Source organism: Patagioenas fasciata, chromosome 6 (genome assembly GCF_037038585.1).
Source record: "Patagioenas fasciata isolate bPatFas1 chromosome 6, bPatFas1.hap1, whole genome shotgun sequence".
Classification (NCBI taxonomy): Eukaryota; Metazoa; Chordata; class Aves; order Columbiformes; family Columbidae; genus Patagioenas; species Patagioenas fasciata.
In genome coordinates, this window is record NC_092525.1 from 23,981,282 (window position 1) to 24,104,883 (window position 123,602).

At 45.0% G+C, this 123,602-nt stretch overlaps 1 protein-coding gene and 1 long non-coding RNA gene across 5 annotated transcripts; both read left to right on the forward strand.

The window, feature by feature from the left end:
• The first annotated feature begins 1,813 nt into the window (after nucleotides 1–1,813).
• TEDC1 (tubulin epsilon and delta complex 1) lies at nucleotides 1,814–68,718 on the forward strand. 2 transcript variants are annotated; one of them, XM_065842808.2, is made up of 8 exons: nucleotides 1,814–1,999; nucleotides 2,885–2,963; nucleotides 8,135–8,337; nucleotides 20,510–20,680; nucleotides 26,364–26,462; nucleotides 46,680–46,766; nucleotides 49,805–50,017; nucleotides 68,359–68,718. In XM_065842808.2, the coding sequence occupies exons 1-8, from the start codon at nucleotides 1,814–1,816 to the stop codon at nucleotides 68,716–68,718; spliced, it is 1,398 nt and encodes a 465-aa protein (XP_065698880.2). The 2 variants fall into 2 exon arrangements, with proteins under 2 accessions (XP_065698880.2, XP_071666374.1); XM_071810273.1 differs by having other exon boundaries at nucleotides 1,835–1,999; nucleotides 2,885–2,936.
• A 2,919-nt stretch (nucleotides 68,719–71,637) lies between these two features.
• LOC139828289 (uncharacterized) lies at nucleotides 71,638–83,569 on the forward strand. 3 transcript variants are annotated; one of them, XR_011739739.1, is made up of 4 exons: nucleotides 71,638–71,865; nucleotides 78,697–78,800; nucleotides 80,082–82,590; nucleotides 83,297–83,569. It is a non-coding gene; the product is annotated as an uncharacterized lncRNA (long non-coding RNA). The 3 variants fall into 3 exon arrangements; XR_011739738.1 differs by having other exon boundaries at nucleotides 80,082–83,569; XR_011739740.1 differs by lacking the exon at nucleotides 71,638–71,865 and adding an exon at nucleotides 75,052–75,142 and having other exon boundaries at nucleotides 80,082–83,569.
• Nucleotides 83,570–123,602: the final 40,033 nt, after the last annotated feature.

A 123,602-nucleotide genomic window follows, 5' to 3' on the forward strand; every position in this document is an offset into this window, starting at 1 on the left:
AGCTGCCCTGGGGAGAAAAGGCCTAGACAGAGGAATGTGTGTGGGGACAGGGGTGTCTCTGAGCAGGGTTTATGGAGTGGTCAGGAAAACACAGGAAATTGGCTCCAGCTGAAGGTCCTCCTGCCCGGAGACTGCAGCACGGACCGGAAAATAGACAAGCGATGTGTCATGGAGGGACCAGACAGCGCCTGATAGCAGCAAGGTATGGAACGTTGAGAAGGATGCCAAAGACAGCAGAGGATTATCCAGGTCCGATAAGGCTTTGGGCAATGAAAAAGGACTTTATGGGCCGTTGGGAACCAAAGGCAAGGAACCGTATGGAGGTGCCAAACCTGTTAGGAAGGAGAGCAAAGAAGTGGATAGAGATTGCTGAGTTGGAGCTGGACAAGGCATGAGGAAAATGATTTCCAGGCCATTAGGAAAGAAGGAGGATGTGAGACAACAGCTGCTAGAGGAGATATTTTAAAAATCCTTAAGCCTGGATAACTCACACCCAAGGGTCCTTTCAGGGCTGGCTGGAGCAGCAGCCAGGATCCATGGGACTGGGAGAGCATTGTGCGAGATCCATAGAACACTAACGCAACATTCGGCGTTGGGAAGGGCTGCGCTTCTTGGCTCGAGGGTGGGAGGCAGGAGAGGCAGCAACTAGAGGGGAAGGGGGCAAATACAGTTCACGCTAGCAAGCGGACTTTGCTGAAGGTCTCATCGGACCAACACTATTTCTCTCCTCATTGCGAGCAGCCATTTGGCTGTACAAGGCCGTTCCATAGCTGGAAGGAATTTCACATGTTGTTTCATGGTGTTCAGATGCTGGAAATAAAAGAGAAAAGCAGCATGCTAGATCCATAGGTAACACATTAAATGGGTTATGATCTGGTTAGTTGGCCAATAAGCCATCAGTGGAGGTTTTGAGCATGGGCAGAGGCATCCCTGGTTCAGCAGGGTCGCTGCTGTGATGACGGAGAGGCCCAGTCTCCCTGGTATCTACTGGTTGTGGACCCCCTGTGCTGCCCGCGGTGGGAATGTGTCTCAAGGCCAGGTTTCAGCCATGCAAACCCCAGCCAAGAGGTAGACTTTTTCTCTCAGTGACTCAAGCTGTCTCCCAAACGGCAGAACTGTTTCTCCCCGCTTGCCTCCCCAAGGATTAATCCCTGGGATTGCTTCAATTAAAGAGCTTATAAGCCTGGAGACCTGAGCTGCCTCCATCACACACTGCTGAACAGAGAAGAAGGCAGGAAGCAGGATTGGAGCTGATCCCCTGCTGCCAAAACCCTGCACTCTCCCATTGCCAGAGAAATGATTTCTTGTCCTGACAGCATCAGAGCTGTATTTGTAGAAAAGCCAAAATGGGTTTTATAATGACTCTTTCAGGCAGGGAGGGTGGGGGAAGCTTGTAGGGCTTGCTGGGGGTTTTTGGCTGGGTGGGAGATGTGGCCGTGGCTCAGGGTGAACCTGCCTTGCCTCGCGTGGGCAGCAAGAGATGACCTGCATGCTCATTGTCCCCTGGGCTGTGGGTCACTGCCCAGGGCAGGCAAGCAGTGGGCTCCCTGCCTTAAGGCATGAGCGCGGGCAGGATAAATCACGGGAAGATCAGTCGGTTGTGAGAAGCCAGAGAGAAAGCCCCGGGGACACCCCCCGGGCGGTGTCACGGCTCGGGGCGGTGTCACAGCTCCGGGTGGTGTCACAGCTCCGGGTGGTGTCACACGCGTGTCGCCCCCACGCGGCGCAGGAGCCGCCGCTGCAGTGCTTCCTCCCAGTGGCCAGGGGGCGCTGCAGCGGCCGAGCTCAGCGGAAGGGCGGGGCCGCTCCGCGCATGCGCCCGCTGCGCGCCGGCAGAGGCGGGAAGCGGCGGAGCGCGATGCGGCGGCAGCCCCAGGAGCAGCAGCAGTCGGGCCGGGCGCTGCCGGGTGCCGTAGGAGCGCTGTGCCGGGCCTTGCCGCCCCATGCCCGGCCGGCCCCGGACACCCTCCGCCGCGCCAGGTTCGACCGGCCGCAGGCGGTGAGCGCGAGCCGCACCGGGACACCCTTTGCTGGCGGCCCCCGCTGTTCCTCCGCACCCCCGGGGGCACAGGGATGGGACAGCTGATCGGGAGATGCCTCTGTGGGCGGCAGAAATCCCCGTGTGTGGGGACACCGTGACAGGGACAGCGGCGTGGGGCCGGGTGGGGGTTCTACGTGGGCCCCGCGCTCTGGACGCAGCACACTCGCTGCTCTTGGAAGGGATTTGCCTTATCGTGGTTTTAACTGAAAGCTCCGTGCGTCATTGAACACATTTGTAGTGTCACCTGAGGTTTGCCGCCCTGTACACCAGCCTGGGGCTTTACAGGGTGGTTCTTGTGAGGCTTCCAGCTCACGCACAGGGTGCTCCACTTGCTCACTGATTTTGAGCATGCTATGAATGCTGGCTAAAATCCCAACTGTAAGAATCAATGTTTCAGTTTGTCAGTGTGGCCAAGAAGCTATATCCAGTTCTAACTCACTGTGTGCTGCCTCTTGCCTGTTGAGTTTTTGATACTTCCAAGTGCTTGGTTTTTGATACTTCAGGTGCTTGTTGGATCATGGGCAAGTTGTACCATATGTGGTTATATCAGAGCAGATATTTTGGAAGCCATGCTCCTGTGTGTGTGTTCCCCAAAGAAGAAATGCTGGGTTTTGCTGTACAGACAGCATTATTAGCCCTCTCTAAGTGCACCTTGCTGGAGGTGGTGTTCATGTGGCAGCTGATATGTGAACCTACCTGATTTGACAGTGTTGGCAGGATGCAGGTTTACTCTTGCATGTAACAGCTGATGCTCAGGTATGGGTCTAATTGGCTAATTAGCACTAATTACATGGCAGATATTTTTCTTGCAGATCTTCCACTATCCCTTTCTTTCTTTTGCAGAGCCTGGATTTCTGGAGATTGCTTTATGGTCTTCTGAAGCAAATCCATGGAGGCAAGTGGGCAGAGTCTGATGCCATAGGTAACCTAGTCAGTCTGTCTGACTGTGCAAGTTCTGTCTGTCCCAGGGAAGTACTGGGACTGGTTTTGTAGCACTTTTTATTTGGCTTCTTACTCCCTGTCAGGAATGCTCCATTTTGAGTACCTGTGCCACTGACTTACTGTTACATCACAGATATGCAGGCAGGTTTACTCCTCTTTGGCTTGGTTTGTCCAGGAAACTGGGATGTTTTTGTCTGCTGGGGCTTTTGCTTCCCTTTGACATTTTACTGCAGGTAAATCTCTACAATGATCTTGTGCATTGTCAGCATCTGCAAAGATAGTTACAGAAATAGATTTGTTTTTCCCTTGATTCTTTCCCCATTCCACTTATGATGCATGATTCTGTGGTTAATTTTCTATCAAGTCCTATGTCAGGGCTGTGAATTATAGCATATGAACCATAAAGGCATTGTTTTGGATTGGAGTTCTAGACAAAATAAAAAGTAAGATGTGTGTGAATATTTTAGAGGGACCATGAATATCTCTATGGACAGAGCCACTGTTCCAGGGAGAAGCTGGATTCATGTTGACTTCTCACAGTGGCAGAGCACTAGTCACTTCTTAAATATATGCTATTCCACGAATAGTAGTACCCCCCAGACTTTTCTCTTGAAAAATGTCTGTCTAGAGCCCGTTCAGTGTCAGAGGAAGTGGATAGAGGTCTCCTCAGACCAAAACCACTTAAGATCCACTTTTGCCCTTGAAGGCAAAAAAACCTAAACAACACCTTTATCCTCTGAAGGGCTGGGAATCTAATGGCTCTGTAAATGGAGTTAAAAAAGGCTAAGCATTGTGGACAGTATCTCTCAAGGAACATGGAACACAACTAGCATAGTTTTCCTGGGAGCTCAGCAGGCAATCAGCATGGGTCTGTGTTACTCACAGGACTGTTTTTCATTTGACTGTTTTTGCTTATCCACAATCTGTTGTGTATGGTAATTTGATTTATTGGCTGTCTCCTACAGCTTTGTGGAGGTGGTCCTGCACGAGTGCACCCTCATTGAATCCTGGCTGCTCCCTTATTAATTACTTGTAGCGCTTGAGGTTTCCCTGTGCATGTGGCAGGTTGGTGGCTCTAGAGAGAGCACGCTCAGCCCCTGCTGGTAGATTGTGAGGTAGGAATGTGTGGTTCTGCCCAGAACTGCTGAGCTGATTTTCAAGAAACTTGTTTGTTCTCAGTGATTAAAGCTGAAACTCTGGTCAGATAGCTGTACAGTTTTTCAAATTACACTAATTACCTTTGCTTGGCCAAGTCAATGAGTTGTCTGCTGTGAGCACAATCAATATTTTACTGCCTCTCTACTCTGTCCCTGCTCTGGAGCACTTATGGTCTTTCAGTTATTTACTTCATGGAAATTAAGTGGAAACCTTGGGCATAGGGACTAAATAACTTTCTCAGGTTTGTGCAGGATCCTGTAGCACCACAAGGAATTGAAATAGATTCCTTCAATCCATGTCTAGTGCTTTAGTTCATGGACCAGGCTTTCCTTTCTTTGCTGTTTTTGTACAACCTCTTAATTATTGTAGCTAAAACAAGGAGAGCAGCAGTTGCCAGATCTCAGAGGAAGGCTGTGAAGACTCCTTCAGTGTGAGGGTTACTGTGTGTACAGGAACAGCTTTCTGGAAAAGAGATGTCATACTCGAATGGCCATGCAACCTTTCTTTTTTTTTTAGGCTAAAAGCTTTTCCAAAGGAAATGTTGAGCTTTGGCCTGTAGTCTGCCTGTGTTGTTTCTTCTCACTACTCTGTAGAGTGAGACCTTCCTTTCAAGGACTGCGTGCCAGATGTTGGACCATTTGCAGTTGTGAGGTGCTTAGGAGAAAGCAGTGCGTTGCAAGGACAGAATACTTGTACAGATTTTGCCCATGGAAAAGGACAGATATTTCCAGAAAACTTTTCCTTAATCTGGGAAATCCTTTTGTCAAGTGACTTTCAAAGTTTCACCCCAGTGTGTATTTCTGTTTCAAGTAACTAGTTTTCATTAGTCAATTTTTTATCTGCTTTTGTTATATAATTGAATTTTAGAGGAGATTAAACTTTAATTTGACTAGAACAGCTACTAGTCATTCCTTTGTTATGGCTGTGATGTGATTTTGTTTAGAAAAACTTTAAGCATCATGTTTTTAAATGGTTGATATCTGTTATTGCCTAGCTAGCAGAAAACAAAATATTTGAAAAATCACATACAAAAAAAAATCCACAGAGTTTAAAGTTTGAAAATGTAGGAACTATTGCATTATTGCAAAAAGAAACCAGAAACCTCACTGAAGCCTACCTGTCAGTGGTTATAAAATTCTGCAAATGGCTCTTTTGGTTTCTCATTTCAGAAGAATTTTTTCTTCACACAGTAAAAACCACTTACTGTAAACTTTGGTGCAAAGCTGATAATACACTCCAGCCCTTTAGATGTGTCAGAACAACGTGTCTCTCATCAGTGGAGTACGAGGCAAAGCAAACTGTGCAATGGTACTTCGTGCATAACCTTACGGATGAAGACAAGATCAGTGGTTTTGTCCTGCTCTTCCCTCACAGAGACTGAGAGCTGATGGACTTGATTCAACACCCTAACAGCCCCACCACATAGCAGTGCAATATGTATTTAGAGAGCTGGGGGAAATGTTTCTTTTCTGGAGCCTCAATTCATTTTTTTATTGCATGGGAAAGAGGGCTGGAGCTGCAATATATTTTTGTTTGTTTGACAAATGAAGCAGAAAATGTTCTTCTGCAGCAGTAGTTTCCCATAATACCACTACCTATGCAGGTGTTTCTTGCCTGAGTGCATGAAATAATGTATCTGTGTCTGTTCTTGTATTTGATTTAGTTCCTTTCCATCCTAGCCTACCAGGCTAATACATAACCCTTATTTGAACATCATGCTGTAATTCACTGAAAATATTCTGCAGGATTCATAAAGCAGAAGAGCACAGCTTGAATGAAGTTTTAAGAGAGCTGAACCCCGAGGTTCACCCAGTGCTCGATCTAACCTGCTGAACGTACTTTTAAAAATAATGTGCATGCAGAAAAGGGGATTAGTTGGAAGGACTGTGTGGGTTTTTCTCTATAAATTGCCTAATCCTAATGAAATGTCATAAGAAGATGCTGTCAAAGAGAAGGTGTTTGAGTGACTGGTGTTACCTGCTATCAGAGTGATGGTTTTTCTATCTTGGCTGCACATTTTGGAGGAATCCAGCTTGGTTTTGGGGACTCATATAACCTCCACTGCCATTTGTCTGAGCACCGTTTCCTTGTTAGCATCTCTATAGAGAGATAAGGAAAACTAAGTGACGTCTCTAAGGTCATGGAAAGGCTCTTTGAGCCCCATTTCAAGATCTGTATTTTGACTGTTCAGCCACAATTCCTACCTGATAAACCAGTCATACCCTCTCGTCTGAGGGCAATGTGATGTAGAGGGAGAGAGGAAATAAGGTAAAGGACCAGAGCAACACAGAAATTCAGGTGGTGAATTGCCTTGGTGGATCTGGTCCCAAATGACACAACAGAACAGGGAACTGATGATATTGCCTTGGTGGATCTGGTCCCAAGTGACACAACAAAACAGGGAACTGATGATAAAGGAGAAAAGCACCGGCTTGCTCTCTGTTCCTTCTCTTTGATATGTGATTTTTTTGGGGGAGCTCGCTGAACTGCAGATGGCAGCATGTGATGCTTGTTTGCTTTGAAAAAGGATCTTCATTCCTTTTGGAGTGTTCCTACCTTTACCTGCTAGGGCAGTTCCTTTCTTGACAAATGCACAAAGAAAATGAAAGGGCAACACGAAAACCTAGCTCATGTGAGAATGTTCAAGAGTGATTAAAATAAAATCTCTAATATCTGAATGTTCCCTCTGTGCATGAGTGATTGGAGTGCATCTCTGCAGCAAGATTTTCAGCAAACCGTAGGCATTTCTGCCACCCTAGCATCGTGAAGGCAAGCTGCTTTTTTTTACATTCACAGGTTCTGCAAAAGGCCCAAGGTGATTTAGGTGTTTGTGTTTCCTTTTTGTGTCTATAATGCAGAAACAAACTAGACTTAAAAACAATTGTTGAACTGTCATATGTGTCTGCAGAAGCGCTGCTACGCAAAACGCTAGTCCTGCAAAAAATTAGTAGCTCTGCACCATTGTGTCATCTGCTTAATCACACTCTTGATATTGCTTTTTGTTCTTCACTCATGGTTAATGTCTTTGTCAGGAATCCATTTGTAGCTTTCACGTGGCAAATCATGTATTCCCTACTGCTGAGGATGTGTAGTCATGTGTATAACAGTTTGTTATACGTGTATTTGGACTGAGAAGCACTCTGAAAGTAGGTGTGTCCCTCAGGATCTGCACTCATGTTTCCTGAAATCCTAAAGCTGGTTGCACAGTGCAAACAATATACCATCCTCTGGTTTGTCAAGGTGCAAAGGGTTTGATGGCTCGTTATGCCCGGCAGCTCCTTCCAGTCTCAGCAGAGCTGTAGCAATGTGCTGCTACTATGGGGTTGGTAGCATAGGCCAGTTTTGACTTAGCACAGAGCTGAGGATTACCAGTCAGAACTCTTTTCCTCGGTATTTTACAGTTCTGTAGTATCTGTCTTGTAGCTGTTAGGTAACATTTGCTGGGGTGAAGCAATAAGGATCAGAGCATTCCTGAGAATTAAATAGTCCATGCAGTCTGTGTGCAGTGTGGGCTGAATTATCTCTGCCTGCTCACTGACGCCCAGAGATTTGCAGCAGGCTGTGAAACTCCTATCTCTACATTCCAGTTTCATTCAGGAGTAAAGTGACTCTGAGTGTTTACTAATTCATAGCATGCTTAGTGGCTCATAAAAAATGAATTGATGAGTTGGAGTCCTGTTGTAGTGGGGATGGCTATTTACCTTTTCTGCCTTTGTTAATCTCCAAGAGGCCATTACTGGCCTCTCAATTTTGGATTTATTAATTTCCCTTGGCAATAGTTCCTATAGATCAGAATGGGGCAGCATAAGGAAGGCTTTTACCCCTTCCTCCTGTCGTTTATAGGTTATTGATGAAGACCCTAGTCTTCACTGTCTTTCACTAATCTTAGGCTTGATGAAAAATCTTGCTCTCAGAGGGGGCAGTAGTTTCTGGAACTGCATGGGTAAATGTATTGAGTAGTGTAGTTATTCCTAATTATTTTCTTCTTTTCAGATAACCAGATTAGGTTTGTGAAGTCAACGCTGTGGTACCATGGCTATGGTAGGCCAGAACTCTATCAGCTCCCCTCCGATGGCTCAGCGGGTAGTCGGGAGCTGCTGCTGGCGTTTTCCTGGCTGCTGCACAGACTCAGCCTCTTGGAGCAGCTTTTAGCTCGGAACAGAGTAAAGACTGGGGATGAAACCTCTGTGTGCACGGTGAGCAAACCCCCCGCCCCTCCAATCTAGTCATGAGTGGTAATACTGCTTTTCAAATCAATTCCTTGCATTTAAGATCACATGCACATGTTACTGGATAGAAAATTGCTCTGGAGTGTAGAGTGACAATCTCAGGAGAGATGATGGTGTGTTTTCTGTGTTTATATCCTGTCTGTTGCAAATAAACCATCAGATAACATAGGCTGAATTTAAACTGATCAGTGTAATGGGTTAGTGTGGCCAAGGCCTCTCTAGATGGTTCTAAGTTTGTTCCGAGTCATGTTCATCTGGTCAGACATTAATTACTGATCAGTTTGCTTCAAAGTGACAGGCTCACAGAATCGTCTCATGTTTTGGCAGAGGACATAGTAGGTCACAAACATGCCTGCTGATATCTCATGATGTCTAGGGCCATGTGGTCTTTGTGGCCATGCATATGTGCTCCTCTAGACTCTAGAATCCAGGGGAGAGCAGAGCAGGAAAGCGAGCGTCTGGAAAGGTATGGTAGTGCCTTTGAAAGGAAAACCCTTGTACAAATGGAGAACAGTTCACAGAGAAGAGTCACCTTTGTAACATTATTAACAGTATTTAGAGGTAACAGACCACTCATGCTACACTGCGGTTGTTTGCTGCATAGGAGAGGGAGCACAAGAGGCTGTGCGTGGCACCCTGGGTGTGAGTGGTGGTGCCCTCCTGTGATGTGAAGGGTGCCTGGAGACTTCAGGAAAAACACACTTCTGGACAACTTTGTACTTTAAACTTCTCCTACCTTTTTGTTGCTTTTCTTGTGTGGCAGCAGATTTTTTGTGTGTGTGTCCTTAATTCTATTAAAAAAGAGTGATGAGTGAATTGTAGCAGTTACATGAATTCAGGAAACATGGCAGCACCTATGCAATTTTCTATGAAAGTCTTGAATTTTGCATTTTCCAAAAAGACATTAAAGAACTATGGTAATACAATGTTATCTCTGATGTCCACACAGAGGCACACTGAGAAATTTGTTGCTGTGCCTTTCACTGCAATTCTAACCTGCTCTACCTGTGTTTTTCAAAAAGTGTGGAATACATATTTAATGTTTTTATCCAGTAACTGTCTGAAACAATGTTTGGAAAGGTTTACAAGTCTGGAAATTTTTTTTTCAATTGGCTAGACAAAAATTTTATAGACTGGGAGTTGAAGTTAGCATGTGTAGGGAAAGCTCGTTGTATTAATGACAACATTTCTTGTATGGTGTTCATCAACACGGTCTAACAGAAGATGTCCCTGCTTATTGCAGGGGCGTTGGACTATAGATGAGCTTTGAAGGTCTCTTCCAACCCAAACTACCTTATGATTCTATGATAGTAAAAATAGATGTTCATGTGTGGGAAAAATGTAATTACAGCATAACTAGTGTGGTTTGTGATTCTGCATCACAAGAAAGTTAAAACAGAGTTTTGGGAGAGAGGTCTTATCTTTATCAACTAGGCATTACAAAACAAATCAATTCAACTAGTAAGACCTAACCCAGGTTAAGATCTAGAAATGTGCAGTTAAGGGCATAAGGAGGTAGTGGTGGGTGAGAAGGAGAAGATAGGTGGGACACACAGCTCATTTTGGTTAGTAAGTCAGTTCCTTGTAAACCGCTCATGAAAGCCTGTTGTTTGTTGCATGAAAACATGATAGTTTTGTTATTGTTACTTGATAGTTATTTTATGGGATACTTTCATATGGCAAAGTCTGCTCATGAATCAGACAGTGTTCAACAATACAGCCCCTAAAATCAAAGCAAGCAAGAAAGAAGGTGAGGTTGTCAGTTTGATACCTGACACCTTGTGAGTTAAGATACAGCTTGAACAATTGAAGTACTAGAATTTTGACTCCAGAAATATTAAATACCAGGTATTTGTGATGCTTAAGCTGAGTGTTGGAAGATGTGTAACAAATTGTAAAGTCTTTGCTAAACATGCCAGAGATCTAGTCTCTGCAGTTGTAGCTGTCTTCTATTTAAGTAAATTGAAAGAAAAAGGAAGAAGAAAAAAGCTTCACTAGAGAAAGATCTATGCGAAAAAAAGAAGAAAAGGAAATACTCTTTAAAACAACTGAAATTCTCAGCTGAGAAAGAGCTTGAAAGATCTTCCATCACACGGAGTCTTTAAAAAAAATTATAGAAAAAATGGAAAATATTTTCCTGAAATGAAAATGTTGCAAAACAAAAATCCGTGAAACAGTATTTGGTTCTGGGTGTTGCTGAGATCTCTGCCAAAATCAGGAGAGCCTGAAAGCCAGTGCTTTCTGGCAAAGCACATCTGTTGGTCTGCTAGTGAGAATAAATGTGAAGAAAATTCTTACGATTTGTCTTCATCTAAAAAAAACGGACTCTCAAGAACTGTAGGCATAGCTGTAGTTCAAACTGATATGCGCGTGGTTTGCTTTTAAAATTTTATCTGAAATTCACAAAAGTGGACAGGGTTTGGATGAAGAAGAGAGAATGCAGCTAATCCCTAAATTAAGGGTGCAATCATGTTCTGATTATTCTTTCAGCCTAAGTCTGAAACAAAGCCTACAGCCTTCTACATTGCTGATAATATGCCAAATACCAAACATATCAAGGGCCAATTAAATTAATTCCTTCCGTTTCATTTCAGATTACCACTCTCTGGCCTTTGTTTCCTTGCAGTTCCTTAGCAACACAGTTTTCTTCACCTGCAAATTGAACACTTCCATCAGCTGTAAAGGATTTCAGGCTGGTTATTTATAGAGGGACAAGGGTATTCATGACACATGATGGACATGGAGCTGAGCTGCTGCAGGGAATTCATAATCTGATGATCCTGAGCCAGGGAAGGCTTCTGCAAGCTTAGTTTTACATGCACCTACACCTTCAGAGTCAAAAGTTAAGCGGTTCCTAAAATTATAAACTAAGGAGTGGTGAAAGCATGATGAACAAGTTAAGGTGGTAGGAGGTAGTGTCTAATGTCGCTCATGTAATTAAAAAAAATAATCTTGAGGTAGTTGTTGGTAAGGACACGTATGGCCTATAGTAGCCTAGGATGGTTATATGGGTTGACTGCTTTTGTGTGTTAGCTAAGAAAATCCTTGAAGGCACTTTGGCTTGTGTGGACTCCAGCTCATTTTTTATTTTTTGGGGAAGGGCAGTGCTGCAGTGTCTCCTGAGCCAGGCTGCTGCGTGTCTGCTGCAGGGTGTCCCAGCAAACAGGACTGCAGGAGCTGCTGCCCTCTCCAGCCTTCCACCCATGGCTCTCTTCTAGTGTGTGAAGTTTATAAACTGAGGGGGAAGGCAGTTAAGAGAAGAGACTGGAACATGTGTTGCTGTGCAGGAGGAACCGGAGAGGCATGAGGGGATCGATGGTGCATGACAAACTTTAGTACCTGGCTGCTGTAGTGTAAGTCCCTTCTCTGAATTTACTGTGCTCATCTGTCAGCAGGTTGGTGACTCCAGAGGCAGTAAATGAAAGTTCAAACCTTGTATTGGTCAACTCTTTAAAAAAAGTAAGCACTAATTCTATTAGATCTATAAACACTTAAGTACAGTCTGAGTTGAAGGTTCACATCGATTTATGGAAGTGTCTACTTGGGAATTCTTGCCTGTTGTTACTGCCTTAAAGCACTGGCTGATTAATTGATGGACATTGTCTTCAAAGACTTTTTACATCCCTTGTGGATTTCTGTCTCAAATATTCACTGCTGTGAATTGTTGCTTTGGTGATCGTGTACAGGCAGATTATTCTCAAGTGCTGTTCATTGATTCCTATTTACACATGAAAATTTTGGAGTACAAAACACATCTGAGCACCGGCAGGTGAAACACTGTCTTTCACTGAACCTGTAAGGCAGACCTGGGGAGTTCTCATCTTCTCTCCGAGAAGCAAAAAACTGTTTGATATAAACCCACCTTTTTAGCACATTCAGTATTTGATAAATTTTTTTCTTTTTGCCTTGCTTTTTAAATTTTAGTGATATCATCACAGCTTTCTCCAAATCTACGATAGTTTGTGCAGGTAATAGCAGTACTCTGTGAGCACGTATTCCTTCTGTTTCCAGGGAGGAATACTGCCCATACTGGTATTATTTCTACAGCTGAAATTAATCTATGTGTTCCCCATAATGTAATTATGTGTGGAGACTGTCAAGTTTTTTAGGTGGGGGCAGTGATGTGATATCCTTCATTATCACCAGGATGTGTTCTGCAAACACTAGTTCTTGGTTCCACTAGTTCCCTTGACTGCTTCTCACCCTCTGAGGGAAACTGGATTCCCTTCCCCTTTTGTGAATTTATAGTAATCAACAAATAGAGCTATTATGGCTATTACAATTGGAATTCATGCATGTCTCTCTAGCATGTCGAAGTGAACTCAGAAACAGTTACTTCTGGTGGGGAAAAATGAAATTAAACATGCCTTCTGACTCTTAGGTTTGCAACTTGATTATCTTTTGTTTGTCACAGTCTAGTTTGGCTCACTGGCTATTTCCAATATAGTGTAAGGCTTGTGCTTGGTCTAATCTTGTTGTTGAAATGCCTTTCTCTTATAGAAATCTTGACCACCACTGCTGCTCCATAAACCATGTTATTAGAGGAAAGTGTTAACGTAGCAGCAAAGCTTAATGTTCTCTTCAGCAGAAAACAAGGAAACCTTTGGCACTACTGTCAGTAAATATAATTTTTTTTCCTCCCTTCTTTACCAATTCCAGTGGGGCCACAGAAGGGAATTTTATTAACCTATCGATACTGACTCAGAAGCATAATTACTTTCCAGATCTTTATGGGCTGTATTAATCTGTCAGCTTTCATTTTTTGATTTCCCTCCCTTATTCCCTTACACTGCTGCTTACACTCCTATTCTCTTTGTCCTCCTGTCTTCCTAGTAAGTCCCACCATTTATCTTTTTACCCTTTTTTGGCTGCCGTTGTTGCTGTATCCAGTAGCTGCTAAGGAACGTTTTTTAAAAGAGCTGTCCCTGAAACGTAGGGCACAGGATGCCTAAAGTTTCTCCTGCAGAATTTGCCTCACCCCATTTTTGCTGGGGCAGCCTGCTGGGTTTGGGGTGTCCTGCACCCCCGTCCACGCTGCCTCTGCCAGGGCAGCTCCAGGGCCAGGCCCTGGCAGCTCGCTGGGCCCCAGCATGGCTCACAAGCCTATTGCAGCCCTCTGGTTGCACTGCTACCCACCCTGTAAAGGCTTGTACCAGAAAATAAGGGAGAAAAATGCTTGCGTGTTGGTTTTCTGCCTTTTGCACTTTTTAAAACCATTTCCTGAACAGATAAGTATTGAACCCGAAGTGTTAATTTTTATCTCCTAAGTTACTGATATTGCTTGGAGGCTGAAACATGTTTTGTGGTCAGAGGTGATTAAATTAGGAATATGTTTTTGCCATACAAGAACTGGAGCACATTTCAGTTTGGACTCTTGAAATGCACTTTTTTTCTTTTGTATTAAATGTTTTTAATTGTCTGACACAGTTTTAAGAAGGTGGTGGTTTTTTTTAGACAGCATATCAAGGTAAAACGCTCTGAAAGAGGTGTCTGAAATGATCAGAAAGGCTTATAATTTATTGAATCTGCTCTTTCTCTGGGTAATGTCTGAATTTCGAGCAAGCATAACATTTATTGAACCTGAGGTTGCAGCTGATGTGTTAGGGGTGGGGTGTTGTCAACAGGCACTGGAATCGCCTGAGCATTCACGTGAGGAGAGGAAGATGAGGACGGTCATGCTTATAGTAAGGCTTGACATGGTCATGCTGGTATTTTGTGCTTTGCTGGAATCTGTGGGGAGCTCATTCCTTGTCTGTTGGGGAAACCAGCTGATTTAAGATGTTTTAGTGCCTCTCCTGCCCTCCAGTGGCAGGGACCAGCCACTGCCTTTGGTACCTTCTGATTGTCTTTGCTCTGTGGCCTTTTGATTTAAATAAGCGCATCCTCTGCTTTTGGTGTCCCAATTTAAGTGATCAGGGTTTAACTCTCATTGAAGGGTCTCTTGAAATAAAGCCCTTTTTCCTCAGAAGGATAAAAGGAGCCTGCAAAGGAGGGCATGTTTGGATTCAATGATCTTAAAGGTCTTTTCCAACCAAAAACAATTCTGTGATTCTATGTGGCAGGGCTCTGGCTCTCCTCTCCTGGAAGGAAAGCAGTTATTGTTTCTTCTCTTGTGGCCTCTTGCTCTAGATGTGCTGCTGATGTAGCATGCTGCATTGCTCTCTCTTCAGTGCCTCAGTAGTTCCCCCCATCCAGCAGTTTGCCACAGTGGAGCAAAAGGAACGTGGGTAAGCAGAGCTGGAGGCTGCAGGCAGAGCAAATGCCATCAAGGCATTATTTATATTGCATTTCTTGAGCCCTGCAAAATGCAGTGCTCTGTGAGTTAAGATCTACCCTGCCATACATTTGTTGTAGTATATTTGGTTTTCACGTTTTGTCTGAATACATGATGCAGCAAGCTGTGGGATTTGAATGTTATTCTAAAAGTGGTACCCTCAGCCTCGCAGCTCCAAAGAGCAGGCAATGCTGCTGCTGCGCTTTGTTCCAGGCAGAGTGCTTTTGCTCTGTTGCAGAGCTCTTAAGTAACCTCCTGAAGGAGCGAGGAGGGATGGGATGAGGGACTGACTTGCTCTCTAGTGCCTCAGGCCTGTAGCTGTTGCCAGACAGGCTTGTTTGAACAAGACGGGAATGGGTAGGAGCTGTGTTTGCATTTTTTGTCTTCCCTCAGCACCTTCTCTTTTTCACTCTTTGCCAATCAGATACTAGCAGAGCTCTGGGGAGTGCTGTTGTGAGTAGTAATTTTTACAAAAAGCATTCAAATTGAAAATCTAAAAGGCCTTGCAGAAACATAGGTTTTTACTTTTTTTGATTGCTGAATATGCTACGAGCATAACTTCTACATTGTGAGCACTTACATTTGTGGAAAGCACATTCTCTGCAAATATCTGGACATTTAATTGGTATGTGCATTATGTGGGAGTGGGTTCTTGCACCATCTATCTTTCCATGCATACGTCTAATCTGGATCGTACCTCATCTAGGAGGAAATCCAATTAGTGTTGTTGATTGTGCTGTTAATGAGAATAGCACTGTCCCTTTTGCATTCATCTGTTCGAAGTGTTCCTTTTCACATTTTCCCCTCCTGCATGGCTCTATTAATTAGGAAAGCATGTCTGGTACTATTATTTCTGGCTATGGTGTTTAACTTTTAAAAAAATGATGCTCCATTTAAAGATCTGTAATTACACAGGTTAACATATGTTATGTCACATCAAAACTGTTGTCTGAATTATGAGCTGTTTGGAACGGGTGCTCAGCAAAAGCTGCAGAAGTGCTTTATTGGCTTGATTCATGTGATTGCTTTACCTTTCGCAAGTCCTGCAGTGAGCGATCTAGGGATGCTTCTTCCCACCTTTGTAAAAACAGGCTGCATGCTTAGTGTTTTTAAGATTTGAGTAGTATCTGAGAAAAAATCGTTTATCTGGACCCAGATTAACGCAGGTGAAAGTGAGGAGTGGTCCAGAAGGGTGCACTGGAAGTTTCAATTTTGCTCTGCTGAAGGATTGATGTCGCAGAGTTGACTTAATGCATGTATCCATGGGTTAAATGTGTTATCTATGTCCCCATGAGGCTGCTTCTCCATGAGGCTGCTTCTCCATGGGCAGATCCACAGGCTGTTTGCTGCCTGTCCAGATACAGAAACAGAAACAGAGAGCTAGCTGATCCTTGCAGAGGTTTGGTAGGCATCTGGGAAAAGCCCCAGCTTGCTGGGGATGAGCCGGTAGTGGCCGGGGCCTGTCCTTTACCAAAAGGTGGCAGCTTGTAGTCACAAAAGAGCATCTCTCAGGGAACTAGCCCTGCCATTGCCTTTCTTTCACAGCAGTGCAGGCAGCAAGGGTCTCTTCTTCATTTCCACTGTGTGTACAGGGCACAGTAGATTTATTACGTTAAGGATTTATAAGCGTTAAGATAGCTATATGAATTGGGAAAGTACAGAAAGTGTACAAATGTGGTGAAATAGCCCAACAAAGGGTTTTCTTTGCAGTACTACTTCTGGTATATTGTAAGATCTCCACTGAAACTGCAAGGAATTTGGTTTTAAAACAATTTTTGGAGTTTGTTTAGTTCAAAGTATATGAACAGAGCAAATCAACCCCATACCAGGTCACTGAAATCCTCAAATGGAGCAAGTAGTGGAAAAACACTCCTTTCTCACAAGTCTACAAACACATTGATGCTTGTGTTGTTCTTTGACAAACTATTTATATAATGAAGTTCTTGTTTAATTTATCTCCATCCACTGTTGGCAGAACTGCTCTCCAATTTCCAATAACATGGGATTGCTTTGTATTTAAAACAAAAATAAAAGCTTTATTTCTGCTATAAAAGTTGAAACTTATTAATCTTTAATTTCTCTCTAAGCACATTGCATGCAAGTTGCTCAGATGTGTGGAATGGGAATGAAAATCGATATATCACCATGTCTTTTTTTCACACCCTCTGTTTTTCCCACCCCTTATTCTTTTCCTCTAGGTAGTTTTATATTTGATGGCTTTTTTGAATTCATTGTTTTGTGAATCTGAGTTGTTAGTTCAGAGCACTGTGTTGGCCTTTTTGCACTTGCTGCACTGTCTAACTGCAAGTCTGTTCACACATTTTGAGAGTGGTCTAGCATCTTTTTTCATAACAATTGGACTTGAAATAGCCTGGGGTTGAATGTTTAGGGCAAAACTCTGTGGTGTTTGTTAGAGACTGAATTCTAGGCAGCTTTGCAAAAATTTTAAATATATGCTCTTAGGACATAAACGGTGTTTAACTCTGACTAAGCAGAGATGTATTTATGAGCTTGGGGTAGGTTTTGTAGTTTGAGCTACCTTAGTTGGGATGGTGATGCATGATGTTATGTATTTATTATAGGGCTTAGCTGGTTATTTGCCTGTAGTTTTTACCACAGGAGAGCTGGGTTTAAGGGTAGACAGAGTGATAGTTCAGGAATTATCTTGAAGAGAGGTTATGTAAATATACAGATGTCACCTTCATCAGGCTTCGGCTTGCTTTTCTGAGTCTTGCCAATTAATGGATATCGAGATGTCCCAACAGCAGTCCCTCGAGCTTTTAGGACAAAAGAGCTTGTTTGGAGTGAGTGACAGTGGGAGTGGAATAGAGGGGCTTCATTCTGTTATAGCTTCCACCTGAGGTACGCTAAGCACAGGTGCTCTGGCGAGTCCACATCGTCCAGTTTGACAAGACCAGCTCTGGTATCGCCTGTGTAATGGGAAAAGGATCTGTCACTGCAGTGGGGGTACTGATACGTGTTGATGTGGCTTTTGATCTGCAAGCCCGTGCCACCATCCTGTAGCTGGAGTCCTCCTCTGAAATGAAATCAAAGAGAAACATTAATTTCAGCAAACAGTTTACAAGCAAAAAGCTTTTCTGGTAAGTGGCTCTGAAATGCTCTCTTCCAGAGCTGGTGGGAGCATTCCAAGTGTGGGAAGGGCATTGGGAGCACCAAGTAGTTGCCTTGGCTGCTCTCTTTATGACTTTCACTAAATAATATGCACTTGTGTATCTCAGAAGTGAATGTAGGTGTGTAGCTGTATTGCTCCATATATTAGATAAATTCACAGTGGTATTTGAAGCAAAGGCTCTTGCTTGGGCTGGTATTTTAGTGATTTTTTTTTTTTCTCCCACTGGGAGAGCAGTAAATAGTCTTAGACTGTAAAGATGGGACTAGAAATTGAGGTCATGGTATAATATGCAAGACCTCTTTTTTTTTACCTTGTTTACTTTATGCCAGGCTAAGTATTTCATAGCAAAAGTAAATTTTTTGTGCAGTCTGTGAAATAAATAATGGAGAGATCCTGTTAAAAATGCACTGGCTGGCTTCCTTATTTTAATATTAATAAGCCAGGTTGCTACAATAAGGTTAGCTCTGCGTGGTGTTTGTCACTGTACTGCTAAAGCAGTTGAGTCTAATGCCATTCCTTCCTGAAATGAATCCCCAGGAGAGCGGTATTTGTGCCGTTCTGAAACCTCTAACCAGGGTAGTTGCACTGTAAATGATAGAAAATGCAGATCTCAGTCTGAGAATCCCAAATCTGTCTTTGGCCTTGTGACTCTCTGGCTGCTTATGTGAAGTGTTTTAATGTTGTTTACACATGTGTTTTCTCTGCTGTATTCACTAATATCCAGTTGCTTGGCTTATCCTGTTTAGGGACAACTTGGTAATCATATCTGTATGGTTTCATAGTCCAGAAACCTCTCCTGGTAGGGCAAGACCATCTGAACCATGCAGGTTAGGACTGCAGTGCCCTAGGATGCAGTGCCTTTTGATTTGGGGTCAAGGAGCTGAAGGCATCTGAGGAAAAAGAGAAAAGAGTGATAGTATAATTGGCACAAAGGAGAGACCGTCCTTTTTTTTTTTTTTTTTTTTTAAAAGATGAATTTGTGCCTTTAAAAGGAAAAGCCCTTTACCAACCCTGTGCCCCTGTGATTTATAGCATGCATTGATCTGAACCACAGAGCAAAGGGAAAAAACCTGTAATCTTGATACATTTTGTTATGTGACCAGAACAGCATTTTTGTGCTTATAAATAATATGAGCACTCATTGTATTAGAGGCCCTGTCAACTGAGGTGATACGTAGGTTAAAACAAGCATTAGGGGGTTGTTTGGTCACGGTTACAGATATACTTCTGCTGAAATCTGAGCTTAAGGGAAGACTAAACTCCCTTCGTTTTACAGTTTGCATTTTTAGTTCAGGATCCAAATTGGAATTACATTCAAGCTTTGCCTGCCAATTGAATCTTCATAAGGTTTTATTGGACATGGAAGTCTGTGAAGCAGGGATGCACATATGTTTAAATACCATCATGGCCTATGGGTCCAAATATCTGCTTAAGTGTTTTCTTGAAAACAGTCATGTTTAAAGTGGAAATTTAAAAAGCCTACTTCAAAGATTTGTCTTGAAAGTCCAACAACTGGAAGATACTTTATTAGCTGGTGAACCCCCATTCTAAATAACCAGGCCTTCACAGTTTTGTGTTATTTCTACTTCTTATGATATGCTGTAGTAAAAAATTTGGAATTATGGATTGTGTTTATTTTATGTGCTTTCTATAGACTGGATGAAGTTAGCAGCTCAGCATTACGTTAAGTGGTGTTACTGGCATCAGAAGTAAAACAACCCATGTCTTCCTCCCCTTTTAATATGCAATCTGCAGGAGTCTAAGCTGACAACAGAGAGAGAAATCTGGTTGTAAATGTGAATGATCTCTTTGTGCAAGAGGCTGGGGGAATCAGAATTCCCTCCATGTTCCTTGGGGCAGAAATAGGACAGAAATGTTGTGCTTGCTTTATGCCACTGGCCAAGCAGAAATTTCATCCAGAAGGTGAAGGTCATTGTTGTGTGGTTTTTGGTGTGTGGGGTTTTTTTTTGTTTTGTTTTGGGTTTTTTTTGTTTGTTTGTTGTTTTTTTTTGTTTGTTTGTTTTTTGTTTTTCCTGCAGCAGAAGGGAAGTGGGACAAGATGAACAAAAGGAAAGTCTTTGCTTCTCCCTTCTTCCTTCCAAATTAACCCTGAGAAAGACAAAACAAGGCAAGACAGGAGGTGCAACTTTAGCTGGGAGTGCCTCTGTGGACTCCTGGCCAGTGTCAGCTGGATGACTCTTTCTTTTCCTTTGTCCTGCAAGAAGGGAGATGCTGGGTGGAGAAAAGAAAATAGCTGGATAAGCAGAGGCCCACAGCTTTTTCCGTATACAAGGTATTAATTTACAAAATAGAGTCACCACATAGAGCCTGCAGCACTTTGGGGATGACACTGGAGTAGCTAAATTTGTTTTTCATGTTCTTTGACGTATTAGAATATAGTAAAAATGTGATTTTTCCCATCTGGGTAACATGCTTGCTGTCTCGGGAACACTGTGTCTTCCTGGGTACGGAAAATGAAAGATGGGAGAGGAGACAGCTCACCATGTCATAGCTGAGAAGCTGATGTTTATTCCAGACTTTGGTACTTGTTTAGGTTGTTCGCAGTTCTGTATCCTAAAAGATTACAGTTTCTCTCTACAGCTGGAACTCACTTCCTTTTTTGGGGATTGTTTTCATCTTTGGTTTATTTGTCTTGTGTCTTCTTCACTACTGAATGATTTGCAGGGGTTGAAGCTAACATAAAACATTTTGGTCTTCTCTTCTGCTTTTAGTGTGAAGATGATCTGCCGAACAGCAAGAAAGGTCCGACTGAAATAGCACCTGAGTACGGGCCAGAAGACAGAGTAGATGTTCGCTACCTTCAGTGGTTAAATGGCAGGCTGAAGTTCCAGTGGCGGAGTCTGCATGCTCAGCACCAAGAGCAATGCAAACTTTTGCACAAGGTAAATGATTCTTCTGACTCACTATGGCACTGTTTATTATTTAAAAGCCTTGTCAGCCAGTGCTAAATGTACAAATTATTCTTGTTTGCTACTTCTGCATTTTCTGTGGATTAGAGCGGGTTACTTTAAATATAAATGTCCACACCTTTCCCCAGTGGGGCAGAACCGTGAGTGTTTGTAAGGTTTTAATTGTTGTATAAAAGTCTCTCTTGCAGACTGGCACATTAGTCACTTCTGCAAACATAGGCTGTCTCCATTTTTCTCAGAAAATGCCTGTTAAGGGCAAGATAGAGCATTCTGATCTCACAGACAGGAAGTAGTGATTCAGAACTGTAAGTTCTTCAGAAATGTGGATTCAAAATATTGAGCATGGATGTTGAAAGTAATTGCAGCAAAATAAAATGCAGTTTCCCTTTCTGAAGAACCAGGGAACATCTGAGCAGAACACAAAATCTACCTGCTTTTAAATTGGGAATCAATGGTGGTTTCTACATTGCTGAGATTCCAGTTCTGTTCCCATTTATGAATGATATTTATATGACTGTCCGAAAACAACAGACATCTGGGAGCATTATGTCTACTTAGGATGGAAACAGCCTGCAGTCCTGAAGGTGACAGTGATGGTTACTGCAGAGACAAATTTAAAAAGAATGGTTCTAAAGACAGTCCTAAAAGTTATTCAGTAATGTTTTCCTTAGACCCCGTTTCTCCATTCATATCTCTTCAGGTAACTTATATGGAGCCAGTTGGTATTGTACCTAGAATCTTCACAGAAAACCTTTTTGAGACTAAGAACAGTTTTGAGACGTTTCTTCTCAAAGAACAACATTTATCAGAAAATTGTCAGAATCGGAACAAGGGGGTTTTGAATGAAGATGCCTTCTTGGTTTTAATCCTGTGACTGACAGAGCAATGCTGAAAACTATAATGAGGTTACGTTTTGTTCTTTAGATGAATTGATTACTAGGAAAGGTGTCTGATTGACAGCCCTAGGGAAAGATCAGGTGCTGTGTGTGTAGCATCCAAAATAATCTTTTGCTTCTTGTTGCCCACTGATCAGAAAATGAACATAGCAATTCACCTTAAGTGCAGGTGCAGTTGTTGGCTTTTGCACTGAAATTACAGACAGGGATGCTACTGGGAGAGGTGGCTTAGTGATGTAAAACTCAAATGAAATGACTGGCATCTTCTCCACCTTGATAAGCTACCTCTATTTAAGATATGCTGATTTTTATAGTAGGTGCGGCAAATACCTCTATAACTCATCATCAGTGCTCTGATTTATGTAGTACATGGCAGTAACAAATCATTAGGCAGCTTCAATACCTCAGTGTACAGTTAATGAGACCAAGGAAGAATTAAGAGCAGGTTGAACCTGGAGCCCTGCGTATAAACAGATACTCTCAGTGGCCCAGATCAGGCACTGAAATGATGAAGAGATGTGCTGCTTGGACAATGTGCTAAACTTGTTGACAGAGAGATGATGACTTCCTGTGGGGATTGTACCTTGAAATAAACTTGGACTTTTTTTCCCCTGTGGCTCTCTGAGGAAAAATGTTTGCTAAAGTTAGGACTGTTACAATCATACAAATATAAGAGGCAAGTTAGTTATGTTGCAGTTCCCTGGACCATGATTTCCAGAGTCTGGAAGAATAATCAGGAGGGAGAGTGTTTCTCTGCTCATCCAGTTTCCCAAAGCTGCCATTACTGCCTTCTCCAGCAGTCATCACTGGACTAAATTGCCAGCAATAAGCGGTGCTGGTGATGATTCTTACAATCAGACTATGTTCTGCAGCGTATGTAGAGGGCTGCCATCACAGATGTATGCATAGGAGGATAGAATGGAGCCCAGCTCCTCTGTGTGTGATCGCACACTGATATTACACATACTCAAATACATACATGCAACTGTGGGAGTTCTGTTCAAAGCTGTAATAACGTGCAGTGCTCTGATTTATATTTTAGTCCAAATTAAAAGCAGGAAAATTGAAAGGTAAAATTGACTTTGGAAGGGACTTCATTACAGTGCCACATTAATGTTAACACTTATAGTAACACAAAATATAACATACTTATACAATATAAGAGCTGCATAAACAATAATTGATATTTCCTGACTCTTCATAGAGAAATTGTCTGTGCTACTGCATTAATTTTAAAACTCTTAAACTAGTCTGTGTGTTAGAAGACTGAGTTGATCCAATATGACCTCTATACGAGCTGCTCCTTTTCTCATATAAACCACAAACACAGTATGCAAAAGGCTAATGAATGTTATGTTTTTTAATTATGCTGACAGATTTACAGAGGACTTTCTCTACAAAATGCTAATTACGGCTTTTACTCGCTATGTTTAATAACTTAACAGGTTACGTATCTCAACCGTGGAACAGTCTTATTTACTGATGATCATGAGCTATAATTTTTGCCAAGTAGAGGCGGCACTTCCACAGATTTCATTCTGTGACTCACACAGGCTCTGAAATACTCTATCCTCTATTTGGGCCTTTCTGAGAAAAAAACATCACACTTGGAAAATATGTTCTTATTCAGGAGATGACTGCTTTTCTACTCTGTATTTTTTTAGCATGGTTATTGCTACTGGAAGTAAGAATTGTACCCAGGGGATCCAGCGAGAGGCTCCCAAGATAGTCAAGGACTAGCTAAGGTGGGCATGACCTCCAGTAAGAGGTTGAGGGAGTTGGGCTTGTTTGCTCTGCTGGAGAGGGTCACCTGGTGGCTGCCTTCAGCTATTTAATGGGTAGTTACAAGGATGGTAGTTACAAAGATGGATCCATGGTCTTCTCCACAGTGCCAGAAGACAAAGGGAAAGGGGCCACCGATTATAGCTTGGCAGGTTCAGGTGTATTAGTAAAGGTGTCTCTGGGATGATGGGCAGCATTGGAGCAGGTCACCAGAGATGCTGAATGGTCTCCGTCCTCAGAGGTTTCCAAGGCTCACATAGACAAAACCACAAACTGACGTTGGCGATAGTCCTTGTTAGAGCAGGAGGTAGGAATAAAGACCTCCCAAGCTCTTTTCTGTTTCTACGATTTTTGTGAACAAATTCTGAATTGCTTGAGTGATCAGGGCCATGTACTTTCAGGTTAGAACTAATGACTCCTGTGTTAATAAAATACTACTGTATTGCCTGAGGAAAGGGTAAGGGAGCAGTGGGAAGGAAATATGAGTGGGAAACACGCAAAAATAAATGGCTGTTCTTTCTCTAAAGTACACAAATGATAAAGGAAACTGATTGTTGGGGCTCCTATCTACTCTGTCCTGCCCACAGCCATTTCAGATCGGTGGTGTGAAGTTCTGCAGTAACCAGTGCAGGATACTGGAGAGGGAAACCTCCCTGGAGCTGTTTGTGTGTTGGGAATTGCTTGTTACGTGGTCTGAGTGGCTGTTCCTCTTTGCTGGTTCTTCTGAAGAGCTGCTTTGCAGTGCCTGCAGCTCCCAGAAGGCATGTTGAAGCTTACAGTCACACACGTGTCCTGCTGTAGGAGGAAAGCTTCCTCGGGGAAATCTTAACCTCTCTGTTGCAGAGGAATTTTGCAGCCTGAGGCTACAATATGTTGAATAACATTATAATGGCTTCTCAACATAGACAGGTTGACCTGCTTTGAAAGTGTGATACACTAATACCATTATAATTCCCTTGGAATTCCTGGTGGTACATATTTACCTGATATACCTTCAAATGTATGGAAGTGTGAAGGATAAATGACTGTTTTAAGGCACGCCTCTTGGTTTCTTCTGTTCTGTTTCTTCCTCTTTCTGTCAAGTGCCAGAGGAATATCTGTCTGTCTGGGTTTTGATCCCTCTTGAATTCATAGGGGAGAGCAGCTGTTTTCAGTTAGGCTTTGAATTACCATTTGCCTTAAAAACTGTGAATGAGAAGCCTTGCATAGTTTCAGAAAAAGTTAGGAGCCTGTATATTTTGAAACTGGCATTGCTTTTTGGCTATGTTATGTGCACTTTGCCATAATCAGCATGTGAAAAGAAATAGAGGGACAAGGGAGTTTCTGCAAAGCTGATGGATTTCGTGTGGGTATTTTCAGCTGTCCTCCATCTACTAAAAGGCTGGGACAGAAATTACACCTGAAATAGAGAAGAGTTAGATTGGATTCAGAAATGAATTTTGTTAAGAAGGTGAACATCTGATTGTGGCCTATGTGTATAGGTTAGTAGGAATAAAATTACATTAACAGGTATTCTTGATGATAGAAGAAGAGTGCAACATAATTGGCATTATCGGATCATGGTAAAATTACTATAATGGTTGTAATATGCTTGGAATCTGTAAGAACAAGAGTTACATTCTGTCAGTAAGAATACGAAGCAGCACTGTGAAATCTCCTATAAATGGAGTGGTTTCTTACGCTTCCTCTAAGATAAACAGTAGAAAATAATATGTATTACAGTGGATTGGTCGTATCTATATATCTGTTGTAGTAAAAAAGAAAAGGACAAGGAAAAAAAAGTCTTGATCTCTGAATAACAGAGGGCAGAGACCGGTGCTTGGTGATTACCTCATTTTCAGTAATTTATGAGTGAGCTAAACTGCAATTGTTGGATACATCTGCTTCTCGGCATGAAGAATCTACCACGTTACTCTGTAAATTACTACATTGGTTAATTATATCTCTGTCTTGAGAGTTTTGGTTTGAAAACCTTTGTTTTTTCCTAAAGCTAATTTGCCATTAGATCTCAACAGCTCATTCTTTAATGCCGCAGAAGTTCTTCCTGTTGTGCGAGTGTGTGTGAGCTATGAATAAGCCTCCTTCTCATCTTCTCTGTTTCAGTTGCAAATACTGAATTATTCCAATGTCGTCTGGTTTCAGAGGGACACCTTATTCCTCTGTTGTGAACACCTTTAGAGTATTTATCTTGGGTTTTAGCCAGTGATGCTGCTGCAGCAACACTCTTCAGAAGAGGGGCTGAAATCCATCCCTGGTGCTGGAGGCCCAAAGGTTTGGCAGTCAGAGTTATGCAAGAATGCAGCAGGGAGAGGAGTGGCAAGTAGAAAGGAAGAACATTGTGCGGGGAGGTGCTCTTTTATTTTTAAACCCTCATAGCTCTGTACATGTGACAGATGGTTGTTGCCAGAAGTGAGTTTTGGGAAAAGAACGCTAAAATATTCTGAAGTTTCACGGAAGGGTTGATAATTACCCAGTGCCTGTCAACTTTAAAATAGCTGTCAATACCCAAGTGTATGATAAAGTTCATATTAGAATAAAGGAAGAAACGCAGGAAACATTCTCTGTCTTCTGACAGAAATATTAATGAAATATGAGCGATTGTCTGACAAATGTGCACTGCTATCTTGTTTGGCAGCTGCAGTTATTACAGTAACAAAGGGATCAGCTCTGAATAGGAGGAATTGCTTTTTATAGTTCCCTTGACTAACTTGTGAGGCTTCTTCATTAAGTAATTGATGATACCATCGCCAGTGCAGCTGGGACAAAGTCCCAGTAAGTGAAAGCCAACAATATATAGCACTAAGAAAGAAACTTACTGTAACTATGTAGTGTTTTCCTGAAACTAAGGAAGAAACTAAAAACCACTTGTAACCACTGGTTCTCATCACCGTTCTAATCCATGCAGCAATTAGATGGTAGCTAATGATGTTGTTAATGATCTTGTACTGACAAATACCTTTTAATTTAATCTATTTCAGATCCATTTATTCACTAGTGGCTCTCATATGGACCAAACTCTTGGACACTTTTCTGTCACAGAAACAGATCTCATTAGACAACCTGAGAACTACAAACAGGTAATACTTCTCCTGTAATTCTTGAATGCTTAGTAGGCTTTACACGCACATTGTTCAGCAGAAGACTACACTCCTAACATTTTTTTAAATTTTGTTTCCAACAGAAATAAGGGCTTATATATCGAATTGTCAGTTTCTTCACTTGTATTCACCAAATGATTTCTTCCAGTTTGATAGAACATAGACAAAAAGATGTTAGACCAAGTTTTATACAAACTGGTAGACAAGTGGAGAGAGACTTGAATTAAAGTGCCACTGAAGAAAGGGCTTGTAGAATAAAATATTCTTGATCAGTTGGCCAACTGTTGTTGTATGCTACCAGTAACCACACCCGGGGCAGGCAGGCAGAGCTTCTGTCTCTGGCCTTGCCTGAGCAGCTTGTCAGTGAGAACATGGAGAGACCTGATTTATCTCTCCAGGAAAGCCAAAGCAAACCTGATGCTGACATTCATTAGTTCCAGAGATGATACAAGTTGGTTCCCTTTTTGGATGGTAGTAATGGGCTTTATTTTGAGAAATATTTTAGAAGTGCAGAGCGATTGAGGTGGGAAGGGACCTCTGGAGGTCACCTAGTCCACTCCCCTGCTCAAGCACAGTCACCTAGAACTGGCTGCTCATAACCATATCCAGATGGCCTTTGAATATCTCCAAGACTCCACAGCTTCTCTGGGTCACCTGCTCCATGCTCAGTCGTCATCACAGTAAAACAGTGTTTCCTTATGTGTCATCATGAAATCATAGAATCATTTTGGTCGGAAGAGACCCTCAAAATTGAGTCCAACCATAACCTAACTCTGGCACTAAACCATGTCCCTAAGAACCTCATCAACATGTCTTTTAAACACCTCCAAGGATGGTGACTTCCACTTCCCTAGGCAGCCCATTCCAGTGCTTGACAACCCTTTCTGTGAAGAAATTTTTTCCAATATCCAATCTGAGCCTGCCCTGGTGCAGCTTGAGGCCATTTCCTCTTGTCCTATCACTTGCTACTTGGAAGAAGTGGTCAGACAGAACCTCCTAGGACAGCATCATTTTTCCTAAGGTGTGTATTTCTGTTGCTCTCAAATACTCAGTTATCATAGATGTTTCAGTTTATTATTTGAAGTAGTACAATTCACTTGTTTTAATACAATATAATACATTTGTTTTACAAATCGGTTTGTAAAAGTTCATTCTGAGTGAGACTGAAACAAGATTGAAACTTTAAGCTCAGCCCTAACAAAATCAATATTTGGCAAATTTCTGCAGACTGTCCATGTCTGTTTACTCAAAGAAAATATTCTTTCTACTGCTGCCTTAAGAACGGAAGTGGGCATTGTAAATACCGCACACAAATTCAGGTAAGTAGATTTGAGGATTAGAGATAGTCTTATGTTCAAAGACCCTAAAGTAAAGTGCACGTTAGTTAGTCTTTCGTTAGCGAGCATTCCTTGGATGAACGGTTCGCATCCAGCCTGTTGATAAGGTTCAGCTGTTTTGAACATTTTCCTAGAAAATTACCATTTTTCTAGAGCAAAGGACTGAGTCAGCTTGAGATTTCTTTTTCATTTTGGCTTCACAGTCCCCCTCCTATGGTTTGCTTGGCAGCTCAGAGCACACAGCAGCACAGTCCTCTGAAGCCTACGCTTTGTAGTCTTCCAGAGCTTAGCAAATGTCCAGAAAGGTCTGATGGTCTGGTACTAGAAACTTCCAAGCTGTGTAGAAGGACTTTACAACTACCATTTTCCAAAGCCTTACCCTGGATAGGTCACTGATCTGTTACAGTAAAGCATAACAATACTCTAATAAAGCCTATTTGGCTTTGATTGTGCTGTTAATGAATCGTTCCAGGAGCTTTCTTTCTTGCATGGAGATCCCTTTTTCTGGATGTCTGCTTCAGGTGTGCTGTTCAGTGGAGGCTCAGGATAAAATGGAAGGAATCTTTTTGTTTTAAATACTGTGGTTAGGTCAAATGCTGTAGTTAAGGTTTAGTGGGCAGCTGTGTTCCTTACTTAAAATCTGTGGGGTCTTCATTGCACCTTTCCCCAGCTTAAACAGCAAATACAAATAACAAGGGACACCCCTTCAAAACAAGGGTGATCACTGGGAGGGACAGAGGCAGGGGGCAGAAGATCTTTTCTTCAAATAAACTGTGGGTGGCCAGAGGTTCCGTCTCCAGTTTCTGGGTTCTAACAGGTGCAGTTGCAAATAAGCTGCAGTGCATGCGTGTTGGAAATTATTTTGTCACTTGCTGCTTGGACTGGTCCAAAATTGGAATTGTTTGTCAGCCTGATCAGCTGTGAAATTCTTAACCTCTGGAAGCTCTCAAACCAATTCAAGAAAAGGAGTTCCTCTGAGCTGCTCTCTTATGCCTAAAATAAACAGGGAATATTGCAGGAAATCATCACAACACTTCAGTATATGTATTTTTGAGAAACTTAAAATTCTGATTGCCATAATTTGAGCAATCTTCAGCTTTTGTCTCCCCTTACCCTTGTTTTCCAAAAGCAGCTTCCAGAAGTCATATGCTCAGTATGTATGAAGAGCCCAATGTAACAAGGTGGTATGGGCTTGAAAAGACAAGGCTGTTTCAGTGTCACTTTTCCAGATGGATATAATATTCAATATGCAAAGTGAGGCTTCTTTGCAAAATACAATAAAAGCCTCTAATTTTCAAATATCTTGATAAAATTTAAGTAAATTATGCATATTTGAATAGCTTGGTTTTCAAATATTGGTGCAGATGGCAGCACTCTGCCAAATGTTTTTTCCAAAAACTGTGAAATAATTTTTTCTCTTTAAATAATGTGACATTTCTGTTAACATTACCTCAAATAACAACCTGCTGCATGGATCAATAAAAAGAGCAAGCATGTCAATATTATGTCTTACTGTAATGCACCCCTGTTGGTGAATGCTGCTATGAATTTCTCCTCAGGTTAGGCATCCTCCAAAGGATGGAAATGCAGGCTGGATCGCAGTGTCAAAAAATTAGGTATCACAGAAATTATATTGGGCTGGTTTTATTGAAGCTGAGAGTTCATTTTCATCAAAAATATCCCATGAGATAAGTTGCTCTGACCTCTAATAAAATAAGAGATGCTTAGTCTGACAGGAAGAGTGTGATAGGATACAGAGAGCTGTGAAGTTAAACTTCAGTTTAGGAAATGGAAAAGTTGCACGTTAATTTGTTTAAAATGCTCTTCTCTTGGATTTCTGACTATAAAACTCTTTTACTGCTTTTATGTACAGGGATTTTACTGGACATTATTATTTTTTTATCATCATAAATGTCTTTGTCAGATTCATAGCATTGGAAGTTTTCCAAGTGTAATAGTTTTAATTATGTTTTCCTCTGGTGAGCCATGATTTAAATTCCAGCTTTTCCTGCAGTTTGGCTTGGCTGTGGTTATGTGTGTGTGGCTGTGAGATGCAGTCATGGCTCTGTTTGGTTCCTGTGCTGCCCAGGGGTGTCAGTGATGGGAGGGAATGTTATTTCAGCTGGTGTTCCACTTGCACCTGAAGAACATGCGCTGATATCAGCTCTTGACCTCTACGTGTATGTCCTTCCTTTCCCAAGGTTGTGTCATGTCTTTTTGAGCACTCCCTGGCTTGCAGAGTGTTGCAAAAGCATGCAGAAGAAGTGGCTGAGGATAAGCAACACCTGCCCCGAACTTTCCAGGGCACTATGGTCTGTCTCTGAGGATGCAGTCATATTTCTCTTGCGACTGTGAGGACGGTGGCTGTGACAATTGGGTAGTTTTTCATTGTTGTGAGCATAATATAATCCTATTCTTGTCTGTGAAGCCCATTTACCTTAATTCTTCATTGCAGTGTCAACAGTTCTGAGGTTTTACCTTGAGCCTGAAAAAAACTATGTTGCATTTCAGAGTCATTAAATTAACTTTCTCATCAAATTGTTACCATATAGAGATCAATGAACTTTGAAGCAAAGCAGCCTAATCCTTTAGCTTCTTGTGTGTCTTCATATACTGCTTTATATATGGAGTTTAATCTTGCTGCTTTTGTGATTAGCAGAGATTAAAAGTTGTAGTTGGAACTTGGGTCATTGGTACAATTCTGGCAGTGTTGGAGTGATCATTGAAATTGTGATGAGTAAAGATGACACCTTTAAATGCTAGTAGATCGATTTCCTGACTGTGACAGCAAATAAATAATGTAGCTGTCTGCCAGATTGACATGCAGAGAAATTTGTAAAACTTCGGTGTGAATAGCTAATAATTTTATTTCAGGATTTTGTGAAAAATATTTATTTGGTTTAAGGAACTGAGGTCCTTGGTAGCAAGTAAACAGGAGCAAGCAAATGGTCTGACCTTGCATAAAAAATGTATGGGCAGTTCCATGCCCATAAAAATTTAGGGGAGGTTTAGCTCTCTGAGCAGCAGGGATTGGGTGGGATGGTACAGGCATAGCATGGATCTGCTCTCTGGACTGTTCATGTCTTGGGGAAATAAGCCAATGTATAGTGTGTGTATTGCTTCCTTCAGTCAGGTGGGACTTCATAATTTGTTATTGGGACATTTAAAGGGGAAATTATCAAGTTGTAAGATAAGTTGATTTTTGGACCCTAAATCTTGTGGCAGTTTCCATTTAAAACATCTGTCCCAGATGGCTCTTACAGATGGGTGGCACAACAGGTTTATTCTCTGTGAGTAATAGCCCAAGGTTTGAATTAATGCAAAGCACTAGAGAGCCCCTGTTATTTTCAGACCAAGTACACTCAGATTGGGAGCATTTGGAACTGATAGGCGTTGGATTTTAAAAACATTAAACGTGCATTTACTAGTTAGCTAGCATGAAATTTGAGTCTTCAGTTTGTATCGTGTGCATGCACATGTGGGCTTATGCACTTCTTGCATAAAGTCCTGATCTGCTGAAGTATTTTACCTGCACAGGCATGTTAAATGGTAAGATTGACCTGTATATCCAGTGCATAAAGACCACGTGAGAGTCTTTGGTCTGTTTTGGTCCATACCACCTCCTGGAACATACGTGGAGGCAGAGCAACAAAACCAAAGTCTGTTACCTAACATGTTATTCAGCTGGTTACTGAATAATTGCCATGGTATTGCATTTTCTCCAGAAATGGATCTGAAGTTGCTGACCATCTTGGATGAAAATAAAATAACTATGGCAGGATAATTCCAGCTGCTGTGTGCTGGCCTATATTTGGTGTCCTTGTGCTGGTTGTTTGGGACTTCATATAATGCTCTAGGTGGTGACAGACACTTCAGGCAGGCGCTAAATGAAAATAGTTAAAACTCTGCTGCTACGCTTCACACTGTGTCACCTTACTGATTTGATGCAGACCTGTGTCAGTATGTAGTATTTCTGTAATCAACCCTGTTATGGTCTTGTATGGCAGGGTGAAGGGTATGTAGCCTTATTTGAATTTCAAAGAGTCTGCTAGGGGACCATCTGATATTTTATGATGCCCTTCCATCTGTTGTACAAGAAGCAGTTGAACCAGCACATTCCTCAGAGTGTAGGTACCAATGGAAAAAATAGTCCATGATGCTGCTGTGGAGAAGATTAATTCAGGAAGCAAAGGCTTGTACTACATGCAAATTCCACAAAAAAAGGTTCGTTCTTTTCTGAAAAAATAACCTCGAGCTTCAAGGGCAAGCTGCCTTCATTGGTATAAATTGTTGTAGATTCATTATTTTCTGTGATGCTCTGGCAAATAATTCTGTTTGATCTGGCCCTCAGCTTTTTTTATGCTCGTTGCTTCATTCCCTTGGTAAAAGCCACGGTGCTGTCATTTCTATCATGGAACAGGATCATTATTTCATGTGGTAACTACCATTCTAATTAAGGACTGCTTTGCCTATTTGTCATCGTGTTTCAGTTTATTTAAAGGAAAAAATGCTTGAAATTTCTCAAGTGGACCCTGCATGAAAACCAATACAACATAAAGTTAAAGACTAATTGCATCGGGGCTTGTGAGCATTTGTGAAAATGTGGGATTTTTTGTTTTGGTGGTGGTTTTGGTTTTCCTATGCATGTTTTGTCTGAAATCCTTCCTTGGCCAACCTTGACCCCACAGAACTCTTCATGGAGATTAACTTTACTAGATGTTACACCAGGTTTGTGTGAGCTTATTGTAGGAAGATTGTAGCGTGGACCAGTTTTCCAGGTGGGGAGGGACTGTGTTGCTGTCAATGAGATTGGAAAGGTGGAGATCAGTCTTCCCGAAAGGAATATGAAGGTCTGTCACACAGTTCTTGGAGCAGTAGGACAGAAGAGACAGTCCAAGCTCCAAAGGAACTAAACTCAATGAGATTTTAGACTTACTCTACACAGTGCCAGAATAAACTTAGGTTTGAATCAGTAGTAACTGCTGATGGTTTTCTAAATCTAGTTACAGGGTGACCAGAGTCTTTAGATTCTGGCATTGTTGAATTTTCAGAACAACAGGTAAGCTGATAGATTCTGTGTCAAGAACAATTGTTTTATTTTCCTTTTACAGAACTTCTGTAAAGGTACAGGTTTTTCTAACTCAATGCATCAAAAATTTTACCTGTTTTGAAGCAAGTTTGTCTTCCATTGATGATTGCTGCTAAGTGCATCTTAAGAAAGATTTTAATGATGATGTCAGAAGTTCTAGAACTGCTGACCTTTAATAAATTTCAGAGTTTGCCAATGAATTAATTGTATGTTATACTCATGGACACACATGTTCTGAAAAGGTCAATTATGACAGGTTTTTTGAATTCGCATAATTATGCTCACAACAGCACTTTGAATAAAAATACCAAATGCTTTGCCCTTTTAAAGTATTCAGATTTTTCTCTCTTCCTGTCTTTAACGTGCTTTTACTGAACCATTCCAAGGTTGAAGAGCACAGGGAATGGAGCTGTAGGCCGGGAGCAGAGCAGAGGGGCAGAATGGACAGCGAGGAGCCTCTGTGCTCTGGCTTTTTCTTCAGTGAAGTCAGGAGCTGGAGCTTTATCCTGGAGAGCTGCAGTGCTCCTCTGCCTTTGTGTTCTTAAGTCCCCTGTGGCAAATTACTTAAACTAGACTTTCCATGCTGGCCTGCTGATGAGTTCTGCATCCAATTTGATGCTCAGGATTCTGATCTGTGGAACTGCTGAGTGTTCCTGGCTGCTACTGCACTTGGCGGGACGTTTGCTTGGAGCCCCTCAAGGGTTTCAGTGGTGCAGGTGGCATCATCTGGGAATGTCAGACGTAACCCCGATGGTGCAGCAGGTCCTCGCAGCACGCTGCTCTGCTGAAGGGTTAGCCTGGATCCAAGAGCTGCTAGAATGGTGTGTGTTAATGCAACCTGCATCACCTACCTGGTTTCTTCCACTGGAGCTGACCTAAAGCATCTCTACAAGTTGTTGAGTTGTACTGAGTAGATAGATCCATGAAGTAATTTTTAAATTCTCTGAAAATCGTGTCTCAGAAGTCTCAGTTAAGGCATCAAAAATGAAAAATGGAAGCGTTTTACTTTCATCTCTTTGCTTTCATTTCCCATTTGTAAAATGACAATAATACTATCATCTCATCTCATATGGGTCATTAGGAAAGATAACTTGTTTATGTGGAAGATAAAAATTCTGTCTTCGGAATGGGATTTGAATGATGTATGGCAAATAAGTCCATGGCTTCCCTCTGAAGAACAGGCAGAATAATATGCAATTTAAAAATGAAAGGAATAGCTTGGGGAGTGAGCATCAGCCATTCTGGGCCCTTGGTGAGACAGATTATGAAGAGAAATATTTTTGTCACATAATTTTAGAGCTTATGCACATGGGATGGTCAAATCTGGTGTTGTTTAGGCAGCTCGAATTCTGACCCTTTAAAACTTGGAATGTTTCAGTTTCCAACCTTAGTAGTTATCTTGCTGGATTGTGCACTAAAAGTGTAAAACATACTTACTGCCATGTGCTCTGAACAACACTGCCAGTCAAAGCCAGTGCTTTTTTTCCCCTGTTAAATTACTTAATGTTTCGTGTTTTTGTTCCAGCCACAGTTACTTTAGACATTTTACATGCATGGTAGTCAGATTGGTGAGAACTAACATGGGAGCTGACATATTAATGTTGCAAAGGAGAGCAGATCTGATAACGTACTGAATTATATATGGGGCTCCAGCACCTAAATGCAGGAGGCCTGGAGGCTCACGCAAGAAAGCTCGAGGGAGCTGAATGATCCAGAGCACTTGATTTTTTTGATGGTGGTTGTTCAAATAAGAAAGAGTGGAAGCTGTACAGATGGATTTGGTCTGAAGGTCGCCTGTGGGCTCAAAGGAAATGCAGCCTCTGTGCTGTACAGATGTGTGATGAGCAAGGTCAGGAGCACAGCAGCGCCTGCTCTGAGCTGGGTTTGGGACCCTGGCCGAGAGCCCTGCTGTAGACTGCACCTTTCCTCTGATACATGTAAGCTGAACGACAGAGCAAGAGCTGGCTTTAAACCCACATGGGTTTTGTTGGTTGAAAGCTTTTTTTTTTTCTCTCTAGGTATCTCTAGTTTGGTGTTTTGGTGGTGCAGTGTCAGGAGCAGAGTGTGTTCTGCGGGGCCGTGCACAGTGAAATCTGCTACCCTGGGATGGCCAGAGTTTGAGCCTGCAGGGAGGATGAGCTGTACCAGGAAAGCCGCATTTTCCTTGTGTGTGAGGGTGTTCGCACAATACCTTAAAGCATTTCGATCCTTTTAGTAGGACTGCCTAGACCACCTTTAAAATCCTGAATGCTTACTACTTATTGTTGTTTTTCTAGGAGAAGGCTCAGTTGGTTTGAAGCTGGATGCTTTGAAGGTTACTGAAATTTGAAAAAGCTGTTGTATTTTGTTTCCTCTGTCTGTGTACATGGGAACCCCTCCTTAAAATTACTGCAGCAGCAGTGAATACTCTCTTACAAATGGGGTGATTTGGTTGTTGTTATGTGTTCTGTGTACAGTAGGAGAGTGGCTACTGTGAAAACAATTTAAAAATGAAATCAAAAAACCTCGCAGTGGTTCAGATATCTTTTTTCCTTCTCATGTTTCATCGCAAGGAAAGAATAAGCACTAAGAAAGCAAAGGAACTGTCAGTGACAGCATGTGCTGCCCACCCTGTGCTGCGTGGCAGAAACAAAGAATTTTATTTCTGCCTCTTTTTAATGATTCACTCTACAGAAGGAGGGGGTGGCTGGCATGTCATTTTCCTTCCAAAATACTGTAGGCAATTGATTTTCAGTTCATTTGCTGACATTTATCACATAAAACATGGTTTGCTGTAGTAGTTATTAAAACCTGTTGACAACAGTGGGTCAGGTACTCATTTGCAAAAACGAGGCAGAGCAGATGCAACCCTTGCCAGCCGTGTAAAATTAGAAAGAGTTAAAGAGGTCAAATGACTTCAAAGCTGCTTTTAGACAGTGTCTACTTGTAGCTGGGTTCCTGATCCTTCTTAAGAAAGTGAAAGGCTCTTGCCAGCTGAGCACGGTAGAGGCAAGAGCAATCAATTTGTGCCAGATAATGTACGTTGATATTTCTAAGGCAGATTCAAGTCAATTTTAGAAGGGATGACTCTGGAAAAAAAGTTACATATAAACAGCTTGCCTCTGGATGCTTTGTATGGTCTCCTGTTGTGGCGGACAGCAGACCAGTTAGCTTGGGTGAGGAATTCCTCTCCTAACTTCCCTGGCTATCCCTGTTGTGCTGCTTCTGGAGGTTTTACCCCGCTCCAGAAGCAGTGGGGCTTGATTCCAGATCCTGTCTGGAAGATGGACAAGGATTATCCAGAGCCAGGAAGCCGCTGGAGGTCAGGGTGGATGTTTGGGGTTGGTGACAGGAGAAGGGATCAAGGGGTACACATGGGAGAGTTAATTTAGGGAGGCTGGAAAGGCTAGAAATGTATAGAGTGACTGTCCCTCATGCTGTAGGAAGAAAGAAAACCTCTGCAGGAGCTAACCTGCTTTAAATCTCAAAGAATGAATATGATCAAAACAATCTTCTCTGTTTCTCCTTCCCTGCAACTGTTTGCAGTATCAGATGATTTCCTGCTCATCTGCTGCCTGCTGTTACCAGTTGATTCAGTTCTGTCTGCTCTGGGACAGGCACTTTCCACCCCACCGCCCCCTCAGATCCTGCTGGTAATTCCCATTCAAAGCAGTGTGGAGTATCCCTTCCCAGAAGGAGACAGGGACATAGACTTAAAGAGCTTTGAGAAAGGCAGAGGGACAGAGCATGTGCCGGTGCTTGTGTATCACTCAAGGAAAATCCCTACATCCTTGTAGCTGAGTTGGTTAGAGATAGGGTGGGTGAGTGAGAATGTGAGTGGAAAATGGTTTGGGACACTGAACTCAAGTTGGTGGCATCCCTCTGGGCTCAGCTTTTAGGCCAGTACTGTTTAATGTCTTATTCCTCTTATTCCTGGCGTGAATGCTGGGATGGAGCACAGCACCAGCCAGGGTGGGGGCAGTACCAACCTGGGCATCACAGCGAAGGCACTGGAGGGCAGTGCTGCCATGCAGGGGGACTGAGCCAGGCTGGAGAAACGATCTGAGAGGAGCCTCTGGAAGCTCAGTGAGGGCTGGTGCAAAGACTTGTATCTGGGATGGAGTAACCCCTTGCAATGGAACAGGCTGGGAGCTGACTGCTTAATAAGCAGCTTTGCAAAGAAAAAACCCACAAACCAAACCCAATGCCTGGGGTCCAGGTGGAGCCAATCGTGCACCCAGGCAGCAAAGCTGACTGCATCCTGGGCTGTGTTAGCAGGAACACACCTGGCGGAGCGAAGGGGGATCCTGTCCTTCTGCCCCGCACTTGTGAGGCTGAGTGGTAGGTGTCTGGTTTGGGTTCCCTAGCACAAGGACAGTGGCACACAGGAGCAAGTCCAGTAAGGCCACTGAGGTGGCTGGGGCTAGAGCGTGGGCCAGGCTCTTCTTAGAGGTACACTGGGACAACAGACAACAGATGTGAGATGGAGCATGAGAAATTCTAGACAGATATAATGGGGAAAAAATTGCCATGAGGGTCGTCAAACTCTGGAACCAGATCCTGGAGGAGTGATATCTTAGTCATGGTGTTCAGGACTTGCTGGACAGAGCCCTGAGCACCTTTCTTTCAGCAGGAGATTGGACTAGAGACCTCTGGAGGCCCCTTCCCACCTATGTGGTTCTGCTGGGTGGCTCATGGTGTTGGCACGAGACCAGCTTCTTCAGCTGACAAGCACTAGCTTGTGGTGAATCATTTAGTTGTTGAACCCTGTACTGTACCTGATTTCACTTTACCAGTGCTCCTTCTTGGGAAGGATGCTTTATTTTTTTATTACTCCAGACAGTTTTAGTGCTAAAATATTTCTTTAGATATTTTTTAAGCAAGGTGGCCTCTGGCTGCAATTAGTGTCCCATTGGAAGAACTGACAGCATTATAGAGCAACACTAAAGCAAATCATTCTACCTCATGGCATTATTACCTTGATCTGAAAATTTCCCCAGGCTGCAATTTGTCACTAATATTGCTTTCAGCTAAACTTATCCATACAAAAAAAAAAGGAGTTAATAGAGCTTCAGTTCTGAAGTTGCCATCACCATTTTTTGGGGATGAGTTATTACTTAGTACATTTTATTGACCAAGCACATGGAGTTCTTGGTCCTTGAAAAACGATGCAGTGGTTCATCACAAACTCCATAAATTGTTGGACTTTGTAGCAGCAATATCTTCATCTCCCACACCACAAGCAAGGAAGGTATCTCTGAAACACAGTAGATAGGTACTACACTGAAGTAGGAACTGCACTATGTGGCTTGTCTGATACGAACACCTAGTTGTGATTGCCAGTGACAGCAAAACTGCTAGGATGATACTGAGTTTCACTGCTGCTTTTGCTTGTTTTATGCCACGCTTAACATAATTTGAATGCTGTGACAGTGACAATGACAGTGACATACTATAATATAATTCCACCTGAGATGATGCAGCTGGAATTAATAAGCCGGAGAGAGAAAGCTGAGGTGCTTTGTCATCCGTTGGCACTGGATCATTTTTTTTAGTGGAAGTGCTGTAACAAACCCAGTGATAGGAGCAGGTGGCTCCAGCTTGGGTGGTGCTTTGGGCTGGTGCAGGGAGGCCAGGTAGATTCTGTCTCTTGCTACGGAAAACTTTGTACCAGCGTCATATCTGGTGTCTGTAAGCTGAATGGTGACATTTTCATTTATCAGCTGGGTCAGCTGAGGCTGATATGCAGTGCCATGTGTGGTGCGAGATGTGTCTTGTCTCCATGTTCATATCAAAATACTCTGGTCATGCTGCCTCTTCACCTTCAGAGTGAGAATTGTTACTTGCTGCCGTTCTTTGGTGATGGAGCCTGGAAGGGTCTCACTGGTCCAGCCTAGCAGATCTTAATTGGCATGTTGGGCCCTGAAGGAACAAATTGTATCTCAGGAAACAATCTGAAGGTGCGGAGCTTTAAAAGTCATAACCTGTCTTTGGAATTGTGCCTTGAAGCTAACAGTAGCCACTAGAGAGTGCAAAGCCTCTTTGCTTCTGGACTCATTGCTGTTGTTTTCATCCAAAAGAGAAACCAGTTATCAGCTTCTAACAGAAAAGGGGCTTCAGGCTCGTGCCAAAATCTGACTGTTGATGAAGGCTGATCCTGAAGTGCCCCAGAGCTATGATGTTCTTGTGATCCCTCACTGGGACCTCTTTAATCCCGCATTTACTGCTGCATCAAAAAGACACTTAAGCCATCCAGAAAGTCAAGCAAAACAGGATCACTGCATTCTCCAGCCTCATGCTAGTTAAGGAAACAAACTCTGGTTAAATTCATATGTTGTAATGGCTTTGATCACAACTGAACTGTTTCTGGAAAGCTGAACTGAAATCTGCTTTTAAAGGTGAGAATGCAGCTCAGATTGGGAGTAGACTGGTAAAGGTTTTTTTTAATAGTCTTGCAAAATTAAACTCTGTGCGCAATTGGCCCATAATGTTAACTTGGCTCCACTGGCAGGTATTTTTGTTTTGTTTTGTTTTTTAATAGTGAAGGAAATAGATGTATAAAATCAGCTGTTACTCATGCTTTGCGTGTGGTCTCAGATTTGTGGCTGTTTTTAAATATGTTTGTCGCTTAATTTAAAGGAGTGTGTTAAGAGACTAGCAGGAGAAATTAATTCATGTACAGGAGACTGTAGCAGCCTTTAAATTAGTAGTTTCTCTAGTCAATAATGTGTATTTTTAAATGTGTGAAAATACCTGCGTGCAGTGATAGGCTATGATGGCTTGTCAAAGAAGAGCTAGGCTGGGAGAAACTGTATTCATATCGAGTTGGCACGCTTTGACTAATCTGCATATTGAATAACTTCTTAAATTCATTGTTTAACATTAACATCTGTGATAATTCTGTGTGCTGCTGGATCTCCAATGGTGGAAGATGTTCTTTGTGTTTCTTTTTATGTCTTTGGGTGAGAGCTACATTTTGTTTAACACTTAACATTTTTTTTAGTGCTTAGGGACTGTGTTTCTGTTGCGGTGGATGCTGTAAAAGCCAGCCATAGTAATGGTGAACATATGATGGTGTCCTGGGGGTGCAGGGGAAGCACCGCAGCTCTAACCCTGACGAACTGTCCCTTGAAGCAGAACTGGATGTCACTGCTCATCCAGCCTGGTCCTTGCAGCCTGGTAGGTGAAGCAGGTGACAGGGAGGTGGCGGGCACCTGTGGGATGGTCTGCACGAGAAACGTGGTGAACTTGAACCTCCCAGCCCCTCTTCTCGCACAGAGCAGATGGGGAGGAAATAGGAGGCGTGGGAGCCTTTTATGGCCTCTGGGGCTGCCAGCCCGTGATGTGCTCGGCTGAGAAGAGAAAAGCCCTCACAGGAGGACAAGACATTGCTTGTGCACAGCTGTGCTACATAGCCCTGTATTTTGAAGAGAAAATATTAAAACTCAAAGGAAGGAAAAAAGCCAACCTCTTGACTTCGTAGGTGTTTGCAATATAGGCTGGTTTTTTTATTTTAAAAAGCATTTCTTTGGCTTTGTACAAGGATACTGTTTTTGTCTGTTCACTGCCAAAAGCAGGATAAGGATGTCAGGGAAGGACACAGTAGGTGGATATAATAAGCTGGTGGCAAGAATGGATGTGATAATTAAAGAGGGAGGGTAAAGCCTAAAGAGTTAGTTCCCCTGCTGAAGTTAGCACTCATCACACACACACACGCACACAAAGGAAATGCTCCTTCTATGACTAACACTTTTTCATGGAGTAGTAACATCCAGTGTGGAAACACAGAAACCAGGATGTTGGAACTGTTCAGAGGTGTGGCATCAATTCTGAATTCAGATGAGTTTAAAAAGCAAATTAGAAATTGCTTGTTCCTGTTGATTTATATATGCATTTTTGTAGTCTGCTGAAAATATACAAAAATAGGCAAGTGTGTAGGGAGTAAGAAAAAGACCTGACTATGGGTAGTGCTTTGTTCTGTGTACAGCAACAGTCTGAATAAAACAGATGAATAATGGTTTTTTTTTGACATCAGCTACATGGGGGTTCTGGTTGGCAGTACAGTATGAACAGCTGTCAGGCAGTACTGTGTACAATTTAGTGCTTTCCTTTGAAATCATTTGGATGAGATTTCTCTAAAGTAAACTGTGATTTTTTGGTACCTACTGGAAGTGCTTTAACTGAGCATATATTCAGGTGAAGGTACTTAGTACTGCCTGAAAATTTGGCTCTTGAGGTGTGTCACATTAGGCACCCTAAATTAGTGGTACCCTTGGGCAAGAAAATGTACTGTTTCTATTCTCATTCATCTTCATCTTGGCTCTTCAAGTATAAAATTTGCACTTCAGTCTTCTTTTTCCTGATCTCTTTTTCCTGTTTTAATATGTGCCATTTCCACAGAGAAGAATGCCAAATGGTCCATTCATTGACCTGTTCCTCTGCAAGTGAATGTCATCGCTATTACATACCAGTTCATTGCTCATCAATGTGAAAGCCGTAGTACAATTTTTATGTGCCAAATGCCTCATTTTGTTTGCTTTAAATTCCATTTTCTTTCAGTTTCATTTTAAACAGCTGTTTTCTAAATCCCTCCACAAATAGCAATTATGTTTTATAATGATGATCTTTGTCACTTAAGTTTTTAACTAGTGGTTTGACTCCCTGCTCTCAGCAATGTGAAATTGAGGCAGCTCAACTGAAGTTCCAGTTGCAGTGGTATAAAACTGGTGTTGGCAAGTGGAAAAATCATATTTCTTGTTCTAGGTGTAGGAGTTAACGCATGTTTCCAAGCATCTGGAGTTGCAGTCGTCCACCCAAAGCTTCTCCACCCTGTGACAGTCGGGCTGCAGTGTTTCTCCTGCTCTCTCGCAATCCTCAGCGGTATTTCACAGGCAGAGAAGTGGCTCAAGTAGATATTTATTTGCCTTGTGGCTGGAGCCTGCTTGTTGCTCTGTTGGTTTTTGCTCTTCAGCTGCTTGTACTTCACACTACTCCAGCATGACTGTCTAGTTTTCAGGCCTATTTATTTTTGCTTTAGCCTTCAAGGGGTATATGGGAATGGCTTTAACCAGCTTTGCTTCTGAAGGAATCACAGTGTGGAACTGAATCTTGGAGCACTAAGTGTGTCCACCTACAGTGTTGATTTTTTTGTTCCAGCCTGAGATGTTTATGAAATCAAGATTTTCTCTGTGGCCAGTTTGTTTTCGTGAAGGAGTCTCAAAACTTAGCCCTGCTAAAGTGCAATCTGGGCAGTATGTGCCATTTTAAACCACATTTCATCCACCTAACAGCCTGCCTGCTGAGGGACTGTCCTTTGTCTACGTTTGCTAGAAGAGTTTTGTATTGGTAGCAGAGCTGAAGCTGTATTGTCATTTGTTTATTTTGGCTGATGCTTGCTTAGGTCTGTAAAGGTTTAATCCTAGTTGTGGTTTACTTCCGGTAATGTAAATTGCGTATCTTTTTCATAAGTGTTTACCCCTTTCTTTGCATTTTTTGGAAGGAACTTCTCCACTTAACCTTTTCTCCTGCAGTTGTTAGATATTCAGAACTGGTATACAGATGACCAAAATTCAAGTTGAATAAAGCAATTTCCTGTTAAACAAATAAAAGTACTAAATAGTTTCTTGATACTTTCTCCATATAAGCTTTCATGCTAAGCCAACCCTGTCTCGAGCCTTGAGTCATACTTCAGACATGTTGGTGTTTGGAGTGAGGTTTGCAGTGATCTGGAGTCCAGTGCATTTTTCTGTCTACAACCATACGTGAATAGGTGATAAATCAGCAGCATTTTGACTCTGAGCCAAGAAACATAATTTATTGCTGAAAGACTGAGGTTTTTTTGGTCTCTCTAACAATAGGATGATTTTCCGAATATTTAGATAGACCAATTTTTGATGAAACATACTTGTGCCAGTGATATGGTAGTTGAATTATGATCTGTGGGCATCAGAGATTAAATGCTTGTTGCGGGGAGCCCTCTGGAACTGAGCCTGTGAAAAGAGTGCATTATGCTGCAAATTATTAAATATTGATTTCTGTAAGTCTACAGGCATCAATGATTTTAGCAATATGCTAGTAAATAACATGAAAAAGATTAATATCTCAACAGAAAAGGTAATTGCAAGTATGTGTAAGTAATGATTTTGGTGCAAGTTAAGATTTGTGGATACCAGAGAAGACTCAACTTTGGCCTCTTGTTGTGTATCCAAAACCACCTAGAAGATGCGGTCACTTAGGACTTCTGTAGCTGATGTTCCCAAAGTTTCCTGAGGTCTGTGAGCTGTGCTGGATGCTGGATGTTTGGCTTCGGAGATCACAGCCACGCATCAGAGGGCACGAGGCTTGTTCTTTATGGGGTTTGCGTTCTTGTGCATCGTTCCAAGGTTTCCTGGCAGCCTGCTCCAGAGCAGCTCAGTTAAGCACAGTTTAGCATCTATAGCAAAGCTGTTGCTTGCGAGTCGTTTGTAAAGAAACCATCACTGGTGCAATGGTTTAGAGAAGCTGTTATTGCAAAGTGTTTGCTCTCAGCATTCATTATGGAATTACTTCTCCACAGAGATTAGCAATTTGAATTTGTCATTACTTTTTCTCTCAGTGTAAGTATTTTAGAGCAATAACTTCCTCCAGAAGAATGAAATAAATGGATTTCATAGTCTTAATTTTGTGTCGAGGCAAAACCAGTTTTCATACATTATCCCTAAGCATCCCTTACATGTCCATATGAGGCACATTTTTTACTTGCTGCTTTGCTTTGTTCATGGGACACGATTAATGCTATTCTGCAGATACTAGTCTTAAAATTTCATTAGGAGGCATGACAACATCTGGGTCCCTAGGTCACTGAAAATGAGCAGGCAGCTGTAGTTGTAGCTTGTGAATTTGTCTTACGTTTTGAGAGGTTTATGTAGCAGCAGAAGTGGAGCTGCTCATCACATGTAAAAGCATCTCTTTGTGAACTGTTGGTGGTACTAAATGAACAAGAAAAGGTAGTGTATTTGGGGAGAACGCAGAGATACAGTTTGGGCTTTGGTTTCCTCAGTTGCAAATAGAGCTGAAATACCAACTGTGGTGTGACTGCAGTGAGTGACCTAAGAAAAAGTACGCTGTTGATCTCAAAGTCACAGCATGTGTTGTTAGTTAAATCAGAGAATCACAGAATAGTTTAGGTTGCAAGGGACCATCAAAGGTCATCTGTTCTGACCCCCTGCCATGAGCAGGGACATCTTCACCCAGCTCAGGTTGCTCAGAACCCCGTCCAGCCTGGCCTGGGATGTCTCCAGGGATGGGGCATCCACCACCTCTCTGGGAAGCTGGAGTAAAGGATGAGGTTGGGTGAAAGAAGCTGACTGGTGTAGATAGCTGTTCATTTGCCATGTGCAGGTATGTTTGAAAGCCTGTCAGCCCTGGGTCATGTAGACACTGTGCTCGTCACCAAATTCATGGCATGCAGACATAAAATCTGTTGTCCCCATCCCTGCCTTGAATATTTGTTTTTATGTTTTTTGCTAAGGTATCTCAAGGATATTTGTAGTAAATTAGTTTTTATTGTGTTCTGCTTTATTCTCTGTGCTGCAATAACATCAGAGTCTTGCAAGGCCCGTACAAAGGATGGCAGAGGATACAGCCACCCAGGAGCAAAAAGCATCAGCACACCCCCAGGGCAGAAACTGCAATGTTGGGTATTGCAGGCTGCCCAACGCCGTCATGATGCGTTCCAGCCAGGCTGAAAACTGTCCTCCTAGGATGAGCGGTGTCGTCATCCCATTACTGATTTATGGCTGAAACGATCGTGCATGCAGTTGCTGGCCTGATATTTCCAAAGGTGGTAATACCCTAGTGGAAGTTGAGGATGCCCTAAGTAGGTGAATCAGATGAACACTTTCAAATGAACTGTTCAAGTTTTGCATCACTAATGGAGCAGTTTAAAAAAAAAAAAAAAAAAAAAAAAGACAACACAAAAAAAACCAAAATCCAAGGCTTGAGCTTAAGAGACTACCCAGAAAGTTTTGATGTTAAGGTCGGTTAACTCCAATAGATCATTTACAGGTTTGGTGAAGTTTCAGAACCATTTCCTTTCAGTTGTGGTGTGAAATTAAGTGACACATGGCTTTTTTTGACATTCTGGAGCTTTTCTAGTGAGACTAAAAGTAAGAATTATGACTGTGTTTTTACTAGGATTCTTTTTGAAGACCTAAAATGAAGAGCTCCGCATTCCAACCTTCAGCCCTCTTTAGCTGTCACAAGGCATATTCATACTGTAATCACATGCAGCTCATGACCACATTATAAAGCTGCTTTAAAATACAGTAACTTAGCTCTTGCCTGAATGTTTAATCAACTTTTTGCTTGGGCTTTGTTGTCAGCCTCAGATCCCATAATGTAGCCCATTTGTGCCTATAAAAAAAGGAGAAAAGAGTAAAGGAGACAAACTCATTCTTCCACCTTTCATATGCTGGCTGAGCTTGGAACTAGCGGAGTCATTGAGCATAATGCCAAGTGTGAGCTGTGCGAATAAATGTGTAATAATTGTATTTTGGATCCAGCAGTGGTTTAGAGCAAACTGCTTATAATTTCGAGCAGTTACTCTCGCAGAATGCCTTCCTTTCTTTGATTTCTTTATCTTCAAGTTATATCTGCAGAATAAAATTGCAACGTCAACTCATGCTTTGCAGTTACTTAAATTATATGTTACGTAGTAAGTCAAATAAAGCTAGCAGAAGATGGTTGTCTGTATTGGGTGGGTTTAACTGGTACTGATCTGGTCCTTATCCTTTTCCTTGAGACCATATACTGCTTCTGTGTCATCTTAAAAAGTTGCCTTTGGTGTCAGATTTGTGTTAAAATCGTTCATTTCAAATATATGGCCAGTACTGAAATGGATAAAGCTGATAAGCCCCGATTTATACCTAATTTGTTAATCTATAATTCTTTCCAAGAACTTTTGTTTTACCGTCTCTCCATGTATGTGTGTGTACAAATGTGTGTTACGTATATATTTATGAAAAATTTATAATTCATATAGATAGAACATAACCTCTCTCCTTCAAGTGTGCTCAGGTAAAGGGAGGATTCCTCATGCAGCAGATCAGACAATTTATAAAATACATAACATTTTTGAAGGGATTTCTTCCATGCTATTTCAGAGCATCAGAGATCATCTCAGTGTGAGTGATCTGAATAAGTAATGAAAGGTTTGGAGGGAGGAAGCAGAGAGGAATAGAGATACTGGAGTTCTGAGCTTTTTCCAGGTGTGGGAGCAGCATGGGAAGGAGATGCATTGGATTAGTGGAGGTACCTGTATATCACAGTTGGGGTCATTGCTATTGAATGTGAGGAGACCCGGTCAAAAATAGCCCTGTAAGTTTTAGCTAAGAGAAGACTGCACGTGGCTTGGAAGAGAAGGTGTTTAGACCTTACAGCCTTGATAAATGTGAGTGGATGGACAGATTAAAAAAAAAAATACTCTTGGAGAAACATGGCTTATTTTGGTAGTCAAGAAGTGTAGCAGATTTGAAGATGGTCATGCATCTAGGCCTTAATATATCAGGATAGTTGGTCTTGATCCCTCAAAACATAATGGAAACTCACATTTATTTATGTAAAAGCTGGGAGTATTTGTACATTTGGGGTGAGGAATAAATCACATCCTGTTTCTGCAGCTGATTTTACAATATTCTTTCTCAGTGCTGTCCCATGTACCACCACCACTCTCTTTGTAATTGAGAACACACATCTCATTTAGTGCACAAGTGACCAATGTTACCTGATTTTCTTTCTTCTCCTTCATTCTAGCTGTTACAGCTTCTGGAGTCTGAGACCATGCAACTAGAAGCCTTTTTGGAGTGGAAGCAACTGGAACCAGTTTATTGGCAGTGGATGGTAACAAATCAAACTAATTTCAAAGTGTGCAGTTTTCTTGACTCTAACAAATAGCTGACCACTTCCAAAGGTTCCTTCCCACAGAAATAAATGCTGCAAACCAACTGTTCAACAGCATTTGAGAAGAAGGGAAAACGCCTTTGGTTAAATAAGGGCTGTTTCCTTAGTTCTCCTTCATCCCTCTGTTTTCTTGAGTAAGACTGGCCCAGCTAAGCTGAGGAATTGCAGGGCAGAGTGGCAGAATTTCATACAGTTAACACAAATTAAAATGTCTGATCTTCACTTCTTAAATGTTTTATAAGCATAGCAATCATACATTTTGTTAAAATTAAATGGTTTTTCAGAAGAGGGCCTCTAAGCTTTATTACAGACTTGAGAACAACTACACTTGCAGGCAGCCAATATTGAAAACAACTTCATTTTTCTCAGCCAAATAATATGTTGAAACTGCCAATTTCCCCTTGAACTGTGTTGAATGATCATGAGAAAATCAATAAGCCTTTCTCTATGCATCTTACGACTTCTCAAGTGAGCATAAATGGTGCCATCCATCTCACTTCTCTCTACAACTTTTGCCCACTCACAGTTGCTGAAAATAATTCTTTAGAGCACCACATCAGCTGTATGAGTTTACAAAATTTTGAGAATCAGTGAGCTGACTGTTAATTGCCCATATACCTTGTTCTACACTAAAAGCAAGGCACAGGAGTGTAGAATTACCTCACCTGTCTTGAAGAGTACTTCCAATGCAGAGCCATTCCGATTGCCATTACTACATAATGGGGTTTGCTTTGCATGCCTACCTTTTTCTGGTTATTTGAAAAGTATCAACACTAGCGTAAGCCTGGCTTCAAACAGGCAAAATACACTGAAATGCTGTAATGCTTCCAGTTATATCCACCCAAACATATGTCTCTGACAGGTTCAACAATGTGGGGAACATTGTGAGTGTTTGTGTGTGTGTTTCCTGAAGTTCTAAATAAATACTTGCAAAAAACCCTGACCAGCACATTGGTTTAAATTGTTCAACAGGCTGGATGTCAATTTTACCTTTTTCTTTTGTTTTGCTGATGATGGTGGTTGTTCCTAGATCTCTAGGATATATGGAAATGAGATATGTTTGGGGGATACAGAACTTTTCTCTTTCCACTTAACCTGTGTTTTGTATTGATCTGATGGACAGGGTGATTCTTGCATAGCTTCTGCCATGTCTTCATGACAGAGCATGGCAAAACTACAGCATCTGGAGTGACTGCAGTCGTGTTACTTTAAAATTCTGTCATTTAGTGAATTTCAAACAGAACACCCAAACCAAAACAGTCAAAACCCCCAAACTGAAACAAACGAAAACAAAAACCCAAACCAGAAGTGCAAACCAAAATAAACAAAACTCAAAACAAATAAAGGCCCAAACAAAAACCTAAATCCAAAGAACCCAAGTCAAACCACCACCCCACCCCGCCCGCACCCCCAAACCAGCAAACAAAAAACCCCACCAAAACAAACCCAAACCAGCTTTGTCTCATTTCCATGCACTTAGTTAGGCTGTTGGTGCCCAGATGATGTCTGAGGTGTCATGAGCTGGGCCTTTGGTCAAGGTGAGTTGCTGGTCCCAGCGCTGCTTTGTCCCAGTGAGCAATGCTGATGCTTCATGGGAAAGGAGGTTTTGTAGGGTACCTGTGCCATTCTTAGCTATCTTAGGAAGTTTTTTCTCTTGATGTGAATTAAGGTAGAGTTTTAACCTACCTGCAGAGAAGGTGGGGGGAGAGAATATTCTCATCCTCTTTATAGCAATATTTCATACAAGCAAACGCTACCAGCATTTCGCTGCATTCCCAGTCCCTGTTTCTAGGCTAAACAAAATTGGTTCTCTTAATGTCTCCTTGTAGACCATTCCTTCAAACTTCTAATGGTTGTTGCTGCTCTCATATGGGATTTTCCTTCTCATTTGTCTTTGTTTAACTTCAGGTGCCTCACCCATATATCAGTGTTACACTATCACAGAGACTTGTGTTTGTACTTTCTGAAATGATAGTTGACTTTAATAGTATGACATTGGTGACTTCTGGTTCTCTGACATGTCTTCCTGCAGTGTTGCTGCTGTGCCAGCAATTATGCATTTGGTTTTTCCTTGCCCATGTGTAGGCTGTGCTGTTCAACTGCTGTCACTTCTCCAGTTTCTAAAGATAGTTTTGAATGCAAGTTACATCCTTATGAGAGATTATGACCTTGCCTGTAATTAATCCTGTTATTAACTATTGTCTTCTTGATAACAATATGGCAATAAATACTTAATGCTCTGAGTGAGGAGGCCTAGGTCCTTTAGTTATGCTCTGCTGCCCTGGCTTGAAAACTGTGTGTTTTTACATAATCTGTGCGCCCCAGTACATAGGTACATGCATGTCAAGGGTTCTGAAATTGTTTGGTGTTTTTTTGAGTATTTCAAATAATGGTTACTATCTCAGAAGGCAGGTGCAGAATTAGTTGTAAAACCAGTGAGGTGGTTGCAGTCAAGCAGAGCTGACAGAGCTTCTGACCAGTCTGGAGCAGGGATCTCTTGGGCTTCCTGGGAGTTTTACCTGGGCACAAGTGGTCCCTTGGGTGTTACAGCTTACTGTGCCACATAGCAGATGGGGCTCTCCTGAACCATGTAAGCATGTTCTTCATCCTGGTCATCACTTGGTTACAAAAAGCTAGCCAGCCTCAGAGTTTGAGGGGAAGGGGCATATCTAGAGCTTCTGCAGGACTGGTGATCGCTGTCCCATGAGTGTTACTTTATGCTTTAGAGCAGTTGAAAGTAGTTCACAGTATATAATGCTTTCTAAAATAAGCTAGGTTAGCAACGTAAGTTTTCTGTTAACCTAGAAATATGTTATTGTGAACTGAGGAGGTTATCTCTTAAAATAACTCTGAAATTGTGGAGCAACTGTGTACTGAAGTGGCAGCAGTGAATTCCTAGTTACAAATTACCAGGTAGATGTGTGTGTGAAAAACCACTTAGGTACTGCTGAAAAGTAACTTTTATTGTTTTCCTTTAGGAAACTGTGTTAGATATTATGGCTGAAGAGGGAAATCCATGCGAGTCCCAGGATGCTCATGTGGAGAGAAGTGGGCTGCCAGAGGTGACCTCGTGCTGCCCCTGGGCTGACAATCTGACCGAGCACATTGACAGATTATCCAGAGATCTCATGACTCTCCGTGACCAACTGCAGAAGCTTGTGATGCACCGAAAGGCTGCGTGGTGTGAGAAGGTAAGGCTTTGGGTGGCATTCTTGATCATTAGCGACTTTTGAGATCCTATGTTTTTAGCTGTCTTGCTACCTTCCATCCTAGGGTGGCTTCCCTGTTGCTGCTCTGTGTCACCCTTGCTGCAATCTCGATGTCAGATCTACAGTTACTTGTCTGTTTATGCCCACAGCATGCCAGGTGCTCTTTCAAACACAAAGAAGGCTTCTGTCCCAGAGAGGCAGCATGCTGAAACAAAATAAGTGTTGTTTTAGAAGGGAAGGCATCAAAGGATAGGAGTTGCAGGGGACAGAAGAGCAGAAAATCATGGCAGCCCCTGGAGGGGACAGAGACAGCAAGTTGAAAGCATCAGTAATGGTTTGTTCTGGTTTTAGTAAGAAAAATAAAGATGGGTATTTGCAGGGAAAGGAGGGTGGGAGAGACTAGAGCTTGTCATCTTTCACTGAGTTAGTAGTCTTTGAAATGTCTGATAGGGGAAGGAATATGGAAGGTTTGAAACCTGTGAAGTGAGAGAAGGGACTAAGTACAAGACTGGGTGGAAGAACAGACTGGCTGTGGGAGGCTGGGTGCGGAGGAAAGCAGGTGGAATGAAGGGAAGCGTACATGGCATTCCTGACATAAGGATGGGGAGACACTAGGAAGCACCCGGAGGGGGTGGTGGGACCTAAATAAAGGAGCTGTTAATGTAGGTGTAGAAGGTGAATCTGAATATTAACATGCTGGCACAAGGAATAGATATGATAAAGATGCAGGTGTAAAAACTAGTCATTTTGTTCAGGCATTGAGGAAGGAAGGATACAGAGAATCTGTGGAACCTGTGGTTAGAAAAAACGTGAAAGAAATAGTTGGGGCAGATAGAGCAGTAACAAAAATGCTATGTCGCTATTTTGTGTCTGTTAATACAGGAGAAGGGTTTTTCTGCCTTTTTTCTTTTTTTTTTTTTCTGTTGAAATGTTGGTAGACAGGATTATAGATCAGCTGACAAAATGAAAAGTGTCAGGTTGTCGGATCAAGAGGTATTTGCCCAAGAGTTCAAAAGGGTCTGGCATGGAAAAAGTCTGTGGAGGGCTAATCGCTCTCTGCTACTGTAAGGATAAGGAACTAATTAGGATCGGTTGGATAGGGACAAGCACCAGGAGCTGCTGCTTCCCACAGAGAGCAGAACTTCTTCCCACAGGGCACTGTGGATATAAGCAGTGTATATGGATTCGAAATCTGTTGGACACATTCTTGGAAGATGTAATCCATCAAAGACTATCAAATATACAGACATGAATTACAAACTTAGGAAGTTGCAGGAGTACAAATCATTGCAGGCTGGAGGAATAGTCTGAGGAAGTGTCTCCATGTATTTGCCTTTTCTTATGGTCTTCTCTAGGCATTTGCTGTCGATCACTGCCAATGATGGGGTGCTGGACTAGGCAGGTCTGTACTGTCATCAGATTTCATTGCTTTTATGGCAAAATGGACATGACACTGGCAGAACAACTCTGACCTTGAATTCTAAAAATAAAATTTCTAATGCATGCTTTCCAAAGCAAGATATGCTTTGATTCATCTATAACAATATATATGCTCTATAAATATTATATAATAATCACACTGGATTTTTTTATGCTTGAATTTGTAAATGAAGTCTAAAAAGACTGAATGATGCGTTCTTCATTGTACTTTGAAATAGATGCACTAATTGGATTTGAATTATGGCCGATCAAGTTCCAGTGTTTCTGTGATACAGTGAATGCTGTATGAGTTTATGACTGTGGATAACAAACAGAGTGCATCTTAAGAGTGTTGTTAAAAGGGTGGTTTATCGCAAGTGGTTCCTCTTCTACATGCCCTGAAACAGAATTATTTTGTAATGTTACACAACAGCATTTTTTGGAATGCTGGGGGTCAGGGACCCTCCATCAATCCTCTTTATATCAACCCTTCCTTTGTTCTCTGCTTATGTGATGCTTTCTGCTTGTAGCCTGTCTCTCTCCTCCACTGCCAGGCTGCTTGCTGAATTCAGACTCCACTATCAGTTGCTTGGTTCTGCCCCTTTCAGTTTTTTCGCTGGAGAAATAAGCTTATCAAATCTTCCCTTCTATATTATTTTTTTAGTCTAACAAAAAAGAAGATAACAGTGGTAGCTAAAGTGGTCATTATCTCTAACTTTGTATCTTGCAATACTGAGACATCTGGAAATTATCTTGGCTCTCACAAGCGTGCCCAGCTGAGGGACAGTACGGTTTATCGTAGCTCTTGTGCCCTCTACCTTGTACTTCATGAAAAACATGGTAATCCACAGAGTAATTATGTCTGTTGTTAGCAGTAGGCCTGATGTCTGTGCCAGGCAACTGAGCAGAAGCTGTTCTGAAGAACAGAATCGAAGGCACGTGGTTAAACATGATACACTGGGGAAGAGACAGCTGAGATTTCGCAGGGAGGAATCGTGAATGTAAAATCTGTGGGAACTCTTTGAAGGGGACCAGCGAGCATGTGGACAGGGGAGGTTGGATTGGTGTCTCTTAATTGCATTTAGAAATGGCATTTGATACAGTCCCTGGAAAGATTCTCAGCACAAGTAGCCTGCCCACGTGGCTGCCTTTCCCTGTTGAGCACACAGTGGAGCGGGACACGGTGCGGAGGCGGCTGGGATGGATGGGTTTGCGGAGGTGATCACCCACGGAGTCGCGGGGCCCGTGCTCCTCCACCAGCATGGACCGCTCTGGGAAGGGGCGGGGATAGCCCAGGTCGAGCTGAGGCAACATCACGGGAAGTGATAAAACGTTAGCTAAAACTGGGTGGAGATAGATCTAACAAAATGCATCTGAAGGGGAGGATCATAATTTTACGTGTGTTTTTTCCATCATGTGAATGAGCTCTTAGGGTTATAACAATAGTTCTGTGTCAGTGGTCAAAAATAACAAACTGAGTCTTCAGAATTGTTAGGAAAAGCAGAAGAAAGCAAAAGCTAAAATATTCCTGGAATGCTGTGTCCAGTTCTGGTCTCACTCCTAATTAAAAAAACCTCGATGTTGATTGAGCTGGACAGCATAGGGAGGAGAAGTGATGATGACTTAAGTTGTGAAAATGTTTCACTGCAAGGGAAATTTGCCTAGGTTAGGGCTGTTGACAACTGTTGGAAACAGTGCTGGGTTAGATGGAGCTTTGATATAATGAGGTACAGTTGCTCTTTCTTTACATCCAGTTTTAAGCATCACATTTCAGGAGGGAAATTGGGGAGAGCCAGAAGAGGAAAAGTAAAATCATTGTAAGTTTGGAATGCAAGGTCTTTATGTTAAAAACAGAAAGAATAAGGCGAGGTACATGAGTCTTCGAACGCAAAGAAGTTTTCTGTGGAGGAAAGATTTTTATTTTTTTCCCTGTGTATGCAGTGAATGGGACAAGAATGGGTGTAAGTCATTATCAGAGTTTCTAATTAGATACCAAGGAAAAAAAATTCCTAATGCCCAGGGCAGAGAAACAGTGGAGCTGGTTGCCTGGTGAGCTGTGAAGTCTCCATCCTTGGACCCCACACAATCCAGGTAACACCAATGTCAGCCAGAGTTGGCTGCAGAGGAGCTGGACCTGCTCTAAGGTTGTGGATTGGGCTTCAAAACCGGTTTAAGTCTGTTTCACTTATATGTGAAAATCTGTGATTGTTTATTTATCTAAAATGATGTTAAGGTATTTCTGGTGTGTTAAAGTCATTGCATGTCATGATGTCTGGTTTGTACCACTAAACACAACTGCTTATTATTCAGGATGTGATCTCAGGGGCAACGTGTCTAGTGTTTGCAAGTTTGATCATTTGTGCACTGTGATCCTGGTAGTTAAAATTTATTGATCTTAAATCTTTCAAAATTAAATCACTGATTTTCCTTATTTTCTTTTGTTTGTTTGTGCCTGCCCCCAGCTTTTTCTTTGGTTATGTGCTTGGAATGACCCTGAAACCATTTCCCCTTTCAGGGACATTCACTAGAAGGCATCTGAATGTCGCTGTGGGATTTGGGTGATTTGTGAAACCCTGATTAATATGACATTTTAACTGATATCCATCTCTAGGCAGCACTGCGTTCAGTATCTTGGAGCAGAAGATGCATATGGCAGAGGTGTGACCTGAATACAGGGCTTTCTTACTGTTAGCTTTGTTCTTTTCCATGCAGTGTTGGGCAAATAATAGTCACTTTTGGTGACATTTTGAGGATTTGTAAATGATGAAAAAGTTGAGTGAAATGGTTAAGCTTTAAAAATGTTTCTCCTCTTGGAAATAAACTTAACTGTAAAACCTGAAAACTGCTAATTCCAGAAGAGAACTTGTTTGCTTGCTTGCTTTTTCATTTCTGAATATTTCATGTTATCTACTCCTCTGTTTGCAGGGGGATTTTATTTCAGCCTGTTTTAAACATTTGGCTGGAATGCAGAGCATTTTGACTCCAAACAATGATAATTTCAGTTTTAACCACATAAATGCTTACACCATACTGAGCTTTTGTTGAAACTTGGGATATTGTCTCTTGGGATCCATGTGTTCACTAGCATTTAAAAACAAACCGGAAAGACTTTGAGCCATCGATCCGAACTCGAACATGCTCCCTCCACGTTAGAGTCCTTTTTCAGAAGAGATGGATTTGGATTCATAGTGCATTGGGGAGGGGCTGTGTGCGAGAGGGATGTTTTGTTTTCTCTCGCTGGGGAGAGGCGCGAGGCTGGTCAGTGGTGGTGGCAGCAGTGACCTTGGGACACTCCATCAAGTGGGGGTGGCATGGTTTGAAATGCAGAGAGGCTTTCACTCCATCCCAAGAGTCCTGTGATTTACTCGAAGTTTTTGCCATCGCCAGCTCATCACAGTACACTGGGGGAGACCTTGTAGGATGTAATAAAAGGAGTTGTTTTTTTTTCTCAAGGATCTTGCATCTATAGAAAACTGAACAGTTTTTGACGCACTCGGATTTAAGACTTTGCCGTTTGAAGTAGGGAAGCAGCTCCAGAGACTGATGCTGAAACACAGCCCTACATCCTTCTAGTTTTGCTTGGGATTTTTTTTTTGTTTTTTCTTACTGAGATTGAGTTGCATTTTATCTACTCAAACAGGTGCACTTCCAAAGCTTTTCTGTAAGCCTTGTAATGCAGTGGAGGAGGGGATGAGGAGCTGTGGGTACTCTGGTAGCCCCCACCAGTGCTGGGTGGCTGCGCTGTGTATGTGATGAACCCATGTGAAAATAAAGGCAGTGTATGTATGTGAGTCAGAGAAATACAAAGTCTCATTATTTTCTCCACTTTGCGAATGCGAGGGGCAACAGAGGGGGTTGCCTGGCTCCCGGTGTGCCGCGTTCCTCCTCCACCAGCGCAGGACCAGCTTGTGTTTCTGCTACCGTAAACCCGGGACTTGGGGCAAAGGGACAGCTGGACTCTGGCTGGAGAGCTCTCTGAAGGCTTGTCCAAAGATTTTTTTTTTTGCATCTTTGCTATTTCTGCTGCTTATTCTATTTCTCTGGGCTTTCTGCTAATATGAAGATGTTAGCGTAGCGAGCAGTTAATTATCCGGGCTGTCTGGGGCACAGGAAGGGGAGGAGCGGTAGGGAATGGTTCAGCGCCGGCAGATTTCCTCAGTCAGCACATTCCCTTCCTCAGTCCCAGAGCGTTTCTGTGTTCCACTTAGTATTTGCAGACCTCCATCTGGAGTACCAAGCAGCTGTCAGTGGAGCTTTTCATGCAAAAAAAATTGAAGAACTAGCAAGGCCACAAGAGCAGCTTTTGGTAGCGCATGGTTGGCTGGGCCCAGATGCCTGGGTAGGGGGAGGAAACCCTGGGAGATCAGCAGGAACATCCATCAAAGGGAGCAAAGGAGGACATGGACGGGAGGATGGCAAGGAGGGACAAGGCTAATGGCTTTTATGTGTAGTTCTTATTTGGTTAAATTTTGTATTAAAATTGCTGCTGATGGAATTGCTGTGGTATTAGCAGGTAGTTTTAGGTTATTAGAAAGCACGGATCTGCTGTAAACAATAGGAAGTAACATCTTAATGTTTGTGTTCTCTTTTTGCTCATGTGTTTTACTGTACTTGTTTATTTGTCACTCATTTATCAATACTCCTCGCAGGAGATCTGAGGCTGCCTGCTCCCTGTATGTGCCTGTGGAGGCTGCAGTGGAGATCCAGGTGACTGTTCCTGGGGCACGGTGTCTTCTCTGTTCTTGGAGGGAGGAGAGAAGCTGTCTCCATGTGCATGGTTTCTCCTCTTAACAGCACGATCTAACATTTGCATTAGACCTGAAGCCTCTTGGTAGCCTGGTTTAAGGCTGGCACGCACGTGGAAAGTTACTGCGGATAAGCAGGGCTGGGAGATTTTTGAAAGAATCTTGCTGGCTTCTGAGAACTCAGGCAAGTTGATCAGACTTGAATAGTCAATGTTAAGCTTGCAGCATACAAAGAGATGAAAACGATAAGTATTTATTCTTGGTTTGCAGATGTAACTTGCTGTGCAGATTGCTGAATGAGTGCTGAACTGTGAGGGAGACAGAGAGACTGTATGTACCAGTTGCTAAATCAGCAAACCGATTTCAGACACACACAAAAACTGTAACTGAAAATAAATTACCCAGCCTGACATTTTTCATGGACCTTATATATTCCAAAAGACTCCAGCTCCTTAGGGAAGAGGGAAACATTAAAAACTTAAGTGCTGTCTCCTGTTTTTTATGCAGAACTCTGGGGTGTGAAGTAAGCATGGGTGAAAGTTCTTCTTGCTTCCCGAAAGATGCTGTTTTCCCATCCTTGACAAAATGCAGAATGTTTGCTCAGGTGACAGGATCAGTTAAAGTATAATCAATAACCACTGTTAATATTTTACTTGCATTATTTGCCAAGATGTTGGATACCGACCAAGGCAATGAAACATGTAGTAAATGCAGCTCAAGAATTATATTCCAATAAATTTTAGATGAGCTTTATTTAACAATAAACTGTAAAAAAACTCATTCCCATGAACGTGTTTTGTAGCCACTGTAAATGTTTTAGTGCATTTTTAAGAAATAAGTGTAGTACTTTACGTTCTCAGGGTTCAAACACACCGTAAAACATAGATGAAGACTGGGGATGCCTGCAGGGCTCAGATGTGCAAGGTGTATCAGATCGCAGGTCCCAGCACCGCCTTTGTCTTTTGAATGTGAAAGGCTTGGGGCTGACGGGGATTTGAGGTACCTGTGACCACCAGATTGCTGCATTTCTGGAGTCGAGGCTGAGCTGCTGCACCAACGTCATCCTCCACAAGGGTAGTGCCCTGGGGACATTGTGAATTCTGGCTGACAGGGGCTGTATTAAACACCACAGCCAGTGGCTGTATATTAGAGCAGCTCTACCCAAAACACTATCAGTGTGTTTTTACTGAACCTTTCAGAGCGGGTTTTGGGGACAGTATCTTCCAGGAGGTTATCTGACTTGCGTTTTAGCTCCGGGCAGATGTCAGGATCATTCCTCCTCTGTCAGCAGGAGTTACAAGTGTTGTGTATTTTGTGGCGCTGCTTGGTTTTTAGGTGAGTTTACAGAGGTGCTTTGGGGAAGAAACCTGTTGCATTCTTGCATTCAGAGCTTAAGTTTAAGTTTCCTTTTTTTTCTTAAAACCTTGGCCTTGTTCTCTCACCTGTCTATCCTGAAATCAAGGGTACTTGATCATAAGAGAAAAAAGTATCTAACTCATTTCTGTGTCTTTATCCCTTGTGCTTGTAGAAGAGCTGTCATAAAAGTGAATCTGTCTTTTAATATTGTCACATGTCTTCTTCCCAGCCAGAAATGCATCTAAATAAAGCTTTGGTACACTTCTGAGCTCAGAATGTTTAACTCATCTTATCAGCTCTCTCAGAACCGTAAGAGAGCTGTTTGATTTTTCCCTTTGCAGGTTAGCTGTAGGATCCGGCCTTTGCTGCACAAGTCAGGGTGGCCGTTCATGCAGCTTCGTGTCCACCTGCAGCTGATACCCACCACCCAAACTGCCAGCTAACATGAGAAACTCCTGAATGTGGTTTATATAAACATTCCTTTCTTTGGCTGTATATACTGGGACTACATTGCTGTGTTTTGTTTCACATCCTCTTCTCCCAAAGCAGGATAATATAATATAGAGAGGTACAAGTCACAAGCAGCACTCTGTTTCTGAAGTGGCTACTTTCATGTTGTGCAGTGACAAAGCTCTGCTTAAAACAAAGTGGGTCCCTCCAAGCCTCTCCAAGTCACTTAGATCTCAGATGATATCTTCTGTCATCAGTGTTTGTCTCTGCTGCCCAAGATAAAAGTTTGGAAGAACAAATTGAAAAATAACTGAGTGATTTATTATATGAAGCAATTCTTGTCTGTTGCCTTCTTTTGTAATTTGTAGTTGTCAGGGTCTCTTTCAAAGCAGCGCTGCAGCCTTTTTGCAAGTGTCTAAATTACTTACAGCGGCATACTTTAGTTTTCATTTCATATATTTGCCTATTACTGCATTAGTTTGTGTGTCTTCTAATTGAATTCAAGGTTTTGAAAAGTCTAGAGATAAAACTGTAGTTAAAAAGAAGTACATTATGAAAGGCCAGGCTGTTAGAATTGAGTTTTTGTTATTACTGTAAAATGCTGAAGATTTATAATTTGGAAGGAAATAGGTGTTTATCTCTTATTCCCTGTGGTGTGCATTCAGAAGTGTGTGGCATATGGGACTTCCACATGTCGAACCTGTGGTGGATTGTAAAGAATGTGCCAGTTTTGTGCTCCTGCCTGGACCTGTCCCACCTTCCCGAGAGCAGCAGGACTGTAGCAGGTGGTGGGCTTGCGAATCTTCTTGGGAAGTAGCTGAGGAGGTTTAGATGAGCTCCTGGCTCCAGAGCACAGTGATTCTGGCTGTCTTCTTGTGTGTCTCTGCTGATGCTTCACCTCTGCTTTTCTTGTGCCGGCATCCTCTTGACCTGAACAGAGGTGATGCAGAAATTGTTGATTTGTTTGAAGACCATTTATTATTCTAAGATTTCTCCCTGACTGGTTCTGAGTTGCTGCAAGATCTCCTTTGGCGATCCAACCTGAGGCTGCCCTCGGAGCAGCTGCCTCCCTGTGCATCTGTGGCCAGGCTGGGTCCAGCGCAGAGGGTGACAGGAGAGGTCCCGGCTGAAGCCCCGACTTGTGGCAGCTCTGCCTGCCCGTCCTTGGGCTCACTGCGCAGCACTCGCAGGGTTCATTTGCTTTTGGGCCTAAGAGGATTAATTTCTCCTTTGCTTTGCCTGTGTGATCTGTATTTCTAGGCTCAGCAAACAGGCAGTGCTCTTATCAGTTGTTGTTTTTGTGTTTTGTATTGGTTTTTGGAGGTATATTTTGCATTTTTCTGGTAAAAATCCTGAAAAATCTTAATGTTGTTCTCTTCCTGTTTCCTTAATCCTGTATCCTTTATCTTAAGCTAAACTGACTCTTCAGACTCCTATCAATGTGGTACTTAGATGCATAAGTCTAAACACAGATCCATTTGATTACCTTAAAAAAAAAAGCAGAAAACCCTCAAACAAAGCAAAGCAAACCAACAAAAATATGGTACCCATTCAGACAAGATCAGGTCACTCCTGTGTATGAAGTTCTCTCATTCAAATGCTTTAATTAACTTTTAACCTCCTGTTACTGTGCTCCCTCACCATCTTAAAGCTTTCCATTGAAGAGCAGTGTGGATGCCCTTCTCAAGGCTGATGAAGTGCTCTGCAGTATTCAATGTATAATAAAAGGAAGCACAAAGCAGCAGTGCCCTGCCAGACCCTGGTAGTTGTTCTGGGTGGATGCAGCTGCATGCGTTCCTGATATTAATAACTGTATTTTTAGTTTCTCCTCAGAGGACTCCTCCCTCAGTTAGAAGATGGCCTTCTATTCCTGGATAAAATAAGTACGTGTCCTCTGTGTGGCTTCCCTGTGAATTGATTTTGGACTGACAATAGGTGGGCCTGGTAGCTAGCATTTGAATAGCGAATGTCTTGCTTAAAATGCATAAGATGGAGATGCATACATTCCTCTCTAATTGCAGGAAATTGCAAATTTGGGCAAAATTTGGAATGCAGCTGCTTGTATAATTACATCTTCTGTCAGTTGCTGTAGCTCAGCTTTACCACCCTTCTAAAATGTCTTCATAGTTTATGGCACACATAATGCCCCCATTAATATTACTTTGGGATCACCCCTTTCGTTTATTTGCCACCAATTCCAAAGGTCTAAGATTTTTTCCTTGTGCTGAACCAAGGATGAGTGTTAGAAATTAGTAATTGAGGTGAAATTTTGCTTTATCAGTTAAAATTATTGTTAAGCGCAAATAAATTATTTTTTTTTTAGTAAGAAATAGCCGTGCATGGACCTCAAATGAGTTTGATCTGCCTACAGCATCAGGCTTTGGATACGTGCAAACCTTTCCCTTTCATGTCCTTATGAAATACAAGGTATTAGGTTATGGAAAAGTTGTTTGGTTATTGGCAACCAAGTTTTGCTATCTGCTACTGGTCATTAAATGGCAGATAAGAGTAAGATACAGATCACAATTCAGAGCTTAATGAAATGTGTTGGCCCCACCCATAACCACCATCACAATTGGGAAATGGTTGAAAGGCTGGAAAGCATTACAGGAGGGGTAATAAAGAAAGGAGTTGATCTGTCTTTTTAAGAGGTGAGAAAAGTGTAATGTAACCAAGGCAAAGTTATAGCTAGATCATGTTTTACCACTCCTTAGACAGAAGTGGAGTTTTGAGGGTATAAGACTTCAGATGAAATATGGTATAAGACAACCTGGTAGCTGAGGTGGAACTCACTGAAAAAGGGGCATATATTTAGCCATAAATGTATTTCACTGCTGAGATAACACAGTGATAGGGGAGTTTCTTGACATGCTGGAGACTGTGTTCCAAAAACCAAAAGTATATGTTTCTAGAAGAGACCCCGTAGCTTACCAAAATGTAGTAGAACATTGCAGAAATTACTAGATGAGGTACTGTACGCTGTACTTTGCAGTAGGTTAGACTAATCAAACAGTTTATTATGACTTTAAATCTGTAAGTGCATAAGCATTGGTATTAAATGGGCTATTTCAGAAGAACATCAAGTCTCTTTGTGTACAGTCGAGGATCTCACAAGAAGAAAGAAACCTCATTTACAAAGGACAGTGTGGGAAATGTTCAGCTATTAAAATAGAAAATGATGGTTTCCAGCGTTTTTAACTGGTTACTCTTCAGTGTGTAGAAATTGCTACAGAAAATTAAAAACCTTGAAAGCTTACAGCAAAGAAGCTTGATTCAATGAGACAAGTGTTACAGAGCTTCAGTATTATCTCTGTAAGTTTCTTAGAGATTTGAAACTACATTTGGGCAAGTTACTGTAAGACATGAATTTGAAATTAGAGTAAGGTTCTCTTTTATAGTAAAACACCTGCTTACTCGGTGTTGTAGTGTTTCCAGAACAGGTGATTGCAGATATTGCTTTTGCTTTAACTTGGGTTTTTTTGTATAAGCAGAAAATATCTTTAGATGTTTCTCTGAAGGTTGGGGGGGTCTGATTTTCTTGGAAGTCACTGTTCAGCAAATGTTTGAGCTTCATAGGCCTTGCACAGTCCTGTCCCCCCTGCTCTGAATTTTTTCGCCAAAGCGGGAGCTGCAGGATTTGATTTTCCATCACTTACGGATTCTTGGCATCCCTTGAAATGGTGCCTTTCTCTGCTGCTCTGAGGCTGAATGGGTCGTTGTTTATAGCTGGGAAAGGAAAGCATTTGTTGTACGCTTAACGGTGATTGTTCAAAAAAAAAGGGGACAAACATTTTTGTTAAAGGAAACTGGCCTCCTAGCCAAATTATTGTTTGTTTATTGTTAAAGCAGTGTAAAGCCCCTACCCTACTTATGCATGAAAATGGCTTTATTTTTATGCCTTTGGACAGTTCTTGCTGTCTCTAATGATGCTCGAGGCAAACTCCTTGGGCATCTTCTTTCAGAGGCAGACCTTGGTGCATGATTTTCAGCGCAGCTCTGTGTGCAGCAAGGTGCAGAAAGCGGATTGTACAGCCAGGGGATTCTTGTATAGAAACACAAAGAGGTTTTGGGTGGGAATTGTCGAATCCCTGTGACTATTTTTATTGCGTTCCACTTCTATTTAATACTTACAGATCTTTCTACTATGCTTATAGTGGACTCTGCTCTTCCCTCTTCTATGTTATCAACACTTTTGCTTATTATTTCCTTTTGCTCTCTTTCCTTTTGTACTGGGTGCTCGTTTTTTTCAGTGCTGACAAGGAGGGCTTTCTGAAAAGAAGTCTGAAAATCCTTCTCTATCCTGTTTTCTGTATCCCAGATAGACTGTCAGCTGGGATTGCAGTTCTGCAAGGTTTTTTTCAGGGGGTGGAAGGGGATGGTGGTAGAAGAAACACTAAATATAAGCTGTAAGACAGCAAAAAGTATAAATACTGAAAATTTGTAAAGTGTTATTCAGGCTTGTGCTAATTAAAGGCAGGTGTTGGCAAGGTTCAGTCCTTGGACTGATCTGGAGTCCAGTCTGGAAACTGAAAGCTCCTAAACTAGCCTTAATTTGCAATGCCTGGTTTCCAGCGCTCGGCTGTCAGGATTTCCGTGCGGCATCCTTGCTGGCGGTCTTGGAGCGATGCCAATACCTCTGTGCTTATCCCACTTTCATATTTTCCTTATAGAACTTTGTAACTGGCGTTTGTCTGTTGAATGATGGTCTGCTCAGTGTAGATGGGAAACTGAGGGCTCTGGGCAGCTCCTCAACCTGAGGAAGCCTCTTGGTGTCTGTGTTTGGGATATTTTGATGTGCTGGGACTGTTCGGGGCCGGGCAGGGCTGTGCACCAGCTGGCCTGGCACGTCTTTTCTGTTTCTGTAGTCTGACCCATCATTAATCATATATTTCCAAGCATGTAGTATTTAACTTTTCAACTCCCCAGGTACAGGGGACCATCTTAGACGTGCTAGGTTCAAAACAAAGCTTGGAAATGAGCTTCCTTAAGGAATAAAAAATTCTGCAAGTCAAATGGTGTTTGGTGTTTTCAGAGAAACTATGAAAAGTGTTTGGTGATTATGCCCTGATAGCAAATGCGGTATGACTTGGTGGCTTGGATATTGCATCCATTAATATTTCCTCATTTCCTTTCACTCCTCAATGCAAAAAGACAAGATCTGAGATTTTTCTGTTTGCTCCTTTAGACTCGGAGCACAAAGGAGCAGGTTGCACTGTGTTTTCCATTGCGGTTTGTAGTACCTGAACAGAATGGCAAGAATAATTAATATTTCATGCCATATGCATAGGGAGCCTTATCCCTATTCATAAGAGAAATACAAGAGAGAATGAGTGGACAGGTAGGACTAGAGGCAGAAAATGTACAATTTCTAGGCTTGTGCAGTTTGTTTTTCTGAACAACACTGTTATTATAGCCATTTCGGCAAAACTCCTTGAATGATTTGAAGAGATTGTGATTTAAAAATAATGGCACGATTCTGGTCTTTATCATCCACTTCAAAAGGAGCACCAACAATTTGCTTTGCTGCTCCCTCCTCAAAGCCGGCAACAATGTGATCACAAAATGGAAATGTTCCTGTGCCTCTCCCCACTCCTGTCCTCAAAACAGGTGTTTGGAGCTTTAATTGCTGTTGCATTTTAAAGCTCATCTCTATCCAGTTAGTGTCTTCCTTCAAGTGTGTAACTTAGAGGCAGAGTGTTCCTTTGCTTTCCGAGGCTGTCGGGTTGCCACGTGAAGTTTTAACAAGCTGAAGTGTTGACTTCCAGCATTTGGAAGATTGTCACTTTCATTAGGTCGTTACTGGAAGTTATTTAAATGATGGGACGTGGTTATCTGAATCCCTTAGCATCTCTTTGGGATGTCTTGCATGTTGGTAAAATTCTCTCCAAATAAGTTCACATCCAGCTTGCTGCCTAGCAGAAAAAGAACCATTTTGTGCATCGTTTTTACTGCACTTCTCATTAGCGAGCTGTTAAAAATAGGAGACAGATCAGCTTCTTGGGGATGTTTCTGAGACACAAAGCTCTGGGAAGCTCATTACCAGCAAGGTGCAGGCAAATGAAAGGGAGCTGAGCAACCCACAACGGTAATTGTGAAGGGCTGGAAGCTCTCCTCTTTGAGGAGACATCAAACAAGCTACATGTGTAGGTCATCTAAGCAGCTGGTAGAAGCAGACCTCCACAGGATGGGCGGCTGAAAGACTGGGACTGTCCACATGGCAAATTAGCACAGGTCCAGAGGAGCTGAATCTGGGTGTTACTGTTCTGGCCTCAAAACAGTGGAACGTGCTGGAAGGCAGCTTATTTAAACTGTGCGGCACATTACCTCTTCCATGATTTGCCTGCTGAACTCATTGCTATAAAATTTATTCAAAGCCAGAAAATTCCTGGGACTGAAAGCAGCTGAGATAACTGTCTGGATGAAAGGGACAGCCAGGGGCACGTTAGGGCAGAAGATATTTCAGAGAAGGTAGGGGTGAGGAAGCGCCACGGAATTAATCACGTGTGTTTGCAGGCTTGAGGTCTCTCCAGTGCCCAAGTTAATCCCCCATGGTGGGGATGGAGCCCAGGTACCTGCTCAGCCTGGTTTTGGGACGTGCCTCACCTCAGGCCCCTTTTCAGCTCTGCACTGGGCACACACTTCTCTGATTTATCTTGGCCATTCTCCTCAATCGGGCCTCAGCCTGAAGGTTTTTGGAAATGCAGCATCACTCATGGCACTGTCTCTGTGGAGATGGGAATTCCTTTTTATGCTTGATGGATGTCCTGCCTGACTTAATTCCTGTGCTGACTTAATGTCTGTCACTTCAGTCCCTTTTCAGTCTGTGGCCTGAGATGCAATACTGCTGTCTCCAACTACCCTAGCTCCTTGGCTTCTCCTTAGAACATGACAATTATTATAGTTGTCCCTTAGCTTTTAGTTTTTAATAGCTTTTGGAAGCACGGTGGCTCTGAGTGACTGCGCTGTTGTGAACAGCTACGGGGCCCATGCTCACCCCAGAGCGGGATCTCTGTCGGTTTGAAGATGCTTTCCTCAAAATGCGCCAGGTCCCCTTGGGATGAGGTTGGTTCTGCAGAAATGGAAACGATTACTATCATGTTGTATTTACTCGGAGCGGGTGTGCAGCAGTTGTCAGCCAGCGCTGCGCACCTAACTGGGAATTCAAATTCCAGCTGGTAGATTGAGACTGAAAGGCAGAGCTGTGGGAAGGAGACAGGCAGGCACAAAATGCTGAGGCTCCTAATCTTTTACAATATGTTTGTTTAATACAAAGTGGTCTGCTGAGATTGTTTTGCAGTGTAGAATAATCATTGTGTGCTGACTAATGGGAGACAGCAAGCTGTTAAAGAGCATCAATTAACCATACAGGAGGAGATATTGAGTATTTTCACAAGCGTTCAGGATGTGAAGAGTAAATAATATTACTTGAAGGGAACCCTCAGAGATTTTTAGCTGTTGAAACCTACAAACCGCAACGAGAGTATCTGTGGACATAAACATATACATTACAAGGAAGAACAGTGCAAAATAGAAGTGGAGGTAGCTTTCCAACTCCAGATTGAGCTGATACAAAATAAATAGTGCTTTCCTAAACTTGTTCTCTTATTTCATGTTCATTATCTTGAAAATTTCCCTTGGTAAATTTATCTAATGCTGTCCCAGGAAATATTGGTCCTCTTTACAGAGTGTAATGTGTGCAATGCCCTTCTGATACCGGGATGTCAGCATTTGTTATACTTCTGCTCCCCTGACTGCCTCACTGTAAGGCTGTTGTCCTCGTCCTTACACCTGCTCCTGTACAGTAATTCCTGTTCCTGCTGCTGTGAGTTAGAACTCAGTGCACTTAGTGCTGAGGGTAACGTGCTCATCCACCGTGTGCCTCGCATACTGGATAATAAAATTCTCCAGTTTTGGCTGGTGGATGTACAAAAACCTATGTTTCATTAGGAGCCCTTTTATATAGCATTTCTAGTATTCTGCCTGAGTTTAATGCAAAAAATAAATAGCGTTTTGTGGGCTCTGTTTGCTGAGTGATTTTGTTCTTTGTAAGTAACAGGAAATTTTTCCCATCCTGGATTCCAGTGTTAAATCCACTTTACACGAACATCATTTTCCATTTATTCATTGGCAGTGAGGAGACTAGATGACATTGAATTTATTTTTTCAGTTGTGTTTCTTCTAAAGTGGTGTTAGAGAATTAGACCTTAGATATTATTTTAGCCAACAGCAAGAGGTGTTCTTGGGGATTATGATAAAAAATGAACCCTTGATTCTTGGACAAGGGCAATGATAGACTTCTTGGCTTCAGCTCTCTGTTCAAATCCCTTAATCAACACAGGTCACCTTTAACAGATGCTTCTGCATCGATAAAGCCTTTAAGATGTTACAAAGAATTCGGAGAAATTTACTTCTTTTCTGATTTGATTTTTTTTACACACTTTTGAGTAGGAGAGTGGGAGAATAACACATCAGAAGACTAGGGAGAGGATTAATTACTTGGCTGACAACTCATGAAGATATTCTGATGAAAGCCTTGGGATGAGTGAGTGAAGCCCTGGTGAAGTTGGTGTCAGTGGGGAAGTGTAACTGTGATCCCCCATGCCTGCAGTGTTTGGCACTGTAAGGTAATGAAGTCTGATCCCCTGTATGTCATAAGCATCCAAATTTGTTTCAGTAGGGAAACCTCCCTACAGATCTATGGAAAAAATCATTTGCCTGCAGATCTGGCAGCTGGTTTGACCCTGAGCATTTGTAGCTTGGCAGTGGCAAAGGCGGGGGGAGCTTTGCTACGGTGGGACTCTTGTCCTCACAGCTGGTGCTGCTTTGAGCTCTGACTGATCTCTAGTGCTTCAGAGAGATGCTGAAATATCCTTGACTTTACAGGGAGCTTGTCAAAGCCCTAATGTGTGAGATACCAGTATCTTAATGTAGATCCGCAGATTTAAAGCCCCAAGGAGTTGTTCAGCTTCACCCGTGGCCAGGGAAGGGAGGGCCTGCTGAGTGGTTTCAAGGCCGGAAGGGGGTATCATTAGCACTGAGCTTGACCTGAGCTGAGCTTTGGCCAAAGGATTCATCCCTGGAGCTGCAATGAAGCATTTCATGGTTCATTATCCTCACAGTAGGAAACGATGTCTTACTCTGAAGCTGAATATCTAACTCAAATTTTCATCCATTTGATCTTCTTACGGCTTTGTCAGCGAAGTCTGGTCTCTCACCACTTCCTTTTTCACGTTCTTTTAGGATCTAAAATGAATTACATATCTGTCTCCATGAATGAAATTGTTTGAGCTCTCGAAGTTTCATACTATAAGGTTTGTTTTCCAGGCTGCGAGTCATTGGGTGACCTGTCTTTGAATCCCACTCCCTGTTTCCCTGTGTTTTTTTGAAGTGTGAACTCCAGAACTGTGCACGAGTTCAAGGAGAGCTCTGGGATTTGTACAGGTTGCAGAGGCAGCAGCGCTTTTCTGAAGCTTTGCTGCTTTTTGGCTGAGCTGATTTGGCAGCTTGTTGCCGTAGCAGAAACAGAAAATGCCATTGGATCAAAACCCATTTCCCCGAAGGCCTTAGCAGGGCACCTATTCCTATGGAGGTGTCCCCACTGGCAGCCACATTTTGAGATGAGTCACTGAATTCATGTTTAATCCACTAGTAAAATTGCCATGGCAGTTACCATCTTGCAAGTTCTTCAGATTAAATGGTTAGAGAACATTAAATCAAATGCTTTGGAGAAATCCCAGTATATACAATTGCTTTTATCATCCAGTCGGTGGTTCTGTCACAAGAAAAGCTTTTGTTTTATTGGGCCTGTCCTCAGTGGAAGCGGTCTTAGCCTCTGCTTCTTCATTTTTGCTCCATTATTTTCCTTTTTCTATTTGTTACCCCATAATGAGAACTGAGAATTAAGGAATTTCTAGCTTACAGTTGGCATCTCTACTTTTTAGCATTGCCAAGCACAGAAAGCATTTGCAAACTGAAATAATCCTGTTACTCGTGAGGAAATTAATCTGTTATGACAACGTGGTGGCTTAAAGCACAAGGGTGATGAAGGTCACTCTGCTGAGTGACACAGACTTTGTTTTACTCTGAAGTCAAGGCAGCCGCTCCTCATGAGAGGGGAGTGTGCAGAGCCCGCTTCTCTGTCAGCAGGGGAGGGGCTGGCAGACTGTGAATCTGCAAACAAACCAATACAGGCAGCTTCGTGGTCACTGAGGCTGCTACCTGACAGAAAGCACGTGTTAGCTTAATTCAGTTTTCACTGCCACGCACTTAGCCGATGCTCACAGTCGGCTCTCTTGTTTGGTACATCCTAGTCCAATCATGATGTTTTTTTCCCCTTTTGTGTTCTCTCTATAGGTGAAAACAAGAGAAGAACAACTACAGAAGGAGGGATTCCCTGCCACTGCTAGAAAGATACAGGAAAGTGTTGAACTCAAACTGCAAGATCTTACATACCTTTGTGCTCCAAGAAAAAATAGAGCGCACGGTTCATGCAGGCTGGTGTTGAGAAGCGAACATCCCGTCAGCAAAAGTGGCTGGGGTAGGTCTGTGTCCCAGGAGTCTGTTTCTGCTGCCAGCGCTGCTGAGGTGATCAGAGAGCTGCGGATGAGAGAGGCCAGCCTGGGGAGAGAGCTGAAGCAGCTGCGGGAGGAGTGCAGGCAGAGGCTGGATCAAATTGCAGAAGGGCTGGATGGAGTGATTTGCGTCAGCCCTTGAAGGGATAAAGCTGGACTGAGAAAAGCAAAAGGGTAGACTGACTTGATTGGAAGACACTGTGCAGCTCGGTGTGGGGGACTGCAAGGTGAGGAACCAAATGTAATGTCTAATTTTTAAGCCTGGGAATCATAACTTGTTACTGCTTTGCGACTTGCACTGGGGCCATAACCTTAGTGGTTCTCTCTGCAGCCCCTTTACTGCTAACCTTGCCAATTAAATTCCGCAGCAGGCCTTTGTGGCAGTGTGCATATGTCTCCCTTTTATCTTCTGGATTTCTAGTTGTTCTGCCAAGCACTGGGCTCTTTTACAGTGCTCAGCTGCTAGGCATGGCATACATTGAGGCTGCACGTTGAAGTACTAATTGCATTCAATATTTGCCAGGAAGTGGAAGAGTTCATTAGTCAGAAAAATCCAGGTATTGGAGAACATGCAAAGTACCGAGGCTTAGAGAGACTGGAAATGTTCAAGAAAGTGTACTGTTTTAATTCAGCTGGTTTGCATATTTGTGGCAGCTATAATGCAGTCACTATAAGGAAAAACAAATGCCTAATAATAAATAAAGCAGCACACTGATTTCATTTACCGGTGTGATGCACTTGAAGTAATTGGGTTCTCAAAGAGAACAAACTAGAAACCCATTCTGTCGAGTTATGAGTCACAATGAGATAACTTATGGATCTGCTATAGGACATTTCTGTAAAATAGAAATATGACCTTTACCTCCAATCTGGAGGAGTCTCCAAGCTCTGTCTCTGGAGACTTCTTCACCGGGAACATGCAAATATTTTTCACTTGGCATTCATTTCCTACCCTTTTCTGTTTTACTTTCACCAAGAAATATTTTGATATTCTAGTTGTACACGTTCAGGAATAAATAAATTGGAAAAAAAACAGTTTGCTTTTCGTTTGTGAATTACAATGAGCAATGGGTTTTCCTCTGTCTGGATTTCTGCCTGCTACCCCAGCTCGGTGGTGTTGCTGATTACCAGCTGCTCTTGGCTCACTGGGCACCAAACGTGGGGAACATTTCGGGACCTCTGTCTGGGCATCAGTGCCATCGCTGCTCTGCAGGGACACCCTGTGCAGGTGGGAGTGGGTGGATGAGGCTCAGGTCTCCTGGTTTCTGCTGCACCAAGAAAACTTCAGATGCTTCCAGCCCCTGCACATCTGCACCACTCATGTTGGTTCTCCTGCAGTTTTTGTGGAAGAGAATGGCAATGAAGACATCGGTGCAGAGCCCCACGGGGAGGGCTGATTGCCCTGGTTTCAGCCAGTTGAACGCAATGTTGCTCATAGGCCAGAGGTATAGAAACTCAGTTTAACATGGACCAAGTTTCGGGCAGCCTTTCCTCTGCGTGGACCTGGTGGCTTGTCCAAGGTAGGTGCAGGGTGCCAAGTACTGTGCTGCTTCAAGCTGGTACAACTTGGGGAGGGTGTTGGCTCTGTTGCTGAAATTCAACACCCAAGAGGATTTATTCAGACACAAGTACCACAGAAAATTAATCATGAATGGGAAAGAAACAGTATATCCTAGAGCTAACAAGAGTGGCAGCACCAGCCTGTCTCTCTGAGCATTTTATATCCTCCTTCAGCTTTTATACAAGGCAGTTTTATACTGCACTGCATTTAGGTGTAGAACTTTGCCATCAAAAGATCCTTTGTTCTCCTGGGATTTTCAGCAGGGTGGACAAATATACTTGAGCATGGTGAGAGCGCTCAGATTCAAGTGCGGGTCTAGCTCATGCCTTGCTGTGGATTATAAGGGCTGGCTTAATGCTGTATACCATGATGTATTATGCTGCTGTCCACTTAAATTGACAGCAGTCACTCATGGGGTGACTTATTTCCTGGATTCAGATATTTGTCACTGTGCAGTATGTAGTACCACATGCTTCAGTGTTCCTCCAAGCATCCCATTCCAGCAGAGACCAAACCGGCAGCACCTTTCCCCTGCTTGGCCCTGAGGAATTATTTTTCTCTCTGGTGGAACATAAGATGACGGTGCTCAGTATGTCTGTATATACGTGTGTGTGTGATGTATAGAAGTGCTGTCAGTGAACGGCAGGCAGCTGTGTTCATTGCACAAACCATGGTGCCGAGGGGGCTGTACGGGAAGCTGTCGGGAGAGCCAGTGGGCTGGAGCTGCTTGTTGCAGCGTGTCCCTGGAAAGGGGCTGCAGCCGAAAGCGGCCCCCAAGCAGATCGCTGTTCCCTGTGGTGCCGCAGGGGCCTTCTGCGCTTCAGACCCCTTGTGCAAGGAGCACAGGCAAGTACGGCTTTAATTGTCTGGCACCAATTCCCTACTGCCTTTTGTTTCAGGTACCAATTAGCAGTTTAAACTGGAGCAGATATTCTGCGGTCCCTGTTGAAGGTCAGCAGGGTGTTTTGAGCTGGCACTGGTTCTAAAACCAATACCTGCAGCCTCCTCTTTCCTTTGCCCATCAGCACCAGTGTGGAGAGCACAAAGCAGGAGGTACTTTGAGGGCTTGGTACTCTCATACACCAGGTTTTGAAGGGTGGTTTTCCTGTGAAGAAAGCTTTTAAAATAGCACAGCACCTCCTTGGGAGCTGGGCACAAAGGGACTGAGCTGTGGTCATGCCTTGGTGACCGGTCACAGCTTTTGATTGCTTTTGAGGCACAGCGATGCATCTGAAATACAACTGCTTTCTGGTCCTCGTGAGCTTGGCGAGGCATCATCTGTCTCTCGAGTACTGCCGTGAGATGCTGTGTGATAAACACCACTGAAAAGCTTAAGAAAATCAGCCCTGGATTAACACCAGCTGCAATGAGGGCTGGAAAGTGAACCGGGGGGTGACCACAGTCACACTTAATGGGATATAACCTGGGAACAAATCAGTGTCTGTCACCTCATACCATTGCCATGGCATTTGAAGTGTTTTCCTTTCCTTGTTCAGGTCAATTTCTCTCACCCACCATCACAGCCCACTGGTTTTAAAGGCTGCAATGACCTCAGTCACCCAGGCTTGGCTGCGCGTCAGCAGTTGGAGGTGCCGCAGGAGAGGAATGTCTGCACTGGGAGACGTGTGGCAACCAGCAACCAAATGAATGGTTAGTGTCTGGCAGCTGCTGTGACAGGCAGGAGATGACTCAGGCGGCACATTGCATCCATGGGCTCAAGCACGCTTGGTAAATGTTAAGTATTACTTCACAGAAATTGCAGAGTGTTGTAAATAACTCACTTCAGGCTGCGAAGCAAAGATACAGGCTGTTAAACAGTTTGTCCTTTGCCATATCACCATGATTGTTGTACATTTCCTTGTGAAAGCAGGAATCTGCTCTAAAAGTGTTGATGGAGTTGAACAGAGAAGGGTGGGTATGGATGGGCTGGAGAAGCTGGGAGAGAGGGAGGGAGTTGTGTGCAACTGGTTGTTTAACTCAAGTGGTGGGGGAAGGCTGGTGGTGATGCTGCCCGAACATCTGTTTGTTTTTTTAAGAAACTACACCAGAAGTTCTCCCTGTTGGTGCATCCTGAAGGGAGTTAGTTTTGTTTGGGTTTGGATCCAGCATTTTCAGGTGATCTCAGGAAGACAGGAGCATATTAGAGTTGGTGGCTCATGCTGGAAAAGGGGGGGTTAACTCAGCACCCTCCAGAGATGCTGCACATGGTGGTGGGGTACACCTGACAAGGGTCAGGCAGGCAAGATCTGTCCCAGATGTCCACCTGGTGGTGGCTGACAGCAAAGCTTGCCTGTAGGAATCCCCATGGCCTTTGCTTCATGCTCTGGTGGCACTCCACTGAAGACAGGCTGAGTTACTGCTGCAGCATTTAAACCACACTCTGTCAATGGATTGATTCCAAGTGTAGCCTTAAGAGAAGCTTTCATAGGAGTTCTGCGTGTGTGGTTTCTGATAGGCCAGCATGGATGTGTTCATAGAAGAGCACAGTTTAACCCATTTCTCTGATGTAACTGGTGCTTGTATTCCAAATACCTTGCCAAGAAAATGGAATTGGCCATAAATACTTACTTGGCTGATAACACTAGCTCACACTGTGTAGCTAAAAATCTGCCTCCCCAAATAACTGAGCATTGATCAGCTTGCAGTCAAAACAGGAGGTTTACTTTGCAAAAGGCAAACGAGGCATCTGCAGCCACCGCTCCTGACAACATCGCGCCTGCTGGTAAATACGGGCTGCAACCTCTGTTTAAAAATAAGAGCTGCTGGGAGTAGTGATTTCCAGCGCAGAGGGTGGTGGGTTTCCTGCGGGATTCCCCCAGCAGCTCCTGCGGGAGGTGAGCTGGCAGCAGCTGGTGTCAGCGTGGGCAGCATGGTGCTCGCTCGCTGGGTTAGCACGTCCCCCATGATCAGCTCCTCCTCTGCTCCTCGGCCACTTGCAGTGAGATCCTCGCGTTGTTCACCCTCACCCTTTGCTCTCTTATTTCCTAGCATGAATCTTAGGGACTGCATCCTGTCCTTCTGGTTTGCTTTCTTCTGCAGGGCTGGAAAGCCCTTTGCTCACTAAGAAATACTCTCCGTGCAGGTCCATCTAGACACTGGACATGAATAAAGGGAGTGCAAGACCTTTGCAAGGCTGTAAGCCAGGTTACCCTGAGTCTGACCTTTCCTTGCCTCTTGGCTCCCGTTTGTTTCACCCTATTAAAGTGGGAGGCAGAGGGCTGACCTCTCCTCAGCCCCCGTGGCTCCCAGGGCTGGACCGGGCAGCAGGGATGGGGGAGATGCATGGCCCCAGCAGCCATATTGTTTCGGGGGCGCAGCTGGGCTGGGAGGGAGCCGGGCTCTCTTGGAGGCTTATGCTTTAATTTAACACTAAGTACAGCTGAGAAATGTTTGAGTGTTAGCTTTCCAGCCTGGCTGACTGCCTCAAAGACAAGCAAACGAGGAATTCACTCCGGTAGCTGTCAAAGCAGGCTCTCAGCCCCCACTAACACTCTCCTCCCATCTGACCTTATTAACGCAGCCTGGTTGTTTTGCAAGACGCCTCCTTTGCCTTGCAGCAGCCCACGGCCGCTCCGGAGGGAGCGGAGCTGTGAAACCTCTGGAAGGATCGAAGGGCTCAGTGAAGCACGACCGGAGCCCTGGGAGGCAACAGCGTGCAGGGAGCGAGCTGGTACAGCAGGACCCTGCCTGCCCTTGGGCTCGTCTTGCAGGAGCCACCAAATGCCCTTTACGTTACAAATGCAGATCCAAGGTTAAAAACTGGTATTTGCTGCTATTCTGACTGCTCAGCTGGCAAAATCTTCCCCAGCATTTGGAGGGCGAGTGAATTGATTTGCTTAATCACGCTTGCTTTTTGTTTTTCATGAGGGGTTTGCAGCTTCCGTGGGCTGTCTGCTGATGGCTGTGCCAACGGCCAGGTCCCAACCTGGCAGCAGGATGCAGGGCATGAGGGGTCAGGCTGTGGAAAGGGGACAGGCAGGGTTTTTCAAGGTATGTTTTTACATGAAGGCTCCTGGTTGGCCATGGACTGTAGCAGGGGAGGCTGACGGTGAGCTCTGAAGTGCAGTTTGTCCTGTGTCTGTGGGTCCTGGAACATGATTAGCCCCTGGTCTGAGCTGGGAGGAGAAGGTCCTGGGTGGGGACACACAAGGTGTGGACGAGCTGCAAGCCTGGGGAAATTCGCTTTGTGTTAATGCTTCCCAGCCCTGAGGTGTAGTATTAATTCATTCTGATCTTTTAAGTAAATGAGCTTTCTAATTAGCTTTTTTTAAAGGGATTTTTCTTACTTATACTGACTAATATTAAAAATGCTAATATGTATTTTATAACGCTAACCGCCCACAAGGAGACCATGCTATCGCCCTTGATTAATGCCAGCGTTCATGGCACTGATGTAGCGTCTTCTCTTTATAAATCCCCTTTAAAAATGAAAATACACCGTAAAGCCCACAGCTGAGGGTCCAGGCTGCCTGCAGGGCTGTTTGCTGCCCAGGATGCGGGGTGATGTCCTGGCCAAGGCTGTGTTCCCCACCCCGTGCCACCACAGGGGACAGGGCAGTGTGACCAGGCTGTGCTCTGCCTGGTGACATCCCCTATTAATCCTTGGCTCCCTACAGTTTCAGGGCATGCATTTATTTCAGGCTCTAACAGGTTTCCATTTGTATTCTCCCTTTTTCATTGCCACCCTCTCGAGGCCAAGACCAGTAACAAAAGGCATCATAACAATAAAGCTCAATTGCAAGTTATTTACTTGGCATCGTTGCATCTGCCAAACAACGTTATTAATTCTGTTTCTCAATGAAGGGAATATTCTGCTGATTAGCTGTGGGAACAGCATTTGTTCTAGAAAGCAGCCTTTAATAGGCCTTTAGATCACGCTGTAATTCATAGCACTAAGGCAAGAAGAGCTTTTAATTGATGTGCTCGGGGTCTGTGTGGCCGTGAGCATGTCAGGGGACAGTGGCTCACGACGTGGGACAGGCACTGACCAGCTTTACCGCAGAAGGTCAGACAGATGTGATTTGGGCTGTAAGTGCCTTGGGGAAGGAGGGCGCTGCAAGATGGGGTGGGCAGGACCGCATGGGGGAGGGATGGCATCACCCTGAGCTGTGAATGTCCCACAGGGATGTGCCGCGGTGGCCAGCCCAGCCGCGGGGTCACAGCTTTGCTGCTCCCCTGGGAGCTGCAATGGGAATGGGGTGGGCTCACAGGGCTCTGAAACTGCCCAGGGAGAACATGGCAGAGCCGGGAGGCTGGAGAGTGTGCTTGCTGCAAGAGTGCACCTCTGCCCACAGCCACGCTCCAGCTTCTGCAGGGCAGGAAAGGGAGTGATTTGTGGCCTCACTGCTCAGTGGGGGTTTTTAGCTTGCCTGTGTTTAATTTTGTTTGGAGATGATGGTGCATTAAAAGAAAAAAATAAAAATCTCTCATACACTTAAAGAGAAACCCGGGGCCGAAGTTTCCTGGTGCTGCCCTGGTGATGCTCAGCACAGCCGTGCAGTGAGTAGTTAATGTGGGGTGCGATGAGTCTGTGCCGAGAAGCTGGTGTGGCTATTCCCTCCCGCTGCAGCTACAGCTCAGCATTGCTGCCTCCGCTGTGCTGCTCTCGAACGGGAGCCCTGGCCAGAGCTGCGCTTGGCCCTGGGGTGCAGCACCGGCGGGTCTGGAGCCCCGTGGCAGCTCCCCACCACCCGGCTGCAAACCAGCCAGCAGTGCTGCACATTGCTTCTGGCTCTCAGCACAACTTTCCCAAGCACAGCAATGTGCTTTGAACTCAGTTTTTCTGGCAGGGACCCCATGGAGCCTGTGGTGGAGCCACCTGCCTGGGGACCCCCCAGGAGCTCTGAAGCAGCAGCCCGGGTGTCCTGGCAGGTGCAGGTTGGAGCCTCTTTCCTCAGCTGGCTGCTCAGGGGGAGGCGAATGCCCTGGGTGATACTGAGGGAGCAGATGGGATTGAATTTCTAAGGGCAAAGATGCATTTTAAAATATTTTCTTGCATCCATTGCTTAGGAATTGTTTGTCTCAAAAGAAATGGGTTAGAACAGAGGAAGAAAGAGGGATTTTGCTGTTTTGGCTGCAGGGACTCTGTATGCTAATAAATTATCAAAAGTGCCCAAGTCCCCCGAAGAGGCCTGGTGTAAGAAATGCTTAGTCTGCCGCTCTTCCCCTCAGTTGCCACGTCTGGCTGTCTCTCCTCGCTTCCCTGTCTCAAAGAGCAACCCCAGTGAGAAAAAAGAGGGAAGGTGTCACCAGGCTGCGTCTCCTCTCCTTTCACATGTTGCTTGGGGATGGAAACCAAGGTGTGCATGCTGTCCTGGACTGAGGGCTATGATACGTTCTCAAGCAAGGTGAAGCTGGGCAGGCCTGGGGGCTCTGCCGGTGGGGCCGCGTGTCCAGGGGAAGATGGCACAGGGTGCTTTGGGGCTTCAGCCACCTGCTTCATGTCCTACCAACCTGACCCAGTGAGGACCGAGCTGTTCCCAGCCCAGCCGCAGCCCCTCTGCTGCCAGGGAGCAGCCGTCATGACCCTCTGGGTGAGCTCAGGGGGGTTTCAGTGCCAGCACAGGACCTGGAAGGCTTGGTGGCACATGGGGCTGCTCCCAAATAACCCTCAGACACCCAGGGAGAAGGTTGCTTGCAGGTAGGAGCTTCTTCAACCTATGTTTGAAACATTTTGTCTTTGCTCAGTGGGAGCATTTCAGTGACATGTAGGTATTTTCCCTGGCTATTCCTGAAGAACTGCTGTGACCTAGTCCTTGAGATGAATATTATATTCACAAAAAGTGCTATTTCATGAAGTATTTCTTTAATACTATGAAGGTTTAATGCAGTTTCAAGCATGTTTCTGTGCAGGAAGTCCACGTATTCAGGAATGCTTATATGATAACTTAAGACATTTTGCCATGCACAAAATCCCCACGGTCATGTACTGTTCCCAGGCAGAGTCACACATCGTCATGTTCATTTGTTGTGAACAGGTGACATAGAATCTGTGCTGAAGATGAGGTGGTGTCAGCCTGTCTGCCTAGCGCATTGGTGCAAGTTTAGTTCGCTGGTTTATCATCCTCCTGAAGGATCTGTATTTTATTCCGCATCGCACCTCTCTGCTGACCTTTGAGATCATCTCACATGGCTACCAAAGGAAGAAATAAATTAGAAATTATTTCAGATGAGGCTGAAATACTTAATCAGTCTCCAAAATATTCACTGGAGGGTCTTCTAGTTCATGTCTCCAAAATATGGTCCAGTAATATGTAATAAAATAATGGATTGGGCAAATTTTCTAGGGCTTGTTTTTTTGTTTTGTATTTTGCTGTCGCTGCTGTCTGTGCATCCCTCCTGGTCTTACCCTGCATGGTGACACACGCATGAAGGGAAAATCCACAGCATCTCTGCTGCGTGTCCTCAGCGCCCTTTGGCTTTAGAAATAAACTAATAAAGGAGTAAAAGGAAATTATGAGTCTAATGAAAAGGATTATTTTCCCACAGGACAGGCCGCATGCGGCCGTTCCCGTATACACAGAGCATCTCTGAGCCTCACTAAGTGTCAAATGAAACGGGTTAATGGAATGGATTAAGATTTTAATGGCACATTTGATGAGTGAAGCTCTCACCTCCAGGCACTCTCTCGTGTGCGTTAATGGACGCTGTGGGTGACGGCTGCCGAAATTAGCCTGTTAACAGGGAGGAGCTGATTCAGGCTCCTGACACTCTCCTCCAAGGCGAGCAGTTCAGCCAGGCTGCAGGCTATGGAGAAGCCAGTCCAGCGAGGGAAAGTGGACTTTTGTCTAGAAAAGAAAACCAAAAAGGAGAAGAGAAAAAAAAAAAAAAAGAGAAATAATTAATTTTTTTTGTTAGTTAAAAAAAAATGACCTGTCTGTCCTTTGCTTAAAGGACTTTATTCTGAGAGGGACTAACATTCTGTGTTGCTTGGGGATTTATGAGTAGAGCTGTTGTGCTAAAGGTATTTGTGGAACACTGTGAGAACATACCACGATAGTTCCTAAATGCTGGAGCCTCTCCTGTCCTCCCCAGTGGCTGGATGTCACCAGTGTCTCAGGCACAGAGAGAAATGCCTCTGCATTAGTGCTGCCTTCTGCTGTAATTAATGCTTCCTGGAGCGGCACAAGGGTCAAATCAGTGTCTTTCACTAATTAACATGATTAAGCACAGTCAGTGCCTGCTCCCGCCATCCTTGAGTGCCTGGAGGAGGATGGACGGGATGGGATGGGACGGGACGGGATGGGGGCTCGGGGAGAAGGGGCCGCTTCTGCCCTACCTGGAGGTTTGGTAATGAAGGTTTAAATACATTACAGGGATGTGAACACCGGAGCATTGCAAGCTGCATCCAGGGTGCCCAAGTAATTCCTTAACAATATTTTAATAATGTTTCTTATTTCAGTGTCAGGCAGCAAATAATACAGGGCTGTAAACAACTAGGATGCTGTAGGGAGCCAGGAGTTATAAATTACTGATGCAATAAGCTATCATGTTATCTTAAGGAAGGGATTTAAAATATATAAATGAATAAACAAACAGAGCTGGCCTGTTTTTTTTCAGATGGCTACACGATCCAGGAGATTACTGAGAAAAGGAGTCTGCAAGTGGTCAGTCCTGCGCATGGCTGCTTTCTGCTGAGAGCAAGGGTTTCATCATCCCATCCTGTGAGTTGCCTCTGATTGGGGCCCTTTATATGGTATTTATCATTTGAAAGGAAAATAGATTAATAGCTAACCCCCTGGCTGCCTTTTACATTAGCTGTTGTAGCAAAGTGGCTTCTTTCCTGAGTTTTTCCGTGTTCTAAGGCCTGATGAAATCTCCAAAATTATGTACAGAGGGGATAACCAGCATGGGACACTCACTGTGCAGTAGCATGGCTCTGGGTACAATGTTCCCCCCTGCTGCACCAGCAGGATGAAAGGTGCCTGGGCTGCCCTTAAAGTTTTTTGGGAAATTACTAAATTTAACGAAGTTGGGGGGGAAATAAAGAAGCCTGGCTCTGTTTTTGCAGAGACAGATGCCACTGCTCCATGGTCACCCTCTCTGGGTGTCTGGGCTCCTGTCCTGGCTGTGCAACATCTCCTGCACACCGTGTGGCAGTGGTGCCACCAGCCTTGCTCCAGCTGGGTGCCAACAAGAGCAGGCAGTTTAAACAGGTACAAAACAGCTCTCAAGGAGCCTCAGAAAATTAGGATTCAGAGTAAAAATGGGTTGGAGCCCAAACAGCCCCTCTGTGCCCCACATCTTGAGCCCAGGCAAGGGTCTGCAGCTGTCCTCCTCCAGCCCTGCCAGCATTCCTACAGGTGAAGGACATTTGGCATCTCCCTGGGGTGTCAGCTGCACACCACTGGGGCCTGGCCGTTGTTTCAGTCATTTGGCTCACCCTTTGCAACACAATTTAGTCATTGGAGTAACGGTAGCAGTGCCTGATGTCACTGCTGTTTCCATGGCAATGGGCAGATTCCCGAGGCAGGCAGGAGGCGTGTGTCTGTGCACACGTGTGTGGGTCTATGCACACGTGTGTGTGTGTGTGTGTGTGTGTGTGTGCACATGTGAGTGTGTGTGTGCACATGGAGAGCACAGGAGCCACCAGCACAGGCCAGAGCCTGCTGGTTTCTGAGCCATTGCACCAGCAGTGGCGACCCATGTCCCTTGCTGGCTGCTAAACGTTACATGGGGAAATTATGGCAGGAGAGGGAATAAACCCAGAGCCGTGACATTGCCTACGAAAGGGGAGGCTCTCCCAGGGGTTCATGCCTGCAGGAGGGACTCCCCATGCTCTGCAGTGGCAGCCTGAGAGCAGAGGGAAGTGACAAGCTGCTTATTAATGACAAATGCCATTAGAACTGATGTGCAATACAAGGTCAGGCAAGTTATGCCCTAGCTTGTGTCATATTTAAGTGTGCCAGCTCTGTAAGACTATTTATTCTGCTTTTCTCCCTAAGTGCTAGGTTAGCACAGAAGTGACACCTTGCTGTCCAGAGCTCACAAGACTCCAGGTAACCCCCGGGTGCCCCAGGAGCAGAGCCAGGCTGAGGCTCAGGCTGCAGAAACAGCACCAAAAGCCCTGGTTAGGAGCCGAGAGCAAGCGAAGGAGCATGGCTGCACCCCTGCTTCACAGAGAAGGTCTACCTGGTCTCCCCCGTTCCTAAATCAACACCCTTGGTGAAGCTGGAAGAGGCCCTCTGCCCAGCCTGGTCAGTTCCTGCTCCCTTGGTGCCAGCCTGCATTAGGGGTTTGGGAAACCTGTTTGAGCCTGTTTGCATCCCAGCAAGGTAAGGCGGGCAGGACAGCCACTTTTCCACCACCTGAGCACCGAGATGTGATTCATGTTGAGGGCAAACTTAGTGAGCTGGTGGAAAGCATCTGTCGGTGAGGTACAATGAAGGGAGGGAACGTAATGCAATTGCTTCATTTGAAGCAATTAGAGCGGAGCAAAAACATGTTTTTATAAACGGACTCGATATCGGTAAGTGATGCACGGCTGCTTTTTGTTAGCACAGAGTCAAAAAGCAATTTTCCTGTGCATTAGGGGCAGCACCGAGGTCTAACTCGTTTGCGGCGTGGGAATTTTTGGTCTGTGTTGGAATGAGCTGCTCCGTTTCCTTGTGAATTTAGAAACAAGCTGTGGGTGTGGAGGGGGAGCAGCAGGCAGCTCCCAGCCATTGCCAGGCTCTTGATGGCACTTCACGTGGCTCGGGTCACAGCAATTCTGCCTTGGCAGCGTTTGCAGCATTGAGGGGGTGATATCTGGGCTTTGGACCATCCTGTCCTCCTGGGGCATCCTCTGGGCTGGAAACATTTCCAGAAAACGGTACAGGGGTCACTGGTACCCACTGGGGTGCAGCACGGGATGCTCAGGGATGTCACGGCATGTTATTCAAGTCAGCTCTTGGGAGAAAGGTTCTAAAGAGAGCTGGAAGTTAATCCCATTAATCTGGCCTCAGGATCAAGGCTAGGAAAAGATAGTGTGATGTATTCAGTCTGCGGATGAGGAGATAGCAGCAAGAACAAAACAGCATGAGAATGCTGCTGTTTCTTCTGGCACTTCAGAGGTGGGGGCCAAGGAAACTGATAGCCAACCGGGGCCTTTTGCATGGCAAAGATTAAGTGCGGGAGTCAGAGAGGATTTAAGCTGTTGCCACAGCAGTCCCTGATAGTCCGAGGTGTTTCTATACCCCGAGAGAAGATTATAATAATAACCATGATGATAATCATGAACAAGGTAATTAATGCTCTAAAATGGCCTGAAAGGCTGATCTGATCACTTGTGTGGGATGTGCAGGAGTGGTTTGTACGTGGTAAGGTCACAGACAGGTCCGGCTGCCTGCAAAGCCATCGCCGCTTCCCTCTGCCCACAGCTCCCTAAAGTACGGCTGGTGTGGTGCCAGGCATGGCTATGCGAGCTGCACCCCTAAATCCATGCTGGGAGGTGGATACGTGATGGAGACCTGCCTTGGAGAGCCTGGTGGGCTTGTTCAGTGGGGCTGAGCTGCGCAGCGGTGGCTGCTCTTTCACAAGCACACAGAGTTATTTTGCAAGGGCTGTTGGTGTTTGCAGCTGACGGAGGATGGGGTGAGGAGCTGGCTGTGCACTAGTGGCCTGGCCACAGGCTTCTCCATGGTGAAAACAAGAGGTGAATTTCTGGATAGCATCAGTAGCACAGGAGGGAGACAACTAGCGAGATTGTTAGCTAGAAAAGAAAATGGGAAGCAAAGTGCTTTTTTGGGGGGCCTTTTCTGTGCCAAATATGGGCTGTGGGCACTGTGTGGGACAGCAGCTTTGGCCAACAGCACTGGTGCCTTTGCAGAGCAGGGCACAGCTGGGCTCAGCTCACACCCAGCTGGGTGCCCGCACTGTGTCAGGCACATTCAGAGCTGGTTTGGGTCAGGGACACTTGTCCCCATCCCATCAGGTGTGTCCACGGCAGCTGCACAAAGCGACACGGAGCCAGGGCTGAGCCTGGGGCAGCCCCAGGGCTGGTGGGCAGCACGGAGTGCAAAGGCACCGTGAAGAGGCTCTGGGACAGTCTCTGCTCTGGGACAGCAGCAGCTTGTGGTTTCTATCCAGTCCCCCTTGCTTGCATCCCAGAGAGCCTAAACTGACAGCCCTGGTTTAAAAGTCACAGGCTGCAAGATTAATTGGGCTGTCAATTCTTTTTCAAGGCAAATGAACTATCCAGAGAGTCTTTTCCAAGGTCCTATTTTCAGCAGGTGGAAATGTCATTTCAGTATTTGGGGAGAAATATAGGTGGGAGCTTTGTGAAAGAGAATTTATATCTTACTTGCTCTGTTTCAAAGCTGAAGCTAATTGGAGCAAGCCTTAATGGCCAAGGAGCCAATGTGTTTCATTGGTTTGTTATTCTATGGCTGCAGGGTGATCTGAGCCTTAACTGATGCAAGAATTTTCCTGTGGGATGGGAGAAAGAGTGAGACCTCCCATCTAGAAGGAAAAGTGGGTTCTTTGGTTTCTAATATACTTTAAATTCAGGTCAAAACATTTCTCGACTCTGGGGTGTAAGTAAGTACACCAGCCAGCCCTTTCTTAACACTGGCTTTTACGAACTTCTTGTTCACCATTGTCCCTTCTGCTCACCCAGGACCTCAGCAATGTTTGGGTGTTAGTGGCCCAGTGGGGACACATGGTTGGTGGGGGTTTGTGCTGAAAAGGGGAGTCCTTGCTCCCGTCCCTCCCCGTCACTGCTGCAGCATCTTCCTGCGTTCATCAATACCTGAGCCCAGCAGTCAGTGTGGCTCTTCACATCCAATCTTTTACTATCTAACTAGAAATTAAGCTTTATTAGCCTAAACGCAGTTGCATTTTCAACAGCCCACTAACCTTTTCCTTTTGAATCTTTGCTTATGTCTTAAAAATCCACTTTTGGTATAAGACTGTCAGATTTAATCCTTTTAAAATACCCTTTTCCCTGGTGAGGCAGCAAGATTTCCCAGGCAGACTTGAAACTTGCAGATAAGACTTTACTGGAATAAGACATCCAGATGAAATGAAGTCTCTATTTAAAGCAGCCTTTTGGGGGTTATCCCACTTTGTTCATGTTTGTTTATAACTTTTAAGGATCTGTTTTTCTCACCAGACAGCTCATTTCAACTTGGCTGGGCAAAAAAAAAATAAAAAAATAAAAGCTCTTTCTGCTTTACAGGTGAGTCCTGAACCCCAGACATAAGGTGAGCTGGGAAGCTGGTGGCAATCCGTCTGTCCATCCATCCACCCACCCATCCATCCCCATGGGGAGGCTTTGTGCTTGTCACACAGCTCCAGAGGCCTCTGCAGGGAATCTCCCAGGCTTTTTCTTGCTGATGAAGAGCTGGAGGAAGGGACTTGCAGCTCAGTTGTACCAGCAGCCTCTGTTGGCAAATGAGCCCATGAGGGTCACCATCCTATCTTCCCCAGCCTCACCAGGTGAGCAACACTAGTTCTCAGCATGATGGGGGACCGTGACAGCAGAAGCCCAGGCAGAGGCAGCCAGCTGTAAACAACTCTCACAGCCAGTGGAACTGTGAGCTGGAGGGTTGTTTTTCAAGGACTGGTAAGCTTGCTTTTGTATCTTAATTTTTATTTATTTATTTATGTATTACAAAAAAAATATACGGCCAAAGAACTGTTTAACTATCTGCTTGTGCTTCACTAAAAAAAATAGCCGTGAACACAATGCTAAACAAGTAGTGAGCAGGTACATGGATGCACGCCTGTATTTCAGGGACGGCATCACAATTTGGAGACACAAACCATGGTTTGATTAAAGGTTTAATGGCTGCAATTAAACTTCCTGCAGGAAAGATTTCTTTGCTGAACTTTACTTGGCAGCAAAACTCTGTGGTGCCAGCATTTACACGGCAGTAAGGAGGTGCAAAGGCAAAGCCCAACATGAACCCAGCCAGAGGTGCAACCTCTTGCCCAGCTGACAGAACTAAACAAAGACCCTTTGCAGCTATTTATCAAGCATTTCTGGTGCACCTCAGGGCTTGCCCAGATTCTATTTTTTTTTTTTTTTTTTTTTTTTACTTTTCAGAATGGGTGTAAGACAGGTAAAAAACTGGATTAAAATGAGCACACGATTCAGCTCTGAAATGGGGAGGAAGTGCACAACAGGCACGGGTCAGGCAGCAGCCAGACAGGCACTTGCTGTCAGTGCTTTATAGGCACCACAGACCCTATGCAGCTGCCAAGGGAAGGCATGGGATGAGGAGGGTTCTCGTTGTCCTCCATGGGACCCTGCACCTACAGGCAGAGGTAAGAGCTGGTGGGCAGCATCACAGGGCTGTGCCCTGCCTGTGTTCCCTCAGACATCAGACCTCCAAAGGCACCTGCATTTTGCAGGCTGCATTTTTGGGGTGAAAAACAGCCACTCCTGGGGCAATGGAGAACACCCAGCAGCGGCTCCATGAACTCAGCTTGCACAGCAAGTGCTTTATCCCAATTAGTCCTCATCATCAGGGACGCAAAGACAAGAAATTATGTCTCCAGAACTACTAATGTGAAACACCGATGTTTATTTAATAAATCACAGTAACCTACAGAGACAAAACACCCTGTGGTGTTGCACAGAGAACTACAGCAAGGCCCCACAGTGCTCCATGCCCCTGCAAAGCCAAGTCCTAGTGAGGAGCTTGCCATTTCACCCCCTATTTCAGGGTGTTTTGCTTTCAGACATCACAGCAGCTGAGGGATGCCCAGCCTAGGGGTTAAAGCAGTCTCAGGTGTTCGTGCCAGTCCTGGTACTTGCTCTTGCAGGATCTTCATGCATATAGAGCAGCTCTGATGAGACTGAGGACATTCAGGATGCATTTGTGCTGTCACCTGGATTTGCCAGGTCCCAGGCTAAGTTTTGGCTCAGCCCAGGCCCCCCAAATTTGGGCACACAACGTGGGACCAGGGGATACAGGACATGCTTTTGTAGTGAGATCTCAGTTGCAGCCATCTCCACAGCATGAGGACAAGACAACATGGCACAAAAGCCAAGCAACCACATTATACTCCCCCAGATTAAAGCCAACTCTCTATATTCAATGGGAAGACAAAGAAAAAAACAGGATTGGATTCAGCTAATCAGGCAAGAGCAGACCTCTTCTTGGCCTTGGCGCTGGACTCTGTGGGTCCCATGGGGCAGTTGCTGCGGATATCTTTGCTCAGCCAGGCGGGTTCAGATATCCTGGAGGAACAGGAGAGCCAGCGAGTCTCAGATTAACAAACTGGTTTAAGGTAGAGGAACATAGCAAAGCAAGCAAAAGCCATATTTCTGCTCACCTTTGAAAACAGGGCTGCTGCCAGTGAACTCTGCTGTAAAGCAGTTTGCTGTCCAAGGATGAAATTGCTAGATTAAAGCATTGTGTGTTTTTTTGCTTCAAGTACAACTGTTATCATTTAAAGTGATCTTTAGTGCCTACTTTTGACATCCTCTTTTCAGCCTTGTAGACTTATTTTCATTGGCCTGAAGAGTAAATCTGGCTATTTCCAAACTGAAACAATTTTCTGGTAGAAATTGCAGCAAGGTCAAAATTAAGGCTAATACAGTATTGTTTGCAACTGTTGTAGAGAAATTGTGCTCAGATGAAAACAAATGTAATGAGGGCTCAAGAAAACAGCCAGGAAGTTACAGCTCGAACTGCTATACTTTTTCATTACACCAGCAGTGCTCCCTTTGAGCTGCCCATAAATTTAGAAGTCAAAAAAAAAAAGGGGGGGGTGGGGGAGGTCAATAAAAAGAAGGAAATGAAAAGCAGTGAAACTGGGCTCATATTTAGACTGGTGTCCAGCTCGAGATAATTACACCTTCATCACTGTGGCACTGGCAGGGCTCAGGAAAAGAAACGCCACTCTAACTCCTGGCTTCTCTCCTTGGGGTCACAATGGAAATACTTAAATCAAAAGTAAAATGTGATTGAGTCGTTTTGGTCCAAAGGCAGAACAGACAACCTAAGAGGTGACCCTGTTGCAATTAGGAGGCGATATCCTCAGCTCTAAAAACTACCCCTTAGCTGGGTGGCAGATCTACTTTTTGGTGCTCAGCTGAACCTGAAAATGAGGGCAGAGGGTTTCTGTGGTGTTTGCTTTTAGAAAGTTTCCATAAGAGGAAGGGCAGTGAAACACTGAGCAGTCACTTACCAGAACAGTGGCTTCCCTTGGGTGTACAGAGCTGCCCGGAGGAGGGTGAATTCACCCAGCGATGCTGCAGGCTCTGGAGGGGCAGTGAAGCAGCTCAGCCAATTTTAAAATATGCCTCTTTAATGCAAATAGAAGAGAGCATCCATCATCTTCAGCTGGTACAAAAACATGCCCTCTTTCTTTCAATCACACCTGCCTGACCCTTCCAAATTGTGAGCCTTTCCTGCCCACAGGAGGATCTGCTTTCTCTTTTCTCACTCTGTTTAAATTCTCCCCATTGGAACAGTGACATTATTTTTTTGCTTCTCACCCCAATTTCCTGTGCTCCTCATAGCATTTTCTTCACAGACGCATTTCCCAAACTATTGTTTTCTTATTTTTAACAGCTGTTGGCTAAACTTCTCCCAAAATTGTTTCCTTCACTGTTTCTTAAATACTTCTTAAAGAGCTCTTTAACTTTCCATTCACAATTGTGTAATTATTGTTTTTTCCATCCAGTCAGTTTTGCTGGTAATTTCCCCTGATTTATGCTGGCCCTTTGCAACACCCAGTAGCTGTTACCAACTGTGGCTGCCCTCGGTTTGCTCACACAGAATATAATCAGGTTGTGGTCACTACTCCCTGAGCTATTACCACTTCTTCAGCAATTAAATCATTACAGCAATGCAGCATCCGCTTGCATCCAGCTTAATGGTTTCTGTATCAGGAAAAGTCTGTCTGAACCCTTGGGAAACTCTCCTGATGCTCGCCCTGGTCACCCGTATCCCCAGTGGAGGTTTCACCACAGCATCACCATCCAGACCCCACAGGACAGAGGTTGCTGGGAGCAGGTGCTGATCTCTGCTTTAACTCAGCAGGCATTTTTTTTTTTTATATCACCCCCCAACAACCAAACAACAACAAAAAAACCCTAACCCCCAAAAAACCAAAACCACACCACAAAAAAAAACCAAACCACAAACCAACAACAAAAACCCAACCAAACCAACAAAACCCCACAAAACCAAACAAAAACAACAACAAAAAAGAAACCTCAACAAACTAAATTGCCCAATGATGCCACATGAATGAATGGTCAAAAGGTTTTTATTACAACATCCTTCTCCTAGTGTAACCCCAGCAGACAGACCTTGAAGTACATCTTTCAGGTACATCTAGCACCAATTGAACCATCCTCATGGCATAAGCCAGTAACACAGCAGGGCAGGAAATATTTCCCAGCTGCTGTATAATTCTGTTACAACTATAAAACAAGCAGCCAGGCCCCATTTTCTCATTTACCCTAGATCAGCTGCAATCCCTGACACAGGCTCCTGCATTGATGTTGCACAGGTTGGCTGTTAAGTATTTTTGTTGCAAGATTGCAAGAAGAGTGATTTATAGCTAAGGGATTTAGTGACATCTTTTTCTTGTTAAATCGTTTGTTTCTCACCCAAGGTGGAGGACTTGGAGTCTTTCTGACAAGAAAAAAAAAAATATAGCTTTTTATGTTTCTTTTTTTCTATAGCATCATACGAATTTCTTTTTTTTCTGTTGCATTTTCAGCACAGAACTCCTGCTGTGCTGAGCAGCCCATGAGAACCTGCTCCTCAGAGCTGAGGGGGAAAGAACGTCTGGTCCCTGCAGGCTACTTTTCCCTGCCAACATGCTCAGCCCCCTTCAAGGCTGGGAAGGGAGAGGAAGGACACAAATTACCTTGGTTTTTTTTCAAAGCATTTCTTTTCCTTTCACCATGACTGTGCTGGTTGGATCCACCAGCTCTAGTGGAAGCTCATGGTGGTGCCAGGGCACAGCTGCTGGGGGTCACCTGAGTCCCATCCATGGCACCAGGAGAGGTGAAGCAAAGCCTGGCTGTCCCAGCTCTGCTTTGGGCAAACCCCCCAGACAGGAGGAGCCCCAGCACCAGCCCTGCTCCTTTTATAGCTGGAGAGGCCTCAGCTGTCCCAGGGATGCTCTCCTGATGAGTAACGAGCTGAACCTGCTCCAGCCTCCGCAGCTCTTCCCTGGGAGAGAAAAAAAAAAAAAAAGGAAAAAAAAAAAAATTAAAGCGTCTACTTAAGTGTCTGCTTTGCCTCTTTGTCCCAATTCCAAGCAACCTTTAGTGCCAAATACAATAATAAATCTGTATTTTTTTACCAAGGAAATGCAGTCCCCTACGGGATGTTTTTAGCCCCAACTCTTTACCGTGGTTCCCCTTGTCCTGCAGCCTGTACGTGCCCTACGGGGCTGTCACAGATCTCGGCACACAGGACAGGCTTTGCATCCCCGTGAGGGTGCGTGTGGGGTTACTGCTGCTTCCCTCCGTGCTGTGACGGCCGGGAGCATTGCTGTAATATTTTACACACAGCTCTGTCTGTATTTGCTGGGTTTTGTGCTATATATTGTCATTACCAGAAAGAACTGAGAGCTAAGGATACTTAAACTGTAATAAATACATAAATTGCAGGTGAAGACTCCCAAACACGGTGATGGAGGCCTGGGGAAGACACAATTACCTTACAGGGTAATTGAAGCCCTCGGAGAGGTCACTGTAGTTCCATAGCCCTTAATTTTTTTTATGAAAAATGGTTCCTAATATTTGCCTGACAAAGATGCTCACATAGTGTTGCTAAGTGAGAATATGAGAAAAAGGAGGGAATGTGATTACGGTGCTGCAGTGAGTAACATACCATCTTTCACAGCACCACCACTGGTGCCTCCCCGTGCCAAATACACACCGGGGCTGAAATGGGACCCCTGTCCCCATGCAAAAAGATGCTGGCAGCATCACCGCAACACATACACCCAACTTTGGGGATCCCAAATCTGCCCTCCTGGGGCTGTAAGGAGGGGGCGGGACCTGCTGCCTTGGGCAGGTGCCACTGGGGACACCAGTGGGTGCCCTGGGGGACTGTGGGGGGGGCTGTCAGGGGGCGGTGGGGGTGCCAAAGCCGGCACCCTGCAGTGGCATATGCTTGCCCAAATGGTCCCTTGAAATCTTCCAAACAGCTAATTACTACAACCTGGGATGCATTTGTTGCCAATTTGTGAACAGAGAGATGGAGGGGGAGAAAAAAAACTGAGCAAGCAACAGCCTGGTGGGGGTGGGACACACACACATACCCCAGGTGTAGGGACAAACACAGTGGTGTTGCACAAGGCCAAGTGATGGGACTTTTCATTTTGGTGGGGGAAAACTGTGGGCAGAGGTTTGCACCTCTGGTGGATGAGCAGGGAGTACCTCTCTGCCCATACCCTGTGGGGAAGGAGGGGTGATGCTCCAGGGGCTCCTCTACCCCGAAGCACCTGCCCAGCGCACCCTGGCAGGCACAGTGTGGGGGAAACTCATCCCCTGCAAATGCACATGCTACTTTTGTGATGGTGTTTTATCTGCTGCATTAACTCTTTCTGACTACAAGTAATTAGGTTTTGAAATAAAGCTGGGCATCTGGATGGAAGGAACTGACAGCTCAATTTTTCAGGAATTTATTGTCCCCAATTAACTATATGACCCCCTTTTGTTACAGGCTTTTATCTTTGCCTGCTATTCATTTTGCTGTAAATCTCTGTCCAGGAGTTTTGACTCATGGGGTACCATATAATTTGGTTCTGTATATTCATTAGCACTTTCTGATATCACAGTAAAACCTTTTTTTGCATAAAAGTGGCTATTCATTTTCCTGTAGTAAGTGTAAAAGACAACCAATGCTACCCACAAAAATAGCAGTTAATTTCAGTAGCAAGTGTCTCCATAGGAAGCAAAAGCATCATTGCCAGGCCAGCTGCCTGGCGTGGTTAGAAAGTGCTTTCTTATAAGGGGACCCACCAGCCCGGTCCCTGGGGACCCTGGTAGCCCAAGGCCAAGCACTGCAGAAGCAGCAGCACGTCAGGATGCAGATGCACAGGAGCCAAGCTCTCTTCAAACCATCACAAAAGAACATATTTTGTTTGTTATTCCTCTCAGCCTGAATAAACACAATACGGTGTGTCTTCAGGCTTTTCTTCACACTGTTTGTTGTCATCTCCCCACTGTAACAAGTGCTTTGCATTTTATTCCCAGCTAATAAATGACAGACTCTATTACTGGGCTCATTACCGAGGTGACTTGGCTGATATTCTCCGGCATGGACTATCACCACACTATCACCAGCGGTGCTGCCAGCGCGGGGTCCCAGCAGCTGGCAGGATGCAGGAGCCTCTCTGCTCCCCAGCCACAATTAAGCACTCAGAGGGGGTTCATATCAGAGGGTGTAATTCCATTCCCACACTTTCACCGCAGAAATGAGAGTTAAACAATGAAAAGATTGATTTTTCCAATTAATGTCAATTTGTTTTCTAACTGGAATATCAAATTACAGAGGGGCTGGGAGGAGGAGAGCATGACACAGTACAAGAGGGGACTTGTTTTAAATGGACAAACAATTAATTCCCAGATTCATTACAACGATTGTGAGGGTACATGAAACAGCAAATGCAATTAATTTGGAGTCTAGCATTTCTCCTGATGAAATTGAGTGCTTCAATATGCACTTGCCATCCGTGAAGCTTCCTTTTCCCCAGAAAATTTAATTACATCTTCATTACTCCAGGAAATTGATGGGAGACTGATATGAGGCTGTAAACTTCACAGGAGGCTCCCCAAATCACCTTCCTCACCCTGCTCCAAGGGCTGTTGAAATGGGACTGGATGGGACCTCACAGCCCCCCCGGTAGGTTTGGGCTTGGCTGATTGGACAAGCTCAGAGGGTGATGCTGAGTGGGACACTGGCATCATTGTGTCACCAGGCACCCCCAGACACATCACCCTGGCACTGCCTCCAGCGCTTTTGAGGTGTTTTCCCTGAAAAGTCAGCTCCAGACAGAGCTGTCAGCAGTGCCGATGCGATAACAGATTTCGTTGGCAGTGCTGGTAAACAAGTGCCTTGGAAACCTCAGCTGAAAATAGAGTTGTGGCTGTCTCCTGCTCTCCTAAGGAGAATGGAGCATCGCTCCTGCCAGGCACTTTTTCCAAAAAATCCCCAGATAGCTCATTCTGCTGGTGAATATGCTCTGGATGGCGCTGATGGCTTGCAGTCTCCCCCGGGTCCTCCTGTGCTCCCCAGCAGACACCAGCATGCAAGGCAGACCTCAGCTGAGCTAGCGATTACCTGCTCACGTCTTTTAAGACAGATGATCTGTTTTACGGGCTGCCATAAAAGCACAAGGAAACTCACACAAATCAGGTAAAACTACCGTTTCCCCGCAGTGATCCTTTCTTCTCTCAGCACAGGGACCCGCACGGAGCCCATTAGTGGCTCTCCTTGGAGACTCTGGCGACGCTGAGAAGGCTGCCAAAGCACACAGCTCACTGTGGGTGGGAGCTGCCTGGAGAGGTCCCAGCACAGCCACTGTCCCAGGAAACACAGCTCCAGAGGCCTCATGAAGCATCACAAGCACCGCCAAGACCCTTTGGACCAGGTTTGGTTTGCTACAAACTGATTCTTGTCCTGCAGACTGACCCCCAGGCTTCCAGACTGCCCCTCCTGTTAAAATATGTTTCATACAATAAGAGGAAAGAAGCACAGAGATTTGGGTGGCTGGAAATTGCCCAGAGTTTGGGGAAAGAGGATTTTCAAAATTAATTATTTTGCTGCAAAGCAAATGGTGAAATCGCACCTGAAGTGCTTGCCCTGCCTCCCTCCACCTTTCCTTTTATCTTCCAACCGCACAGGCATGTTGAAACCCTCAAATTTGAGACCAGCAAGACACAATTCAACAAGAGTATTGCAGCACCTTTTAGGTATGAAATTAACAGTGTGTAATTAGGATGGCAGTAATGAGAAGTTATTTAATAATTCATTTCTTCTTATGAATTATTCAGTATGTGCTTAACTTCGGGGCTGATGTGTTATTTAGCAGATAACAGCCCCGGAGCCCTCTTGGGGTGTTCTTTGGGTGCTGCTTGAGCTGGACCCTGCTCCCTATGAGCTCCCTGAGGGCCAGAGGGGCAGCACTGGGGAGCTCTGATCTTGCTTGAGGGCTCCTGAAGTGCATCCCCAAATGCAAATCCTTTAAGGCACAGAAAATCTTGTTTCAGACAACACTGCAGCCACAAGAGACTTCTGCTTCTGCAGAGGGAAGAGAGACCTGCCATCTGCACACCCATGTTTGTGGTTTGAGCTCCCATTTGCTCTTGTTAACTCTAAGTTACTAAATTTACAAGTAAACTGGTAAATCAGCCTTGGCCCTTCACAGCTGCACGAAACGTTATCCGCAGGCTGGGTTATCCTCACTCAACACTCAGAATAAATTAATAAATCAATTTATTAAATAACTAGAATAAAGTTCTGGTTGTAGCCACAGAGCCATCTGTCCTACCAGGCCCCTGGTCCTAGAGCCCCATGGGCACTGCCTGCTGGTGCCAGCCACAGCCCTGCCTGTCTGCCCAGCCCCGTGCCCCAGGCTCTGTTGGGCACCAGAATCACCTGGGCTTTCTAAGCCTCCCAACCCTGCTCCTTTTGACATCAGCTTCCCAGTGAGATGCTGATGCAGAGATGCAGGACCATCTCTGATTGCATTTCTTGCCTCGCCCGGTTAGAAACCTGTGTCAAGGCTCATCATCTCTGAAGCAGAGCAGCTTCTCTTGCAGGGCTCGAGCACACTGTTAAAATCGTCACCAATTACCGAGTCAGCAACACCAGACCTGTTTCTATGGCAGAGTCAGGCTCACCACACCGGTCTCCCCGGTGTCTGTTCAAAAGATTTTGCCTCCATCAGAAACCCCAAGCCCCACAGTGCCATAGGCAATTACTGCTTTGCACACCCAGCTCCAGCGTCGCTTGCCAGAGGCCGCTGTGCGGGGCAGCCCAGGCAGGTGTCCATCACCCCACCTGCTTTTTCCCATTGTCAGCGTGCATGCAGTTTTTTCATGCAGGTTGAACCTCAAATTCAGGTTCGTGGCACTTTGGCATGGTTTGAGCCACTGACACATTGAAGGTAAATCAATGACACACACACATCAACAGGTGCCCAGGCATGAGCTTTGCTCCATCAGCATCATCATCCTCATGACATTTCCTGCTTCGCTTCTGACCACTGCTTCTCTAGTTGGAGAGTCACACCTTCCTGCTGAGGTTTTGGAGGATATTTAAAATGCTTCCTGGCTTCTTCCCTCTCCCTCCTCCCTAGCCCTGCCTCCACGGTCATTTCTCCCCACTGGTCTCCATGGGAGAGAAGGACAACATGCCAGGACTGCATGCCACTTGCCCGTGCCTTAAGCTTCTTGGTTGCCATGTGGCTCATACTCGGCCCATGAAAACCTCAACATCACCAGTCCCATCTTTTAACCCAGCCCCTCCAGGACCTGGCCATGGCTCCACAGAAGTGTTCTTGGTGGCCGGAGCAGTGTCCACCCTCACATCCATCTGACTGCAACCCTGTGCTTAAATCCAAAGTACTAATGACTGACTCTGTTGAGATTTTGGGAGCTGCTCCCAAACATGTCCCTCCTGCAGGATGCTGTTCATCCCTGGCCTTTGATGCTGCTGAAGTAGCAGGGGAGCATGTCTGTCACACTTGTACTTGCCTGAAGATCTAGCCTTGCAGAAAGACCTCAAGGCTTTAGTTACAAATAACTTTAAATTCATAGCATCCCCCCTGCATGCATGCTATTGAGCAAAACCCCCATGGTTTTTCACTGCACAAGTCTGTTGACACAAAATAATCAGCATACTTGAGCCCTTGCCCTGCCTGGACCCCATTTAGAAGCTGCATTTAGAGCATGGAGATGCTCATCTGTCCCTCAGTGGGACAACCAACACAGAGTCTGTGTGCTGGAAAAACACAGCTACCATGTCCCAAACAGCTTTCGTGCCTCACACAGATATAAGTCACCAACAAAGCACACCACCATCAGCTCAATCTGTTCTCAGGGTTCCCTTGTTCAGGCATCTCTCCACTTCCAGGGCTTTTACAGGGATTGCAAGGGGATCAGTCACCTCAAAGCCTTGCAAAGTGGGATGTGTTGGACACTTACACTAAGATATCATTTCTGACCAATACATTTCCTTTTTCAGACATTTTAATTAAATGAATTTTCCTTTTATTTTGTTGTCTTTGGCTGATCAAGAACAACACTGAGAATCACGATAAACCCAAGAGAAAAAGGTCATTTATAAAGAAATATTTTTTTTTCCCTCCTTTTCCACTGGCAAGGTTTCAAGCAACCACCCACAAGCTGGTTTCAGTTTGAATTTAACCAAGTGCCAGTGAAGTGTCTCATCCTCCTCCTCCTGAAGAACTGCTCTTGCTGCTCTAGCAGGCATCCGTGCAATGACAAGCACCCTGCTGCCAGGTGGGATGCTGCTCTCGGTGAGGCACATGGTCCCAGGTGAGCAAACCTCATCTCTTGCCATATTTTTCTCCATTATCTGATGCAATACTGGCATGCAGTACCTGGGAGTCATTCTCTAAATACCAGCAGAAGCATTGATTTTCAATATTCAGACCTACTTCTCCTCTCCATCTCTCTCCAAGGGAGCGCAAAGGACAATGCATCCTGCAAGAGCAAAGGCAGTGGCTAAATCCACTCCAAGTGCAATTAGCTCTCCTTCTCCTGTTAGCCCTTTCTCACACTCCCTGCTGTGCTCTGCCTGTCCTGCTCCCCTACTTTCTGCTCTGCCATCCAATTTATTTTCCTCAGTGTTAGCCCCCCAGCAGTGTCTTTGCTGACTACTCTCCACACAGGTGTGGCTCCTCAGTACTAACTTACAACAAGCTTTTTTTTAAGCTAATAAATGAAGTGGATTTTCTTCTTTTCTTTTTTTTGGTCCTCCCCCTGCTTCTGAAAGCCTTTTCTTGCAGCATCCTGTTGTTCCCTTCCTCCTGAATTTACATCTCAGTGACTGATAATAAATTGCAATGGAAATATTGCTCTGTATTTCCAGGAACTAATCAAGGGGGATTGTTTGGCAGCAAAAAGCCAGGGCAGCTGCTCAGAGGAATAAATCCTGCAGGAATGAGCTGCACTGCCCAGAGCTGCCTGGTGGAAGGGGAACACCAGGTCCCCTGGTCTCTGTCCTTCCCCCACCAGCAGGGACTAAACCCAGCACTTTTAAGCATTTAAGTATTGAGAAAAAGGCTTCATCTCATTTTACCCAGTTTTTAGCCTTTATTTGCTAGAGCTGGTTGCAGTCCAGGCTTGGCATACATAGAAGTCAACCCACAGAGAGACTCTGAGCAGAGTTTTCAAGCAGGGAGCTGCTATCACCACCAAGATGAAATGATTTGGTGAGTTATGTACATTGATGTCAATCATGTTTCCCTTTGGTGCTTCTCTCCCCACAGGGAAATGCAATAAATCGCATTTTTCCAAGCACAATCCTGTGCTGCCTGGCCTTGGAGGCAGAAGATGAAGCACAAGCATCACATGGGTGGGAAAATGCATGTACCCCTACAAACATCAAGGAAAATGCTTCTCCGCAGCTGGTGTAAGCCAGCAAATTCAGCCATGCCTGATCCAACCCAAGGTCCTGTACAGCCAAAAAGAAGCTTTAAAATGTCCTGGGGAGGAAGCAGTGTTTCAGCTTGCTGTGTCTAAATCCAGCATCATGTATTATGTATTTCTCACCAGAGTTTGCATGAGATCAATGAGATTGCATCCTTCAACAGCCTGCACTTTGATGGATGCTGCCGTGAAGCCTGTGTTCAATGGCAATGGCTGGCACTGCAGGTCAGGGCAGGACACAGCTCAAAGGCAGAAGGAGCAGAGGGAGAGGAGGAGGATCTACCCCAAAGCTCCAGGCAGTCACTGCTGTGAATTCATCACAGCCTGGACATGACATCTCTTCACCAGGTTAAGATGCAGAACTGCTTCCCTGTGACTTCTGAATTTTTCACTCTTATTTATACACTCTACCTTACATGCTCTTATTTATACACACAAATAAAAGCTAGGCAGTGACCCCCTGCTTTATGAAAAATCCCATCATGCCCATTTTAGCTGATTTAGTGCATGCTAAGCAATTTTTAGAAGATAGGCTTAGGACTGTTTCACATCTCTCTTTTTGAGAAATACAGCACTTTCCTGGACCACAGCAAATTGTCTTCCCTCCAGCTTCCCCTTTGCCACGGGGAATGAATTTCAGAGCTTTTTTTTCAGCTCATTATTCTAAGCATTACCCCTTAGGTGTCTGATTAGTGTTTCACAGGCTGTGTTGTGCTATAATATCTGCTTCTGACATGGGCTGCAGCAGCCAGAAGAGAAATCCATTGCATTTTAAATTGAGATAACAGTTTAACCTGATCTACACGTGCGAAAGAAAAGTCTTCCAGGGAAAATCCAGGTCCCCGAAGGCAGCGTACAAGGCAGAGGTGCTGCTGGGTCCCATACCCATCCCTGCAGAGAGGTAACCCATTCTCAAAACAAAGCACTGGGAGGTATTTGGACTGCCTTAGCTTGAAAAATGGCCATGAAGTATCTTTAAGCCTGCAATAAGCCCCATGAACAGGCTCTGTGCTGTGAAAGAAGAGATAAATCGAAGCTTTCCCTGGCTTTGCCGAGGGCCTGCTGCTTAACACAGAGAAACCTCCAGGCATTTGCAAATGGTGCAGGAGGAGCAGCGCAAGTGGGTTGTTGAGAGGAAAAGCAGCCCAAGGTCTGGAAGACCATGCATTGAACCAGGGCAAGGCCACTGCCTGGCTGGGGGAAAGACTCTCTCCCCACACACCCCACCAACAGCTCACTCTCTGCTTGCCTTAAGCACTAACATACCTATGGCAGCCTTGAAGCCTCGAAGTCGAATTTCATTTTAAGACAATGTTAGCCAAGAGCAGCAAAGTGATCTGTTTATGTTTGTCATCAAAAGTTTTTAAACCTATCCTATGTTTTTCCTTTTCTCCTACCAGCTGTAGCTATATAGAAAAGCTAAACAAGAGAAAGCAAGCAAAGTTTCTGATTAATCATTTCTTATGTTTGAAGAAGAAATGCTTTGGTTTTGAGTTCTCCTGAAAACAAAGTCCTTCTATGCCGGGCAGACAGAGTTACCCAGCAACAAGGCAAGGAAAAATGCAGGGAACAGGAGATGGGGGAGAGCATGTTTTCTCCTTGATGTCCTTGGCAGGCTCTGCCTGCAGACACAAGGGTGGCTGGGCTGAACTGCTGCATCTCCTGGGCCACAGTCCCTGCACACCAATACTTCAGCTGGAAGCTGGTGTGCAATGAGCCCACTCTTTGACAAGGCTTGGGGACAGCCCCCAGATGCTCATTGCTCCATGGGAGGGCACCTGCTCTGAGAGACCCAGTGCTGGGTATTGCTCAGACCCCACATCCTGAGCACCATTTACTTGTTTCAACCAGCTTAGCAAAAGTTTTACCTCTAGCTACACCCCAGCTCTTAAAAGTGTCACCAAAATCTGGCTTTGAAATGCTGCACAATGGAACAGCTTGCCTGGAGTTGTGGTGGACCATCTGAGGGTCACTTATGCTACCCACGTGAAAACAAAAAGCCATTCTGTCCTTAATCTTTTCTATGGCTTTGCCTGCTAGATTTAAGAGCCATGTATATAAACAAGCCCTTAAATAAATAGACCTGAAAGTATAATCTCCTCACATAGGTTCTTACAAAATTGTGTTCAAACCATCTCAATCTTCAGACAAACTAAATGGATTGAGACCATTAACTTTCTCCCTGTAAAGTGGCTTTTAGAAATGACCCTTTTCTGAGCTCTTCCAGTTTTCCTACATGTGCTTTTAGATGTGTAGGCAAGTCAGTAAGTGCCAATACCATCCCATATCTCTACTTAGTTTTTTCCTTTTTATTTGTCCAAGGATTTCATCAGTCCATTTGTGCACAGCATTAAACTCCTCACGAGCACTCATAATTCCTCTGTGTTCTGACAGTGTCTTCATCCACAACTGCACAGCACTTTGGAAAAATTACACTGTATTTGCTATCTGGCTGATCATCACAGTCCTTGATCATTAATAAAAGCCTGCATGATCAATGCCCCGTTGAATCATGACTCTGACATTTTTAGAGAGATGATCCTCTAAGAGAGGTTTTTGGGGCTAACCTACACTCACCCAAGTACCAGCTGTAAGCTTCTTATTCCTGACCAGGACAAAGTCCTGCTTTCACACTTTGAATGTTTTTTGCATTACAAGAAGTTGTAGTTGAGCCACGGTTGGAAGAAGGGTCAGGCACACAAATTATGATAGAAGTACAGTTCACTGTAATGCCAGCTGGCAAATTCATCCTTCCATCTTGCAGCTGGTGGCCTTCACTGAACTCACTCCAGTATATCAATATATATCAGTATATCCGCATCCTTCTTGTGCTGCTCATTCTTCTTGTGCACCCAGGGAAGAAATCACTGTTTTGCTTCTCTCTGAGTCTTGTAGCCATGAGGCCAGGCCTGGTTTAGAGATGAAAGGCTTTTCTGAGAGCCTGGCTGCGACTGCTGCTCCTCGGATATTGCTGTGTCTCCTTGTGTTTGAGCCAATATCAATATTCAGCCAAGACTAAGGAGAGGAAAATCACTACAGTGCACCAGTTCCTCTTTTACTTAGCGAAGGAAAAAAAAATCATGCTGGCAGCAGATCTGGAAGTAGCATATCACATACCTTTAGGCAGAGACATCAGGTAAGTCCTTCTCACAATGAGAACAGCCATGAGCACCCCAGGACAGAGGTCCAAACCCAAGACCTTCAGGCCTGACAAATTCTATTCTGCTTGAGAGCTGCAAATTAGGATGCCTTCAGCACACAGGGATGCATTGCAGGGCTGGCAGGGCTGCCACCACCAAAGGATTCTGTGTTCACCATTGCTGCCTTCCCTTTGCCCCAGGGCACTCCTTCAGAGTGAACAATGTCAGGTAAGAGGAGAGTTTGGCTTCTGCTTGTTCCGCTCTCAGGTGACACTGAAATAATTTCTGTAATGGGGCACAGCACCCCTGAGAGTTGGGAGCAGCATTTGCAGAGTCCCCACAGTAGGATTGCGGTAGGGACAGGGTGGCAGTACTGGGACACCAGCTGCTCTCATCTTCAACTCCTTACAGCATCTGCACATCTCCTCCCCTTCCCAGCCTGCCTAATGGCCAGAAAGGAAAGGGAAATTATATTTTCATGGAGCAGGATAAGCATTTGTATATAGGCTATATGCAGCTCAAAAGTCATCATTAGTCTAATTCATTAAGCCATTAGCGATGCAAAAGCATGTAAAGTACATTAAAAACCTCTTCTTAGGCAGCAAATTAATCCCATGGCTTTTAGGGTCAGTTAAAACTGATATGCATGGCACTTGTGCCACTTCAGGATCAAAGAGCTCTTGCACAGTGCTGGCCAGTGGTGCCCTCCTTATAGCAAGACACAGCAACCTTCAACCTCCAAAGCTGCCAAAATTGCTCTGAACTTCCACACCAATCTCTCCCCACCTGGCCTAAGAGACTAATTTCTCCCTTTCTGCAGGTGACAGCAGTTAGATGTAATTTACAGTGCCAGGGCACAGCAATGTGAGCAGCATCACCTGCAACGAAGATCCAGCTGGAGCCCAGCAAGTAGAAAAGTTTTCCAGAGAGTTACTGTTTGTGGATAGGGCAAGGGCTGCACATCTCTCAATTTGTGTTTGGTGATGTTTCTCCTGGAAAAAACACATTCATCTTTTCCTGAGGCATTGCTGCTGTTTCACTGGGCTTGAGGTGACACTTACCACTGGGTCCGGGAGCTTTTCTGGAGAAAGCAGATTGCCAGCTGTGAAGAACTTGAAGGGCTACCTCTGGATTTTGAATTACTGCCCAAGTGAGCAGAACCCCACCTCTGTCAGCCAAGAAAATCCAGCCACATCCTGCAGCTTTACTCTTGGTGCAGCACAGGGTGAGAGAACACAGAAGGAGGAGGCAGCAGGTTTTTATGTCTGAACTTTGAGGTTCTAAATAACTCAACTCCAACACTTACTCTTTTTCCCAGTGTTTGAAGATACACAGATCATGCCACCTCAGTAAAATAAACAGGTCTGTATCAAGGGAGTAATCTGACAAAACAATTGAAGAATTCACTTTAATGGAAATAATATCATGCTAAGCTTCCTTTGGTGTCCTCTGTCCCAGGGACCTGTGACAGGCTCACTGGTGAGATACTGAGGCATCTCATCCTATTTTCTCATCTCCAGGATTTGAAAGGAACATCAAATGACAACTTCTATTCTGCTTGAGAGCTGCAAATTAGGATGCCTTCAGCACACAGAGATGCATTGCAGGGCTGGCAGGGCTGCCACCACCAAAGGATTCTGTGTTCACCATTGCTGCCTTCCCTTTGCCCCAGGGCACTCCTTCAGAGTGAACAATGTCAGGTAAGAGGAGAGTTTGGCTTCTGCTTGTTCCGCTCTCAGGTGACACTGAAATAATTTCTGTAATGGGGCACAGCACCCCTGAGAGTTGGGACCCCCCATTTCAATCAGACCATCACCTCCCTCCTGGAGGCTCAGCCTTCATGCATGATGCCAGCCAGCATTGGCTGGCTCCAAACTTGGCCCCAGCTCACCCTGCAAGTGGTATCTCAGTGAGGCCTCTGTGGCTTCTCCCAGCGTGAGATAAAAGTGGTTTATTGCACAGCACTGACAATGTGATTTGCTAACACATTACCCAGGGGTGGCACAATCTGTACTAGTTAAAAGGAAATATTAAAACTGTCACTTCAGCAGGAGACATTCAAATGTGCTAAATGGGTCACACCATTAAAACAAATATTCCCGACCTAAATTTATAAAGTACTGTAAAGGGACAGACACCTGAATGCTGCAGTATTTGTAGCCTCTCTCTCGTCAGCAGATGCAGCATCACTCAGGTGCTGGTGTGTGGCTGAGGCTTCTTTTGTGCAAACTTAGAAATTCCAATGCAAGACAACAAGTGCACTGGCAAGGGACATCAGAAGCAGGAATGTGCTTTTCTGGGGCTGTGCTTGGCCAGAGTAGGTGGAGGCAAACAAGAGGGCAGGCCTGAGCTGCTTGTGGGCAGGATTGAGAGCAAGGCTGCAGAGCCTCCCCCCAGGGCTGGATATTCATCATTATAACGTACACAAAGTGCTTGCCATCAGTGCCTTAGGATTAGGGAGCAGAAAGCTGTGCTTAGCCCTCAGAGTGTAGTTCACCCTGCTACATGCAGAGAAGCAAGCATCTGATTTTCTCAGGCAGGAGCTCACACAGGTTGCAGGCGGCTGCCCACTGCTGACCAGAGAACAACTCAGCTGCAGAGCACATTTACTGCTGATGCACCATCATCTGCCCTTAGCTTTGTTCCCAAACACTTAATCTGTGACCCTTCTGGTGGGAACCTGTTCCCATTGCTATGCTTCAGGGCTAAGCCAGCTGTAGAGGATGTACCACAGTGACACCAGAGTGGAGGCTCAGCAGGGCTGTAAGCCCCTCTGCCAGGGAAGGCAGCTGAAAGAGCAGAGCAAGAGCAACAGCCTGTCCTCAGAGCTGCCCTAGGCAGGGTATCACTACCCAGCATGGGAAGGTGATGTCCCAGAGGTGCTCAGTGGTGGCCAAACCAGTCCATTTAGTTGCCAGTCAGTTGGGCTCTGACATTGCAGATCCAGGAATGTAGGTGCCACCTGCCCAACGCTGGGTTGCTAAGCACAGCCAGGGGACCAGGGAAGCAAGGACATTGTGGGTTTGGTGCTCATATTGCAAGGACACCATAGCGGAGGTCTGTGGTGGCAGGGGACGAGTTGTTTTGATGCACTGCACGTTCCCACTGTAGCTGAGAGATGCTCCGAGAGACAGGGGATGTCTTTGTCTGCATCTTGAAAAAGGCCCAAAGGAGTCCGCTAGCAAAAGGGAGAGCTTCTTATCAACTCTGCTCAAAATATTTTGCAGGGAACCAGGCTTGCAGAAATGACCTTGTTTTCACCAAACACAGAGGTAGGAAGGGGCTTTCCGAGTTCCCAAAATTTCCTTTTCTCCCTCACCTATTCCATGGGAAATTACACTTTTGTCTTCCTCTGCAGCCAAGGGGTTTGCCAAACTGCCTGCCCCAGGGATCACTCAGAGATTTCCCAGTTTGCAGCCTCTTCACTCCCTGGACTCCAGCAAGGTTTGTGCTTTCTGACTCGGGGGAAGGAGAGCTTTGAGCCCTGAATGCCCCTGCAACATCAAGGGGCCTAGGGACATTCCCTGCAGCCTTCACAAGCTGCTACCAGATGGCACAGCTGAATTTGCACATTTCCATCTTCTTCCCCCTTTCATTTTCCTGCATTACGGCTCTATGTGATCTTTTCACATAATGAAAAGCCCTCCTGTGCTATGAGTAGGAGCACAGTGAAATGCACACAGCAGTTTGTATCTTGCAGTAACTATTTCAGGCTCTTTGCAAATCCTAGCAGCTGTCTCCAACTCAATGACACACATTTTCCATTCTGAAGCCATTAGCTGCAAAGCAAGAAGCATTATTTTTTGCTAACAGAGAAGGTCAGGGGATGGAGAAGAATTTGCATCTTTAATGGAAGTGCAAAAAAAATAATCAACATGGACATAAACTCATAAGCTCTAAAATAATGCAGAAGTGAGCCAAGTAAATATACGGCTTCTTAATATCATATAAAGCAATCAACAGCAATAGAAAACTATCTTAAAACTAGATATTGATTTCCTGTCCAATAAGATATATCTCAGCTGTTTCCCAGCCTTGCCACAGTCACAGCCATGGGGCTGGAGCCCCACGCTCAGGCTGGCATGGGCAAGGAGAGCCCTGACCATCAGCAGGACCCAGAGTCACCCATCGCCTTCCAGAGAGCTCAGGTCAGAGTAAAACAGGAAAAAGGCGATCAAGTCTGTTTCAAAAGCAGAGGCAGAAGTCCCATACCAACAGCAACAGCCTGGAGATATTATTTTAAATTAAGAGCCATTGTCTAGCACAGTCCCCAGCTGCTTTCTCATCTACAGTCCCCTCACCTCTCAGCCTGTCACAGGAGCATCGTCACACACCTGCCTGTCACAGCACTGGAAATGCTGCAGATATATTTACTTTGGGCAAAACTCCTTTGCACATACCCATGAAAACCCCAGGCAGGCATCTTGTGGCAGGGTTAGTAACTGAACTTGTGCAGCCAGTGAACATCATCGGCTTCATAGCAATGCAACACATGGGGCCTGGCAGAGCACAGCCATCCAAGACCAAAACCAGCACTACTGCTATTTATAATTGTCCATGACAGGTTTACTTTCAATGAATTGCCTAGAAACTTTTCAAAGCCATGCAGATGCTTGTTAGCCACTGTACCCTGTGATGCTGAGGTCCACCATTTAAGTACCCACCACATGGAAAGGAATAAGAAGGTACAATGTGCAGGGATTGTCCTTGTCTTCCAGACCTCACCACCACAGACTCCTGGGCTGGCACTTAGAGTCACACTGGAACATGCAGTGGGATGTTTTATTCAGAGGAGCTCAGGACTGCATCCCTGCCCAAGCAGGGCACAGAGCTGCTCCCAAACCATTTATTATTGTCATACCAATACAAAAGAACTATTTATTTTGGTTGGTATTTGGGGAAATCAAGACAGGACTAATGGACCAGCTGAAAATGCAAAGGGACTCTTGTCTGCTACCCATCATATTCTTACTCCCAACCAAACCATCCACTCCTGGCTGCTCAAGGTTCCTTTGGACACAAGTGGGTCTGTTAGCAAACAGTAGAAACACCCAGCACTGAAGAGCAAATGGAGCAGCTGGGCTGCTTTGATCATCCTGGGATTTGCAACCAAGGCATTAACCAAGGGGAAAAACTGGGATCGACTCTGCTGCCTGCCTGTCACTCCCACCCTATTGAAATGCCTGCTGCTGTGGCACATTTGCAGGCAAATCGGCAGGGATCTTTCTCCAGGCAGAGTGAGACATAATTAATTGGCACAATTAAAACCAAACACCCCCGTCATGCCATATCAGTCCATTGATCAGAAAAGAACTTGTAGCAGATAATCTGTGGGTTGCCAGCATGCTAAAAACAGGAGTGAACAGAATTTTCCTGCTTTGCCCTTTCTAGTCTTTCAAATGTTATACTGAGTCACTAAATATGAATAAAGATCAGCACTAGTTGGACGGTAGGAGTGGGGTACATAAAACCTGGATTCAGTAAAGCAGAAGACTATCAAGGTATCTCAGAAAGGATTGGAGGGAGGAGTGAGATTTTGCTTTTTTTTTTATTTTTTAATCCTACCTAGGGGCATTAAACTTTGGGTTGGTGGTGATGCAGTACACTCAAAACACATTCCCATGGGCAGCTGTACTGTATTTTACCTCGTGCAGCTCTCAGTTTGGTAACAAACATTTGTGTATACTCATGTAAGTCAACATGTAACAGCTAAATAAAGTAATATGATTGCTCTTATCTTGTTAACAAACAACCTGTGCTATTCTGGCTCCATGTTACATTGTTCTCTAAAACCCCCATGGAGTTTACACTGTCTTCTGCAGGTCACTGGTAAGACAATACAACAAAGAAAGCACCAAAAGAAAACAAGACTAGTGGAGGTTTTTGACAAGCTGATGCTGCAGTAAGAGAAAGGTAGAGCTCAGGCCAGGCTCCTTTGTATGGCAGAGACCCTTGTCTTGCACCATTTCCGGTCCCTGAGCTGCACCAGCAGCAAATGCCCTGCTGGGATCCCGGCCAGGCCGCAGAACCTCTGTTCAGGAGTAGCCCCAAGGGAGAATGGAGCTCTGCAGCTCTCCCCTGATCCTGCAGACAAATTACTTGGGCTTCAGAGGCTGCCTGGGGAACTTTATTTTTAGAGGATCCTCTGAATTATGCAATGAAACATAGGGAAATAAGGTGGCATTTAATACGTAATGGTAGCACAGGGCTGCATCAGCCCCTACTTAACATGGGCACTGGGAAATCAATCAGACACCTGCAGCAAGCCCAGGACGACTTCAGCAGGAGCTGGAAGGAAAGGTTTGGTGCAGGTACACCCTCTGATGTCAGCCTCAAAGCCAGCTGCAAGCTCAGCTCAAAGCACAGTCTGAGCTGCAACACCCAGCCAGCTCTGGGCAGAGGGAGCAAGAGGAGGTGGCAGGAGAGGGGTCAGAAACAATGCACACGCCCCAGGGACTGGACGGGTATGGTAATGGAATTAGTGATCAGGTTGCTAGGAGACACCAAACTTGGGATCAATCATTCGTGAGATCTCTGCAATGAAGTGAATAATTTAGGGGTGTGGGAGGCAGGGGGGAAAGCAGGGAAGAGGCTTTAAAGTTCCCCACCCAGTTCATGACCCTCCAACAAAAACCAGCCAGCCTTTCCCAGCAGGAAACCCATTGTCTCTTGCCTGCATGGCATGCCAAAACAGCACCCAGCCCTGGGTGGATGGAGAGAAAGACCTGAGGCTTATCTGTGCCTGGAAAGAACACCAGAAACATCAGCTCAGCCTGACCCCAAACAAGGCTCAGGAAACAAGAGTCATCTGTTTAGAGGCTGTTGGTCATTTCAGACTCACCTAAATGACTCCTCAATTTGGCAAAGTGTTTTCCTCAAAATATTATGGTTTCCAAGTCATAATGTTAAATAGAAACAATCCTGAAAGGTTCCAGCGATCCATTAGAAATGTTTCATTTCGAAATCAAGCTAAATTTAAATGAGAACAGTAGCTACCACAGAACAAAACCTAAGTGTATTATTTTGATTTGAATTGAGTGCTTCAGTCAATATGAAATAAGGATTTTTTTTTTTTTTAAACACTTTGGTTACTGAACCAGTAAGATTTTCTTTTTTTTTTTTCAGATTGCTGCTTGAAATGCTTTTCAGCAAATGAATTTAGGGAGGTAACTTCACTGAAAACAAGCACCCATGCATGTTTGGCTGCTTCCCTAAATACAGGTTCAAGACTTTACCCAGTCTGACATCCAGGTTTCCCCCATCTGTGCAAGTAACTCCAACCACGCAGGTTCATGTCTGCATCCTGGTGCATCCCTCCCCAGTTTGGAAGTCACACAGCCCACCAGAGGATGGACCAGCTTCTTTCCCCTGGGAAAGGAAAACTGTCCTTGGGGGTTCTCAAAACTGCATGCAGAAGCATGGAAGGAGCTGGGAGCCATCGTAACCGCTGCTGGTTTGGAAAGGATGCCAAAGCTAGGACGGGAAATAAAAATTAAGAAATGCCAGCACACCAAGTCTGCTCAGAAGATCTCCAATAGCTCTGTAAAACCCAGTATTCATTAGCATTCAAGAGAAAGAGCATTGTTTGGAACTGCCTCAGCTCTTCACAAGCCAGAAACACAATTGGAAGAAAACAACCAGAGTTTTATTTGCTCTGAAATGAAATGGACTTTAGATGGGGACTGGTTCCAAAATTGCCTGGTACTACCCAAACAGTAAAAGCTGAACGAGTGAGCTATTCACTGAGCAATGAAGGGGATATTTTCCCCGCACAAAAATACCACTTTGCCACTAGCAAAAACTTTGTGAGCAAGAAGGGTCAGATGCGATTTCCAAACCCAGTTATATCCTACCGTCAGGCTCAGGAGCACTCCCAACAGCACGGCTTTCTGCAGCCCACAGCTCGGGGCAGTGGGGCTGCCAAGCATCCCCCAGGAAGTGCCCTGGGAAATGGCTGAGATGGAGAGAAATGAATTACTCAGCCTGGCAAACAAGCCAGCGACCCAAGGGAGTTTCAGTAACAGAGAAACCAATTCTACTCTAGCTGCAATATTATATCCCCTCGCTATGGGCTTTATAAAGTGCTGGGCCCTGAAGAGCTGACCTTTTCCTCTGCACATATTTTTGGAGATAGAACTGTAAGAAGGTCCTCACAGGAGACAGAGCATAAATTAAACAAAATAAGTACTGATGTGCTTTTGGATCCAAGAAGACTGAGAAATGCTGTCGCAATAACTCAAATTTGTGCAGCTAAAGGAAGGGAGAGGGCTCAGCATGGGAAGCAGATCACACAGCCATCTCCTCCAGCCTCCTCCTCCATTGCTGATGGCACAGGGGTTGGTGAGCATCACCGAGCTGTCAGAGGTCTTCAGACAGGGAAATAGATCAGTTCACAATTTCTAAAAAGACAAAGCTCAGCTGATCTCGGCCTCTCTTTCTTGCACACACTGTGCTGTTTTAAGACATAATCTCATTACAATGATCCACAGGATCCTTTGCTGGAGCCTTGCCACCTCCTGGCGGGGATCCCAGAGGAGCTTGCACACCCTGCAGAGGCAAAGGCTTCAGCACTCTGTGGCCATGTTTCCCTCTCCCCATTAGATCCCATATTCTTCCTCCCAAGATGCATTCATTGCCACACTACAAGCAGACATCCCTTTTTGGTGCTGCATCTTGTGCTGCCAAAGCAGTGCTTTGCAGCACATTCAGTGGCAAGCAGTGGTGGTTTTACTTTCACAACAATAATTACTCCACAAGGCACTTGTCAGCTATTGTGCTCCATGGTAATCAAAACCTCCACTTTGAAAATACAGGGCGTATTCCCTGTCTGTTTCTGCTCTGCTTTGTGTGGGAAGATCACTCATTCATGGCTCTGTCTTGCAGCCAAGTCATGACAGATGGGTGGGTTGGAGTGAAATTCAGGACTTGGTGACTCATGAAATTGCTCCGGTGGCTCAGGGGAGTTTCACTCTCTTTCCCATCACCCAAAATGATGGTCTGGCTGCTGTTCCCTGTGCAGTGTCCCGTCTCCCCAGGAGATGTGGTTCTCCTTCTTCCACCTTCTGGGCAAGGTACCCCGCTGCATTGTGCCCCTACAATACTGCCTGTGCAGGGCTGGGGGCCGCAGAGGCGCCCATCCATCTCACCCTGATAGCATGGAACAGGAAAGCATTGCTGGTGATTCATCCCCATTAAGGGACCACAAGCAATCCTCACCTGTCTCACTCCCCGGCTGGCTTCATTAACTCCAAACTCCCTCCCTCACTGGATCAATCACACCATAAAGCTGCACGTCAGCACTTGTCACTCTCCTGGTCCCGATCCCAGCAAGTTCCCATGAAAATGGCCTGACAGAGCTGGCTGAACTCAGCCACGCAAGCTGTGCCTTGGAGACCCTCCTCCAACCAGTCCCAGCTTGGGGCAGGCCTGGAGGGTCTGGTGCTGGGTGCCTTGATGGTCTGTGGGCCATGCCATCATCGCAGCACAGGCAGCCACCACTGCAGCTTGCAAGTGGCAGGTCCCAGGATCTACTGTCAGAGCTGAAAGGAGACTGCACCATGCTGGCAGTCAGTGACACCAATCCAAGGGTCTGCATGTAGCCACATGCTGTGGCCATTCCAGTCTAGATATGAGGAAGAAATATTTTACAAGGGTGGTAAAATACTGACCCAGGTTGCCCAGAGAGGTGAGAGATGCTCCATCCCTGGAAGCAATCAAGGCCAGGCTGGACAGGGCTCTGAGCAACCTGATCTGGTTGAAAATGTCCCTGCTCATGACAGGGGTGTGGGACTCAATGAGTTTGGAGGTCTGTTCCAACCCAACCCAAACTGTTCTACAATTCAAGCTGAGACCACCCTTCATCCCCAGGACCATGCACGCAGCATGCATACCACTGCCTGCTTCAGCTCCTCACAGCCCTGGAGATCTTTAGCATGTGAGCTAAGCATTCCCAACAAGGCATGTATCCCATAGATCGATCTTTTCCAGCCTCTGGTCTTGGGAACTTTAAAACCCCAACTTTTCTGAAATCCACGGCTGCTGCTATGGCCTGTCTCAGTGCCCACTGAGTGTACACTACCAGAATGGGGACAGATGATGTTTCCTGATCAGCTAAACCTTCAGGCACTTTGGCAGAAAGGGAGGTCCACGCAAAAGGTCAAGCTCATTTTTTTTTCATGCTAGAAAACTGCTCCCAGAAGTGGTGCAGGGCATGTCAGCTGGACCTGGTGCCCCAAGGGCACATGCCCTGGGAAGTGACAAAACACATGACATGGGTGACAAGTTTTAGCCTGAGAAGTGGTTTGCCCAAGGGGCAGGGACAGCTGGGGCCAGGGGAGCACTGAGAGCAGAGCAGAGTGCTATGGAGCAGAGGGAGGTGTCACATCTCAGCTGTGGGAGCATCAAGCAGCTGCCTGCAGCAACACTTGCTCCTGTCACTCCAGGACGGGCAGGAGGCTGTCCCCAAGAGAGGAACACAGCACAAGTAAGCCTAATGAACCAGGGCAGGCATCTGACACGGTGCTAGGTGAGAGCCATTGAGTGAGAGCCAATGACCTCTCTGCCACATCAGCTAATGCATAACACTACAGTTGTCTGGCTACAGGTGCCTGAAGCTAATTAGGTATTTCGGCACAATGATAATTTTAATTAAGTAAAGCCAACTGCCTCTGCTGGATGCACTAGTATCAAAATTCCCAGGCAAGTCTCCATTACATCTCCCCCACCCTGCAGTTCATTTCCTCTGCTTTGTAAACAGTTGGTCTGAACAAAAAGCAACTTTTTTCCAGGTACAACGCAACAAATCCAGGCCTCAAAAGCAGGCAGGTGGCTCTCAAGGCAGCAGGAATAGAACAAAATGCACATCACAGGTTGTGCATGCTGCAGGGTGCACACAGGGCTTTGATCCAGGATGTGTCCCCCATCCCACTGACCAAATGATGGTACCACAAGAAGAATCTTTAACCAACAGCTTCAGCCATGGTGGATTTCCAGCTATAAAGAGGCTGTCAGGAGCCTAAACCAGAGCTCATCTTTACGTGACAGTGAGAAACAACAGGAGTTAGAAGCACGAAACACAGACCAAGAGCACAATTCCATCCTTTACAACTGATGAAGAAAAATCAAATAAATTGCCAAAGCAACAGCATCAAGCACTCAGGGTAGTCCAATTTCATTAGGGGCCAAGCCCTTCCAACATATGTCATACACCTTACTTAAGGTATGTACTTCAACAGCATACAAAGGCCCCCTCCATCACTCAGAAGCAGACTGCAAAGCACCCCAGGAGCTGTGCTGTGTTTTGGGGAGGAATAGCAGAATTTGCTGACTGTCCCACACAGCCTTTCTCCAGAAGCCTCCCCACCTCTAGGCTCACCCCAACAGAACTCCAAGTAACTGCATCCCTTGGTTCATCCCTCCCAGGGAGTGGGGCTGCCCCAACAGGTTGCTTAACCCACAGGTACTCACCATTTCTAGATGTCACAGGAAGACACAGAACACCTCTCTCAGCCATAAATTCACCATCTTCTCTCCCTACAGCACCTCAGAGCTGTTGTGAGGACCTTACAGCAGCATCCAAATTTTCTTGAGAGTCTCCGTCACATCCTCAGCCCTATTCCCACTCCCTAAACCTTCCCATAAGCCTGGAGCTGCCTTTTGTCCCCCAGTAGCCATGTTCCAGGCTGATTCCTGTCACCTGGGAAGCTTCCCACCTATCACCTGCTGATGCTGCCTGGGTGTGCTCAGGTTGTCCAACCTCAGGAGCAGGACAGAGCCACATCAGGGAGGACAATCTGCACGGGCAGGACTTGCCTCAAGCTTCATCATTCCCAATTGTTGGGAGCCCCTGGAGGGGGCTGGGAGACGTTTGTATCTGAACACCCCAAGCTAGCTGGCCAAGCAGGCACTGGGCTCCTGCCCTTGCTGCTCTGTAGACAATTTCTCCGGCAAAAGCCATTTTTCCCCCTAACCAGTTGTACCGAATGGCTTCTCCTGCAAATCCCCATCTCCCTCTGCAAGACCTCTGGGAACTCAAATCTGTCATCTTCTGCAGGAATAAATGGTGCACAACTAACAGTTTCTTCAAGAAATCAAATAAAGCAACAATATATGTGAAGACCACATGCTTAAAAGGAAATCATTTGAGCTGCTTAATTTGTGAATCCAACCCTACTTAACTTTTTTTAATTACTCCCATAAAGCCAGCAGTTTTCAGCACACACGCAATACTGTGAGCAGATTCAAATCTAATTAGCTGTGTTCACGTTAATTAGATTCATTGTGTATTTGATGCTCAGCTCTTCCTTCAAGTTTTATCTTGGAGCATGTGTTCATAATTAACCCAAATTTAATGTGTAGTTAAGGCCACTTTTGTATGAAAGGCTCTACTCCTGCTTTCCCTATGGACAGTCCCTTGCATTTGTTGCCTGGGGTCCGTAAGGGACATGAGGAGCTGGTCCTCCAGGAATGCGACAGCGTGGTGGTTCTTTTAATCCTCAGAGAGGTGCAATTTGGGGCTTCAGAGAGACCCAAAAAGCGTGGAGAAAACATCAAACTTAATGAGCCAAGCTGGCACAGCCCAATAGCAATAACCCCAGGGACAAATGTTGAGCACCAATAAAAAGTTTCATCGCATAACTGGGGTTTTCTGACTCCAAATCTCACATATGCTTCCCAATAAAAATGTCTCAACCAGTTCTCACCAGTAACACCTGTGAGAGCCCCATGCTAGAGTTGTGTGTACCCATGGACAGGAAAAAATGATCCCCAGGGGATGAAGGGCGATGAGGGCCATGGACAGGAGCCAGCACAAGGGGAGTCCTGTGCTGGGGACACAAGGTCTCAATGACCTCAGAGAATGACTTGCTTTTGAGAAGGATGTCATTTGTATAAAGCCTTTTCCATTCTATTTTAAACAAGTTCTTTTTTCCTTACCTTGATTTCACTAGCTAAATATTTGCTCTTATAGGACACTGGTAATTAGATTAATGTGTGTTTTTTGCTAATGTGAGAGCAGGTTTGGTAGGCACAGAGGTTCCTACGGTGTGTCTGCCTGCAACCCCTGAGAAGCAGCAGCATTTCACTAGGACTTGTTGGATTTGCCTCCTCCCCACCAAAAAAGAGAAAAAAATAGTGAAGTGTTCAATTGCAAAATCACTCCATATGTAACACTTCCTTTTTCTTTTTTAATTTGAAGCAACAAAACTATTAGTTGAGCTCAAAGGAAAATGCAAAGGCTAGTGACAAACCAGTCATATCTGAAAGCCTTTCTCACTTGAGACTCAAGGAAATAGTTTATTGTGTAATGGTAAACGACATTATTAATTTATTTGGTATTTCTGAGCCACCAAAAGGTCTGAAGAAGTCCTATGTTCTGTTGACACTGACACAAAATAGCCATGACAGATCATTCCTACTCTTCAAGATTGTTGGAGGAGCAAAAGAGCAGAGATCTGTTGATTTGTACAGCTCTGCACCCAGAAAAAAAAAGGGTGGTGTGGAGACAGAGCCTGGCTCTGGGTACCAGGAAAAAGGCTTCTGGTCTCTTCTTAAGAAAAAAAAATCTTTGAAAGAACAGCCTCTTTTTCCTTTAATATCTACAGCAATACCTTCCGGAGTTCAAGGTATTTGGCTGCTGACAGATTCGGGCTGTCAAAGGGAACTCCTGCCAGCTGGCAACGTGCAGGCGGCCGCGGCTCACAGAGAGATGAACCGGGCTGTGAGTGGCACCAGGAGCTTGAAGGACAGGGAAAAAACTGTTAAGACAACAAGCGAACCCTTTGCAATGCAAGGATTAAGGTTTCTGGCGTTGCTGATATTCTGCTCTCCTGCCTGTGTTTCAGGGGGCTGCCCTCAGCTCACCAATGGGGAGCTGTGTCTGCAACAGGAGCTGTGAACAGCCCCAAAGGCAGCCGCCTGCCAACTCCCATACAGCTCCCTCTAGAAAGTTCAAACAAATTCTACGAGCTTGACCTTTTCTAGGAAAAAAAAAAAAAAAAAAAAGAAAGAAAGAAAAGAAAGTCCTTGGTCTGTTGAGAGAAGTATTCACAGATAAAACAGATGTGGTAAAGCAGAACAGAGTTGGCTGGACACCTTTTGACACAGTCATTTCAGCAAAAAAATGCTATTTCATCAAAATCTTGCAGAGGAAGATGTGAATTTGGATACAATCTCTCTTTAGAAGAAAGAAGAAAGACACTCTTTACAAAGCTCCCCGTCCGGCCATTTTAGAGCAGAGTATTTGCCTCCTTCTCAGTGGCATTTCCTTTATACTTTAACAAACCCAGTTACAAGTAGGCAAAAAAACCCCTTACACATGGTGCCAGCTGCTGGGGCTGCAGGAGGAGCGGGTGGCATTCGAAGGTGTCTTCCTTGTGAACACTGTCCACTTCGGTTTGATGAAAGTCTGAGGATGGCATTGGGTGGCCAAATATCTAATTAGAGTCAAAATTTAGACTTCTGCTTTCTGAATGAAATGAATCTCAGTGTACTTTGGCAAATCTCTGACTCTTTTTTTTTTCTCCAAGACTTTTCTAGTGGAAAAAAAAAATAATAAAAAATACAAGGTAAATTCAATTTCATTTCAGTTTCACAAAGTTTGACCAAGTCAAAATGACTTTTTTTGGGTGGTGGAGGGAAGGGCAGCGATTTGCTTCACTTCTCTACATTGCTAACAAAATCCAAGTTATTGATATCAAATCTGTGTCAAAACGAGTTTCTCCTGGGTTTTCAGAAAACTCCTCTGCAGTTCAAGCCCTCCTTGCAATTTCCCATCATCGTGTGCTGCTCAGCTCCCTAATAAAGAATTGCAGTTGAGTGCACATCTAGCTATAGAAATCAATATGAAAATTGTCTTTGCAGGTGAGTCTTCCCCCACATTCTGGGTCTCAGGAGAGCACAACCTCAGCAATATCACCCCACTTCCAGTCCCCTTGGGTGCAAAATAAACCTTCCTCTGGAAACAGCCTCACCCAAGACTGTCCTGCCTAATGTTATATACCAGTTACTTTGCTGCAGATTATTTTATCAGCAATTGCTTGGCATGACACCAGAGGAATGGGCTGGGAGGGGTCTAGCAGCCTGGTGGACAGTCTGAACACCCCGGGGGCTGTTCAGATTCTGTGCCCTCCAACCAGCACACCAGCTGCTGAGGCTTTATGGTTTTCCCCCTTTCTGATGGATCGCTGAGTGATTTTTCTTTGGTTTGGAACGAGATGCAGAAAGCTTGACAAATGGCAAGGAGAAAAATTTCTTGCACCAGAATAATTCAATTTTATTATAATTCTTCACTACACACAGCACTCCCTCGAACTTACTGTGGAGTGAAGATCATTTGCCAGAGAGTATAACATGTGGAAAGCCTCAGACATCTGGCTGGAGCTGGCTGAGCTCTCATCCTCCCCCGCTCCCAGCCCCAACTGCACTGTCAGGGTGGGCAATGCAAAGTAAAAGGTCTCTGGATGGTGTGAGGTTGGTGTGTGCTCCCCAAAATCCTGGTCTGGGTGCTGGACCCACAAGGGAACTCCAGACATCTCCGACAAACGTGCATTTCTTTGACAAACTCCCTCCTGGTCCTCACTCCACAGCTACAGGTATGGCCATTGTCCCTTCTGAGTAATGGCATTTTCTTCTTGAAATTTCAGCTGGAATTTCTGGTGAATGAAAATTTTTCCCCTCCTGCCAGTGTGGGACCTGGAGAAGCAGGACAACCACTGTTCCCCTCTGTCATGCAGGGCGGCTTGTTAAGCCCTTTGCAAAGCTCGGCCGTTAGGAAGGATACAGAAATGGCAAACACCACTGGCTTTTTTGTTTGTCAGTTTGTCACTTGAATGTCCAAAGGACACTCCAGGCAATCAGAGAAGGATAAAAATTGCTTGGAAAGAAAAGTCAGTACACCATTCCCTTGTGCGACTATTTTCAGTCCTTTAGACCTAAGAATCAATGCAGGAGAATGGAAGGTGATGGTGTGTGAGCCAAGCAGTGGCACCCCTGGCTCAGGGTGATGCTGTCTCTCCCCAGCATTGAGGAGGCAGCAGAAAATCTTTGGGGCCGCAGCGTTCCTCATCTCACTCCCCAGGGATCACCCACACACAGCTCTGTCCCGTGGGGCTTCTTGTTTCAGGAGGGATTCAGCATCTCTCACTGTCGCCATTTTTGGGAAGAGGAGGCGCCGGTGCCCATTCGCTGCAGGGAACGTGTCTCTTTGAAGGTCTCTGAGTACTGATGTGCTTTTATAATAAAAGCCCGATGGGCTTGTGCCACTGGAGAGGAGGAGGAGCAGAGGGGATAAATTAGAGCCATGAAATTGGAAGCACCTCGGTGATCGCTGTTAGCAAGACTCGCACAAAGATGGGCAGGAGGATCCCGTGATGGGACAGGCTGTGCACAAGAGCTCTCCTTCAGTATCTTAGAGCAAAGATGTGACCCAGTCCCCTCTAGCACCCATGTGCATGTGGGCAAGGGCCCGTGCGTGCCCACAGGGCTGCTCCTGGGCATTGGCTGCCCCAGGGCATTGCTCCCTGCCCACACCGAGGGACACCCCTGAGGCCTCCCCAGGTTGATGGTGGGAGGCCAGGTGTTGAGTCCATGCTGATGACAATTTCTAGCATGGCAAATTTTTCTGCCTCTTAACTTACACTTTATTGATGTTAGGCAGTGGTATTATTTTTAAATCAAAATGTCACGTAATGCTTGACTCAAGTATCTTGCAAAAACCTGGAGGGCTAGATATAGTTAATTTGCACAGTAACCTTCACCTACCAAAACAATGTAAGCTGGCAGAAGAGCCACAACTGCAGTTTTGCACGATGTGGGGAGCCAGGGGGCTGGATTTTAGCCCCTTGATGTTTAAAGGCCCTCATGGAGTGGGCAGTGAGCAGAGGAGCCTGGGGGGATGGTGAAAGGGGGTGAGCTGCATAGGCAGTCACCAGCAGGGATGGTTGGTACCACGGAGGTAAGGTAGTTTTGGAAGGATGCAGGCAGCACGGGTTGGCTGAACTGCGGGAGAAAAACCCACCAGCCTTGCTGGTGTGAGGTAAGGGGAGGTGTGTGCAAGGTGACACTGCCCTTCCCTGGCTGTCACAGTTTGGATGCTGTCTTGCCTCAGGCCATTCTCAGCATCTCTTCCCTTCCCACTAATAGGATTTGGGAGCTTAGCTACCTTTGTGCAATAATGACAGCTCACCCCAGAGTCTTTCAGGCATGGCTGCTTGGCTGCCTAAAAGCCTGGAAAACTGCTAATGAAAACTAATTCCTGCCCAGAGCCGTGGCACCAGGCACACCTTAGGAGGGCAGTACGGCTGCATGCACAGCCACCCCTTCTGCACACACTGCCTGCACTGCCGCCAGCCCCAACACCGCCCTGCAGCGCGTGCGGTCCTTTGGGGACAGCAGCCACTCACCCCATGCCATTGTCACCCGTCCTGCCCTGCAAGGTTCTCAGGCACAGCCCTCCAGGGAGCTGCGAACTGGCAGGGGCACCAATCACAACCACAGAGCCCTTGCAAGGAGAGCATCTCTAGTAGCAGGGGGGCTTTTAATCTCACAGAAAAGGCTTAATGGAATTCAAAGGCTGGAGCATTTCTGGCTGGAAATGAAGAAGCTATGAGTGTGTACAAAAGCCGTTGGCTTTCCTACCCCCAAAGCCTGGCATCTATCCTGGCCTCCTTGCAGATGCCCACAGAAAAGCTCATGTTTTATTTAGCCCTCCTGGCCTGCTGAAGCAGTATTTCCTCCCCCCAGCTCCCTTCCCACCCAGCTGTTCCCCTCTCCCCTCTTTTGACGCAGCTGGACGCTTCCCTGGGTGCCTGCCCTTGGTACCCAGGTTCTGCCACAGAAACGTGGTGCTACAGACAGGCCATCTCTGACCTGCAAGTGCTGCTGAGCCTACAGAATGTGTGTTGTGGTTTTAATTTTTTTTTTTTTTTGCAAAAAAGAAGATGAACTGTGCAATTATTATCCTAATGGATGTGACACGTTCTCCACGTACTGACACATAACATATGGCACAAGATTACATCCCTCTAAATGATTCATGCAGTTCATCACCACTGTGATTATCTGCTCCCTTTCAGAGCAGTGTCTTCCCATGCAGCTACAATTCATGATCCCCCTCCCCATGGCTCCTCCTCGGCTCCAGCTGCTGGGGGATTTGGGGAGAAATACAAAATCCTCCAGCTGCTGTGGCATTTTCAGCCTCAGGTAGACACCAGGCAGCTTTGCCCATTGTACCAGTCATCTCCAGCCCAGCTACTTGTGCAGTGAACCCAGTGCACAGAGCAGGGATGGCTCGTCTTCACTCCTTGCCTTTTAGCAGCACCTTTGGCCAGGCCAGGCTTTCCCTGCCAGCACCTGTGTGATGAGGCTGCGAGAGCTGGGGACATGCATGTCCCCCAGGTGACATGGCTGGACCAGTTTACCCATGAGAAGAATTTATTACTCCTATAATGGAAAAGTCCTTTGAGGAAAAAGTATTCATTGAGATGCAAATTCACCACCTTCTCTGCAGAAAATAAACCCATTTTCCCTGCACAAAGCTCCAGTAACCTATTTGTAAGAGCACCACTCAACAGCGATATCTCCATCTCCCCAGGAAAATTAACGCACATTAGCACTGAGCAGTGTATGGAACCAGGGAGCAGCAGCCTGGGCTTGCTTATCCTTGGGATATTCGAGAAAGAATTAATACAATCTAAGTTTCCTAATTCACACATTTTGCTGGGGAACTTTAAATGGGTTTTTAATATAGAACCTGGTGGGCAGCGTGTGAATCAAGAGAGTCTCTTGGGGCATTTACCAACCTGCCTGCTGTAATAGAAAAGCCGAGCCACAGTGACATGCGAAGCCTCGCAACAGTGGATACAAGGTAACAATGCTAGCTGCTCACTTATAACCAAGACCTAGTTATCCCACAAATCCTGTGGGAATGGAACTAGTACCAAATTATTTAAGATACCATGGACAAAAAGCTGTGTTAAAACAAACAAACAAACAAACAAACAAAAAAACATTGCTCAGGCAGTAAGTAAAATACCCACATGTCCAGAAAAGTCAGATTTGCAGTTCCTGCTCAACTTTGATTTTTCTCCATGTGCACTGGAATGAGAGAAAAGCCCCAGGAGAAAGGAGTAAGTGATCATTTAACTAAACACTGCATCATAATGTAAATGGGGGCAGAACGAAGGTCACACCACCTAGCACAAAACTAGCCTTGCCTAATTTCTGATGCTTGAGCTTGCAGCCTTTTAATGGAGACTTTGGTGAGATTTTCCAAACTCTTTTTTTTTTCTTTTCTTTTTTCTCCCCAATGACTAAAAAACTCATATAGCCATAGCCAAGGGTAAAGGAGGGACAATGTGCAGAGCCTTCCCACGCCTTCACCTCACCAGCCATCTGACTCTCAGGGCAAGGAGCGAGGCCAGCAGCTGCAGTCCTTGATTGACTTGACAGCTTCAGTCGGGGTTTTGGATTAATAAACCTCAGCTGACAGATCTGTCTCATCAGACAGAAGTTCTTGTTATCCAAATTGCTCCTCTGCAGCTCTGGGCCTGAACCATTTGTCTCTTTCTAAAACTCATTGAAAGGCCATCAGTTGCCTCCAAAGGCGTTCCTGGGCCGTTCTCCAGCTGCCTGCTAGGGATGTGCATGGTGCTGGAGTCATTACGGGCTGTGCAAGCCACTCATTCCCTGGCCTTCCTCCTGCCTGGGACCTCTTCTTCTCCCTGAGAAAAGCCATCGGCATCACCCCAGCTCCTCCTGAAAGGCCCAGCAAGTGCCCTGCAAAGAGTCTTAGATGTACCTCAACTCCAACCCTATTAGCTCTCAGTCTGAAATTCTCCCAGAAATCAAACAGGAACCTTCAAAACATTTGCAACTAAATATAACCCAACTTTGCAGCAGCCTGGCTTTCTGTGAGGAGCTGCTGTCCCACCCTTATGGTCTCCAGCCATTCTGTCTCCAACCATAAATTGCACAGTGAGACCATGCCCTCTTCTCAGCTTTTCGTATGAGAGAGTATTTCAGGGTATTGCTGGCCCCTGGCAAGAGCTACAAGCCAAAGCAGCCACCACAAGACTGTTCGGAGACAGTGATTTTGAAATATTTATTTCTAGTAAATATTGTTTAACATCCTTAACATCAGTTTAAAATTAACTGGGAAATATTTCCCCTGCAGAGGAGCAAGAAGAGTAGCTAGCAATAAAAAGCAACAGCCAGAATGGGGTAATAGACAGCAATCAATGTGAAACGCAGCACGTAGTTCTGGGAAAAAAAAATTAACAGAACATATCCCCAGTCCAAGGGGGTGAGAAAATGGAAAGGGGCATTTTTCCAGGCTCCAAAGGAAGTCGAACAATGGGGAGCTGGGGACTGTAACCCAGTGCTATGGGATACAGAAAAGGCAGAGGTGGACAGTGGCTGGTCCTGGTTTTCCCACGGAGAGCAGCCAGCCGGACACCCCGGCATGCCCTGGCCCCGGCAGGAACAGCCTTGCCCCCAGAACACCCACAAGCTCCTGGATCTCCATCCCACTGCCTCCCGGGGGTGACCAGTCCTGCACAGCCGGCAGCCTGCCAGCTCCTCTACACCAGCTCTGTATAATTGCTCCTGCAGCTATAAATAATCTTTATCTCCCTCTGTGCTCTTCCCACAACGTTCCCTGGGATGCTGAGGGATGGCTTCCCTGTGACTCAGCCCTGCGGCGCTGCTCAGCCCCTGCCACTGTGATTCTGCCTGTCCCCAGGGTGCTGGCACCACTCTGGTGTGTGGCCGAGTGGCGAGGACAGGCTGGGGACAATGGGGAGGTGGTTTTGCCCTGTACCTGCAGCTGTGCAGAGCCATGTACCAGCTATGTGCCATATGCAAGGAAGGATTTGGAGGAGGAGGAAGGAATTTCAGGAAGGGAGACACTTTTTTCACTACTTCTGTTTGCAAAGGGAAGAAAAAAAATATAAAGGAGAAGAAAGAAAAGACAAATGAGCATTTTCTTTTCCCTCCAACTGATGGAAAAAAGGAGATCTTGCTGCGATTTGTCTCTGTGTTTTCCTTGTCTAGAAAGAAAGTGCTAAGGAACTGCTATGTTTTCACCAAATGTTTCTCCCTGCCTCTTCCCCTGGCCGTAAGAAGGCACCACTTGACTGGAATGGTTGGGGTCCCTCTGTGGGCAGTGCCTGCTTTCCCCTGGCACCAGCAGTGTCGGGATGCACTGTCCCTGCGCTCATTTTCCCAAGTTGTGCCAGATCTCAGGGACATTTCTGGGCCATGGCTGCAGGAGCAAGGGGCATCATCAGCACAAGCTTGGCCACCTCCTTGCAGGTTTGGACAGGAATGCACCCCAGGGAGCCCACAGGGACAGGCAGCTGCCAGCAGGCATGAAGAAATCTCTCAGTGGAAACGTTGCTCTCTGAAGAACCACTTTTTCAGCAGCAGCTGTGAGATGCACGGTCATTTTTTTCCCCTTCTGCTTAAGGAGATACCAATAAAAAAGAAGCACAAAAGCACATTGTGGTCCAATTTTTCAGTTTAGAGGAAAGCAGGAATCACACCATTTTCTAGGAAAGTCACAATCCAAATGCCCATGGTTTGAAAAAGAATTTTTCCCCTGAAAACAACTGCTTTCTTATTACCAACTGGAGAAAGAAAACCACCAGGCTTTTCACAGACAATTTCCGGGCTATTTGGGAGCATCAACCCCCATTGGATGCCCAACGGTGTTTGGTGTTGCCCCGTTTGAGGACACAACCCAATGTATCCTCTCCTTGGGCACCCATCCACCAGAGCAGCCCAAACTGTTTGGTAATTGAATACATTTGCAATTACCCATCGCTTCCTTCCCCCCCAGCTCCCCGTGTCTGTTTCCACCCTGGAAGTCTGTGCTCTTTCGGGCTGAGAGCAGCATCTGAAATTATGAGTGCTAATTCCCTATGGCTCTGTTTATTAGGACAGAGGACTTCCCCAGAGTAATCAAAACCAGCCAGAAATCGCATTAAACCCACAAAACAAGCACTGGTGTTTGCAGCACAAAGCCCTTCCTGTCTCATTAAGATCAATTAGGTTGTCCTGAGCAAACTTTCTCCCATCTTTCTACTAAGCCTGGACCATTAAGCCCATCCTCCACCTAAACAATCTCAACAGCAAATCTGAAGGTGAAAAATACCCGTGCATCACTGCCTCTGCATCCAGGCAGGCTCTCTCCAAAGCTGGCTGCAAAGATAAAGACATCAAGGTAGGGTGGGTATCAAGGACATCTCTCTCATAGCCTTTTCCTCCCTGCAAAGAGGTGTGCATATGCAAGTCATCTCCTCTCTGGACCATCCTGGCTCACCTGGCCCCTGCATCGGCTCCAGGAGCCCCCCTGGGTCCGTGGGGTGGGCTGACCAGCAGCTCCACATGGGTTAATGCCTCCCGGTGTTTATTGGAGGCCACAACAAAGTCTTCCAAGGCCAAAAGTCCCAGCTGGTGTAAAGCAGCATGGCTCATCTGCAGCGCTGATTTACACGGAACATCTGCTGTGAGGGGAAGGGAGGAATAAGTGAAAGCACCGAAAATTCAGGTGGTGGAGCTTCCCTGGCACTGGGGGGGATCTGGGATACCCAGCAGCCAGGGTCAGCTGTCCCTGGCAGCATGAAGAGTCCTGGCAGAGGACAGCCCTGAGAGACAGAGGGAAGGAGAAGGGGTGTTGGCTGGTCCCCCAGCACCAGCTGTGAGTGGGCCAGAAGGGCTGCCATCTCAGGCTGCATCTGACCCTCGCGGGCTGCACACAGTGATGGAGCAGCTGCTGCCCAGCACAGGGGGATGCTCTGAGGCACCGGGGCAGCTGGGGCCCATAAGTACCACATGCAAATTCCCAACCTGGCATCAGCAACCAGCAGCCAGAGGTAAGCACCCAAAGCAGGGACTTGGACTGCAAACCCTTGGATCTGCAGCCTCCATCCCCAGCTCCCTGCTGTGAAACAAGCCCACTTTCTCACAGGCATGGCTGAGCATCACACAGGGCAGAGCAGATGTGGCTTTGCTGAGAGCAAGCAAGGAAAGGAAAGACATAATTAAACTCCTGACTCTAGCTGTAAACATTGCATAATGAAATTAACCCCCCGGCCCCAGGCTGTGAGCTTCCTGCAGAGCAGCGGAGCACAGACCATGGCAGCAGCAGCTCCAGCTCACCTTCAGGGGTGCTCACTGGCCCTGCTAAAGCCTAAGCATCCTCTTATCTCTCCGTAAAATAATTCCCCCAGACTGCTCAAGGCTTGCAGGTGTTGGCACAAACTCATGGGATTCCCACAGTGAAGGAGCTGTCTGCACCTGAACAGGGCTAACAAGCTCGTGTGCTTGGACAAGTGTCCTGTTTCCATTAAACTTAAAAATAGTGGTACTTCTGAATCATTCCAGGTCCAGCTGGAAGAGGACTTTTTCATTCCCAAATGAGAGCAGCCTGGTGCAGGAGCGCACACATGCCAGGAAGCTCCTGGATCCTGCTGCTCGGTATCCCCAGCCATGGAGAGAACAAATCTGCGACTGCTTATGAGCCCAGGAAGTCACACAGAGAGGATGCTGCATGGGAAAGATGACATTAATTCAACGGGGAGGGTGCCTGTGTTTTGCTTGGGGGTGGAAAAGGAGAAGGGAGGGGTGCTGCCCCCATCAGATGGGAACCACAGGAGAATCTGACAGGATTTCTGCTAGAAGGCAAATAACATCAGCCAGCCTCCAGAGATCGTTTGTTTTCTCAGAAATCTTAACATGCAAGTACTGGAAAATAAATAGCAATCCTAGAGAAACCCCAAAGTCTCTTTATTTCATTTTTTTTTTAACCCAGAAGAGGTGGCTGTGCAGGACTTGCCTGCTCACTGTGCTAGGTGCTGCAAGGGATGCCTGCAAAGGGAGGACCGGGAGTCACACAGATGCAGGAAAAATCACAGGCTTATGTGGCCTGCTTAAAGGTTTAAACTTATATATGGGACTGGAGCCTGGTTCTGCCCTGGTGCATCTGGAAGCTGGTGTGGGATATTCCTCCTCTCCTGTGCTTGCCCCAGCCCTTGCTCTGTCCCTTCGTCAGTGCAATGATGCAGACAAGAGGTAGCATCTCTGCTCTAAAGGCTGGATGTACAGGTACCTTTATGGAACTAAACCAACATAGCAAAGCTGCCACTTGGAAAGATCCAGGAGCAGATGGTGTCACACACACATGCGTTTGCATTTTCTCCTTCCACCAGCAAAGCTGCTAAACACCTTGATCCCACATGGAGGATGTTTGCTGAATCCTACTTAACAGTTTGGTGCAACCCAGAGGGCCCATATTTGCAAGGACATGGGAAGGAAGGGAAAGCTTTGCAATGCGAGGATGAAGCAGAAAAGAGTTCCTGCCAGTGGCACATGAAGTGGTGGATGGAGCAGAAGAGCCGTGGTGAAGTGCTCAGGTTGTTTTAAAGAGCAGCCTCTGCACTGAGCCCAGGAGAGATCCACAGGGATCCCTGCTGGAGGGTGAGAAGTGTGAGCTGTGCTTGCCAACGGGCAAAGCCATCGGCTGAAAAATTGGGTGTTTGCAACTAATTATTTTCAGTAACTGACCAGCTTTACGGATGGTTGAATAATATTCGTCTGATAAATTATTCATTATTTCTTTCCACTGATCAGCAAATCAATTAGCCACAAACCTCTGTTCAATTATTCATCCAGCTGCAGCAGGATAAATGAGGAGATTTACAACACAGACAACCAACTAACTTCTATTTCCAAACAGGAACCCT

Coding starts and splice junctions, on each gene's coding strand:
- TEDC1 (XM_065842808.2), top strand. CDS start 1,814: ATGCGCCCGCTGCGCGCCGGCAGAGGCGGGAAGCGGCGGAGCGCGATG. Junction 8,338..20,509: donor ATGAAACCTCTGTGTGCACG/GTGAGCAAACCC, acceptor TTCTGCTTTTAG/TGTGAAGATGATCTGCCGAA. Junction 20,681..26,363: donor AATGCAAACTTTTGCACAAG/GTAAATGATTCT, acceptor AATCTATTTCAG/ATCCATTTATTCACTAGTGG.